This window comes from Amphibalanus amphitrite, unplaced genomic scaffold, assembly GCF_019059575.1.
Source record: "Amphibalanus amphitrite isolate SeventyFive unplaced genomic scaffold, NRLGWU_Aamphi_draft 000660F_arrow, whole genome shotgun sequence".
NCBI classification, from domain to species: Eukaryota; Metazoa; Arthropoda; class Thecostraca; order Balanomorpha; family Balanidae; genus Amphibalanus; species Amphibalanus amphitrite.
Window position 1 is genome coordinate 88,643 of NW_024882154.1, and position 144,179 is coordinate 232,821.

At 49.7% G+C, this 144,179-nt stretch overlaps 2 protein-coding genes and 3 long non-coding RNA genes across 7 annotated transcripts; 2 read left to right on the plus strand and 3 right to left on the minus strand.

Moving 5' to 3' along the window:
• The first annotated feature begins 5,301 nt into the window (after positions 1 to 5,301).
• Positions 5,302 to 103,876, plus strand: LOC122364173 (netrin receptor UNC5C-like). The gene is made up of 16 exons (XM_043334315.1): positions 5,302 to 5,672; positions 42,315 to 42,479; positions 52,450 to 52,806; positions 78,051 to 78,335; positions 91,483 to 91,650; positions 92,738 to 92,902; positions 93,257 to 93,298; positions 95,442 to 95,588; positions 96,908 to 97,051; positions 98,090 to 98,278; positions 98,666 to 98,782; positions 99,177 to 99,317; positions 99,649 to 100,229; positions 100,571 to 100,896; positions 101,192 to 101,293; positions 102,385 to 103,876. Exons 2-16 carry the CDS (start codon positions 42,362 to 42,364, stop codon positions 102,557 to 102,559), a joined length of 3,057 nt encoding a protein of 1,018 aa, XP_043190250.1. The 5' UTR covers positions 5,302 to 5,672; positions 42,315 to 42,361; the 3' UTR covers positions 102,560 to 103,876.
• Positions 103,877 to 110,579: 6,703 nt separating this feature from the next.
• On the minus strand, positions 110,580 to 117,178 carry LOC122364178. The gene is made up of 3 exons (XR_006253501.1): positions 117,158 to 117,178; positions 116,782 to 116,919; positions 110,580 to 113,053 (listed from the first exon to the last, which is right to left on the minus strand). It is a non-coding gene; the product is annotated as an uncharacterized LOC122364178 (long non-coding RNA).
• A 566-nt stretch (positions 117,179 to 117,744) lies between these two features.
• On the plus strand, positions 117,745 to 122,073 carry LOC122364179. Of its 2 annotated transcripts, none has more exons than XR_006253503.1 (3): positions 117,745 to 117,889; positions 118,713 to 118,859; positions 119,550 to 122,073. It is a non-coding gene; the product is annotated as an uncharacterized LOC122364179 (long non-coding RNA). The 2 variants fall into 2 exon arrangements; XR_006253502.1 differs by having other exon boundaries at positions 117,764 to 117,889; positions 118,713 to 118,850; positions 119,550 to 122,067.
• A 726-nt stretch (positions 122,074 to 122,799) lies between these two features.
• Positions 122,800 to 125,347, minus strand: LOC122364180. 2 transcript variants are annotated; one of them, XR_006253505.1, is made up of 4 exons: positions 125,114 to 125,347; positions 124,669 to 124,827; positions 124,117 to 124,261; positions 122,800 to 123,092 (listed from the first exon to the last, which is right to left on the minus strand). It is a non-coding gene; the product is annotated as an uncharacterized LOC122364180 (long non-coding RNA). The 2 variants fall into 2 exon arrangements; XR_006253504.1 differs by lacking the exon at positions 125,114 to 125,347 and having other exon boundaries at positions 124,083 to 124,261; positions 124,669 to 125,075.
• Positions 125,348 to 134,483: 9,136 nt separating this feature from the next.
• LOC122364181 (choline transporter-like 2) lies at positions 134,484 to 143,395 on the minus strand. The gene is made up of 3 exons (XM_043334317.1): positions 142,355 to 143,395; positions 136,551 to 137,218; positions 134,484 to 136,178 (listed from the first exon to the last, which is right to left on the minus strand). Exons 1-3 carry the CDS (start codon positions 143,037 to 143,039, stop codon positions 135,369 to 135,371), a joined length of 2,163 nt encoding a protein of 720 aa, XP_043190252.1. The 5' UTR covers positions 143,040 to 143,395; the 3' UTR covers positions 134,484 to 135,368.
• Positions 143,396 to 144,179: the final 784 nt, after the last annotated feature.

The following is a 144,179-nucleotide window of genomic DNA, read 5'->3' on the forward strand; positions in this document are numbered from 1 at the left end:
GCAGGAAACCTTATGCAATTGCTTTCATCATTATGTAACACATGGACCTGACACGAAAGTAAGTGCTTGTCCTGAAAAAAATATACCAGCCTTTTTTGCTACATTTATGCATTATAAAATAGAAGGTTACTGGTTAGTATTTTTGGACATGCCGCATGCTTCATGACACTCACGGGAAAGTGCCAGCTTCCAAAAAGCAGCAAATATCAAATAATTTCCATACATACAATAATTTCCATGCAATTGTCATCATTTTGCTGTCACAACAGTGCTGAGACTTCGTGCAGCTTCCCCACCCGTGTGAGAGACGATAGATAACTACGGTATGGTCTGAATGATGATATTATCCCTCAAAAACCCACTTTGCATGGAAGCGGCCTTCATGATGCACCGTTCTGTACTCAAGCTACTGTTCCTGGGTGATTACAGGGTTAATGACGGGTAACTACATCACCATGTGCCGCAAGCTATCCCACTCATCTCTTGCTTCATCGGACATTGGACGTCTCCTCTTCGCTTGCCGTACGACTGATAAAAAAGACGCCGCAATGGACTCATCGGCTCTACCTAATCCGTTCCAACTGGTAACCTCCTTACCTAGGAAGGCAGCGCAACTTCAAAATCATCTCACTCCAGCCTCAACTATCAGTTGGAAGCTGAGCCATGCCCTCTGGCTAGTATCGTGTCAGTGGCTCATTGGACGCTCACTAGAGCTTCAAAGCAGGGTGCGAAGACGGTAGCCGTCGCTTTGGGGCGTGCTACCTGCATGGTAGCCTGAGGTCATGGCGGGAAGCGGTCGTCGGTGTGGGCTGAATGACCTCAGCCTCCAAGCATGGAGGATGATGGGTGGGGAGACGGCACGCAACGTGTGCTGAGGATGGACCCGGTTTGAGGTCGGAGAGAGGGAGATGGGGAGGGAGAGAGAAGAGAAGAGAGAGAGATACAGAGAGAGAGGGGGAAAGGGAGAGAGAGAGAGAGAGAGAGAGAGAGAGAGAGAGAGAGAGAGAGAGAGAGAGAGAGAGAGAGCGAGAGAGAGAGAGAGGTGGGGAGATCTTCCATTTCGGAGATTGATAGAAACGTTGACCGTCTTACAGGTCATTGAGGGTCAATTGTACCAGGCGCGGATACAGGGGGGGGGGGCCATGGGGGCCATGGCCCCCCCCCCCTTGGCCGATTTTTTTCAAAAATAAAATAAAAAGTTAAAAAGCTGAAAAGGGGGCCTCCTGAAAATAAAGTGGCTATTCATGTTGAGATGTTGCCTGAACAGCTAGATAAGCTCAATAGACGCAGTTTTTTTTTTGGGGGGGGGCCCAACAAGTGGGAAGATGGGGCCTCCAACAGGTGGGATTATGGGGGCCTCCTGGTTTCTAATGGCCCCTCCCTTGGAGATTTTCTGGATCCGCCCCTGAATTGTACAAGTACATAATCAATGGTGACATGACATGGCCAGTGTTCAATTTGTCGAACAGCATGGGCCTATGGCTTTTTCGTGTATGATCTGCTCATGTCGGGCAAATGTGATGAAGGGGAAGGCGTTGCATGCGAGTAATATGGTATCCTCTTACTTTATTTAAAGGTCGTGCTCTCTTCGAACCGTTCACTCGTTGAATCGCCTGCGCAAAGGATTCGTGCGCGGTTATCAGATACAAATTTCGATAGTTTGCCAATTACTTCGTCAAGCAAAGTAAAAGCTTTAATATTGAATCCAATCCCTCAATGCGCAACTGATTTATGCTTCTCTGTCCCTGCTAAGGATCACGTCACCGTATCACGATACCACCGCCTCTGACCTCTCTGTGACCGTTACATGATTAGGAGCACCGCCTGAGGCCGGTGCCGTGACTGGTTAGGCCTATGATTGCCATTATGTCGCCTTGCAGCAATTATGCAGTCTCGGCCGTAAAATACCTGTTCACTTACGGGCTAATGACGCTGCTGGAAGGGTCAATGTACCGTGGTCCTTGGCTCAAGAACGGGTACACAAACGCCTTGGGTTGGGAGCATGGCGAGACACTGACAAGTTTCCTTTTTAGAAAGGACACGAGCAGAGTTATCGCATAGTTTTCATTATGAAATGCGAACAAAACAGCTTGGTAGACAATAAGCTGGCCTTTAAGACATGCACATTGCACAATGCACATTGCGCATCTACATAAATCCCTCACGGACCATTCAAAATTGCTTTTTAAGTTACGCCTTCCCTAGGTGATAAATTTAAATTCTATGGACTAAATGAAAATTTGTCTTCCTAGCCCAAAAAAACTCCGTGCCTGTTTGTCTGTGTCTGTGTGTCTCTGTGTCTGTCTATTTGTCTGTATTTGGTTCTCCCTCTGCTTCTCCCCCCTCTCTCTCTCTCCCCTCTCTCTCTCTCTCGCACCTATTTCTGTAATAAGTATCCCACCGCGCGAGGACAGATCACAGGACGAAACCAATGTCACACTTCAGTGCCTGCGGTTTCGTGGTCGGAACATACCCTACTGTCTGGCACAATTTTCTTGTCGTTGAGAGCGTGCTCGCACATCAAAGATTTAATAACATGAACTGGGTGACTACTGTAGCACGGATCTTATTACATAAATTCTAGCTTTTTCGCGTGTGTTTTTCAGTGTAGGTACATATAGTCAATACTTAGTCTGCTGTCTGCTGCCTTCTCTGACTGGATCGTGATTCGTGGATGTAAGGCGTTGTGTTGGAGAGACTATGGTGTTATCTTGTCCGTTTAAGGTGGTCTAAGTAATCTATTACCTATGATTCCGCAGCAGAAATATACATATGCCCCTAAAGGCTCTAAATTACTCATCACCAGACAACTAATCAACGGAAAAAAATCCAGCGAAAAATAAGCGTTTACGAGGAAAAATTGAAGAGTGATCAGTCATTACACGGTGCATTTCTCATGCTGACCTGTTTCCGGTGTGATGCTAATTGTTGTCTGCGAGGCGTAGTGCTGAGTTTCGCACGGGGCAGTGTGTTCGGAATTTGATTTATTGGCGTGTGAACTAACCGGTCAAAATTTCGGAACATAGGTGTATGTTGATGGGTGGTATTTTATTTCGATGACAACGCATAAAGCTTGAATATGATGTAGTGGGTCTGTTTAGTATCTTGTGTGGGCGAGCGGCGCTATATTTAGGCGCGGAAAGTGAATATTTGTAGCTATTAAGAAGTCATGAGGCTATGATTGATAAAGAAGAATGGCCAATTCAAAGGATGACACACGTAATGTAAAAAAAAATATTTTCTTGTTTGAAGTTGTTCGGCTGTTCACAGTGCAGTGAAAATAGTGCAGCCTTGTCGGCAACAACATTCTTTGCCATTTCTTTCGAGGCCCGAGGGTACCTATATTGTCACGTCATCGTCAATAAAATAGGTTTCTTAAATCATTTTTCATCTGACAACTTTGCAAAACAACAGGGAAAACACCGGTCTAAGACGAAGTCATTGACGCTTGGCATGAATACTTTAAAAAACATTGAAGTTTGCGTACACAAACACATGTATGCTCTGACTACCCCCACATAAAACTATCCCTAGGTGTCATGGCTAGTCTACAAACACTTTTCATTTTTGCAGAAGCGCTAACGAAATGATACTGATGGTCGGCATAATTCTTTTCCACGAAACACATCTAGAACGCTGGCCTCAAACATCGGTGACAATAAATGGTTTCACATTATCAAATCAGATGTAGGTAAGTCAGGAATCAATTTTAAAGCGTTATAAAACCTGGCATATCATCACTGAAATCGTGCGTCATTATTTACTGTATTCCACAAGCCCAAAAAGAACGAGCGCAAAAGTAACGATGCTTTCTCCCAGCTCTTCAATTAATTTCATAGGGCTCCCGGTGTGACCCAAGGGCTCAGTTTTTAAGCTAGATCCAATTTCTTTGCATGATAGGACTCAGAATAGACTGCGCTATCAAACTGCTATCTCGGATTTTCGACATTTTTAAAAATTCGAAAATTTTATATAATAAAATTCAAAATTTACATTTTTACATTTTTTCAAAGAGTTTTTGACTTTTCGAAAAAAACGGAATATATGTGATAGAACGCGTTAGTATGACTAACTCTAGCAAGTTTTAGCTAAATATCTTCAAAAATGGCCAAGTTATGCGCATTATTGCAAAAAATTCACAATTATAAATTTTTCAAATCAATTTTTCAGCACGTATTTGACATCGTACACCAATATAAATAGCACCATCGTGTTCCTGAGCTCAAACTGCATCCAATAGACACCTTTTCTGTTGAAAAATTATAACTTCAAAATTTGACCTTTTTTGACCTGAAAGTGACCTGACCTAAGCTAAATTCGACTCAAAATGACCTCGAATGACACAGACGACATCAAATTCGAAATATTTGGCCTAAATGGACCATAAAACATGTGTCACGTGACCGACGCATGATATAATATTTTCGTGACCTGTGATGACCTGACCTTGACCTGAAAATCAAAGTACAAGTTTGGTACCCTCAGGGTATCTAGAGAATCTGTTCACGAGTGTGTGAACCAAAAATGAGCCTGATCTGACTTGTAAGACGGCGGCTAGAGCCCAAAACGCGAACAAGCAAAATGCTAATAATTTTTACTTTGACCTGACCTGTGACGTCATCGGTGACCTCAAGGTCAATGAAATTAGGTTTCGCTCGACAGTTTTTCCGGGGCTATCAGACGCCGTTTGAATTTTGACGATCGGCCCAGTAGTTTCGGAGTTAGGAGGGGGGGCTATGAATAGCCCCCCCCCCCAGTAGGGCGTGTTATACGCAGACCCCAGTGGGGCGCGGGTTAAATGTGGTTCAAAACTAACATGTGAATCCTTTCCGACCAATCCCGTTTGACAGTGCCATAAATTATGAATTGTCCAATGTGTGATCCCAAATTATAATCAATAAACGGAACGGAACGGAAATGGGACATGTTGCGATTATTTCTGTGGAATTTTGTAGCGTCTGAGTTTAATCATAATTATCTTCAACAGTGACTACATGACATGTTTTTGTATGTTTGTCGGTGTACCGTTTAGCGTGTTCACCTATCTTGTAAAACGAACGATATATCTTGTAAATGACAAACGACAAATAGGGAATTAGATAGCTGGGTCACAAGACATGTCAAAAGCACAACAATAAACGCATCAGTGACCCCCACACTCACCATTGTATGGTGACCGCCATCGCCCCCCGCCCCCCCCCCCCCCCGCCGTCCCTCTTTTACGGCCCGTCCTCCCCGGTCCAGCATGTCCAGAGTTGGTGAGCGCGCATGCGCAAACAGCCGAGCGGCGGCGTCCGCGACTCCGCGGCCGGCGACGCGGCAGTCGGGTCCCGTTGGCGTGTGAGGGTGGTGTGTGCTTCGGGCTGCTGTGGCGCGTTCAGTGCCAATGGGCTGTTGAACGATTGAACATTGTTCGTGCGACTGTGGGCGTATGCAGACTTCATTGTGAGATAATCGAACACAGTGGTGACTGAGTGACCGGTATCTGGCGTGAAGCAATCGGGTCGGATATCTGCCGTGTCTTCAGTGGGATTGCTGGAGCAAAGCGGTGAGGTCAAACCTCTCACTCTGTGCGGTGTCTCTGACCGAGACATAGCGATACAGAGACTGACAGTTAGGGACACAGTGACGGTTGTGTTTCTGAAGATCTTCTGAGGGAACTTGGTCTATGGGTAAGTGTTGCTCAATGTGATCTTTTTATTGAGTGTGACCTTATCTTTCAGACACGCCGATGCTTTGTCAGCGTTATTGATGATCGTCGTTGGCAGCAATTCCCTTTTGTTTCTCTCCGTAACGAGATATTACTGCATCCCACATTCCTTATCCACAGTCGAGAAACACCAAACCAGTTCGACAAACGAGACTAAAAAGCGTAAAAAGTCCTGCGGTCCAGGGTGGACATCTTTCTCAGCTCAGCAAACATGGGGAGCAGGGGACAGCAAACACGGCCTCACAATCAGCGTCCGAGCAAGCAAACAGTCCGAGCTCCGTCCGACGGCTTCACTCGGCGGCCTCAGGAACAGTGGACCATGTTTGTCCTCTGGTGGGACGGGCCGGGCGGGCGATCCCGACCCGTATGTCAGGTCTGTTGACAGGCCACTCGGAGGGAGCTCGGCGGCGTTTGAACAGACCCCGGGGACACGCGCTGGTGGCTTTAGCACACACGCACACATACACACGCACACATACGCATACATGGGAGAGGGTCAGGAATGTGCAAGGCTTTAGGAGATGAGGTAATTGTGTGATAACGTGTGGTCACGGGACGCTAAACGAAGGCCTTCTATATTGAGGATTTTGTTCGCCGTTCTTTGCATTGGAAGGCTGTCCAAAAGTATGATTCGCCTTTATGATAGGCGCACACCGCGTTGTCTTATTTTGTTCCTCGACTTGAGCAACAGGATAAAGCAAATGCATTACTTTTCTTGTTGCTAGTGAAATAAAAATCGCCGGCCAATCTTGACAAAGAAAGGCTAAAGCTATCGCGTACACGGTTCAACTGCTAATTTACATGCGCTTTGGACATCAGTCGATGCCAAAACTTGTTTTTAAATTATGTTTATCAAAAATGCCGTTTAACGCGGTGCGTGGGTGACGCATCCGGTCATGGTCAAAAGCTATGGACAGAAGTCGTGACCAGAGTTAATCATATTAAAGCCGAGACAACATACCTTTACACGGGTTACATAAACTGTAGACTGGTATTTTTAGGTGTCCCGTAATCAGTAGAGCCTATTTGGACCCAGCTGGGCCTGGGTCTGCCATTCATCGCGGCTGATGAATTGTGGGAAAATATTCTAGTGCCGTGCATTTACCGTATAAAAGTGTTCAGCTTACACGTAAACTGCTGTAAGACCCTAATTCAGTGTTATCGATGGCATCCGATGTTTCCTGATGATGATAACATGTTCAATGCTCATTCATACCAGCTTTGTAATGGACGGTGACATGCGACAAATGTGCTTGCCGAGTTTCCGCACATATTCTTGCAAGTTATACCGTTACTGCTCACGATGATTAACAACTATGCATATATGGATCTTCAAATTGACTAGCACACCTGCACACATTTCATTCAAACTTTACGCTTCAATGCTTCCGAAATACCCGTGCCTACAGCATGTTTCGACTCCTGGTCACGTTTAAACACCTCATAACACCGGTAAGAACCCGTCGCATTTCAGTTCTCACACATTAAAGCGAGCATCGTGCATGCGCTAGGAGTTATCACCGGGTTGCAACATCGTTGACCAAAGCTAACCCGCGGGTGAGAGTTGGACTTTGTGACCTCCGCGTATTGCCCGCGCCTCACCGCTGACCCGACACGGCAACAGGGGCGATCATTCGCTCCGCTTTCTCGACCAGCTCGATCGGCTGTGTCGGTACCTACTTGTTCGTCTCCTTATGCAGGGGTAGGAAGCCATACGCTACCGGAGTGAATCCTTGTTCGAGTGATGACCTCTGAAGGACGCCTTACATCATTATAATAATTGCGGTCGTGAATGAGCGTCTCCAAGAGACGCATCCTGGTGCAAGAAAGGTCCTTTTGAATGGACTCTAAATATTTGACCAGCTTCAGAAGGAATACTTCTCATAGCTTGATACCCTACTCCTAGCAACTGGCTGGGCCACAAGTGACCCGGTTGACGTTGGCGCCTTGTGCAAGAAGTGCACGCATTATAGAGACTAGAGTCCGTCTAAAGACTCCTTGAGAGCGACCCAGTTAAGCACGCCCACTGGTGTCCGACTTCTTCCAGTCGTCCGTGTTCTCTGTGCGTTGAACTGAATCATCCTCCAAAGTCCCTGTCGAGTAGCATATCCGGCACAAAGACCACTTTGTGTTCATCATCTCCTGAAGAGATGTTCTGTCTCCAAGGCCTGTCATAATTGGGATGGACACGCCAAGTGGTGTCTTGGAATCAGTCTGTGCACTGATGTGCACTGGCCTGCACGCTATGCTGCACTGATGTGCACAAAGCGATGCACGTCGCTACGCACGCCATGTTGCGTGTCACAGCGGTACACGCAACGTGGGCGAAGCGTGGGGAGACATCAACGTCTCTTTTTGAGCCGCCGATGCGCCCGTTAGTGGTTAGAAGTCTGGATGACGCTCATCATTCATCGTTTCGAGTGAACTTCGCCGTGTGCTGCTTAAGGCATTCACGGCGAACCATCGCTAGAATTAGCGGTACCCATTCTCGTATTGAATCGTGAGCCTGCTCTTATTGTTCGTATGTGCCATATATAATGAATATATAATAATGAATCACTGCTCAAATGGGTGTCATATACGCACAGAGACAATGGCAGGAATGTGTGCTGATCCCTTTCTTCGTAACAGGATAATGAACTAGTCGATGCAACTCAATGACCTTGATCAAAACTATCAATTGATCGTTTGATACTGACCACCAAGCCATTTCAATCAATCACTGCTAATAAAATCTTCCTGTCCGGCTTGAGCCTCACATTTACACCGGGTGTCTACTGTCTTTTCCATACCATCTTGACCAGTTATCCAGTCGAAATCCAGCTCACAAGCATCACTGGGCCCAACTCTGGCTCGATTGGTATGAACTGGCACTAAGTGGCGTTGCTATCAGATGCTACCGGCGTCCACCAGCTGGGCTCTGCCCTGACATTGACCATGGCCGAGTGGCGATGTCTCCCAGATAGCGCACTGGCCGCACACTAAGTATGTCTAATTGGTGATGGTGGACGGTGAAAAAGCGGCAAATTACACTGGAATTATCGGCCAGCGATCGGACCGACCCGGCCGCCCCTAACGACGCTTGGACACGTGCGTCGGTGGGTTTGTGTGTCTGTGTGTGTGTGTGTTTCGGCTATCTCTGGGACTGGTGGCATCGAGTCATTGGATCCTGGATGACGATACGACCCTTTAGGTAATAGCAAAGGCATTTCATTAGAAAGGTTGTCGCGTTTACCCCTTGTCTCGATTTTGTTAACTTTTTTTTGGCGTATCATCTACCTAGTATTATGCAGTACGCGCATAACATAAAACTACTTGAGTGCCACTATGGGCGATTCTTGGATTACCTGGGGGTTGTTTTGTTGGCAAGTATCCACAAAATTGCGGTGCGATTTATCTTATGAGGCCTGCCTTTATCATACCCATCGGCTGTCGTACGGTTATTCCCTAATGAGGTATGCGCTCTTCATCAGTGTTGGCTGACGTATTTGGCGATTATATCGCCCCATGATTATTGATTCCCTTAATGAAGGGCTTCCTAATGGAATAGTGTCATCATTTTATGTTTGTATTCATAAGGCGTTGGTATTCGTAGGTGAACAGCTTTACGATTGGCCGCGCTAGCACATTAACTATCCAGGCAATCCAAAGTGACAATTATACGGATTTGTATCGTTTGCTCCCTCGCCGCCGCTGAGTGCGTTTGGTGCTCCATTTGCAGCGCTGACATGCGCAGGGCGGTGCCGCGATGAGGTACTACATAGCGTGGTATCGGGAGCCGAACCTCCCCGCTGTTTTACTGCCTCCCTTCCTCGTGTGCTCCCCCGGCCGGCCGGCTTACCTGGCGGTGCCCACAACCCGTAATTCCTGGCACAAAAGAGGAGAGGCAAAAACACACAGGCCGGTTGGCTACCCTGCGCCGCGTGCAGCGGCGGGTCAGAAGAATCGGTGATTATCGGCGGGGGAGGGAGAGGGGAGGGTGGGGAGGCAGTGAGGTAGGATACAGGTGGGGGAGTGGGGTGGACGGGGCCAAATTTCAGCGGGTGGAGCAGCCAGCGCGAGTGGAGCCTGGCCAGTCCACTCCACTATCACTTCATCATCCATCATCACCAGCTGCGGGGCGTCACCAATCACCACATCATTAGTGACCACGTGACCGCTGCACCCCCCTAACCGCCGAACCCTCCCGTGACTGTCAAACCTCCCCCGAACACAACAGGACACTCCATGGGGAGCGGCTCACACAGGGGCGGATCCAAGGGGGGGGGGTCACATGGGTCATGGCCCCCCCTTGAGGCCCGGGGGCCCAAAGACCTGCCAGGGGCACCACCGGCCTATCAGGGGTATCACAGTCCTGACAGGGGCACCACAGGACCGCCAGGGGCACCACAGGCCTAGCAGGGACACCACGGGCCTGGTGCCCCTGGGCCCTGACAGGACTGTAACGCCCCTGACAAGCCTGAAGTGTCCCCGGCAGGCACGTGGTGCCCCTGACAGGCCTGAGGCGCCCCTGCAAGGCCGGTGGTGCCCCTGGTAGGCCTGTGGTGTCCATGGCAGGCCTGTGGTGCCCTTGCTAGGCCTCGGGTGCCCCTGACAGGCTTGTAATTCCCCTGGAAGGACTGTGGTACCCCTGACAGGCTTGCGGTGCCCTTAGAAGGACTGTGGTGTCCCTGGGCCCTGACAAGCCTGAGGTGCCCCTGACAGGCCCGTGGTGCCCTTGTTAGGCCTGTGGTGCCCCTGGCAGGCCTCTGGTGCCCCTGGCAGGTCTGTGGTGCCCCTGGCAGGTCTGTGGCGCCCCTGGCAGACCTGTGTTGACTGGTGCCCCTGCTAGGTCGCTGGTGCCCCTCACAGACCTGTGGTGCCCCTGGGCCTTGACAAGCCTGAGATGCCTGGCTATGACAGGCTCGTGGTGCCCCTGATAGACCAGTGGTGCCCTTGCTAGGCCTGTAGTGCCCCTGGCAGGCCTCTGGTGCCCCTGCTACCCCTGCGCCCGGAGAGGACTATGGTGCCCCTGAAAAGCCTGAAGTGCCTCTCGACAGGCCCGTGGTGCCCCTGACAGGCCCAAGTTACCCCTGCGAGGTCGGTGGTGCTCCTGACAGGCCTCTGGTGCCCCTGGCAGGTCTGTGGTGCCCCTGGCAGGCCTGTGTTGACTGGTGCCCCTGCTAGGCCACTGGTGCCCCTCACAGGCCTGCGGTGCCCCTGGAAGGACTGTGGTGCCCCTGCCTCTAGGGGTGCTCATGGGCCCAACAGGCCCGTTGTGCCCCTGACAGGCCTGTCGTGTATACTTGCTAGACCTGTGGTGCCCCTGCTTCCTGGCAGGCCTGTGGTGCCCCTGCTTCCTGGCGGGCCTGTGGCGCCCCTACAAGGCCGTAGGTGCCCCTGACAGGTTTGTGGTGTCCCTGGAAGGACTTTGGTGCCCCTGACAAGCCTGAAGTGTCAAGGACAGACCCTTTAGACGCCAGGGTCAAGTTCGTCGGACTGACAACGATTCGCTTACCTGATAACGTTCCTGGTAAGTACTCACTACTCAGCGTCCACAACATATATACACATAGCACATTCATATATACTTGCTTACAATTGGTAAATGTGGTTGTGGGTAAGAGTTAAGATACTGACTAAAAATAAAAAATAAAAATAAAAAACTGAAAATGGGGGCACCACCAAAATGAAGTGGACGAAATCCGTTGAGTTTTTAATTTTGGGTATAGGTAGGGGCACCACTTCGATTCATGACCCTATCCTTGGAGTTTTCCTGGATCCGCCCCTGAGCCTGGGCCCCTGTTGAGGGATAATATATTAGAACTGTGAAGTGGGGGCTGGATTGTAGAATAAGACCCACAAAATGTCGGGTGTAGTATTGTATATCGTTTGTTAAATGAGCACAAACTTCTCTTTTACCAAGGCAAGTGGACAACTTGAAACCTTTCAACTTTCCGTGAATTGCTCAACGTCCAATATCTTTCCACCCTTACCGGCGCGGTAGTCGGTCAGCAGGCCGCTGTGCGCCAGTCGCCCTATCCTCTCCCTATCCTCCCGGCAGGCCGTCCCTCGGCCATCCCTCCGCGGTCCCTCCGCCATCCCTCCGCGGTCCCTCCTCCATCCCTCCGCGGTCCCTCCTCCATCCCTCCGCGGTCCCTCCGCCATCCCTCTGCGGTCCCTCCTCCATCCCTCCGCGGTTCCTCCTCCATTCCTCCGCGGTCCCTCCGCCATCCCTCCGCGGTCCCTCCTCCATCCCTCCGCGGTCCCTCCGTCATCCCTCCGCCGTCCCTCCTCTGCACCCAACCGTGCGTGTCCAGAGCCGAGCTCAGACGCCGCCGTAATTGAATCTCTCTGGTCGTGCCTCTTCCCGGACCGTCCCGGCTGTCGACCCGGCGGGGGTCGGACCGTCCACCCATCGAGCACCGCGCCGGGAGACTCGGTCCAGCACCGCTCGGACGGAGGAACCGGGTAGGGTGAAACCCATCCCGGGACCGAGACGTGAGAGCCCGCTCTGCCGCGGCGCTAAAGGTCACTTCACAGCTGGGAGAGACCGATGTGGAGATTATAACGCTGTCGATGGGTGTCCGCATTCCAGGCGGCGGATCGGGTTTCCTATTCCGCTTCCTTGTATTTGTGGCCATACTTATTTCAAAACATTTGTTTTGATTTGTATAATATCTAACCCCATTTTAATCCCCATATAACCCTTTATCTCCTTATGCTGCTACCATACTGTGCTGCGCCGGGCAAGCGTTCTATGACGGTAGTTTGGGACGAATTTCACAGATGATCAGGCTCTATCCCGGAAAAGTTCGTCACCACTTTTGGAGAAGTTTTACGGACTATTATGTTCCTTCGTTTCCCATCTCATCGAGCGCTTTTCAGACAGCTGCTGGGGCCTGGCCTGTTTCGTGGCTGGAGAGCTCTCCTTTATCGCCAGCCGATTGGATTTTGATAACACTCCTGTTCGGGACCTCACTAAATCAGAGAACTCTCGGCGCCGACTTTGTGCCGGCTGGACCAAATCGGCCGCGGTGGCCTCTGAAGAGACGTTTGGCCCGAACGGAGCGGCAATTAAACTGGAGGTCTGAAGCCGTGACCGGGTCATAGGAGACCGGCCGGCGCTGGGGTGAGACTGGACCAAGATGGTGGCCGCTGGCGTGAGACTGTACCAAGATGGTGGCCGCTGGGGTGACCGGAGACGAGGTGAAGGTTATTGTCGGTGAAGGCAGCCGAGAAATGTCCGGAGTGCCTCGGGTCATAACTCTGGGAACTTCGTCGTCCGTTGTCATAGGGTTCTTCGCGACTTTAAAACATTTTTGTGAAATTGGATCTCAGTCTTGCCGCAGTGTGGTCAGTCATAAATTATAATTTCATATCTCTGGTTAATAAGCAGAACATGTAATAAATCAATCCTATAGGGCATGTCTATCAGATGACAGGTAATAAAGTGTGTTTTTATTAAATGTTTTTCAGCATGCTCATTCAGTTGAAATTTCTTTTACTGTATGGTAACTTTATGTTTTGCCGAAGAATATTGTAGATTAGTCATCTTCTCATCCCATTTCTGAGCTTAGAGTACCCAGCTCTTGCTGACAATGACCACAAGTCTATGTACTTCTTGCCTCAGGACATGACCAATGCGTCCAAAGTGACCATCATTAGCGTAATCACAGCCCTGGATCTCGGCACCACATGATGGCTACGTGCTTCCGCGCCGGACACGTCCAAGTCGATCTGGGCGAGGACATGTGGGCGAGTCTCGATCGAAGCGAGGGCGAGGTCTGGAGGAGAGGGCGAGGGCGTGGGCGTGCGCGTGTCAGTCGGGCGAGGGCGGACGCGGAGAGGGCGTGGGCGAGCACGTCACAACGGGCTTCTCTCAGACGTTGGCCGGTTGTCACTGGCACTGCTGCTGCTGCTCTTGCGGCTCCTGCTGGGTGCACTCAGCAGTCAGCATTCAGCAAGCCAGCGGGCGGTAGCAATCAGCAAACGACCACCAGCAGGCGGCTGGCAGAAGCTGGACAGCAGAGAGCCGCGTACACGGTGGTGAAGTGTTTGGATAGAACAAACACGAACCACTTGAGGCTCACAGACCTTATGCCAGGACGCCGGTTACCGTTATTACCAACTGTGGGAGAATTGCTCCTCAACGGTTATGATGAGATCGATTGTAGCAAAGCTGCAGCCATGCAGGCACCCGCAGCTTTCGCTGCTGTGATGTCCTTTGGATTCTGTCATCAGATAGCGAGTAATGTATCGCCTGGCCAATGGCCATGCATTCTGTTACGGTAAACCGATCTGAACCGAACTCAGATTGAGGTGCTGCAGTGCAGCGCTGCTTTACTTTTTGGCTCCTCGGGATATGGTAGCTGACCACAATGGGAATAATAGACGTCAATAAGGTCACGAATGGTAATAAAACACCGGGCCTGACATGTTTTTTGGCCGTTGACATTTTCCGATAGCCAATATTTGTGTTCCTTTAGATCACAAAAAGATTAATCGAAAAATAATTGCATAAAGGTTCTCTAATGCCTGCAACTAACTGATGATGAATCAACTAACTGATGAATGACAGTCACTAGGTGACAGTTGTGGTATTTAGATAGACACCGAATGCTGCCTGACTTTTTTTAACCAATACACTATTCAGTGACCTACGTTGACTGCAACGTTAACTGTCACGATCTTGACATCTGACGTATCATAATCCCACTTCTTTCCCACGGGGGAACCCTCTTCCAACGATACCTCGGTCCGCTGTTTCACAATACCCCCGTCATCCCTTCCCGCAGTCACTGCGTCGCCTCTGTCGCTGCCGCGCCGCCATTGTGACTCTATTGTGGCGCGGCTGCGGCGATAGCGGCGCGGCGGCGCTGAATGTGACGCGTCAGTTATGAGTGACGTGCTACCAGCTGACGGTGCGACCAGGGGAGATGGGGACGCTGGCCTGACGGCTGACTGACGGTGACGGTGCAGGGTTGGTGTTTTCATTTTAAAATTTAATGAAATTTGAAAGCGCATGAAATGGTTTAGAATCAAATAGCAGACTGATTCGCTGTAATATTTTTTACTTTAATATTTTGACAAAACTGTATTTGTCATAGATAATGTGGTAATGAAGTCTCTGCGAACTAGACCCAACTTATTTTTGCTATTTTGATGGAGGAAGACATAATAATCGTGAAGAACCAGCGACTCGCCCAGCGCAGGCTCTGGGGAAGTTACTGTGATGGGAAATCATGAAGACACCGTAGCGCCGTTTGGCTGAAATATCTGCGTCGATTTCACGGTTAGCTGGACGCTTGTCACTTTCCGTTAACCTGTGAAGTCATTCGTGTCACACCGATGGTCAAAGTGTTTCACATTACGCCTACAAGTGGTTCGAACGATACTGGTGTACGATTTTCACTGCGTCATAACACCAATGCTCCCAGACACCGTATAACCTAGTGATATAAACTGCCCAGTGCCCAGCAGTGACTCTGAAACCCTCGGCATGCTGACATTGATTGGCGTTGCTAGATTCTGTGATGACACCGGCAGGGCCAGCTCTGTCACCGGCTACCTTGGTGCAATCGACTGTCCAGTGCCACTGTCAAATCTCTCCAATGACCCTGTCAGACCTCTCCGATGACCTTGACACGTCCGACATCGACTGGCAGGCTTCGATGTGCCGATGTCTGCCGCTGCAACCTCAGGAACGCGCCACACACCTCTCACAGTTTGGCTATCAATCTCCCCGACTGCATCAGATAGGAGCGGTCTGTGACTGAGGCAGTCCCACTCGGCCAACTGGTGGAGCGACTGTTGATAATAAATCAATCAGGCGCCCGCACTGTGGAGCTTTATATGGCGAATGGTGGCCAGTGCCGGTGGTGGCACCGGTTATGACTCATACGGGTCGTTCTGCAATGATGTGGAGGGCACACCTGGATGCTTAAATTGAGAGAGGGACGCTGTTTTGTAGCGAAATTTGATCAGTTGAATATGCTGTGCTTTTGATATTTTAAAAATGTTTGAAGTCTTTTATTTGATTCACTTATAACTTAACTCTAAGACAGTAACTTTGTGATCAATGATAAAATAATTTTGTTACAAAACTTTTTTATTTAGCAGGATGTCCGTTGTAGTTAACGGATGGTGATTTCAATGATTGTTGTTTGTATGAAGACGTGGGTCACATTTTCATTGCGCCGTGCCAGAGCTGGCACCTGGCGCCATCAGCTCCCGAGACGAAGCTGGCGCGCCGGCGGCGCCACACGGCGCGAATCTGGCGCACCGCTGACAGACCTGGCGCGGTTCGGGCGCGCCGATTATCCACAGCGATTACCGCGCGCAAAAAGCGCGCGCCGCCCTGCGTGGACGGACGGAGGGGGGGGGGAGGGGCTCTCAGGGTCAGACGAGCTTATACAGCGGGCTCGCCCGTTTCCCAGGGTGGGCCGTTTTCCTCCCTTGCCTTGTGATGATGAAGGAAGACGGTAGAATTTGTAGCATCACCGGTCCTCAAAAGATGGGTCTCAAGTCTGCGTTTACTTGATTGGAAATCCTCAAGGTTCATTTTGGTCCTTACATATTTTGGTGCAATGCTTGTGAAATTGTTTGGGATTTATTCCCCATTCCCATTCATTACATAATGTCAACGTTGGAACCTGGCTCTCCGTGCAATCGTCTGTGAATTACTCGACAACAGAAACGGCCACGCCTGCCCCGTTTCGCTGCCTGGGACTGCCCCTTCCACCCTCCCGTCCCGGTGCCTGGGACCGCCCCTGCCACCCTAGAGGGTCGAGCGCTCGGCCCCGAAACTGCCGACAGAAAGTATCAGATTTCCTCCCTGTCCCAGCCTGCGCCGGTCCGGCGGCGGCAGGGACAGTTTCCTGTGGCGAAGTGGGCATGAGAAACAGGATGGGCGGGCATCTGACGGTCCAGCTGAGGGGCTGAAGGACCGCCTTTCATCTGGGTCGCTGTTGGGGACCGATAGTTCAGGAAGGGGTGAACAAACTTGGCGTGTCAACTGTCATCCCAGTATTGCATGGCTTTTTAGCTTCATGACTATAATGCATGTTTTCCTAGTGTGATGGGCTGAAGTTTTCTGTAGTTGTCTGTCGTATACAACTACAGTAAGGCATTTGATTCCGTCAGTCACAACATCTTGCTGAGTAAACTTTCCCAATATGGCATTGACCATCCTTGGTTTGAAAGCTACCTGTCAGGTAGATCTCAGTACGTGCGGGGTTGCGACGACGCAATAGGTCATGTATCTACCGGTGTGCCACAGGGAAGTGTTCTGGGTCCAACGCTTTTCAATCTATTCGTGAATGATTTACCTGCAGTTGCTCATGGCTTATGTACAATTATCCAGTATGCAGATGACACCCAAGTGTTGGTCTCTGGTTCGCCTCGTGATATAAGCAATGTCATAACTCGACTTCACGTTGCTCTTCAGAAACTTTCTGAGTGGTTTTCACGAAATCTACTTGCACTTAATGTTCTCAAAACGCAAGTTGTTGTGTTTGGTTCCAAAGTCACCATGAAAAATGTCAATGTTAGTAGTCTAAATATTTTTAACACTGCAGTACCCGTACAGCCATCGTAACGCTGGATAGTTGTCTTACGTGGAGCAGTCACATTGACGGTGTCATTCGAAAGTGTACTGGTATGCTAATTCGATTGGGCCAACTTCGTCGCGTGATGCCCTTAAAAGTAATTGTCCTCCTAGTCAATGCCCTTGTTCTTCCTCATATTCGCTTTTGCATGGCTCTCTGGGGAAATTGTAATGTGACACAAGGGAAGAGAATAGGAAAAATAGTTAAATTTGCACAGCGTATCGCAGGTCGCGAAGCTCACAGACTGGCTTGGCGTGGAGATCTTGCCTTACAGCATAAAATCGCGGTATTAAAAACAGTTCGCCAATGTCTACTTATCCCTGAATGTATGCCGCCACTAATTGTGTCTCTCTTTAAAGAGAGACAGTCAGACCGACAAACAAGGCAATCAGGCAACCTTGACCTAGTTATACCTAGGACTGAAATGAAGAAAGCGTCCTTCTCTTACAGTGGTGCAAAACTATGGAATAGCTTGCCCATTCATGTCCGAAACTATTCGAAAGCTGATTTTGTGAAATATATTTTGGAAAATCACGCGGTAAAATGATGCATATGTATGTGGTGTTGTTCCGGTGATGTCACATTGTTCGTTGTAATAATTGCCGGTTACTCATGAGGCTTCGCTGTCTCATCAAACTTTTTGTTATAGAAAATCGCTTTTGTTCTGGATTTTGATTTCGTTATGCGTGCTTATGAATGACAGGGCACTGCGCTGCCTGTATTGTATGTATATTGTTTATGTGTGTCAATGTGTTTCCCTCTGTAATGCCCACCGAATGGTGGTTAGTGGGAATATGAAATAATAATAATAAATAATACCAAAGTAACCATTTTTATTCACGAAGTTCGCTGCTGCTGGAGTAGGTTACAGCTCGGCCCACGTTACCAGTGGAGTGACGAGCAGGATTTTGCCGCTTTCAGCTGACATGCACGGGCCTTCGTTTCCTGGACGATCCCGCTGCAGAGATGGCTATCTGACAGAAAGTGACATGCCGCCATCTAGTATTCAGTAATGGCTGTCATACTGGCAGTTGATTTATTCAACAGTTCTGAGGATCAGAAGATTTCTGTCGGAGGCCCGACCACCCGCGCGGAATGCCGACTGAATCTCTGACTCTCTAACGCTAAATCGGCGTCTCTCGGTCTTTAGTCAGACCTTTGAACCGCCACAGAAACGACGATTCGTTTCAGCTTCAGAAACATTAACGACAATTGTCGCGGTGGGTTTCCGCGTCTTTTGGTGAAAAACGATGGTGCATCGACAGTTATCTACGAAGCAATCGTGCGCGATGCGCTTGACCAGCTCCGTTGACCATTCTTGTCCGAGGGTGCGGTGGCCATCTGGGCCTATTAAGACGTCCGACGCTTTTTCACCGCAAGGTGTCGGTTGATAAACGACGTGCCTCCGCACGGGCTCCCATGGCGACATGATGAACTTCTCACAGGCAGTCTGCGCCGGAAATACAGCCATATTTCACGGAAAAATCACGGGCCGTTTCGAGCAGGGCTCTCGCACGGTGTGTCGCCCGTCGAAATGAGCTCGTTTATTGGCGTGCTGGCGCAGTTGTCCTTGACATTTCGGGTATTGGATGTGATGGTATTACTGGGTATCGTAGATCAGGGATTGCCAATTATCGAGCTAGATGCTACAGGAGTTGATAATGGTAGGAAGGTCACCAGAAAGACGATATGCCGCATCTCTCCTACGGGTTAGAATTAAGATCTCATGCTGTGATTGTATTATCAAGTTATTTTAGAATTAAATGTTCGTCATTTAATATAAAACTAGCCAGGGGCAGATGCGCCTCATCGCTGCAATATTGCTGGACAGTGGATATCCACTATCCCTCTCTAGCTGGGTTTGCGTCATGCCCTCTCTGATTTATGTGTTGCCATGATTACAATACGTGTCTGGCCATTTTGCGGCGAATGTGTGTCTGCTGTTGACTGGATCTGACACTGAATGTGACCGATGTGCGGTGACGTGGCACGGGACTGGCCGTTTATCCCCGGTATGATTCGGGTGTCGGGATGACTTTGGCTCTCTGTCATATACTGGCGACCCGGAGCGTAGCAAAAGAGTTGAGATGTGGGACCATGTTTTTGGGCAAGCGAATTTGGTGTAAAATTATTTTGAGGATGACAATCTACATAAAAAAGATGAATATTTTTGTATTCATGTATTCAGTGTTAAATATTCAAAATATTTAGAAAAGAGAGCATCTGAAAGCGTCATAAAAAGACACTGAAATACGACTATTGAGAGCAGAAACCAGTCACTTTATTTCCTCTCCATACTTTTGCCCGAATGAATTAGACTCCAGCCGTAGCGCCTGCAGAACACACTCTCGGCTCTGGACGGTAGCAAATTATGGACGTTTCCCCGGCGGGCCGGGCACGTATTCGGGCCAGATTTTACCCCACCATCCGCCGACCGCGGCTCATTGGCCGCAGTCATTCTTTGCAGCCAGTGGCCTGATATTAGCTCTGCAGGCTGCGACGGTGGCGGCGCGGCGGTGGCTGAAGCGGCGCGGCGGCGGCGTGCAATGGCGCGGCGGCGGCGCAAAGCGGCCCGCTCTGACCCCAACACACCGGGCTTTAGTGGGTTAATGGATGCAGAGGGCTAATGCCGTTGCAGAACGGTTACGGGTTTAATGATCACTAATTGGGTGTAGGTAGCGGTTCGGGCATTGAATGGAATTCTTCGGCTGCGGTAGGTGTTGCGGGTTGGTGTTGTCACGCGCCGCACGATTGGATAATCTAGGTGGGTTTGGACATATGTATCTGGCTTAGTCACCACACTGATAACTTACTGCTTCATTTTTAGTGAGGCTGCCAACTAGTTTTCATTCATAGCTTGCTATTAACTGCTTACGGTGTCGCGAAGTTTTCTTTGCTGCTGAAATTAGTCCCGCTCCAGCAGCATTGCGATCTTTTTCAGCTGCAACGTCTCAATGAAAGCTGTATCCACACTACGTTCCCGCCCACTATCACTGCCCGTATTCATCTCATAACGTCATACAAAAACTCTGGCCCTGAATGGTAAGGCATGGAAAACACGCTTGGGACGCGATTAGGCCGGCAATTGGATACGCCGGAAGTCCTAATGGGTATTCAGGGGAGTTTGGTGGATAGAAATAGCCTCAGATGGGTCGAACAGAAATATATTCCCGCTAATGAGTCCCATTATCTAGAGAGATTATCATCGGGGATGGATTATCATCGGGGCGCGAACATTACATAGTGATTTGTTGGTGGTATATTTGCATACACAAATCATGCGGGTTTGTCAGTTGCATTTATTTATTGTTTGTTCTGTTGAACGTCCATCGTTTTAATGAGTGATAAATTAGCTGTGAAAATAATTAACGTCTGTAGTTTGATGGCGTTCCCATGCTCCGGGGCTCCTATTTGTCTAAATTGTTTGCTGATTGACTCTGCCGCAGGTATTCTGGTGGCGTTGTTCTAGTGTTCGATTACCTGAGGCCTCTGGCATTCGTTGGTTCAGGGTATTTAGCCACCCCTACCCACCAATTACAGTGCTAAATGGCTTTCATCTGTCTTCTCCTCACGGCGAGAGCTCTGGTGCAGCTAATCACGCTGGCCAATGGCCATGCAGCTCTTGCTGCAGCTATCCTGTTTACTAGTATTTGGCTGGGACTCATGGCCGAGCTACCTTTGGCTAGCTGCAATTCCTTCTCCAGCTCCTATTGGCTGGCTGTAACCCCTGTTCCAGCTTTTTCTGGCTGCTGGTAGCTGTTGCTCTGGCTAGTTCCAGAGATATTCCAGCATGAAGGGAGAGCGTCAGCTCCTTTTGGCAGACCGGAACCCCCGGCTTCCTTCGGCTCGCAAGCTGTCGCTCTATCTACTTCTAGGCAGCGACCTGCTACAGCTTGATATCTACCCACTTTATTCACCTCCGTACAACCCTCTGCCGTATCAGCGTAGAGACTACTCGCCTACCATTACACCTCATTAGGCTACCACCGGGACGACTCTCGCTCAGTGGCTCCCATCTGGTGATCAGAGCACCCGAGCGACGAGACACCGTCAATGGGTGTAATTTGAGACCAGGGCCTCGTTTCATAAAGCTCTGCCGTAACTTACACCTTTCCGTAATTCACACCCTTTCAAACTACGGAGCGCAAATAAAGCCGTTTCACAAAGCCACAACTGGAATTGTTTACACCTCCGTAACTAAGCACATTTGCGTAGTTGCCGTAATTTATCAAGCGTCCTACAAATTACAATTTCATGTCAACAATTATTTTTTACGAGAAATTATAAAACAATTATGTTGAATTTAAATCTTAAAAATTATTTATGAAAAAAACAAAATTGATATTGATGACCATCCTTTATTAAAACAATATATTAAAAACAGCAAAAAGCCAGCTAAGCAGAAGTGCCTAACTACGAAAGTGGCGCGGCGCGGCGAATAAACAAAATTCCGATAGTGGCCACAAAAAGCGACTGGTACAGAAGATTTGCAGCTTCTTTTCTTCATTTTGACTGTTTTTCTTCCTCACCGGGCTCAACATTATAAAATATATTAAAAATTAGCTTCGAATCTTCACATTAATTCAAAATCACGCAACATTTTTGTGCGTAGTTTACACCACTGATATCAAGAGCTTGATAAAATATTTGGCGTTAATTACGTCGTTTTATGAAACCCAAATGGCATCAATTGGTCCGGAATCGAGCATTTGCCGTAAATGAAGCTCCGTTATTTCGATGGCGTGAATTACTCCGGTCTCCGGCTTTATGAAACCGAATTGGCATCAAATACGCCAAATCTGGCATAATTGACGGAACGCCGTAAGTAATTCCTTTTATGAAACGAGGCCCAGCCAGTGGCATTGAGAGAGCACCGCTGTCTCTCTCAGCCGGACGATTACTACGCCGAAGGAGGAAGTACGGCTCGGTGAAATGACAGGGCCCTGAAGCTCGCCCGGGCTTTGAACCCGCTTATATCTCGTCCAATTCAGTCGGGTTTTGTACCGGGTAGGTGGTTGACGCAGGGGCATGGTTTCGACGTATTTACCAATAACGTTACGCTTGACAACGTTTTATTGGCAATAGAAAAGTGTTAGAGCCGGGTGTTTGAAAACCAAACGACGTTTATTGTTTGTTCTTCGAAGTACTGCTTTATTGGAATGCTAATCTAAATTCCGAAGCCTTATGTTCAATCGGAAAAGTGCGATAGTCGCCACTTTGCGAAAATAATGATTGTAAAAAGTAATGCATCGCCATTCTCCTCTGAATCTTTTACATATTCAGCGTTCTGATTCTTGATGGGTCGGAATGTTTTTAATTTGTCGTTCATGGTTTTCATGACCATTTTGCCCGCAGGCTGAGAAAGGAATGACACTTCTAACCCTCGCACCGGCAATAGTTCGTGGCATCTGACCAAAAGTCACTGACCTTCCACCCTCTGTGCTCTCCCCCTGCAGAGACAGGCGTTGATGAGAACGCTGCGTGCACCCTCCAAGCCCAGAAACGTATCGTGTTCGCGGTTTGTCGCGCAAAAACTCTGACTCGGCGGGGAGTTGAACCCGCAGTCGCAGTGCTGTTTGTTTACAGTTCAAGGGAACCCAACGCCGGCTTTCCGTCCTCGGGGCATGTAATTGTCGTTGCACGTCGAGAAAAACTCCGTGCGGGAGGTTGTGTGATGAGGAAAGGGATGGGGCGAGACGTGAAGATGGTGTTAAATGTCTCCTAAGTGATGTTATCGTCGGTCGTGTCGCGGTGCTACTGACTTTTTAATGAGCTTTTCTCACACGACCATGTGCTCTTTTTTGATAGACCATGCTCGCTAGAAACTCTCACTTTAATGCATCGTACATCGAATGAATCCTCATTGCTTCTATGTCTGTCTCTCAGCCCTTAGTCAAAATCATTCCCTCATATAACATGAGACCAGTTTATTTGTTACCAAAATATGTTGCGTTCAATTTCGGAGCCTCTCGAACAGCCGCCGTTTTGGCGTCATCCGCCAACAAGAGGTCGGGCGCCGGCGCCGCTACTTTTTTACCTCGACCGCGCCGGCCCCGACGGGTCTCTGGCGCGGCGCGACGCGGCGTCGGGCGCCACTTTGTCGGTGTCTGGCCGGCAGAGAGGGGGCCGCGCGAGGGGAGAGAGGGTGCAGCGGGAGGGGGAGAGAGGGAGGGAGCGGATGTGACCGGAAGTAGGCGGTGCTCGTCGACGCAGTCCAGCCACGCCCAGTTTGAGTTACTGACGCGGTGTGGGAGTGGAATTCGTTCTCCGTCTCAACACAGGCTGTAACGCGGGCAGGCGAGAGACAGCCGGATGGCGTTCAGGGTGCTCTAGTTGTATGCGACAATTCGATCAGATATTAACTGGTTGGCGGTTGCTAACTGTTTACAATGGATCCTGACGTTTTTGTGTTTGGCGTGATATGGAATGGTTGGCTGGCTGAACGTTTATATCCTTCTCAAAGAATACAGAAACAGGGAACTACATTTAACTTTATTTTTCTCAAAGCATTGATCCAACCTTATTGAGGAATTTCCTTTTACTGGTCAACACCGGCGACTATATGCTCAATATTTGGGAAACGCTGACCAGTATTTTCCAGCGCAGGCTTTGTGCTTCGGGAGCCCCTAAAGTGGCGTGTATTTTCTCCCAGGAAAGCCAGCTGCTACGCGGTCGACGCCAGCGTAAGTTAGGGTCTGTGATACATAGATTGGGACTGGCCAGAGCTCCAAATTCGGGTCGTAGGCTTGGGGAAAACCGTAGCTGAGCACGGTGATCGCCGGAGTCATTGGGTAAGGCATGCTCCTACCTTCCATGATGGGGCTGGAAGTTTTCAGCGTTAAACGCCTGGTCAGTGTGATTTTTGGTGCCGCTTTTCTGGGATTTGTTATATGACTCGTGCAGGATTGATGGTGATCTGAGCTTTGGCCTGAAGTTGAAGCTGGACACATTTTGCTGTTTTGATGGTTGAATAAGCGCATGGCCTTGCGTGGCTATTCTTGGACCGTCTAAAAATGAAGTAATTCTGTCCGGCGGCGACAATGGTTGCGAGCGTATGCACTTTGAGCGATAATTTTATCTTGCAAAGATCGTCCGCCCCCGTACGGAATTGCGTAATTTTCCGTCTGTTTCGGCCCTATCTTCTTGCTCTACCCATTCCCTTCATCCAATTCGCCGGCATCCATTCTCCGCCGAATCCAAAGCATCTCATTGTTCACGCCTACCCGGCTCCTGACTGATCGTTCAGCCTTCTCGAGCATTTATATAGCTTCGGAGCGGCGCAGCTGTCTCCAGCTGCTGGCACTGTCGGGCTTCCACTCGCTCACAGCGAGCTCCCAGCTCCAATGGCGCTGCCATGTCTGGCTCCCATTGTGTGTGGGGGCTCCCTGTGGATTTAACTCCGCTCCCTGTGGATTTAGCAGAGCTGCCTGTGGATTTAGCAGCGCTGCCTGTGGATTTAACAGTGCTGCCTGTGGATTTAACAGTGCCTCAGCGGCTGGACGCTCTGTCAGGCTACTGGGCTACAAATAACGTGCAGTGATGACCGGTGTCTCGCCAAACTGCCCTCCGTGGGTGAGGTGTTACGGCCACTTTGGAGGGCAAGAGCTGCAGTAAAACGGCACGAAATACGACTGGTTATTGATAGCCATGGCTAGAAGGTGCAGTCCCCTAAAGGGAGAGATGGAGGCTGGAATCAACAGAGAAGGGTACCATCGTGGTCAAAGTGTCTTGGTAGATTGCTTGCTGAATGTAGTGCGACAGAAGCGATGGGTTGGTTTAATGCAATTGACATTTACGGCATCTAATGGTGGGTAATGGTCACGTTTTCGACATTTATTTATCCACCGTTGCCATCACGGTTATTCATAGCTGCATCTACCTTTCGATTGTGCAACAGTTTCCGTCCTCTCACCCCTGCCGCAGATGCCTCGGTGGCTTCACCACGCGTTCAGTAGCTGCCCTGCTGTTCGTAACACAAGGCTCTGTTGGCAGTAATGAGGCGTTTCAGAACGACAGACGTCAGGTGGTAGAGACCCTTCTCTCCCCTCCCTCTCTGCAACAGTGCGGTTGCAGGATTGCAGCATCTGCAGCAGCAGATGGAGCGGCTCTGCAATTTGTCCCCCCGATGGGACTGTGCGGGTTGATGCGGCCTGATGAGGAGGTCCCCCGGCGGCCTGCCTCGAGGTGGGAGGTGTCGGTCTCCTGTCGTGATGTGGGTCACCCGTGGTGAACAGCCCGACTGTTTCATTGAAGAACAGAGAGCTGTCTTTTCTTAGATTAGGTTTAACTTCACCTGCCAAGGAATAAGTAAAATCGTTTGCTTTACATGCTGCCCTTTTTGTATTTTTGTGCCTATATGTGAACCGTACCATCGCTTTTTGGGAGGGGGGGGGGGGCTAGAGTATCGAAGTGGGCATGAAATTTGGCATTTGCCAGCTTAATCACGTGCCAATTGATGTTTGTTGCAAGTTCCTTATAAGTTTAACTGTGGAAATCAGTAAGCTTTGTCCGGGGCTTGACAGTATGCCCAAATGTTATTCCATCCCCATGAAGGTATATTTAGCTATCTCAGTTTCACCCACAAAGCCCGGCCAAGTGTCCTTCTTTATCTGTTTCTGAGCCACTGGCGCGCCCCACAATTCCACCAGTCACGTTACATCACCTACAATGCGTTCCATCTGAAGATCTAAGTCTTCCTGGAAACACCCGTATCTACCCCAACACCGTAAAACTCGCCACTCTGATCCAGCGTGAAGGCGCACCGTAAACCTGCCACTCTAATTTGCCGTGAAGACGTTATCCAGACAAGCGCCGCCCTCAGGGAGGCGGCTCTCCATCGAGAGTTGGACGCACCAAGACAGAAACTGGGAGGAGTGACGGTGGTATGACATACGCCGGGATTTATGTGCGGACCTCGAGCCGACCTCACCAGCCGACGGCGCTTGTGGCGGAGGCGGTGTCGACTGTAGGCTGAGACACTGTGGAGTGTAGACTGTATCACCAGCGCTGGAGACGGCGGTCGTGGTGGAGAGGACCAAAGGGGCGTTCTTCGCCGAGGGACGTTGATGGACGGGGGACGTCGGACCGCCCCCTGTCCCTGGCAGGCGGCGAGCGGCACTGTTAAAACGGTGCTGCCCTTGAGAGGGGAACGTGCCTGAGTGAACGTCCCCTGGGGGAGCGTGCCCAAACGGAGACAGATGAGGCGTCTGTCCACACCTAGGGCGAACTGGAACCATCGGAGGGCTAACGGGACGAAAAAAATCGATTGATGATGCCGTCTGCCGACACCTTTGAACAGACCCTGTCGGACAAGGGCGCACTTGCTGTAACAAGTCAACTTTGTTGCTATTCTCTGCATTTTGCAACGGTCGGTATCAAGACGATTTCATCCGGAGTCTTTTTAAAAGCAATGACTTCTGATGAGAGTTAAAACTATCCATGTATCTCTTTTTGGCAGCGACGCACCAAGCCTCTAAAACGCAGTTCACACATGACCGTCAGTCTGTCGGTGTCGGGCCCGTCACCGTCGACCTGACGGCCTGCAGCCCGTCAAACGAAAGTTGAGATTTGGTAGCTCCCATTGGCTGCCATATGTTGTGACAGAAATGGCGCACCATTTTCGAGATGGGCGCAGATGGGGGAAGGGGATGGGGGAGGGTAGAGGCCGGGAAGTTAAAAATATTCTTTGAATTACAGAAATAAAATACCACGCTTTTACATTTTTATGTCAAATAATGCTGCAATTTTATTTTAATGAAAGACACATCGGTTCGCTGACTTAAATCAGGGATCGAATCTCAAGATATCGTGCCGTAATAAATACTTTCATCTCAACAAATGGATAGAAAATGATATAAATTATCCTAAAAATGCATTTAAGCTTCATGCTGCATGATAACGTTCCTTTTCCTCTTCCTCCAACACGCAGACATTCAAACCGACGGGCCCGTCACCGTCAAAAGTTGAACATTGCTGAACTTTCCAAAACGACGGCCGTCAGGTCCGGCGCCGGCGCAGTCAGCTGTTGCCGGCCGTCAAACGCTGCCGGTTCACACATGCCCGTCGACCTGACGGCCGTCGCTCCGTCGGTTTCGGCCGTTTTGACGGTGTCGGGCCCGTCACCGGCAGACCTTACGGGCAAGTGTGAACTGCGTTTAAGCTCTCTTCCAAACTTCTTTCGCTGCGACCCGAGACAGTCACCTATATGAGCGCGTCAGAGCGGGGATTGCTCAAGTTTTCCTCCTGCCGGGAAAGTTGGCCATCTCTCCGGCCCATTCCTGCTTTGAACCAACGCACGAGTGCTTGGTGCGCGGCATGGTGCAGATTTGGCGTTATCATCCTGGCCCAGACGTGTGTGGATTTATGGCGCGAGGTGATGCATCTCAGACGCACTGCTATTTTTGCCAGCATTGAACTTGCAAATAGCGTGCGGAACGCAATATTGCGCTAGACTCGGTAGCGTTATTACTGGCATAATAGAAATGCACATTTGCCCGGTCATAAAACATGACATAAATGGGATGGGCCAGGGAATTGGGTTGTGGTGTTGTAATACTGTCGCGATATGGTAATGCAAGAATATTTTCCAAAATACGGAAATGTTGCGCTGTGTTTCTTCGACAATGCGCTTTCATTCATTCTAGGCATTTAATTTTCGACTGTGCGTCTATTATTCTAGATATTCAATTTTCAATTGCGCAATACAGCAACTCCCGTTTACCTGACCTCTCCCTCGCTCATTTATATATCTCTCCCACAGCTGCCCCTACCTTTGTCCCCCTCACTCCCTTCCTCTCCTCCCGCGTTTCCCTTCCCTGACCGTCCCCGGCACCCGCACCCCGCCGCTCTCTGCCCCTGTTCCACTCCATCAAGACCGGATAATTAACGTGAAAAACAAAGGTGCGCCCAGCGGGCATCCTTGCGGTACCCCTCCCCCATCGCCAGTCCCTCTCCCGGGATCCGCATAGCCTGCTCAGACCGACCACACAGCTACGATATAGTCGACGACACTGTGATGGCTTTTCTGCGACGTCTGTGGCGCATGGTGACAATTTATGATGCTCAGTGACTTTTGATAGCGATGTTGTGGCTCGGTGGGACTACTGATGTCACAAACGTGGCACATGTTGACTCGGAATGGTCATATTGCGGCGCCTGTTGACGCTCTCTGACACTATGGTGACGTGTGGTGACGATTGATGACGCCTGATGACCTTTAGTGGCGCTCTATGGCGCACTGCGGCGTTTGGTGACGCTCCTTGGCGACTGATGGCGCTTGATGACGTAATTGTGGCTCGTTGTGGCGCTTCAAGACGCTTGATGGCGTTTAATGAACGACACGCCGGACGCGAGACGTGGCGAGTCGCTCCGAATGAAGCGCCTCCCTGGTGACAGCGACAGGGAAGCGCAGCGGGAAAGAAACGGCTGCGGCAGAGCGCGCTGTCACATGACCAGCAGGCGTTACAAAGCGTGTAGGCCACGTGACCGTCACGTGATCCGTCACCATCAGCGTGAGCGGCTGTCGACGAGCCGTGCGCACCGCTCTGGCGAACACGGCTCCGCTTTTCGTCGTGCCCGACGTGAGGCCGGTGTCACGCGACTTGTGTCGAGTCGTGAAGTGGTCGCTGTCAGACTGGCGGCGCTCGTGGAGGCAATGCTTTCTCAGCCGGTGTTTACAAGGGTCAGAGGTGACAGCAGCAACAGCACACTCAATGGGGTACCGCTGGAAACAATAAATATTGTTTTTCCAACGTAAATTTCTCGCGCTGATTTGCAGACAATGCTAGCGTGACAACGTAACCTTCGGTGAAACTTTTGTCAATGAAATATTGAAATATAGCTCGGTCAGCTTTATCGATTTTCAGGAAATTAAATCTGCCATATAGTCCATGTATAATACAAATAGTAAACACCATATGCAATAATTATCTGATATGAGTCGTTTCCGCAGTCACTCTCACAATTCACATCATCAGCATCATAACCCCAGGATCCCATGACCTTCTGAATCCTCCCACCTTCCTGCTGCACGGCTTTATTGATATTTCGTAGGCGCTCCGCAGCCCGTTTTGGTCGCGACGTTCAACCCGGACCCGCCGTCCCAGCTGCCTCGGACGCGAGGTGCTTTACGAGCAGCGATTGAACCTCTCCGAGCGTGTATTGGACAATGTTGACTCAAGCCTTGCGGGTGGTCTCCACTGCCGGCGAGCTAGCCGTTCCTTTGAAGGGCGGCGTGGATGACCTCTCTGATGGTCGTGCGGCTGCCCTTTGGTTTGACCTGGGTGTGACCCAGGTTGTTGCGGAGGATGTGGCGAGCTGGCATGATGAGCGCCTGTTAGAGCTCGGTGACTGCTGGGAGGGACGCTGGGAGAGTAGGGAAGGGTTACAGCTCTGCGACATGGGATGGCTGGGTGTGTCGATGTCAGGCATTTATACGCTGTAATAGCGGCGTCAGCTCGCTGCGGTTGACTGAACGACCTGTGACGGGTCGTTCGTTCGGCGGTGACCTACTTGAGTGACACCGTCTGTGACCCGCGGGTGTCTTGTGACCTTTTACTGACCTCTGTGTGACCTCTGGTTCTGGCTCTAACCGTTTCGTCGGGCCGCCAGCGCTCGTAAGGCCTAGTCGAGACAGACCGGACGCGCTCATAAAGTCGACGTGATGGTTCATTTTCTACGGAGCGCTCGATGTATTAGTTGCGACAGCTGCGCGTAACAATTGTGACACAGCATAAAGTGACGCGCGTGACGCTTTGCTGGGCGTGGATTGCTGGTGCCATGCTCCCCCCCCCGTTTGACGGTGGTTTGGAGTGGAGCTAACAAGCGGGGCGGGCGGAGCTAGCGGAACGAGGCCTGCCCCAGGGCTTTGTCTTTGGCCCCTCGCTGTTGGTGCGTGGCAGCACGGCGTGGCATCAGAGAAAGCCGACTCGTGAGCGCTGTTTTGTATAGGGCTCCATCACTACATGACAGGGCGCCACCTCACCTTGATTTCTAATTCGGATCCGATCAGTGTCATTCAGTGATCGGAACAGTGGTTTGAAATTTCACCCATGATTAAGTGCACCTATGCTGGTGTGACTGATGTGACCGTCAATTTCAACGCATTGAAATTGTAATGAGATTTCCACCGAATCCAGCGCTGCCGTGCGACGTGCGTGTGCCGTTTGGTGTCAAGATATTCAGCTAGATGCAAGTCAGTAAAGCTGTATTCATGCGACTCGAGAGTGGGAAGGCGCCCAACTCAGCTCGGCTCATGCGTAAGAGCGCGTCAGCGAAAACGTCTGTTCAACACTGGTAGATTGTTGATAACGAACGATATAACGCCATATCTTCCAACGCTTCTGCTCTAAACAATGTCCACTCGTTGTCGCATCTGATGTCCAATTCAGCGAGGCTTCTCACTGCTCAAGCTTGGTCACTGCAACCATCACCGCCTCGCCGACATCGACTCCGACTGAGCTACCACTCCAGTCTGTCATTATCCGTCCGCGAGCCGCCACCGCTACCATGCTCTCCATAATGGGCGCCCTCGGGCACCTCACAGGCCTCGGGCCGTCCACGACTCCTGTGATGATGGATGATTACTGGCCAGCCGGGCAAATGGGATCGCCTCTCATCTCCAGGGTAGGACCGGCTGCCCCTCGTGGGCGGGGCGCGGCGGGGCAAAACAGTCCGACGGTCTCTGGGGACGCTGCCTCGAGCGCTGGATAACGAGGATTGTGGGACGGCGGATGGCCGGCAAAAACACTCACTAATCGGAGAGGCTTTACGGGAGGGACTCGACGGGGAATGCAGGGGAGGAGCAGATAGCCTGCGGTGTTTCTTTTGTTTGATTGATACGGGATGTTTACTTTTGGTTGGATGCGCTTGCTTTGTTTCTTCTATACTGGATGAGCATGGAGAAATGTGGCATGCATGGTTAATCGGTGTGTTCTTTAAGGATCTATTTTGTCACTTGAATCTGTGCAGTGGCTCCCCTAATGGGAAACGAGCAATTAATGAGCAATAACACGCTCTTGCATCATCCTAAATAGGCTTAGTTGCTTCCTTGGCCAGCCCTTCATAGGAGCTCTGCGGCATGGTGTATTTTAGGAGTGCCTCCCTTCCGTGGCTATCTCCTAATGAGCTGGTGCGTTTAGGCTCTACTTTGGGCCCATTTTTCGCTCATTACCTCCGTTCCTCGCGGCGTCTAGACCGCGGGAGATGCGAGAAGAGCGTCGGAGGAGGGAGATGGAACGAGACTGCCCGGAGAGAAGGGGGTAAATGACCATGCTGACAGACACAACGGGCAACTGGGGCTGCCTTGAGCCGCTGCTGCGTTCGCTGAGAGCTGCCCTCAACTTGTTTTTAGGTCGCTCGGTAGCACTGTGTCCTATCTCTCCATCAGGTAAACGAGTGAGCGCATCCCTGCGGCGCCAAGATGTTTTCCAGAGTGATTTGTGCTGATGGTATGGATCGTATGCACAGACCGGTACCAGCAGCGATTGAAAGCGCGTGCTGTTTCAACCTACATTACTTCCAGACCGATGAAAAACGGACGTAAACATTGAATATTCAATGGGCATCATTCGGTAGAGACGCTGCTTTTCACCTGCAAATTCATCACAGAGGAGCACGAAGGGGCGGAGATGGTTCCGTTAGGACGTCGAGCTTTGGGTAAGGGTCAGGTCATGACGTGCGCTGTTTGTTCTTCCGTAACAATGAACCCATTGAACGGTCGATAGAGGAGAGCCTGGCTGAGTCTACGTGGGGTTGGATTCACCCATCAGCCTTTGACCTCAGCCCGGCGATCAGACTTATCCGTCAATCACACAGTTGCCCCGCCCATCGTGCCGAGCCCAGCTCACGGCTGATCAGGTCAGGAACTCAATCAGTGTTGGCGCGCCCCAGGCCAGGCTATCAGCCACGTCCTGAATCAATTACACCACACCAGAGACCCCGAGCTGGCTTCCCGAAACCACCGGAGCCCGCGGAGGCCACCAGAGAAACCCCACGAGCGGCACCAGAGAGAACTAACCAAATTCAACAGGATGGTCAGCGCTTTTCAACGTCGGCGGAGTTTGTACGCCGCTGGGAGTAGTGCTATCGATTGGCGACGATAGAGATGTCGACATTTATCTTCGGTTCTCGGATAGCTAAATCTGTGCGGGTGATTTAGTAAGCGACGAGCCGCGGAGATCGGGATGTAATCCCAGTGTGAGCGCTCATCCTATGGCGTGAGACTTAATGAAGCTTGTCTTTATTAGGTCTGCTCGCTTTACTTCATTGTTTTGAATTCGGCATTTTATCTATCAAGCTGGCCATCAGTTGACTCAACCTACCAAGCTTACGTACCTATTCAGTTTTTGCGTGACCAATATCAGGCGAATCAGCGCTGGGCTCCTGCCAACCCGACAATCACAGGTCACTCCCCTGACGCACAACCTCTTCGCTGACATTTTCAACAGCTGAGTCGCTTTTGCGGTGCTGTCGAACGGCCACATGTTCCGAAACTGATGTGATACCTCAGACTCGTGGGCACTCTGTGCTGTGGCTTCGTTTGCAGCTTTCGCGGTGTCGACGTCTAGGCACCTGACACCGTCTGCATGTCAGCAGCGAGGGCCGCTGAGTTGAGCTCTGTTGCTGAGTCGTCTGAACTGAAACCCTGTGACGGCTGCCACAGCAGTTGGCTGACCGAGCTGACCGAGGTCTGCGGGCTGGGCCAAGAGGCTGAACCACACATGTGCGCCTGCGATGTCTGTGATTGGTTCTGGAAATCGCGCCACGGATCAAAGGAGCGACGTTTTCGGACTGGATTCTAATAAAACGCACGCAGGGTTTGATCATTGATCAATGGCAGGGTCTTTTGCATAGATTAGATAAGCGCATAGATGCATAGCTATTAGATAAGCGTCAGCGAAGAGACTTGGTTTGCTCAATGATGTAACATTTAGGCAGCAAGTGGCATAAGTGGCTATAATTGTTTTGCATCAGTTTAAATTAACGTAAAGAAAAGCTGTGAAAAAATGCCTCTTTTTCGAAAGAATATCAGCCATTGGCTCAACTAGACGTTCCCACACTGTTCTCTGCCCAAAGCTGCCTAACGCTCCGTGACGCTGGCCTGTCAGTTTTCGGGGTCGTTAGATGGTCTGCTCGTTAGTTATAAGCTCTTGAGCTCGATCCCGAGTTGAGTTGATTAGGGTCAATCCATGGCTGGTTGGTCCCATTCGTTTCACGAGTGGGACTATTTGGGAGTGATATCGTTTGTCATGAGTCCAGAGTTGGGGGATACAAATTATAGACCGACTTAGTGAGGTCAATAAGAAGTGGATGAATACGGCGCTGATAGGTGGTTTGGGTATCAATAATTCAACCCGTCTGTTTCTGTCACCGGTTGTATCAATCATATTTATGCTGTCATGCTTTATTCGAAAACCTCACTCATGGTTTTAGCATTTACATTAACAAGAAAGAAGTACCTATAGATGAAAATATTGAAGCGGAAATCAGCCGAAGGGTTTGTCAAAAAGAGCCATACCACTAAGATCTATCCAGCCCCGTGACCTCATGGGCCATATTACTGAGACGTACCCTATCCAAACTCATTTCCTCGGCAGTCTTGGTCGATAACCAACATCGACCCCCGTACTGGGGGCGCATCAGCCCGGTGATGGGCGCCATCCCTCATCCGGGGGCACATGCGGGCCCACCGGTCACGTGACCCCGGTGTCCGGTGACGGTGGACCTCCGTGGTGGCGGTGCCCGGCGCCCGCAGCCGCCTCCCCTGGCTCGGGTCTCCCATAATATTTACCGGCGCGGCGACGGGCGGCGGGCGGACCTCGAAGGGGAGGGTGGATGGCGGTAGGGTCACAGGGGGACGCCTCCCCTCCTGCGGAGGGACAGTGGGCGCAGGTCTGGGTCTTGTCACGTGCAGGAAGGGGTGACGTGGGTCGGAGGGAAGCCGCACGTGGCCGCCCAGTGGGAGTGTTGTTCGCCCCCTGCTGAAAGCGGCGACCACCCTCCTCCCGACACGCGAGACAGAACACTCGTGTGGTCACGTGATGACACAGAGTGGCACGTGATGAGATTGCAGGGGGGCGGGGACTTCCGAAGGGGCGTCGGTAACATTTGAAGACCGGGTAGTCTTCCGCTTTGTCTGTTTCTCTGAAAAACTGCACTGGAGGAAACGGCGAATCAAAGCTCAAAGTGCGGTGCTGATAGTGTCGCTTGCATTTCTGAAGTCAAGAAAACTCCGCAGTGTTATAATCTAGAAGCATAATTCTGCTTTGAGCCTTGTAGTCTTAAAGCATATCGTTATTTTCGGACTGGTGATGTGGAGCTCTCCGTCATGAAGTTTAGAAACATATTTATGAGGCTTATCAAGTCAACATGACCTGTTGTCTGCACGTAAAACTAAAATAAATGGCTAACAAATTAATGCAAATAAATTCAAGTAAAACTCTTGCGTCTTGAAGGCTGAAATCAGATCAGTAGCCGCGGGGTGGTGGTTGAACTGTCATGGTGTCAGTTCGGGCTGTCCGACTCCTCCCAGCTGTAGCCGTGGCTCGTGCAGTAACGAGGGCGTGTTCGGACACTCCCGCTCAGTAGAGCAGCTGCTAATGAGCCGCTGAGATGTCCATCTGCCCTCAGGGCACCGGGAGGAGGCCGCTGAAACACCGCACGTGCTGTCTAGTTAGTGAGTTTGTTCTGTTCGTGATGAGTTTGGAGTTGTGCCAGCGAGTGGTGTTTGGGTAATGACGTGACCGTGGTAGTCTATTTTGAATCAAACTCATGGCACCTTTCAACCGGAGGTTTTAGGAAACAAGCTCAATATCCATTATCCACCATCCCATCTTTCCTCGTTGCGATCAGTGTTTACCTTTGACAGACTACCGCGAAAAGGAGACTTGATGGTCCGCGGAAAGTCAAACTTCACGGCTAAACTCAACTTATCCAGCAACTTATCGCCACCCTATCAGCACCGCACAGGAGTTACGGCTTATCTCGTTGTCACTCGGTGCAACAGCCGTCAGCCCCCAGCTCGCCCACGCCCTCCCGATACCCTCGCCCTTGCCCACCTCCCCGGGGGCTGCGGGCTCTCCTGGTTTCCCCAGACCCTGCCCTCGCCCAGACCCCGGAGACTGCAGAGTCTCCGGACTCCCAGACCCTCGCCCAGCTCACCCTGCAGGCTCTCCTAGCTCTCCCAGACCCTAGCCCAGCTCGCCCTGCAGGCTCTCCTGGCTCTCCCAGACGCTCTGTCTCCTTGTATGCTCGCTAGAAGCGTGTGTGACAGCTGGCTGTCAGTTGCTGAGCGTCCTCGATGACTGATGACCGTTCTGAGACCTCGCTGAGCCTCCGTAAACCCCCGGCTGTGTCGAACATATTCCGACAGGCCGGATCTACGACGACACGACGGTCCCCAACGTGATGCATGGTGGGAGACGATGCGGAATTCCTCGGTCCTTGATGGATGCTGAGAGCGAGCTTCAGGATGATGCAGGATATTGATATCGAACTAAGCCACAAGCTGGCGTGTGGCTGCTTTTGAGAATATTGGAAGGTGATTGATTGCTAGCGGTAGAGCTCTTCTGTGGCCTTGTGGGGCCGGGAGGCTCCTTTATAAGTTATTGTGTGTGGCGTAACCAAAAGGAAATTTGTCATATAGTCGGCTGCGGTTTTGATTAGGATAACCAAGGCAATATCTTCCAGCATGAAGGGCCGGGATGACATTTTTACGGAGCGAGCGAAGCGAGCGTAGTCTTTCCTTAGATTAACGGAAATTTCTGAGTATGAGCGGCCGGCCGGCCGGCCGGCCGGCCGTGGTCACGCTTTTGCGAGGCTTATATCTCAGCAACCACTTGACCGATTTACACGCGGTAATTTTTGTAGGGTAGCTTCATTCCTGCTACCAAGTATTGGACTATTCCCGATGCATGTGGGTGACCCCTTATGCACGTGCCACGTGCAAAACGAGGAGGTGTCACTTTTGTAATTGTTGCAATATCTCGGTAACTACTTGGCCGATTGCGCTGAAAGTTGGCATGTAGGTAGGCACCCAGTAGGGACTGCATATCCATGTGCCAGAGTTGGGGTGCTGCTGCACGTGCGCACGTGCAGGGGTCGTTTCCAGATCTCGGGAACGGCTGGACCGATTGCGCTCAAATTTGGTACACGGATAGGGACCGGTTAGTAGGGTGCCGTGCACAAGTCAGTTGGGACCCATTTTGCACGTGCGCACGTGCAGGGTGCCGCTTCCAGATCTCGAGAACGGCTGGGCCGATTGTGCCCAAATTTGGCACATCGCTAGAGACCAGTTAGTAGGGTGCCGTGCACAAGTCAGTTGGAGGTACCCCCCGCAATTTCGCACGTGCAAGGCCCACCCTCTCGCTCGCTCCGTTAGTCGCCCCAAAAGGCGTTATACTGGTTATTGATGGCTATAAACAGGATAGTTTATATTCTGCCTTTGAAATACGGCGATCTAGGGAGAATTCTGAATTGTCCTTTTTGTCAGTCCTTGGGTATAATGGTAAAACGGTTTCATAATCAGATTATTGTCGCATGTTTTCCTGAGAAATGTAAAACAAGAAGCCACGCAGCTTTACTGGTTGTCAGAGTGGCGTTAATCCCATTATCTTACACGAACGTACTTAGCTTGTCACTGGACAAGTAACAACATGGGTACTGGCGGGTGGCGACGGTTTTTCCTGAGTTCCAAGAACTCATGGAGTGCAACAAGTCGCGCGGATTCGAACCAGATAATGATGTCTCCCCGATACCTCGAAGCTTATTCACCATCTGTTCGGTGTGCCCTCTCGACAAAGGCGCCAGGTGGGCGTCGGGCACTCTGGACCCGCCTCTTCAGCCCAGAACCACAAAAAGGCGTCACCAACACAATTACTGCGTGTCAGCTCTTCATTACACACCCTTCTCTGAAGGCGCCGCCGCCGGCTCGGCCTCTGCGTTCGTCTTCCCAGCGTCCCGGCTCTGCGGCGCGACCCTTCGGTCTTCGGACCGTCCCTCACCTTCTTGTCCCGACCCGGGCCGACCTGGCAATCACCGCAAATTACAGGCCCGACGACCGACCGACACATTCGGACCGGCGTGCGGGCCCTTTTTGTTCGGTCATGCCGTGTCTAGGTGAGGGAACCCGCGCGCAAGAAGGGCCGAAGGAGCGAGGGAGATCTCTAATGACGGGTCTGGGTTCGAGAGAGTGGAATCGAAGTGTTCGGTAACCTTGGCGCTTATAGCGAGAGGTTTTAACGGCGTGGTTACTGGTTGCGACTGGAGACACCGCGCCGGAATGGTCGCATTACGTGCTCGTGTTCCTGTCGGTTCGGGCGGCAATCGTCGTAGATATCTCGATGTGAGTGGTTGGTACAGAACGGCGTGCTGATAGCTGGCCTCTGAATATCGCGGAACGTGTAATCCCGAACACTTTTCAGTATGTCTGTCCGGGTCTGTGCTGTTACGATGAAATCTCACCATATGCGATGATATCGTGGGCTCTAAAGATCGGCTCATGTAAGTTCTACCTCTGCTTGCTATTAGCCTGAAGATCGTTCTACTTCGCCAATCCATGTGAACTAGGACGAGCGAGGACAGGCTCGGATCAAAGGCTTCTTCGACTCGAGAGGTCCTTGGCTTTAATTGCCTGCTCGATAACGTCATTGTGGAATTCGTTCACAGGCCATTAGAGCTCGAACAGTGGCATTGTTTGATTCTTGTCATTCAGCGGATTCCTGGATACGTTCCGTGAATAGATCGGGCACACCTTTCCCATTCACTCGCCATTGTTTCAACGAAGAAGTGGGCCTCGTTTTCTCACGAATGGCTATTTCGGTAGCCAAGATGCTTTGAAACATGTCTTCAATGGGCAAATTTGGCTAATGTGAGACCTAAGTGTTAACCCAAGCTAGCTGTGAAGGACGTAATGGTGGGAGCTACCTTTATGTTTAGTTTCCTCAAAATTACCTGAACGGTGGCTTGGCGAGTGGTGGTCTCTCAACTTCTACTTACGGTGCTAACATCGGTGCTACCGCCTCCCTCTTTGCTAAACGATTGGCTAGACGCATGCACTGCATGCCCTAGATGTGCTACATTCTACCATATGCGCTCTCTTTCTCTTCTCACCTTTTGCGCTCGCGCGTGTTCCGCTCCGCCGCGATGTGCACGCGCTCTGCATTGTGTGGGTGGGTTGTGGTGGGGAGGATGTTTCTGCGCTGACCACGAACACGGTTCTTCCATTACAAAGATCGCCTACCTGGTGATCGTGAGACGCATCCGGTGGAGATGGTGCGTGGGCAGCGGCGGATTCAGCGCCGCTAAGAAGGGAGGGGCGAGATGGAGATGATGTGTGGGAGAAATGAACTAACGGAGGAGTGTGTTGTGCTCAGAAGCGCACACGACTATGCGTGAAGATATAAGAAATGTAGATTTTGGTATGTTGTAAGCTGGCATGATTTGGGCGGCAGCGTTTGAAACTAGGCCTTGCGTTGCTCGTTTCAAGACAGGTTGCTTGAAATCGCAGCTTTGCCCGACAGGGATTGTCCAATGTCCAACCCACATTGGATAATGGTCCATAGTTTTCACAGCTACTCTGGCCCAAAGAAGACCACTATGGAAAACCAGCTTCGCTACATCTACTTGCCACTTGCCACTTACCTAAGCTACGACAAGCACGTTTGTCACTGCTGTCACTTTGGTCACATTTAAGATGAGCAACATTATTTTTAATTGCCGCAATGGATCAGAGCCAGCACTTGTGTACAGTTTTCTTGCGGTTGAGTCACATCGCGGGCGCGAACAGCGTAAGCGTCCATTCATATGTGTCACACCGCACTGAAGGGAAGGGTAACACCACGCGCGCACGGGCCGGTCAGCCAGACAACGCCTGTGTACCGTCTCTTCCCGACCACACAGCGAGACTGGTACGTGTCGTCTCTTGTCGCAACTGGGGCCACACACACGCGCCGACAGACAGACAGACAATCGTGCGCGGACACAGCTGGTGTCGGAAGATACGACCATCCATCCAGCGCCAGCTTACGCTCGCTCGGAATGGGCCAGAACACGGGACAATTTATGGTCGGCTGTAAAACCAACAGACGGCGAGCGTCCGACTGACGTACCGTGACGTCACTGGGGTGCTGGTGACGTCATTGGATTGTGGGTGATGTCATTGGATCGTTGGTGATATCGGTTGCCTGAATTGGTGATCTGAGATGCCGTGGAGTGTTTCAGAGGTGGCGAGTGGCGACTGGTCACGTATTCTGCCGTTTTAAGACTGGGTGGCTGGCTGAGGGAAACGTTTGAAGCCTGATTCGTGAATTATTGAGCTGATGTGATTTGAAACGAGACGGTTAAAATGCAGTGTTTGAAGCCTCGAGATGTTGCGAATGTTCTTGACTGCTGTGCTGCCCCCGCATTGATTCAAATTATTTTCCACGAAACGTCTACCTCACTGGAGTGGATACACTATTTCCCTTGTGGTCATTTATCAATGAAGTTGCTTCCACTGACAAATTATCTGGTAGTTATCGGGAACATTGCCTCATATGCGTGGCACATCTTCCTTTAGATATCACCCCCTCCCCAGCTCTTCTCCCTCCGTCCGCCGTGTCCCCTCGAGCCCTCCGCCCCGCCGTGGGTCCGGCGCCACCCCTAATGGAGTGTCCACAGCGGCAACCGCTGGTCAGACAGGCGGTGACTGATCGTGTCTCTAATGTCGACCGATGTCGGACCGTGTTCACCGCCGGCCAACAGCCCGCGGCTAATAGCTAATGCGATTCTGATGAGGCCCCGCGGCGCTTTGCGTCAAAGGCAGATTGAGGAGTGTGATGGGGAGGATATGAGTGGTGTTGCAGTGGTGGCTGGATGTAGTGTTAACGAGGGATGTGGTGTCTCATTGACAGCTCTGGAAGCAGAGAGGAAAGAGGCCTCCGGGCTTCGCGTGTATTCCCGCAACTGCTTGTGATCAAAATGCATTGCGGGCGTTTTACGAGATTCTCTGGGCGTTTCCGTGGACATTCGCGAAATGTACGCCTCATAAACAAATGTAAATTTTGTTAATTGTAGTGCTGAGTGCTCTGCTAGCGTATTTAATCTTGCTTATCTACTGTGGACTAGTCTTACATCAACCGAATGTTGATGATACTTATTTCCATAATTTACGTTTATCTTTTCTCATCTCGTATCCTGGGTATCTCAGCGGCCCTGCCATGAGTTTTCCAGAGTTGTAGTTTGGCAGAGGCGCCGTGGCCAGATACGGCGATTATCCCGGCCTGGCACCATCAATTTCGCCACAAGTGCCTCTGTCGTCGCCAGGCAGCTGTGAAAAACCGCCAGCAACGGCCGGCGTGCTGCCAGGTCTTCTGCAGGGGTGCTGTCTGTCGCCGGTACTTTTTGCGCCCCGCTCGTGCGGCGCGAAAAGACGGCAGGACGTGGTCTGCAAAACGTCCCACGTAGAGTCAACACTAGAGAAGGGGACGACTAAGTGCGTGGCACAACTCCTTCTCGGGAAGTTTTAAAAGCAGTGCCGCTGCCGGATGGGGCGTGTAAAAGTTTGAAAGGCTCTTGTCACAAGTCGATGGAGTTGAAGCGTGTTGGAGACAGTTTGGTTCCGTTCAGTTTTTATGTGAAGTTTTGTTGCGATTTATTCAATGGATAAACATTGTGATCTTGTGTCAAATCAGAGCTAGCATAAGCCGAGTACTGTAGCAAACAAAACTTTAATTTGATCGTTTTTAGTAACACATAATAAAGTGGATACCACAAAATGTTTGCTCCCCTCTGGTATCCTTACGTATACGCAGCTGTTCAACCGGAATTATTTCAACCACTCTCTTTTTACTTGTTACATTTTTATGATTCACGATAGTTGGCCGTGCTGTTTCCGCTGTAATGCCACTTTTCTTTTTCTGCTCCTCCAGGATACGATAATCCGTCTCAAAATTGTAAACCCAAACAGTTGTGGAAAAACAAAATGACATCGCTCTCGTGCCTCCAAAGGCTGCAGATGCGGGGCAATATCTCTCAATCCATCCTCTTTTTCATGCTGCCGGGTGTCTGGTAGCCGAATCGGTTATCTCCTCTCGCTGGCGCTGGCCCAATTTTCGGGACAGAAACGACCCGCTTCTTCCGAATTGCTGCTTCGGTCCCGGTTATTCCCACAAAGGCTGTTGTGTGTTTCCAGTGTTGCGTAGATTGCGCTTTTTGTGATAGAGCATTCCGGTGTCTCTTCAAATGAATGAATCTGCGAATACTTTTGGTTTGCTGTATTCTTGCTGCTCGCGCAAACGATTGGGTACTTTGCACGTTATCTTTATAAAGTTTCCAACCAAATTGTATTATCTAGCTCTCTATTTCTTTCTCGCTCAACCATCAACATGATTTTCGAATGATCAAAAGAATCAGCATCACAGCTTACCTGACCGGACTCGCACGAAGCTCACACCCATTCCACGCTATCGTTCCCCGCCCCCACCTCTCCTTCCCACCCTTTTATCTCGGCCGGGCTACGCTCGATGCTAAGCTGATAATGGCCAATCTCCTCCCTGGTCACTGATAATGAACCGATCACCCCCCAGAGATAAAGCTCGGTACGATGGCTTCCCGGTGCTTTGAGTATTGTAGTGCGTTAGCAATGGCTGTTACATACGAGGACTGTTTCAAGACTAGCTCTAAGATCAGAAACGCCTGAAAGTGTCTCATTGATTAGGTACTTTGATGTCAAATGTATCTTGTCGAAAGCGTTGTAGATTGTAGCTAGAGCATTAGGTCAATATTCGTTGCTCGAGGAATCGTGAAGGTAACCTGATCCTGTATAAGTCGTACTTCAATATATCCCCTGTCGCTAATGATTCTAGTCGCTCCTTTGCCTTTTCTTATCGCAGTCACTTATTTATTCGCTCGTTATAAGTGATTTGCGTCCTGAAATCGACCACATTTTCTGTCCATGCTAAATATCTAACCTAGACTTTTCTCGTGTGCGGTGTAGGTATACTGTAATTGACACTGACGTTTGTTTTCGTTTGTTGCAGGTGTCCCACGGAGCCAGTAGTCATCTGCCACTGCTGTCGCTGTCGCCATGGCCGCCGGCCGCCTACTGGCCGCCATCTCCGTGATGACCTTGACCTGGGGTCACGTGACCGCGGCGTCGGGTCAGGCGGCGCCCCGAGCTCAACGGTCCGTCGACTCAGATGATGGTGAGTGATACAGGGCTGAGTTTCGTCGGATGGGATGATTGTCTTTTTTGTTGAACCACTTTTTTAAACACCTTACAATAGTCCAGCTTTGACTGCAGTGCATCGGTAACATATTATTCATTTATTTGGGATGTTCCGGAGTGGAGTTTGTTGGTAAAGGACCTTCAAGCAGAAGCAACGTCCTTTCTGGTTGTTGATCTTGCTGTACTAAATGTGCCGCATTGGCCATTGAAATAATTTCGGTGTATCTCTTATTATATTTGTGCGTAGCTGTGAAAGAATATTTCCCCAAAAAGACACATCGATCTTTTCTTTTACCGAAGCCCCAAAAGCGGTCCGGGCGAGGTGTCCCGTTTCCCCACCGCCCGGCGGCCCATTTGCCATGAGCGGCACGTCTTGGGTCCCCTGGGGCGGTGTAGATCTGTCCAGATGTTCCCCTATCGGTACGTCATCGATAGACACCTGTGAAAGCCACCTGAGGTCCGCCTCCGACCAGTATCTCTGTATGGTGTCCACGTGCCGCGCTGTGGCGGCCTCCTCTGGTGTGGGGAGAGGCGGACAGTGTCCGGGACAGGCTGCTGTGACATGACGTGCCGTGCCTGCCACAACGCCGCCCCTAGGACGCCTATCGGTGACTTGGATCGCGGTGGCGTAGTGATTGCCGGCCACAAGTCATGGGATACGAGGAGGAGGGGAAGATCATCTTGACGTATCTGTGGGATAATTGTATTTGCTTCATTTTCATTGCTTAGAAGTTAGCTGGAGACTTAATACTTGGTGATTATTCGGCCCTCACCAAACTTTATCATCCAAAACATTCCACCGCCCTTCAATCATGGTGCCATGTGTCCTTTTATGAGCTGGATTCGTGACATGTCTCGCTGTCTCAGTCTTAGTATGCTCCGTTTATACATTCGTTCTTTATCAGCTGGCATCTGTTTGATGTCACCGCTTATGGTGTAAGTGTATATTCATATTTAGACAGGCATTGTCTCGCATGTCCTTCGCTGAGATCTCGTTTCTCCCGTTCTGTCGTAACACAGGCCTGCCGGCGTAACACTAACAGAGATATGATGGTGGTTCGTCGGACTGGTTCCAATTCCTACTCTCCAGTTTCTACTTTTCTGAACATTTATGTTCTTGTTATTGTTTTTTGTCTTCATTCCATATGCTCGTCCAGTTTCAGTTTTCCCTCTACATAGACTGTGTTTGTTTGCTTAGTATATACATTTGGTTCGTCTTGCCGTGATGCTCTTTGTCTGTTGTTTTGCAAATCTCTCTCATCTCCGTCTATCTCTGTCGTGCTGTCTTTCTCTTTCGCTTTTCCCATCCTATATCTCTCTCCCTCCCTCCCTCCCTCCCTCCCCCCTCTCTCTCTCTCTCTCTCTCTCCCTCCCTCCCTCCCTCCCTCCCTCCCTCCCTCCCTCCCTCCCTCTCTCTCTCCCTCTCCCTCTCCCTCTCCCCTGTCTCTCTCTCTCCTCTCTCTCTCTCTCTCTCTCTCTCTCTCTCTCTCTCTCTCTCTCTCTCTCTCTCTCTCTCTCTCTCTCTCTCTCTCTCTCTCTCTCTCTCTCTCTCTCTCTCTCTCTCTCTCTCTCTCTCTCTCTCTCTCTCTCTCTCTCTCTCTCACCGGATGTAATCATCTTCCTAAACATGACCGGGTGTCAGCTCCGATGCCTCTGACGCCGGCTAACTCTGTCGCTTTTTATCGGCTTTCTTTCCATCTAGACGTGTTATTTTCTCATCTAGCTGCTTACCGCCCTCATAACAAGCAGCTAACGAGGCATGGCAGACCCGTCTCGCTGTGCTGAGTGGAGTGGTGCGTTTGTGGGGGTGTCGGAACGGCTCTTTCATAGGTTCGAGAGAGGAAGTTGTTACCATGAATTTGCTGCTAGAGCAGTGTGGATAGAAAGTATTTTAATTATAAGGCAAATACCGCGCATTGTACACCGGTGCCAGGCAGGCAGCGATGCCTGACAAAGAATGGCTGCAAGAAAATGTGAAAAATGACGTCAATTAATGAAGTCATCATGCTTGAAGTTCCTCCATGATTGATTGGTTCGTTATGAGGCAATGAACATTGAAGAGACGTAGTACAATTTCAATGGAAGTGATTATCAAGCAATTTTCAACCGCTACGATCTAGCGCAGTCTTTTTTAAGACCCGTGACCTGAAAGAACAGCCTCGTCAGCCGGCGTTCGGTCAGGTTTCCGGCATGCACAGCGATCAGCACTGACTCGTGGCCTGTTCACGCCACCGCTGTCAGCGCCTGCAGTTGGCCGGAGCGTGTTAACGCTAGCGCTGTCAGCACGTGTCGATCACGTGGAGATGGCCGGCCGTGTTTCCTCATCCTGCCGACACGGAGTGGCGAGGCCGACGATGCGGAAATAACCCCTGCGCTCCGGCCGACCGGTCAGTCGCGTCAGCCGTGCTGGCTAGCTGAGTTACTCAGACGAGACGGTCAGAGGGGGGATGCAGAAAGGAGGGATTAACAGGTGTACGGTGAGTTAAATTCAAGCTGCTTGTTTCTCAAGAAAGGGCAGCAATTATTTCAGTTTTACATAATCTTACATCATCAACATCTTATCCGTGGCCTAAATCGGCTAGTTGCTGGCGAAAAACTGACATTGTAAATAAGTAAGCAATCGGATAGCTGATATCAGCAAATGACGGTAGAAGATAGCTCATTTCCAGAAGTCTCGACTCTGATGGACGAAGAGTTTTTCAGTGCATTTCCACCCTTAGCTCAACGCGAGTCCCTCGGCGTCACGTTGCGATCCAACCTGCCACAAATCTGTCGCATTCCATTCCGACGCGTGTCTCTCTGCTGGCAGTGTGTGCCACCACCACTGCACGCATCTGTCCATCACTCCTCCTTCCTCTTCCGCTTCAGCTCACCTCAAGAGCGACATCAGTCGCATCTACCAGCAGGCGACCTGTCTCCTTCCTTCACATCACCTGCGTTCGTCTCGCTTCAGCGGAGCGCTGCCTATCCGAAAACCACCTCCGCGCCCGGGCCGTCGCACACAGAGTCACCCATTGTTGCAACACGTGCCGCGGGTGGACGAAAAACGTCCAGGCACCCGCTGGCTGTCGAGCGGGGTGGGTTTTTGTTAGAGTCGGGCCGCGGCGAACCAGAGGGAAGGCTGACGGGCGATGGAGCGGTGAGTGACGCGACAGGGGGTCGATCAGAGTGGGTGGGTGTTTGTGGGGGATTTGGGGGGTGTATGTGGAGGATTTCGTTGGTGTTTGTGTGTGGGATTGGTGGTTGGGTGTGTGTGTAGGATTGGTGGGCGTTGGTGCTGGATTGGTGGGTGTATGTGGAGGATTGAGTTGGTGTTTGTGTGTGGTGTTGGTGAATGTTTGTGTGGCTATGTGATGTTGAATGGTAAAAACTGCAGGAGAAACTGGAATCTGGAACTGGAAACAAGACCACCGGTTTGCTTATTTCTGACTTGCACTGATTGACATGTGCAAGACTGATCGATAGCTGCTCAGATGCGTTTTGATGCTTCCATAATATAAAAACAGCGCTAACTCCAGAAAGGCTCATCGGCACGATTTTCCAAATACTAATTTACTGCTTCAAAAGGTTTCAAACCACCTGAAATGAGTTTTCTATAGTTTGTGGAAAAATAACCAGCTGGATACCTTGATAAACCTCAACGTAGTTAGTAAGACATCAACAGCATTAGGTTAAAACCCCCGGCTCGAAAGTGGGATGTGAAGAAACATTTTCCTCCCAACCCGACAAGCGTCGGACGGTCACAGAAGCTTTGTCCCGGCGCGGTGCTCGTTTCCGAAGGTGCATCACGGGTCATAGTGGTCATTTGGCCACGGACCTCCCTCTGCGGTGGTGCCCACAATTGGACCTCGCCCGGTCATTTGGGGTCATCTAGCCCGATTGCCTCAGGGCTTTGTGAAATAGACTCGGGGGTCGGCCGAGGATGCTGTATGGAATTGCAGATGATAGCGACTGTGCTTGGAATGATAACAGCGCCGCTGCAATACAGAGAAGTTGGTGGTATGGAGCTCGACTGAAGTTTGGGCAAAGTTGGCGCAGAACTCACGTCGATTAAATCCTAGTCTGGGCCTGTGAGCATGTGTTTTGGTGGAAGGCAATGCTTGAATGCTGGCCGGTCACCCTCAAGTGAAGCAACTTATTCAATGGTGCGTGTTGCTGTATTGCTAAAACACTAGCAACTAAGTTCCAGTGTGCTACTTTTAGATGCAAAGGACTAAAGAGTCATGCTTACAAATATCGGCGCAGATTCATCACACTTTTTGGCGTGGCTGCTGCTGTAAACGATGATTCGTTCTTCAAGGACAGGCATCTGGTACCAAGTACAAACCATCTGCAAAGGAAACATCCATTTATTCAGACTCGAGCACATTGATAGCTTGCAGCTGTCGCCTTCGTATCATGCTTATTTGTGTTTATTGGATTCAAAGATGAATCGGGCCTCATGGTCGCTTTGCGGCCAGACTTCTCTAGAAGTGTCTGGTACTGAACACCGTGTACATAAACTATGCAACGGTAAAATGAGGAATCTCTGACGAAGCAAAACTGTTTTTACATTTCACCAACCGTACCTACTAAAACGGTATGTTTGCACCATCAAATCGTGTTGTTTATATGCCCAGGGCATGTAACATATTCCCTTGATTGCCGGAACATTTTTGTGACCGACTCGGCTGATGTGTGAACTCCTTACCGCCCTCCACTCAGCTTGTCTTTTAGCACGCCGCCTGAGGACGGACATCATCAGACCCCCGGAGGAGCTGTTGGATCGCGCAGCTCTGGCTCGTGTCACGTCGGTCTCCCGTCAAACTGCCGAACACCGCCACTGATTAGTACTTGCTCCGAAAATAAACAGCTGCCCCATCGACGGACTTCTTCTCCAGTCTGCAACGTGGCCTCGTGACCCGTCTCGATCAGCCTCTGCTGGAGGGGTTACAGCGGTGGGGGGAGAGGAAGCAGACCTCCTCGCGGAACGAAGGAGGGTGTGACGGCGCTTCTGTTGGAGACTGGCACGCGGGAGTCGAGACAAATGGACAGAAAAACGCCCCCGGATGGTAAACATTTGCGTGTCTGGCCCGCTCCCCTCGCTGTACAGAGTCGCTAATGGAACGCGGGCCTGGCAGGCGCGATCAGGGGGCAAGTGCTACATGTGAAGACGCCAGGCGCCGCCGGCGGCGGGGGAGCGGCGCGCTCCAGGAGAAATAGCGGTGTTTGTGAAGTTGGCTGTTTGTGAAACGGTTGAACGGGCAGGTATTTACTACGAGTTTGTTTGAGAAACTCAGCTCGTGGGACGGGAACGCAATGTTTGTGGAAGCGGGCTGGGTGCAGCCCAGAACGGTATGACACGGCTGTTGACTTTTACCAGATAAAAATCTGGTGGTTTGCACCAAACCGTGTCAAAACGATGCGATTCTACATGATGAGACCGTTGCATAGCAGTTTTCTCCCATGGGTCTTAAAAAAGCTGACACCGTTTTCGGCCGTATGTGCCTAAATAACTTGCCTTCTTTACAGGCGCCAAGGTCCCAGTCCCCTGATTTGTTCTCTTCCCAGTGTGATAGCTAACAAGTAACAACGCCGTTCGTTTTATTTTTAATGCATTGGCGCTTGCATCGGCATTTGCGTTAAGTTGCATTGATGTGTTTTTGGTTTCCTTTGAACTTTGTCATGTTTGGTTTGTTTATGCCTGCCTTTTCTGTGATATTTCCTTCGTACCGTAATGTGTTACGCTGTAAACATATCTCCAAATCCCAGTCAGTCGCTGTACGTTTGTATGTGTATATGACCTCGCCTTCTACCCTTGTGTCCGCGCATACCACTGCTTTACGCCCGCCACCATATCCGTAGCTCGGTTCCGTTTGATGCACCGGTGTCCTCCTGTGATCCGTCTGCGTATTTTTGCTGTTTGGTGCGGTGTGTCAGCTGCTCGAGACCCGTGGACGCGGTCAGCGTTTTTCTGTGTTCGGCTGACAGACATCCGCGATGGGCTGTAAATCTCCAGGATTGACAGTCATTGCGGTCACTCGCATGCCGCACAATACAATTCAAATTGACGTGGCTGGTTTTGAGAGTCTTTGCGCAAGTGGATAAGACGATTGCGCGCGGTTTTGGCATCCCTTTGTTTTCAGAATGTGAAGGCGTATGTCAAAGTGCTTTTCAGAAGCGCTGTCGTATTGCTATTTGAATGCCGTCTGCGTTTTTATGCCGAGTTGGGCGCAGCTAATTATTCAGGTGCTCGTAACTAGAGAAACCGGGCGTATCAGGCGCGCACACAGGATTTTTGAATGGGGGGGGGGGGCACGACCTTCGAACTGGGCCCCCATGCCGAAGGGCCCCCCCCCCAAAAAAAAAAATACGGCCCACAGGGCTATATTTCGGTTGGTTTGAAGCTTGAGCAATTGGTTTGTCAATGCATGGTAGGTAAAACAATTATTTCGGTACCAGCTTAATTTTCAAAACATATATATTTTTACGCTAGCATGTTTTTTAGCATTTTTTTTTCGCGGACCCCGGGCCCGCGAGTCACCCGGGGGCCCGGGGTCAGCTCAGGCAAGGATGTATCCAGGACCTTTCGATGGGAGGAGGAAGACACGGTGGGTCCAGTCTCACTGGCAGACGGGTCTCTTTAAAACGGTCTTTGCATGAGAAAATGTGGAAAAACGGCAAGCAAAAGTATCATTTATGCCCGAGGAGTGTGCCTAATGTACACTAATGCCTAATTTACATGGTATTTTATGAGCGAGCGAAGCGAGCGAGCTCCTCAGAGTCACCGGTGTGTGGCGCGCTCAGAGGTGCCAGTGAAAGGCCGTCAGATGCGCTGGTGTTGGGTCCTCACAGGCGCCGTTGCGGGGTCTTAGGGCTTAGAGACACTGGTGGGGCCATCATTGGCATGTGTGTGGCCCTGCAAAATGGCCTGCAAGTGGAAAGTGGCCCGTCATAGGCTGGCAAGGACACTCGGAGGCTGGTAAGAGGCCCTCAGAGTCACTGGTACGTGGTCCTCAGAGGCGTCGGTGTGGGGACTCTCAGAGCCGCCGATGTAGGCCCTTAAGATGCGCTGGTGGGGGTCCCTTGGAGGTGGGGCGAGGGGCCTCGCAGTTGCCGTTGTGGGTGCCTTTAGAAACACTGGTGTGGACCGTGTGTCTATCACAGATAGTGGAGCCACAGCAGCCAATTCCTCGTTGGCCGTTACTAGGGCCCTGAGCGGCCGGCGAGGTCTCTCAGAAACCGGCATTGGGCCTTTATGAAGATAATTGTGGCTACATAGGAGCCAATAACGTGCCCCCACAATCCCTGTGGTGTCCTTCCGAGTTGAAGTGCGGCCAGCGCGAACCCTCTGCTACCAACTGGCGCCGCAGGGCCCCTCGGTTTCGAAGGAACCCTAAACCCGAGAACGGGCACGTACCCCCTCGCTCCCTTGCTATGTCACTGAATCCAAGTGATTAGGGGCCCTTTAGGTAATCAGGGGCGTTTCAGATGACCAGGGGTTTCAATTGATCAGGGGGCCCACCAGGTAACCATGGGCCCCTCTGGTAACCAGGCGCCCCTTAAGTAACGAGGAACCCCATCAATAACCAGGGCCCCTCAGTAAACGGGGGCCACTCAGGTAAGTGTAGGAGTCCCGCAGAAGGGCCGGCAAGGTTTCTCAGGTCCGTTTTTTGACAAGGCTCTTATTGACTCAGGTGCGAGCCCTTTGCCATCAGCAGGGGGCCCTTTCAAGCCTTTTGAGGGCCGTTTAACGTCTCTTGAGTTCCCATTGAGGCCTTCTAAGGGCCCTTTGAGCAGTCGAGGGACCTTTGAGGCCTTTTGAGGGCCTCTTGACGTCAGCTGAGGACCGTTGGACGCCAGCTGAGGATCGTGTTTTTGGGCCTTCTGATGGCCATTAGACGCCAATGGATGACCCTCTGACACCAACTGGGGCCCTCTGACACCAGCTAAGGGCATTTTAAGTTTGACGCTAGCTCAGGGCCCTCTGACATTAGCTGGGGGGCCCTCTGACGCTAGCTCAAGGCCCTTTGACGCTCTTTAACCCGCGAGTTGCTGGGGGGGGGGGCGTTAAACGCCCCCACTTTTTTCGCCGGGCCATAGCATAAAAACGGCGCGCCGTAGGCGCGCCAAATTTTGGGTACCTGTAGGGAATTGATTGAAGTTTATTGTGACAAAGTTTCAAAAAAATCGGTCGGAAAATTTTTGAGATATCGAGGTTTTAGTGACGTCATGATTTCTGAGTTTTCGACCAAAAACGGCATATGTTCAAAAAATCATATAAAATCACAGAATAGACATACAGACATGCCGTAAACGCCATTAGACTGCCAATACCATGATCAATCAAATGGCTATCTTCGATTATTGATTATCTTTCCGCATTTTCCATAATCTTGAACTGAGCCTTGGCAATTTTTCGTGACTACTTCGCGACCATGATACATGAATTTCTTAAATTGAACTTTTTGAGCCAAACACGTACACATATGATAAAATGAATGTCACCATCGTGTTCTACGCCCCAAATTACCTATAAAACATGTGTCACAGGCTGCGAATATCAGTTTTGATTTTCGGGGATATGTGCCTACCCGGTTGCCCTGACCTTGACCCTGACCTATGCTTGACTGACCCCTACATGGAGCTGACACTCTTGTAGGCCTTATAAGATGGATTGTGCACCGTTTTCACAGAGTTTATGGCGAGAGGCGCCCATTGCGAAGTCCTGAAGTCCATGCTACTGAAAGCCCGATTTCAGGTGTTTGACCTGACCTTGACCCGACCTGTGACCTCAAAATTCAACTTTAAAGTACTCATCTGAAGCGTCTCGTCGCGCTCTTTCGTTTGCCGCCTCGTGCGTTTCGCTGCGCCCATTGGTTCTCGAGTTATCGGCTGGGGGCGTTTAACGCCTCCCCCCCCCCCCCCAGCAAACGGTGGGTGGCGAAATACCCCAGCAACTGCCGGGTTAAGGCCTTCTGAGGGCCCTTGAGGTCTTCTAAGGGCCCCTTAAGGCTTTTTGAGGGTCGCTTGACGCCAGCTGAGGACCGTTTGAGACCTTCTGATGGCCATTTGGCGCCAGCTGGGGGCCATCTGGCACCAGCTGGGGGCCCTCTGTCACCAGCAAAGGACTCTTAAGAGCCCTCGGAGAGCCGTTTGACGCAAAGGCATGACCTTCTGACGCCAGCTCAGGGACCTTTGACACCCTTTAAGGCCTTCTGACGTCCGTTTGACGTTAGCTGAGGGCCCTTTGAGGCTATCTGAGGGCCCTTTAAGGCCATCTGAGAGTCCTTTGAGGTCATCTGAGGGCCCTTTGACATCATCTAAGGGCCCTTTGACACCAGATGAGGGCCCTATGACGCTAACTGAGGGCCCTTCGAGGCCATCTGAGGGCCTTTTGAGACCATCTGAGGGCCCTTTAAGGCCATTTGAGGGCCCTTTGTACACGGTCTTCGGTGGTCTAAGGATTAGTTAGAGGCCCATTTGAGGCGGCCTTCGGCCGCCTCAAATGGGCCCCTTCCTTCGAGTTGGGCCCCCCAACTCGAATGGGGGGGGGCACGGGCCCGTGTGCCCCCCCCCCCTTGTGTGCGCCCTTGGGGCGTATGAATGACAAGATGAAGATTTATTGAAAACTGGGCTGGCTTCCACCTTTCTTTTGCGCGCTAATGGTCATATATCACTTTTATGCAATCTGGGAGTGACATGCTCGTTAAAGGAGCCATCAGTTACTTTAAACAAATTGACGCTGAAAGCTACTCCCCCAGCTGCTTCTTTGCTAAACTCATTTCAGTTTCTTTTCTGTGTTGCTCACTTTTTGCGTAAGGTTTTATGACAACGCCAAGGCCGTATGCACGTGCAATTGAGGAGTCGAATATTGTTTAGTCTCATCACAGAGACGAACCGTCGCCATATTTATTTCACGAATTTCATACTAGCCTCGTCTAACTCCACGTGTTTTTCTATTCCAGAGCACCTTCTTCTACCGGACGTCCTTCCCACCGGACCAAGCCTGGATCAGTCGGCTCCGGTATTTCTCGAGGTGCCAGTTCCGACCTACGTGCTCCGCAACAAGCCAGCCACACTGACCTGTCGGGCGGCGCACGCTTTGCATCTCTATTTCCGCTGCAACGACCAGCTGATGGCCGGCAGGGAGCACTCTCAGGCTAGCTATGTGGACCCTCAGACCGCCATTAGACAGCTGGAGGTCAAGCTGGACGTGGACAAACGTACTGTTGAGGAGTACTTTGGTGACTATCAGTGCGAGTGTGTGGCCTGGAGCAGCCGAGGGGAGAAGGTCAGCGACAGCGTCACCATCACCGCCGCATGTGAGTACCCGGGAATGGAGGAAACGGGTTCAAACCCCGGTCCGGTCATGCACTTTCTATTCACTGAAGCATGAAGTCATTGTCTTTTGTCATTGTCCTTTGTGTTCTCCTTCGTAATTGCTAAGTGGCCCAGCTTACTTTACTTAAGGTGCTTCCTCACTGTGTTTATCCAGCCACGCTATTTTGATAAACTGTCTCCTATTCCCTCTCCTGCCTCTCTCCCTCCCCACGAGTCGTGCTGTCTGGCCCGTCCCGTTCATCTGCGCTCTAAAATCCCACACCGCCTTCCATTGTTCCGGAGAGCCATTCCACCCATCCGCCGCTCCGGGACGATAACATCGGCACTCTGATCAGACCAGCCGTACCGCCCCTCCAATGTTTCCAGCCCTCGTCAGTCACATAGGCTGCTCCTCCCTGGACCCTAACGCCCCCTGCCGGGTCTGTTTACCCGCCACGGAAGCGACACACACACGAGCGCTGTTAGTGTTGCCGGTTGCAGAAATGTTTTTCCGTAGCTCTGGACGCCAGTCGGCACACAGACACACACACACACACGCGCGCCTCCTGTGGTGCCTTCCGTGGCGGTGGAGACTATTTTGGCCCTGCAGGAGGGCCGACAGAGTTGTATTTTTAGTGTTTGTTTTCGTCACTAAGCGGCACAGCTCGGGAATGGTATTCCGTGCGCGCGTAAATGTGGCGTTGATTGGTGGAGGGTGGGATGGATGAGTGAAGAGCGAGATGGGAAGATACCAGGGCGTCCCTAACTCATTATACCCATTACACGGTTAGATATGATGCACTGAAGATAACCTTGCATGCTTGGGCGGTTACCCCATGGCTCCGTCTGGTAGGTATTTCTCGCGTCCCGCATTTAGTCTCTCATATCGCCCTCACGACGCTTGGCAAGAAGACACCACCAAACGCCGCGCCGCTTTCCCAGAGTTCGCCCGACGCTAACCTCGCGTTTCTATGCCTCGCTCTTTGTGCTGTCCTGTTTTTCGTTGCACCTTGGAGGCTGTGAGCGGCCGCTGGCTGCCCGCTGTGAGGTGTGGGCTCTGTCCGGGTGCGCTGCGCTGACTGAGGGCTGAATTAATGAGCAGAGCGGCTGTCTGTGAGTTGACAGACATCGTCTCGCAGCCTGGGAGACAGCCGCGTACCTCCAGGGTCGGCTGCTCGGGCACAGCTGGAGCTGAGCGCGCACGCACGGCGGCGCGACGGTGACGGCTTCTTTAAAAAGCAGGACCCGAGTGAATGAGCTCGAGCCACGAATGCTCAATATGTGATAGTCCTGTGCTATCGTGAAAGTGCTGTGGAAGTTTTGTTTCAATATGGGTAGCCATATGTTTCGTTAGAATCTTCAAATGACTCGCATATTAAGGGTCTGCTGGGTCTCTTTTTATTGTCCTCATCTGTTTCGCCGCATAATTTATTCAAGCTACCTCAATGCGAACATATAGACTAATGTGTCGTATTTGTTTTCATCCCCACAATCCATGTGCTACACATCTCACGTTGGAGATCTCCATGGTTTACGCTCCACCGTTTAGAAACAACTCCCCACTTTCCTTGCCCACTCATGTTGAGAGCACCAACACATCCGCAACAATGAGCTCCGCAGTCACGGCGCCGGCAGTGCTGCCCGCCTCTGACGTTCCACTGTAACCGATTGCCTTCCTCTGGTGCCGTTTCGGTAGCCGATCGGTCTCCTGCCGTTCCACCGAACGGTTCTGTGTCTTGTGGCCGGCGGGCCGACGCGAGCGATGGAGTGTCCTCTTACCCATCAGGCATTTCGAGGGTGGAGGGTCTGTTCGACGGGCCTAAACGTTTTCATGGGTTGTATTGGCGAGTTGATATTCTTCTGGGTTATGTTTATGTGAGTTGCAGGAGGCTGTTTAGGGATGTTGAAAGGTGCAATGAAATTCCTTGCGAATATCTCCAGGTTTGGATTGCTCAAGGACGCACCATCGCTCCCCTGTCATTTGTGGCACGCGCGCTCATGGTGTTTGATCAAATCGGACAGGATTTGCATGCCTGCTTATGAATAGCAATGCTGCATTCCATCGGGCGGTTTTTCCAACTCACCTAATACCTCGGTTCTGCGCATTGACTTACTCGTACCACTTGGCAATACCAACCAAAGTATACAGAACAGCCAATCAGGCACACTCGTGCATCTATTCAGTCCTCTCAAAGCCGTCAGCGGATCTCATCTCGAGTGTCATCCAGCCCAAGTCCTTGCTGTAATCTGAATAGCGGCTACCCCTCTGAGGGGCTCTGTCTTGTGCGGCCCCTGTATTGATCAGATCCGCCCTGTGTCGATCCATTCGTGTCTGCTCCGACCCTCTGGTTAATCTCCGATCTTGGCAATGTCACAGCAGGCCTGCCGAACCTCCCCTCGGAAGACGACTGGTCTGGAGACGGGCCAGATCGTCTGGAGGGGGGGGGGGTGATCGGAGGGGGCGAGGTCTGCCGGGGCAGCGCCTGCGAGTGATGGGATGGCAGAGGCAGGCCATCGATAGAGATGGAGTGCCTTCTGAGGGGCGGTCACATCTGGTGTTGGGTGTTTCGTGCGTTGCTGTGTTGATTGATCTCTTCGCAAATGATCCCGTAATCGATGGGCTCTGAAACTTTGGATCTCTGTTACCGATATCATAGCGTCATGTTTTGCATATGGTATCCTTGAAGGTTGTATTTATTCATGTTGATGACCATCACCACCAAAACATTCGCCGCTATGGCCACTCAATCTGGGCTTGTAACAGGCGACAAATTACGCTTGCCTCCCGTCTCCCCTACGCAGGAGGTCCCGATCAATTAATCCGACACATCGCGTCCGACACACGCTCGGATCAACCTATTCTATCCACCCTATCGATCTACTCTGCCTCCTGATTCACGTACTTCTCTTCTCTGAATAGTCGCTCTTATCTAAACACTGACTTCTGGTGCATCCCTCCGCAGTGATTTTCGTTCCAGTCTGCCCCTTTCCATTTGATATTTATCAGCTTCCTAATCGTCGGATGCTGTTATGTTCTGTGTACTACATGCTTTCTCCCCTCCCGTTCTCCCTCCAGCACCCCTCCCCTCCCTTCTCCCCTTGGTACCGCCACGTGACCATCACTTGGTCCTCGGCGATCGCCCCAGGGCACGCCCGATCTGGTCCTTAGTCACAGTCCCGTTGTAGGCATTTGCGAGCGTGTATGAAGCTTGTGTGCGACATAAAGGAGAGAATATCCAGTCTATGGGGTCACCTATGAGAGAACTTTCCGTTAGACATTATTGCCTCTCTTATAGATGCACATACAATGTTCCCTACTGTGATGCACAGCAGCATTATAACGATTTTTGCGGTGAATCAACGTGCGCATTATAGTGCACCTCGATTTGGTTTTGTTGATGGGCTTTACATGTGAAGTTCTGGTAATGCTTTCCTAAGCGGGCGTGAGAAGAAAATCGTTCGATATCTCTTTATGGCACCAAGCTCGGAACAAGGAAATGTTCTCCAAAAGTGAAACTTGTTGGTTGTCTTTGTTGGCTTGCACTGCCAGCCAACTACGCCGTTCAGCCGCAAGTGGGGCGACTTGAATGCATCACTACCGGCAGCTTTCACGCCATTACATTAATCCTATCCGATCCGTGTGGCTGAAAGTGGAGAAACCATTAAAACAACACCGCTTATAGTTAATACGGTAATGGCGTTCTTCTGGTGATTTGTGGTGGTGATAGGCCAGTGTTGTGTCAAAGGGTAATGGAATCACGAAATAATTGAACCGGCGCCCGGTGGAAATGAATGAAGATGGATGACCGCCGGTTACAATTTACCGTAACCTAGATTGTTGAGAGCAAAACGCAATCTGGTAAATGATGACGGACGAGCCTGGTGGATAATTCGTTCTGTAATTACGTCAGATAGCAGTCGTGTTGCGCTCTTAGGACGTTGGTTTCTTGTCCCAACCGCTTCAATTAATGGCCCAGTGCAACTGTTGCACGGGTGGAGAAAAGGCGTATACTAGATCATTTACGGTGCAAATAAAGCATTACCAAATTGGCCACCTCTTCAGGTTTGAGATAGGGATAACTACCTGAAATAGCAGTGACCTTGAATGTTATTTCTTTCCGATCATGAGCTGATCTTTTACTCTTTCACACATGAAGATGCTTCTGCCAATGCTGCATTTTTAATAAACATGTTATTTATTTGCTAACAAACCGGGTGCGAACTTTGCCACTTCACACACTGACACACGGTTCACAGCCATTTTAAGCGTTTCCGTTTTTCTAACTCTACCAACAGGTGGCGGTGTCGTTTTTTACCGACGTCAATCTTGGACAATGACCCGTTGTGGTGACGCCGCGCCGTAAAAGCGTGCAGTGCGCCAATCTCGCCGACACAACCGCGCCATTATCGGCTCTGCTGTGGTGTGTTTTTCTTCTTCGGCAGTGGCGCCCCGCGTAATGCTTCTACTCGGCTATCCTTCAATGTTGCCCCGGATAATATGGTACTTATGCAGTGCCGTACTGGTTAGGGTAATGCATTATGGCAGCAATGACGCGTTATGTTGGCCCTAGCTCCACCCGTCTATGGTAATGTATAATTCCTCGATACAGGTAGTGGACTACTTCCTGTCACTTCCGGCAACTTCCGGTCACTTTTGGGTTACTTCCGGCTCATATTCGGCCAAAACGTGCTCGGAATAGGTGATCATTGGGAAAAGCAGCCGACTGCCTGAACAAGTGAACAGCCTGCATGGCTGCCTTGTATGCTACTTGTTTGTGATATGTCCCTGGGCTTAAAGGGACACTCCCACCTTAACATTAGTTTTGAGTTGAGATAGCCAAATTGGTGGCCATGGCCTGCAAATACCGGTTTGGGCACTCACAACACCGACAAATGCTTTAATTCGGAGATATGGAATTTCAAACTTGCAGTTTTCGGATTCTAAGGGGCTAGTGCATTGGTATGCCCCCTTAGAATTTGTGACATCAGCGGAGATCTAACGATTTTTAAATCTTTTACTAAAACGTTTGGTAGCACGCGGTGGTATATGCTGCTTTGCGCGCAACAAATGCCGCACTTTCAAATAAAGTCGCTAGGAACAGCGGAGATCCCAAAAAGTAAACAAAAGTAAAAGTCTAATATCTTGAAAACCGGTGAATATTTTTCGATGAAATTTGGTAGATATTCGTTTTCGCTCTTTCTGAACCGAGCGACATCACTTTCGTGCCAATTCATTAACTTTTTTGAAGGTGGGAGGGTCCCTTTAAAAGCGGTGACCGGTTTTATAGCATTCGATTGGGAATGCTGATAGTGCTGTCTCAAACGTGGCCACTGTTATAACTGGTTGTAATTGTCAGTAGCTCAGCTTTGATTGCGGTTAATACAAGAAGCTGAGAATGCTTCCCGCATCATGCAAGCTCCTCGTTTTTACAGCGCTGTCGTTTCTTAAAACGTTTTTGTGGCACAATGAGCGGAAATGTCGCGTTAGTGATGTCCACTTTTACGTAGCTACATGCAACACCCTGAGAAGCATAGTGAATGAGACCGCGATACGTTGATTCGAAGAAATGCTGATGCACCGTTGTAGATGTGACAGTGGAATTTTTGGAACATGTTTAGATGACGTGATTCTTGGAAATAAGTGCATTTCTTGATTTTCATCCACTGAGTAAATGAGTTTAGCTTTGTTTCCTTCTCATGAAAAAGCATTTAAAGCTAAAAGAGGAGAATGCTGTTGAAAATAAAGACAATGTTTTCGTCATGCTCATACCTTTCAGATCACTGTTCGCCATTCTTCTTTCCTTCCTGCACTCGATAACACCCTTTGGCTTTGCCTATGCGCGTGTGTAAGCCGGAATTAGGCAGGCACGCACAGCCCTACCGCATTCTTCCTACCGGCCTGTCGAAGCCCGCATCTTCGTCGTCTCATGTCTCTCTCAGCAGCATGTCTCGTGCTACGCTCAGGAATCAATCAAAACAAGGCAAAAAGCGACGAGCCGCCTCCCGGTACCATCCATCTTGTGCGCCATTTGCCGTTAGGCGTGCAGTGGCGCGTTTTTGCCCTTTGCGGCGCGGCGCGGCCAACATGGCCCCAGGCGTGGCCGGACGACAGGCGATAGACGAGAAGAGATGGTCGATAGACGATTGATGACGATTCGCTGGATGGTTGTAGGTGATGGCTCAACTTGACTGGGAACGAAACGGAACAAGGTTCTTTGGCTCAGCGCATCATGCCCAGCATGTCCATATAACTCTTTGTCTTTTTATCGTCGGCGTTTTAGGACGGGCCCGAAAACAATGTCCCCTACTTGTTTGATCGCTTAGTTTATGCGTCTCTGTTGAGCTCACGAGCACTAAATCAGCGTTTAAGCGTTTCATCTCCTCCCATTCGTTACGAACTCTCGACTACAAAGAGTTACCGCTGCCTTTGTCCAGTGATGAGAGTGCTGTTAAATAGTGGCCAGTTTGCATAATGCGGGCCATCCAGGCTGCTGACCGTCCTATAGGTCGGCCTGGCTGCTCTGGGACTGACGCTCGAATTCGTTAGGAGTGGTTGAAGCTTGCAGGCTAGTGTAATGACGATATGATAGACAGGGGCACGAGTGAAGGATGATTACACGTTTCAACCGTTATTGGGAGGTAGAGGATATTTGGAGCATTTGAATATTTAGACGATGCAAATCTTATAATTCCTAAAATGTGTTTTTTATAATATGGTGCTAAGAGATAGAGGCGGCAGTCATCTGTTCACTGTTGCATGCTATGATGTTGCGTCGTTATTTCATAGTGAAATGCCGGCTATTAGAACAAATGGTTAAGGCTGCGACTGACAGGTAATGCCGTACATGTTAGTTGAATGCACACCACCGTTGTTTTTTATTCTTCAATTGCAATATTTTACTTGAATGTTGCAAGTTATCCGTCTTAGATTATCTTCCGGTGATACTCATGACATGTCCTATTCTGCAGAGGATGTTTCACCTTCTGCTCTTCAGCGAATGATCGCAGCTCCTTCACTACGGACCCGCGTCGCTCTGAGCAGGCGTGTCCTCTTTCGGCGCGTTCTCTGTGAAGGTGTTTGTCCGAATTGCACGCCGTTCCTCTAATCTCTGTCAATCTGCCCTGTTGTGTTGCTGGTCTCTAAAGCGGCAGAGACAATAGGGAGGCAATAACAGCGCAGGCAGCCGCGCCGCGGCGATTTCAGAATGAACGATTCCTGAAAACAGATTCCGAATGGAGATGGCATGCAAACTGCGATCGCGGAGAGCTAGAGAAACCAGAATCCAATAAAAGTGCGAACGTTCGGCTCAAGGATTTGCGCCGTGATGCGCGTTGGTTCGGTTTTCAGTTTGCGTTCGATGCTTCGTTGAGTCGGGAGGTTTAATTCATTAGCAGGATTGACGCGAGTGGTGGTGCGAAGCGTTCGGTGTGACTTCAAATAAAGGTGGAATGGCTTCGAGCGCATTTCGCGGAGTGGACTTCACTTCTGCGCGATTGAGCACGGTGCTTTATATCCCATGATCAAATTGTCATGCCGTCTCTAGACAGGTCACGATTTGCGAGATAGATTTGTAAGGCCTTCTGCAGAATTTCCGAGTTTCAACGGATTTCACTTTGGACGTCACGGCCATTGCTGATCTATTCACGATGTGCATTTATCCCAGAAAGGGTGGATCCGGATCCATATATTCGTTTATGAGATCAGCGACACTTTGGACGTTTATTTATTTCAGTCCCACGCACAAGGGGGAAAAGCTCAAATTATTGAGCGCTCAAAAAATTGAGCGGGCCCCATTATGAAGGAATAGGCGAAACGATGGTATTTTACAATGCCTCTAGCGTCACACTACGGCAAATATCGTATCCAAATAAGGTATCAATGGCAAGAGAGAGCAACAAGGTTTCTTCTCGAACACTCGCCGTGATAATTTATATCGGTGTTTTTGGAAAGAAAATGCACTAAAGACGCTCAACTTTTTGAGCGCCACTTGTCGTTCGGGACCGCGATACTCAATAAATTGAGCGCCACGACAGACGACAGTCAGCTGGCGCTCAAAAAATTGAGTGCCGGCCAGCATCTACACTCAATTTTTTTAGCGTTCTCCGTGACAGGTGAAGCCGGTACTGGCTGCCATTTTTGATGTTATGTTCGTTGAAATACGTTAAACTGAGTTGAAACAGAAATGCAGGAAGTTGAATGCTACGTGGTACCTAAACTTTTCACAAACCCATGGCATCATGTCACATTTTCCGCTAGTAGTTTTATCGGTCGCCTTTCGGGTTCGGCACACCTCAAATAATTATACAGGGCTTGAATAATCCGTATGAATACTCTATTGATATTTTCTGACTGTACTGGGAGAAGGGAATACGTGATTACAGAAAGATATCCACCCACGCTTGAATATTGGAGAATAATACAGGAAAAATTGTATTGCCACGGTTACAGCTTACAAGGCCATCGGCCGCAAACAAACAAAAATACTATACAATGTGGGTTAGATTCACAAACATCATCAAGTGTGGAACACAGAGACGAGCAAAACAACATCACATTATCGCATGCCAGCCCGACCACATTGGAACCGGGTGACCTGCGACCGGAACCTGCGTCTTGCCAGCATACATCACAAAAGCAGGAGGCAGTGTCGTACTGCTTTGATCCAAAATATGCCATATAACAAATGATATAAACGACCTAAGCTCGGACTAAGCTTATCATTATCAAATCCTTAACATGTAAAAGACGAATGGAAACATCGAGTCTCAGACCAGCAGTAGCAACCATCACAGTAGCAACATGACAAAGAACACGCGGCATTATCAGACAGCCGTTTTGTTATCGGGCTACAGGCGGCGACGGCGTGGTTGCAGACCAGCTGCGAGGTAGCGGCGTGCGGGCAAAAGGCGCGGGCACACCTCCATGTGGCCGTGCGGACAGTGCGCGGTCGGCGTCGCATAGTGGGCGGCATCGGGCTGTCCCGGGGCCGTCGAAGCCGCACAGGTTGTCGGCGCATGTGGGCGCGCGCGGTCACCACGGCCAGCTGCTCACCACCAGCACAGACTGCGCAGCGTCGCCGCTCCGCCGGCCAGAACACGCAGACAACCCTTCTTGCAGTTGCACAACACGTCGCCAAACTCATTCACCTGCTCCACCATGTTGTTGATGTCACCGAGTCGTTCAAGTTGTGGCTCGTGCCGTCGAGCATGACCTGCCCGATCGGACACGGGTCAGCGGCTTCTGCTCCAGCGAAGTCTTCATCTTGGTGACGTCTTGCTGATCTCCACAAAGGCTGAGCAGATGACCTTACCCACAGGGACGGCCGACGTCCTCGCCAGCGAGAGCGACCGCTTGGTTGTGCAGACCTGCCAGAAAAAGAAAAGTTGTTTGGTGATCTCAAACGATTTTTTTTCTTTATGCAGTGGAACAAAATGGAAAATATGTCATACAACAGGAACTAAAAAAAGATGCAGCCTAGGTCGTCTAAGAAATGGGTGCAACATTGATAAAATTCTTCCTTGAATGAATTCTACAAATGCTTTTGATAAAATGTGTGGTGATTATAAGGAGACCAATTTACTATAAAATTGCTCAGGATTCCCTATCTGGACCTGTCAAAAAATCCTGACTGCACACCAACAATGAGCATTAAATCCGAAACCTCTACCAGGTACCTAGGGATAATTAAATTCTGATTCAGGAAAATATTTCACATCATACAAATAAAAACCTTTACTATATTGAAACTGAAAATGTGATGCCGATCCAGTGACCTAAGGGTCTCAAAATATAATAATGAATTAATCTATTATAAATTTGGTGGTGACTGCCAACTGGCGTCTGGCAGCCTAGACCTTTAGGCTTGAAAGTGGCCTTCCTTTTCCGTTGACTCCGATCCTCCAGATGGAAATGATATAAGGGATCATTTTTATCTTATTTCAAATGAGCCAGTCAGCAAAGTGGCTATCCTGTTTCAGCATTCACACACACAATAGTTGACTGTCAGTCTGTCATGCTGTCAGTGTTGTGAAGTAACGAAGGAGTTGAGTTTTGTTGATTATAAATTGTGATGTTATGTAAAGGACTGGAAAATGGATGTGAAAACTATGGAAACATATTGGCAGAGTATTGTCACTTACTATCAGGACATGATATGGATAGAGAATACATTCAAATTAATAAGAAATGCCAAATATCAAGGTACTCAATCACTGATAGCAGTGGACTATCATATGTTTTAATGTCAATTATATGAAAGTTAAGACTGAAACTACCTTTTACTTCATCATACCTAATGAAAAATTGTGTGAAGAAAACATTCACAGCCTCTTTGAAGCACTTAGACCACTAAAAAACAAAAATTTTCACGTAAATATGTTGTGTCTCTTTCCCTCAAAACATCATATCGGATGGCGCCACTTTCGTCGACAGTTACTTATCTGCACGCAAATCGAGGAAAACGTGAATTGATTGACGTTTACGTGTTTCCAACTTTAAAATCACAGCATATTCAAACTTTTCAGTGTACCTTTTAACATCTAAATATAACTAAAACGATAAAAACTTACCTTCAACACAAGGACGACGACAACCACGCGACCGGAGACGTCGCGACGAAATAAACAAACGGCGCCGCCAAATGAAAAATATTCTCCGTTATGGGTGATGTGAAATTGAGTCGCAATCATTTTGGGTAGTATGAAAAATGCTCTTTCCAACAGAACCCTAGTAAAAAACGTGAATGGATAAAAAATAACTTTTATTTCGACATAAATATTGGCCTGTTTTTAAGGCATCCTGGTATGCCGTAAGATTTCGACCTAGAAATTGGTGTTCCCCCAATCATTGAAGCTTGAGCAGTGAAAAATATGAAAGCCTAATCTGTTTTGCATCATTAGTGATTCTCCTAGGGTGTTGCCATTTCTCCCTAGGTGTTGCGAGTTGCTTTTACAAAACGTGTTCCTGAAACGGCTCAATTTTTTGAGCCCTCAGCATTACGCCTATGGGAGCCTCTGACGTCACACGCTCAATATTTTGAGCGCTCAATAATTTGAGCTTTTCCCCCTTGTGCGTGGGACTGATTTGCCAGTTTAGCTGAAATCTGAATGTGCTAAGCAGCTTGCATCATTTTCAATCGCGGAACGACGCGCCATTAGTCTAGCAGAAACTTTGTGAGAGGGAATCCATAATCCAAATACGGATCAGAACTTCCAAGCATCCAGGACACATTTCAAATAAATATGCCATTTCTAGAGACCAAAGTGTATAGCATTTTGAGCAACAAGTGAGAAAGACAACATGAAAGGAAAACACGCATTTCCAAGTTGCCAGACAAGTTATTTTGAAGGCCAAGGAGTCTGGTTGTGGAACTGCTGTGGCCCTTGCAGGCTGAAAATGGCTGGTAAACTGGAAATTTAAAATTCACAGTTTTTCTTTTCCAGCCATTTTAGTTAAATGGCTGGCGCAGTTTTTGGAAAACGGTTTTGCAATCATTATGTTGCTGGGCTCCTACAAAACATTATCACAGCCCTTTTCAACTGATCAGAAGCATACTGATATGGTTCTCATTGTCTCCTGGTCCCCCACAAAACCAGGCCTTCGGGTCTTATCTCCCTATGTTATGATACAGTAGCGGCAGCTTATTCAGTGATCCATCCTCCCCTGTCTGAACCTGGCAGCTATCACGAGCTGACTGTTTACAATGGTCTTTCCGTATATGAATTACATGAGGCCATCCGTCAAAACGAAAGACAGCTAAAAAATGATGCACGTGTCACTTACCAGAGGTTATCTGGGGAAATTTACACACGCTCGTGAACCTTCAGCGGTGGATTTTGGTGGAGATGTTTTGGGTCATTGGATGACATGAAATGACGGGAAATTGTTTGATGTGTGGGTGCCGCTTCAAGAGAATGTGCCGCGTCAGAGCGCACGCGAATTCTCCCTCGGGGAAGAAAACGCTCACTTCGTCATAACAGTGTTCAGATGTCAGTCGAGAGAGCTGAAAAGCTCGCAACAGCTGACCACCTACCGTGTCAAGTCAAAAGAATTTGAGCCAGCGCCACTGTGGGACCTAATGACCCGTGAAAACGATTGTTCTCTAGTCGATGACGTCATGCCATCTGCCGCGCGGGACCTGTTGGACAAGTCCTGCTATGGTGCGGTTTCCATCGGGAGGGAGCGGCAACGAGCTTCCTTTGCCAATGACGTCATTTTGACGTTGTCCCCATAACGGGGCTCAGGGAGCTTGTTGTTGTCAGATGGATCCGCACCTTGCTATTGTCCCAACACGAACTGTGAGAGAGTATCCGAGGTGTGGCTGCCTTCAGAGGGAACGAAAAGTGCGTCCACCTACTTGGTATGCTGAGAAGATCGAATGCCTCTAAGGCTCTAAGCCTGTCGTCTCTGACATTTGTTGCGCGTCCTACCATGGGCTTCTTTGGGCAGGTGTTTCAGGCTTGGTCGTCAATATGGGGATGCCACCATGTCAGTTGAAACCGTAGCTTTGGTTTGTTCTTATGGTGCGACTTTCGTCTATTCATGGAACACACTTGCGGTCACCGGTAGGCGTTGGGTCCGGCCGTCCCCCGTTGAACTGTGCCGATCCCTGTGAGCCGATCCGTCAGACTGTTTTGCTCTGGCAGACGGGCGCACCCTGTGTATACGGGCCGTATCTGTCACGCCAGACGGCTTAACGGCTTAACGAGCTCGTTAACCGTTAATTGCCGCAGGTTTACGCGACTGGTGCTGTGCAGCCCCGCCCGGAGGATGCTGGCATTGGCACGGCACGAGATTTAGCGCTGTTTTACTGCTTTTCTTTCCGCTTGGAGACAGAACACTGTGACACTTGAAGCCTTGAAGCGGTGGCAGCAGAGATCTCTGACTCTTTGTGTGGAGTTGTTGAATGCTCCGGAATACATCTCGCATCGAAACAATACAACAGCGGCTTACACTTGCAGCTTTGGCTCTGGCACTAGCTGTGCTGCTTTCTATGCAGCGCAGACCACCGAGTCGGACATTGCAAGAGTATGAAACGGCCGCCGAGTAAGGAACCCAGCTCAGGCAGTCGTAATTCTGACCAGAACGCCGCGTTGGCGGCAGAAACGACGCACTCCTGTGATCCAATCTCACCAGCTGCGAACAATGTGCGTCAATATTGGACTCGTGCGTGTAATGACTCCGCGCCGGCGCTCGATCGCCGTGTGATTTTCAGTTATTGATGTCAGAGGGTTGTATGAGGTCTGAGAAGGCGGGTGCGTGTTACTGACTGGCTGGCTCATGTCCGGACTGTGATGGCTCATGTCCTCACTGTGACAGGGTGACTCTTATCGTGTAGCGGCGTCCCGCCTCGTGTCTGGATGGGCGCGACACAGGACGTGGTGTGACGGTGTGAGTTATGGTGTTTGTGCGGTCCATCAGAGCTCGAGAACCTCAGAGGAGTGGTGTCCTGATGCTGCGGTTCCTTCTCTGGTAGGTCGCTCCTCGCTCTTCTCAGCAAAGGTGCTGAGCAGTAACTTTGTTGGTGATATGCACACTTGGATGGATGTTGCACGATTGATAATCGGTTAATAACAGTTTCGTGGGAACAATTTGACATACCGATACCTATTTGTGGCAAAATTAAGATTCCCAGATGCATAAATGCTTTAGTCAGTCATGTTCGGCTCTAGCCAAGTGTGCAATGCGCACTTTTTATCTAATCTCATCCAATCAATGAAAACAAATATGTCTTCGCGACGCCCATCTCGGTCTTCATCAATCAATCCATTCACAGCATTCGAACTAAATAACAAACCTTATCTACACGAAGCTGCATTCCTTCTTTATCCTTTGCGTTTCGCATGCGCATCACCGACACGTTGTGTCCGCCGCCCAGAATGAATGTTACCGCACCACGCCTGTTTGTACTGCGTTCGTCTGAGAAGGCCCTTGTGTTGGAAGGGTGGAGAACACTCGGGTACGAGACGCAGTAGGCAACGCCAAGGTGAACCCGGGGAAATAGCTGAACTACTAACTAGTGACGAAAGGCGCCTGCTGTATCATTGCTAGGCCTCGAGATGTGTTTGTTGTGATAGTTTTTGGGCTTTGAGGTGAGGTGTCTAACGGTGACGATGATAAGTGGTCTAACTGATCAGGAGATGACGGAATGTCTCCTTAACCTGTAAATTGATATTGCCATTGTCTACCTTCGGAAGTAAGTCATCGTTATCGTTAGTCTGGGCGCTATGCACGATGAGATGCTGATGTGAGTAATGATGCATTGTCAGTTTCAAGTTAAGAAGAATTTTAGTGTATCAAAACAAAGTGAGTCCAAAGGATAAATTGGATGCGTAAATTACAAGAGACCTTCCGCAAAATTCGAGCACTTGGTCACTCGAAGCTTCTGATGCGTAGGCTCGAAAGTGGCCCGCCGGGCGCAGTTTTATAGGCTCGCCTGTGGCACTAGTACAGGGCATCCTCATCTGGCTGAACGCAGCTCAATCCAATCGGCGACTGTGGAGATGTCGAAGCCCTCATAGCTGCGGGCTGCGGCGAGCTCCCAATGTCCTGAGGGAGCGGGGAAGTTGGTCCCCAGGGAATCGACAGACGTCTTCTCATCAGCGTAAAACGGCCTTCAGTCTCGGTCACGGCTGCTTGAGACGAATTTTCCCGCACGGATCTGCGGATCTTCTCCAATCGAATGTATTGGATTGGAGGACCTGTTTGGTGTATCGATTTAGGCTACGAAAAAATCTAGTTTTATCGATTCAGTGTTCCCGTAAGGAGCTATGCTAACAGCTGATGCTAATTAGCCTTAGCTGGTGGCTCAATGAAGCCAACGTTTGATCTTGAAGGCTCATGAGTTCAGTGTTTATGTTAGTCATGTGGATTCTGTGTCAAGGTCTTTTCGTGATGTGTTCTTACGGTGCTCTGTACTTTTAGTGTTTGAAATGCGTGCAGGAGGATTAACGTCTGTTTCTGTTTCTTTTTTTGGGTCATTCAGCTGTCGTTCAAAGCATGTCAACATTTATTGCTAGTTCAGTTTCCAGATAGGTATCCAATAAAGGTAGTGTACATCAGTTGTTTGGTCTTAATCCTTTACGGATGCTGTCAGTGTTGTAATGCCCTACATGGCGCACCATCTGTGCAAAGCTCTCGTGAGAGCGTAATCCGTCACTTAGGGTGTTTTCGTGCCGGATGATATGGTAATCTGGGCTTTATGGCACGTCCGTGTGTCTTCAGATTAGCGAGTTACACTGGCTGAAAAGCACGAGATGAGTGTTTGGTGAAGGCGGTTTTCCTCGCGGCGCCGCGGCTGATTGGCCGCCTTTGTTGTTGAACTGGCTCACCCGCTCGCTGGCTTTATCGGGTGATCATCTCAGTTTGATGGTGTGATGGCGTCTTAATCTCCCCTCCCGGGCCGCCTCTCGGGCTGCTGGGTCATTCCCTCTTCCCTTCCCTCCCTTCCCGACCCCGTCAAATACCACTCAGCACTCTTTTGTCGGTCATCGCCAGCCGTTTGTTTACCATTTTCTTCTTTCTTCTGGCGGGCCCCGGCTGCCGGCTGGCTCCATTCAATGGTCTCATAATGAGCCCCCGTGAGTGGGCTGTTTTGCCGCGGCGTGCCCGGTGAAGCGGCAAGCGTCCGGTGCTGTTCTGGAGTGTGTGTACAGTGCTATTGTGAGCACGACAGCCGGCGACAGCGGGCGGGCATTGGTCTGAAAGGGGCGCACAAAGACCACCCCTGAACACGAGAGGACGGAGCTCGGGTTTGAGAGAGCCACTCTGTCAGAAGACGTTGGTCTCTAGATGTTTGCCACGCCACTAGATGTTTGCCACTGGTTGACAGGGAGACTTCCTGAGTGGCAAATGGACAATTTAGGGTGAGGAATGCCAAATACGGGACGCACGGGGTGGAATCCTAATGGGTTGGTGCCTGCGCATCGTTTAACGGCCATTGAACATGTTGTCCAGCGGCCAGTCCTAGATTTTGTCACTAGTACCTATCTTGCCAACAATACCTGTTGGTAGACTTAAGAATACTTCAATACAATGGTAATAGATAGAACATCCAAAGACGGAAGCTTGTCTTTAAAACAGTTGAATATTTCATGGAAGATGAACCATCATTGCAATAACAAACAGTGCTATCGCTCATCATTGCAGCAGCGGTGGTTCTGCACTCATCCGTCATTGTCTGTGTATGCTAATGCTGCGTGTCTCAGGCAATTAGCATAGCATTAGCATGGCTCGGGACCGAAGACCACCCGTCGAGCTTCGGATGACGTCACTCATTAACGTGGTCGCGGATAGATGTAGCACCGACTAACGAGAGAGGTAATGTATGGGGTGAGATATAGCTGAACGGTGCGGCGGTCTTTAAGTGGTGGTGGTGGGACAGGTCTGTCTACATGAAGACGTGCTTGTTAGGACACGTGCGCGTGCGACCTGACACGGCCTGACACGACACCTGACACTGGCGGGACAGCTGACACAGAACCTGTTTGCACTGGACAATAAGCCACATAATTGTGGCTTGAATGATGTGATGCATAAAATAGGTGCGTTAATGATGAAGTTTTTCTTGTTTCTCATGTGGATGTATTATGTATTATTTAAGTTGTTAGCTGTTTGAATAAGAATACCTTTTCAACCACCTGTAACCATTAAAATGAAATACGAGATGCAATGATCATTGATGGCACGATAATTTTTCAAGATGTGTGCCAAAATGGCGGTACCTTTGAACAAACGGCATGTGGTAAATTTTACTTCAAAACTGACTTACTTTCCGGGGTTTCAAGTGCGCCGAAATAAGTCAATTAACACCCCAGTTAGCAGATAAACATTTTGATATAATATTTACTTTTATGGCCATTTTTGATCGTTGACCTTTATGTCCGTTGTGCCCTTATCCCACCAGTTTTCATCTCATGTTTGTGAAGGTAGCGTGATATTTTTCGCCATTAGTATATGATGATATGCTTATCTCATACAAAATAGCGTCATGGAAACAAGTTATATGTGCCTAATTCTTGCATGCTTTGTCGCAGTTGAATCAGCTTCTGATTTTCATCTCCTCATCTTACATCAAGGCGATATTCACTCTCGATACCAGCCCGTCGATAGTCTGGGCATTACCTGTGCCAACGAAGACTTCCAAAGAGGCGCTACATGCCACGGTGGTTTTGATCGAGCCGTTGATTATGTAAAGCGTGTCAAGATGGACCCCTATACTAAAAATGTTCTGGTCGTCAACACTGGAGGGTTTTTCTACGGTGAAATGCTGCATACCATCTTTAAATGGAAGATATCCGCAGATCTTGCAAGTATGATGCCATACGACGCTCTAGCTTTGGGCGACAAGGAGTTTCACGGTGGTCTATGTAGAGCAGTTAATGGGTTTCATTAGGTCGTTTCCTCCAAATCTGTTTGTGTGCACCAATCTGAACTTTGATAAATTTAATGCCTCTATGCGTGAGGAGTTGGCCAAGTCGTGTCCGCCACACCGGATCCTGACGATCGGCGACAAGAGGATTGGCATCATCAGCTACCTGACGCCAGACGTCATGGAGCCCTTGAAGGTGCCAGAGGTCCACATCGAGGACGAAATCAAGGCACTGACCCGCGAGGTGGCTGTGCTAAGAGAGAAGGGCATCAAGCTGTTTGTGGCTCTTGGTCACTCAGGCTACGAACGTGACCAAGAGATCGCCCACCGCGTGCCCAGTCTGGATGTGATCGTTGGGGGTCACTCGCACACTCTGCTCTGGCCTGACCCCATCAGTCACCAGGCGGCCGGGGTGCCGTCCGACCCAGAAGACGCTGGGAGGGTGCGAGGTCCTTACCCCACTGTGGTGGTACAGCCCAGCGGGCGACGTGTTCTCCTTCTGCATGCCTACTTCGCCGGCAAGTACGTGGGTAACATCAATATCACCTTCAACGCTGATGACGAAGTCAAGGACTGGTGGCCGCAACCGCAGTTGCTCTACGAGAGCATGCCGCAGGATCCGGAAACCAAGGCGGTGCTGGATGACCTGGTGGAGCAGATGACGAACAAGTCACATGAAGTCATCGGTCACTCTCTTGTGCAGCTCGTCGGCAGGGCTGAGATGTGCTACCAGGAGGAGTGCAACTTGGGCAACCTGATGGCGGACGCCATGCTGTGGGCGCTGCGGATGTACGCGCCGGACGTTCCGATTCAGCTACCTGTGGTGGCCATCGTCGATGCTGCCATCGTCCGCAACAACATCCAGCTGGGGGCCGTCACGCGCCGCATGCTCACCGAAGCGCTATCCTTCCGTAACCTGATTGAGGTGATCGTTGTGAATGGGAGCACGCTTCTGGCTGCTCTGGAACACGGTGCTTCGGACATCGAACACAGCAGAGGCAGGCTACTCCAGGTGTCGGGAATCACGTACAAGGTGGACATGTCGCATCCGCCCTACCATCGAGTTAGTGAGGTCAGCATTCTCGGTGCCGAGGGCATGGTGCTGATCTGGCGGCCCATCAACGCGTCAAGACACTACCATGTAGCGGTCAACGACTACGTCGCAAACGGCGGACATAACTTCCACATGCTGACACAGCCGATTGATAGGCAGAGCTTCGGCATACTCGACATCAACTTGTTGGAGAACTTTTTGAAGAAGACGTCGCCGGTCTATACGCACGTGGGCGATCGGCTCAGGGTGTTTCGACCCGAGATCAAAATAGATCTGGGGGAGGTCTACGATCACGATCACGATCATCATCACTCTGGGGCTAGCCAAGCGTTGGGTGATCCGTACAGCCTGCTACTTTGCGTGTTTGTCCTGGTTGCCTGGTGTAGAGACTAGAGACTATTCTCATGGTATATGTATTGAATGATCGCCAACAAATTTAGATTCTTTGAACGGGCCTCATCTCATTACGGTGCATGTCGATAACCATGTTTGATCATCACATCATCTTACCTCACAAATATACTTACCCGTGCCGAACGGGAAAGATATTCCTCGTTCCTTTTCTTGAATATAGTCTTTGGTCATTAACTGGTGGCGTTAATTCAGCTTGTTAACTAACACAGACCAGGGCTTAACCCGCGCCCTGATGGGGGGGGGCCATTTTGCCCCCCCCCCCCTGTGGTTTTTCTTAAATAGCGAGAAAACGGCGGCGCGCGCCGCCAAATTTTGGGTACCTTACCGGGCATCAATTTGACACCTTCACACAAAATTTCAAGTCACAGGTCACCTCAGGTCAGGAGTTATTGAGGTCAAACTGAGGTCATGTTCGAGTAAAAATGAGCAAAAAACATGACATCTTGAAACGCTCACCAATTCTACAGTTAACAAGCAATTTTAAAGTTCTTTATGTGGTTGTGTAGACAAAAGACGGCGCTACAAAACTGCTATCTCGGATTTTCGAAATTGTGGGATTTTGACCCCAAAAAATCAAAAAAATGATTTTTTTTAGAAAAACTCAAAAATTTTCCAAAAATTTTTCGAATTTCGAAAAAACCGGAATATATGTGATAGTCCCTGCGCTCTTCGATATACATACCAAATTTTAGCTCGATACCTCTTTTTTTGGCCAAGTTATAGCGAAAAAAACTTAAAAATTGATGACGTCAAATTTTTGAACTCAATTTTTAGCAATTCTAGACAGGGTTGTGCTTGACTCATGAGTCGAGTCAAAAATTTGACTCAACTCTGACTCAAATGAGTCAGATTTGAGTCGAATCGGATAAATTTTTGAGCTGTTGAGTTGAGTCAGAGTTGAGTCGGACAAAAATATTAAGGCGTTGAGTTGAGTCAGAGTTGAGTCAGTAAAATAACTTTTGACATTGAGTTGAGTCAAACATTTAGGAACATGAGTCAGCTGACTCAACTTTCCAGAAACAAGCTTTTCATTCCCCACCCCCGCTTCCCTGACCCTGTTGCCGGACTTTTTCACCCCCCTCCCCCCGCTCAAGACCTTTTTTATCAGAGTCAATTTTGAGTCAACTCACTTGACTCAACAAAAAATTTGAGTCAAGTTTGAGTCGACTCATATTTTCATTGAGCCGCTTGAGTCATGAGTCGAGTCAAGGGAAAAAATCAGCTCCTTGTTTGAGTCAGAGTTGAGTCAGGGCTTTCTGAGGTTGAATGATGAGTCGAGTCGGTAATTTTTTTTGAGTCGAGCACAACCCTGATTCTAGACCTCGTAGCGCAAAACGGAGACCACCCTTGAACTCCCCGTGACGAGCTGCATCGAATCGATACCCATTTTATGCAAAAATATCAACTTTGAAATTTGACCTAATTTGACCTGACCTTGACCTGACCTTGACCTGACCTTGACCAAAACGTGACCTAAGCTGGCCCTAAAGTCTGTCTGACCCACATAATCGCATTGGCATTTGTCATGTAAAATGGACCATAAAACATGTATCACATGACACTTTCATATTGTGACCCCCCAGTGACCTGACCTCTGTGACCTGACCTGGTATCAGTGACCTCAAATAGCAAAATATGTGTTTGAAGAACATTTCCCCATCGATGATTTTCAATGAAATGCATTTTACACGATTTTACAACGCATTTCTTGAAATGCCTGTAAACGGTGAAAATTCGACCTTTGACCTGACCTGTGACGTCATCGGTTTGACCGAGGTCAATGAAATTGGGTCACAAGGTAGTTCCCCGTTGGGGCTATCCAACACCGTTTACCGCTTGTCGCTATGTTGCGTGGTTCTCGAGATCTGAGGGGGGGGCAAAATGCCCCCCCCCCCCCCATCAGACCGCGTTGCTCGGCAGACCCCATCTGGGCGCGGGTTAATAGGATACTTGTGTTCTTGTGTAGTACGACACGACACGACACTTGACACGGCATTTGACACTGCCAGGTCAGCTAACACAGGACCTATTTGTCCAGTGCCATGAATGACAAATTGCATTATGGCGCTCCTGTATCTTGTCTTTCGTCGTACATATGAGTTGATGAATGTTAGTATACATAATTAGGGACGGCATGTCATTTCTGCTTGTATATTGAGGTAGTTAGGTGCGCTCTCTCTCTCTCTCTCTCCCTCTCCCTCTCTCCCTCTCCCTCTCCCTCTCCCTCTCCCTCTCCCTCTCCCTCTCCCTCTCCCTCTCCCTCTCCCTCTTCCTCTCCCTCTTCCTCTTCCTCTTCCTCTTCCTCTTCCTCTTCCTCTTCCTCTTCCTCTCCCTCTCCCTCTCCCTCTCCCTCTCCCTCTCCCTCTCTCTCTCTCTCTCTCTCTCTCTCTCTCTCTCTCTCTCTCTCTCTCTCTCTCTCTCTCTCTCTCTCTCTCTCTCTCGCTCCACACACTACCATCATCTACCACCCGTCGAATCACAACGGGCCCCCTATTGGTGATATCATTGTCTATGCTGATCTAAGACAGCCATCCATATACCGTACATCATCGGTAGGTCGTTCATTTGTAATGAACTTGGGCTGCAGGTCACTGTGGCAAAATAAACCAACTGGTCTGGTCGTCAATGCTCGACTACCACACGCAGACTGTCGCGTAAGCGATCGGAATGAATGGCTGAAGCACGGTTTGCGTTTGTGATGACGTTGATGCCGGTAGTTTTGTTTTTCAGTTGATTAGTTTTCCACTTTCTAGCTTGGTGATATTTATATACGCTGGAGACACGTTTTGGAATATATTTTGCCCCGGTTCTTCCCGCAATGCAAAGTTTACACATGCACATCATGGTGATTGGCATTTCATCGTCACATTTTCCATTCAATTCAAAATCCAAAGCTTCGCATTTCGCAATCCCATGCCATCTTCCATTAAATATTCATGACTGGCGTTTTACAGTCTGCGTTCTGGCTCTGCAGAGCCGGTGGCCGTATGATACTGTGTATGGGCCCGGCCGGAGAGCCATAGCTTAGCCGTTCTGTATACAGCTGTCAGCGCTGAGCTAACAGAACAGCTGAGCAGCCTGTGAGCTACCCAGCTGCCGCTGCTCGTTGGGCTCGACGAGATGTGCGGAGGCCTGGGTTTGTTGGGCTGAGTAGGACGGTGTTCTGTGCTTTCATACGCGGGACTCCGTTTTGTTGAGTTTTTTTTTTGTGTTGTGTTGGATCGGTGCGCTTAACTTGGATGTGGAGATTGCAACGAGCTTTTTTTGCATTGTTGTAGTTTCGCCTGTTGAAGAGGGAAACGCCTTTTCAGCTCGACTGGGCCTGGCTGTGGCAGACTGGCTCTGAGAGATGTAAAATATGGTGGTGATCCTCGTGTGCCACCCACTGATGTGGTTTGCCTCAATAACTTCAGCTCTGACCACTGGCTATAATTTTTGACGTTACATTTATCAGATATGCCGGCGACATCCACTCTGCGTTACGCACGCTAGGTGTGTACTCTGGATGGGGCCATGATGGGGCATCCAGAGTTGGTCGGCCTTTTTTTTCGAACACTCGACTAGCTGACTGGTGGATTTGTTGATATTTGTATTCTCGGCACGCTGGTTTAATGTCTCCCCTACCTCGGGCGATAGCGGCTCGCCACTCGCGTCCCGCCTTTATGGTGCATTGTGTGCCATCGAAGCGAGGCGGAAGGAACACAACGCGGGATAGCGCCAAAGTTGGGCGCCAAAATCCGACGCGATGGTTTTTGTTCTGCCGGATTCCCATTTTCTTGAGAGGCGAGGCTTTGCTTGCTCAGACACGTGTGAAGTTTTACAGCTGGGGAGGCAGTGGCTAAAGGAAACGATCTGCGGAAGTTGGGCATCAGATATCAACCCCTGCGGATGAGAGGCGTAACGGAAATGATGAAGACTGGCACCTTTGATTCGGCATGATTATTTTCATTTTTCAGATTCCTTCGTAAATCAAAATGGCATACATATTACGCATTGAGATTTGCATGCTATTTTGTTGCAGCATATGACATGTATGGCCGTTTTTACAAAGTGTTTGACTTCGATAAAGGCAGCTTTGTTGACAAGTAGCCTTCGCCGCACCCGTACTTAGCCCTAACGACTTGGACGCGGCAAAAAGTCTAGTCCCAACAGGATTTGATCCCTCCTCTTCCGCCCCGCACAGTCAGCGGTCTGTAGCTGGCAATCAGCTGACTGCGGGGGCCGTGATACGGCAGTTCTCAAACTCAGTGGACAGTCATTGACTCGAGCCCCGCTGTGCGTTGCATGCCACTGTCTGGCATTTATTACCATCGTATACCATACAGTAATGACCGTATAAACTAGTTTCATGTTTTACTGACTGGCGCCATGCGGCGAGCAGCTTCCAGCCTTGTTGCTTGGCTCGTACTTTGGTGTTAGGCTGTACTCGAAGAACAAAGCATGACGAAGAGATTGCTGTACCGCCTGTAGACGTCGGCGATTTTACAACGGTTCCATTGAGAACGTTTCTTTGCTAGACTTACCGCTTGTTGTGTCGTGAGGCATTATGTCCGTTCGATTTACTGTCATGTCCGTTAAGCCAGAGGATTGTAGCCACTATCCAGGCGCTTAAGACCATGTGACAGATATGGGGCTCATGATTTGCCGAACTGAATTAATCACAACTCATAGGAAGGAACGATTGGGTGTTCATGAAAATAGACGTCATTTTTTATCAGCCTCGGCATTTGTTGACAATGAGCAGTAGGCCGAACGGTGTATAACCACCTGGAAACCTGTCATTCCCATGCGTTTATACAGCCGTCTATATCACATTTACTGTCATTCGTTTTCAGCTGATGACTGCAGCACGGCATATTTATCGTCATTTTACAACAAACACAAACGGGGCACGGTGTGCATACGTTTGAATGCGGATAATTACGAGTGCCTGAATACTTATTCAGAGCGTAGGATGCATAGACCTTTAACACTCTTCGTAGGTTTTCATATTCGAATTTCGTGCCGTCCTCTTACTTAGTTCAATTATCTCTATTGCATTATGTGTGCAGCGGCCAGCGACCTTTGCGCATAAGATCTTCGCGTCCGTCCCATACGCCCTAACATGAAACATTTATTCCCCAATTGGTCGAGATTGCTAGTAAGGTTAGCGATCAGGTGGCCTGAGCCGGCCTCTGGCGTTTTATGGCTACGTAAGTCTATCGTGTGCTGACGTTTAGGGTTGGTACATACCCGTCACCACCTGCTCTATAGGTACCGCTGCATTTATGGAGTTAGTGGGTATACTGCGGTCCGTGTCTTTATGGAGCTGTGGACTCTGAGGGAGTTACTTTGAATGGGGTTAGGCGATGGTCATATTCTCTTCCTCATCTCAACCAGTTAGAGGTTTTGCATCGTGTTTCTTTCCATGTGAGCTCCCTGTAACCCATTGCTCATAGCAGACCATATCTATTATCTACCTCTACAAAGCTTTGACGCGATACACCAGACACAACATCTTCCAACGATCAACCACACCATATCACGTCTCCCCTTTACCCAGTAGCAGTACTCTATCACATCTCCCTCCACACTTGCAGCGCACAGTGACCGTTGTCCTGCCTCCTCCGACCCATTTATCACATGTAAACCAACGCCTCAGTCCAGCCGCTGCGGGGCACCCTACACCCACCAAGGACCCTGGAGCGCTCCGCTGACACTGCAAGAGCGTCGCACCGTGCCGGACGGCAGACCCCCGCCGTCAGCTGGTTAGGCGCCGCGGCGAGCAGCGACGCGCACCGGAGCCTAATGTGGCGCAGTAATGTAGCTAATGTGGCGCACCGCCGAGACGGAATGCGCCGCTTCATTGCGGAGGAATACGTGAGGAGATGGTGGACTGGGTTGGTGGTTGTTGGTTATGTTATCGATGGGTATGCTGTATTTGATTTATGAAGCTCCATTTGATTCGATGATGCTCGATTTCTAATCTGTTGGATTGAATGTTTATTTCAGAAGCTATGTCCTGATTATTCCCGTAAAATAAACGAAGTAGGTCGTGCCTTCGGGCTCCACAGCATGGTGCTCTTTGCTCGTTTGATTGATGGTTGCATAGAGCTCTGTAATCTGTACACCGAAGTATACAGAGGTCTATGATTATTGATATTGTATGACGATCCAACGAATAACATGATCCGACACCAGACCCAAACTGTCTTGCTTCTACTCCTAATGCGACTTGTGGCTTACCCTCACCTTTATCTGCATTTACTATGATCAAAAACTATTAACAGGTGTCTTTGCTAACCTCTTCTCTCCGCCTTCCACAGACCTCTCCGCCTTCCACAGACCTGAAGGTTTCAATCTCCTACGGGTTTAAAGTTGACTCTTGGCTCATGACGCTTGGCTAACCCCTTCTCTCCGCCTTCCACAGACCTGAAGAAGTCGTTCCACACGCCACCGTTCTCGGACCGCGTGGAGGTGGACCAGACTGTGGAACTCCGCTGTGTTCCACCGGATGGCAACCCTGTGGCAGAGCTCAGCTGGACCAAGAACGGCGTCACCATCGACGCCAAGCAGGACCCTAACTACATCATCTCCAACGAGGGCAACCTGCTCATCGCCGCGGCGAAACTCTCCGACATGGCCAACTACAGCTGTGTGGCAGAGAACGTGGCCAACCGACGCGTCAGTCCACCAGCACGGCTCACCGTCTATGGTAAGTGCTCGGGGTTGTTCGGGCTACTGGCTGGTCATTCATGGATCCCAGGAGGTGGTCGAACGAACAGGTAGGTCTGTTTCTAACTGGGATACCCTGACTTGCAGAATGCAGCATGCTAAGCGCTTGTGTTGGACATTTAGTGATGTTCACTGTGTGGGGCTAGTGTATCCAGTAATGCTATGCAGGAATCCTACTGGTTGTCTCTGGTGTAACACCTAATAACATCTTGGCGTCGCGGGGTAGGCCATTCGCCATGCCAACTCAGGCATGCCCAATGGACAGTGCCAAGCGCAGCATGGCAGGTGTCTAGATTCGAATCGGCCTGTCGGACAGGGTCTTTAGCATTCATCGGAGTGGTAATGCGTCCATCTGCAGTCGACTAAAGAGACGTTGCATCTAATGTGATCTCTTGGGCTTGACTCTAGTTAGCACGTCAGAGGTATCAGGTTCGTCACACGGGCAGTTAGTTCTCTTCCCGACCTGACTTTCTGCCCGGTCGAAATAATTTCAAAACATGTGGCACTTTCAGTTCTCTGTTGTCTGGCGATGACGTGAAGTTTGTCAAAATCTCTCTGTTGGCTTATAATTCTTGAAAGCAAGAACATGCTGTCGTCCTTGACCGGTTGTTGCATAGTCTGACACATGCTGGTCTTGCAACATGTGCTACCAACCGTGAAAGGGACGCTCACTGTTTTCACCAGGATTCAGAACTTCTCGTTGCGAGGACGTTGATGTCGTTTCTCTTCAGCCAGCATTCTGACACTCATGAATGGCATGTCACTTTTGGACAACGCGGAACTCAGCTTTTTCAGAATTCCGGCATCATAAGACTTTTAGTCTTTCCAGTCTGACGTCCTTGAATTGCCGTGTTTTCAAGCCTAGTGTCCATCTTCTTTCAAACCTGACCTCTGAGTCTAACTTTTTACTGCTCGGCGTATTTGAAGCCCAGCGTCTTTCAAGCGTGGGGTCTTAAGCGTTCAACGTCTTTCTAGGCTTGCTCTTTCGCGATCAACGTCTTTCACGGTCCTTGGATTTGCCGTCTGTCCACTGCCACGTCAGTTGAGAGGTCACATATCTGTCATCAGCCCCGCCTCTCTGCGTTACCTTTCAGTGAATTTTATCACTAGCGATCGTCCTAGTAGTGCCTCCAGGGCGCTCGTGCCACGAACTGGCCGGCGCGGCGGAGGACAGGTCAGTGTTGGCCGACATCGTCCCGCCCCGTAGGAGCTGTCAACACAGAGGCACGAGACAGTCGGCCGAGGGTTGGGGACCCTGCGCGGCCCCTCTGATATGCAGATAGACGGCGGGATGTCAGAGCAAGGCCATATACAACGCATAGCGATACCCAGACAGGAAGCCGTTGTGCATTTCTGCTTCGGAATATCCAGGCAGCTGCAAGGTAGATGATTGCCTGCATGCTTGTTTTCATGCGAAATGCTTATGAATAGTAATGGCGGTAGGTAAGTATCTAAAATTCAATTAGCTCTGGCCATTTGTCATGCCACAAGCTGATAATTCTCGGACGATTGATTGCCTACAGGTACGTTTATTTGTAGGCATCATTTTTGTGGCCACCGATCAGATGTGTGAAGGAGATTTATTCACATTAGTGAGTATTTTTAGTATGCCCATACTTTCACAGGCAACCCGACTTCGAAAGGTGATTGTGTCTTAGCCGCTTAGGTACTCTATAAGCAGATCACAGATGTATACTTCCTTTCGTTTACTTAGTCATCCGGCTACTTGATAACGGAAGACACTCATCAGCAACTAAAATGGGTAAGCTGTACCTGTTTAGACACCGATGAAGCTATTTTTCGTGATTCAGAACAACCACTAGGTCCCTAAAACCTGGATGATTCACGGTACACAGCTTATACCTTATCGGCCTTCAACATGGCGAAACTTTCCCACACGGCATAAAGCTCCGGCGACACATGACTGACCCAAATTAGTCGGCTGCTGTTTTAAACATTTTATGCGATCAACATTAGCGATAGGTCTGGAATGCGCCACCGCACACCCCTTCCGTAGGTGTCAGATTGAATCACTTCCCGGGACGTCAAATATGGCCGGCCGTTGCATGTCCTGTCCGTATCGTTTGGATTGATTGGTTTAACGTTACCGGTTGTGACGGTCTGACAAGTTGTCGGATGACGACTGACTTTGACGGCTATCATTGGTCGCTAACGGTAGGCTGTGTCGGTCATGCAACGAGCCACTGTTGATGGGCAAAAGAACACGCTATGTAATGTTGTGGGGAGGAGTTTTGCCACTTGGTTTGTGTGGTGCGATAGGAATTAGGTGTGATTAGTCAGTGTTCTGCATACTGGGGGAATGTGTCGGCTTGTGAGGAGGAAGTCTTACACCGGGCGAAAGGGATAATCCACGAAAGGCCAACCGAAAGCAAACACGGAAGCCATTACTTTTTGAATATCCACGCAACGTGTCATGGCCCAAAGAGCCAAAAGTATGCGAGCGGCAGGCATTCGTGTGGTCTGAATTCCACTCTCACAAGCTCTATAAACTGTAAGCATCAAGTGTATTGTGTTGTATGATGTATCAATTCATTTGTATGGGTAGGGTTCGGTGATTGAGAAATGCGTTGTACGGACCAGGGTCACGCTGTCACCAGATGTTGTCATCTGTTCTTTTCTCTGCCACACCCAGGTATATGTCGGCAAGATGTGTACTTCTGCAATGTTCACTGTGTTTTATTTGGTCATAGCCCCGACTTACTGCAGGTATAGATATCGTGGTAATCTATATATCGTATTGGCCGTTCGTGTCCAGTGGTCTGATGTCATTGTCGTTTCGACCCGTAATGTAAGGTTGTTATCTGTGGCGGAAACACTTTTCAGCTACGATTTAATGCTATCGGTGAAAGTGACATGATGATGGAATTGGCAAAGACGTATATAGGCGCTTACAATAAAACAAAGCTAGTCGGAGGCTTTAGATCAAGGACTGACAGAGGATGTTGTAGGTACTTACAATAAAACAGCCCTTGCGATGGTTTTAGATCAAGGACGGCCATAACGTTTTTTTATGTCATTCGATGGGCAATATTTTGACTGTACAACCTCGTTGTCACGCCGTATAAAACGCTAAGCGGAAGTGCCTGTTCTAGAAACTTGGTGTTGTGGTACACTACGGTTTATAGCGATGTAAGATACCGATAGATATGCATTATGCAAACACATGAGTGACTCCTCCCTTTACATGTTATCTGTTTTCCTTTCTAACACTCGCTTACACACGATATCTATCATGCTACTGGTTGAGGTTACATGTGTTATGCACGCTGGTCGTTCAACAGCATGTAAAATCAGGGACAAGTGAATAGCGATTATTTTAGAAGCAAAAAGAATACGCCTTTTCGGTGTTGAGTAGTGGTTTGGATGTCACACATCTTACAACTACCGAACTCGTCGGCTTGTGCTCGTGAAAACCCATGTTTTATGGATTCGTCATGAACTGAAGGGTGTCTTTATTCTGTCACTCCAGTTCAGGGACGGCGCCACAGGGGGGGGGGGGCAGAGGGGGCAGCCGCCCCCCCCCCCCCCAACTCTGAACACTGGGGCCCTCTTTCAGCCAGCAGGTCAGGTATGGGCGGAATACTCTCTGACTGTGCAGAAAGAAGACTTCTGGGCAGAGCTGTAGAAATGACTTCAGGAGTGGGGAATTAAGCCAAAAGGGGCCTTCTCAAGGTGCCGCCGCCAAGATAAAACTTACGGGCTTTGGCCCATGTTTTTGGAAAAGGGCCCAATTAAGCACAAAAAAAGTGAACAAAATCATTTATTTTGTATCTTGGGTGATTGTGGCCCTGTCCTATCTTCCCAGGCTGTAGAAAGGGCCCGGGCCAAAGAGGGCCCATGCCACGTCTGAGAGGGCCCATTCAATATTGAAAGGGCCCAGGCAAGGTCTGGGAGGTAAGTACCATATTATGTCTGAGAAGGGGAGGGCCCATACCAGTCATGACAGGGCCCGCAGCGGTGCTCAGATGGCCCTTGGAAGGAGTGCGAGAGCCTGTAAAATGCCTGAGAGGGCCCATACCAGCCGTGACAGGGCCCATATCAGTACTGAGAGGGCCCATAACAGTGCTGAGAGGGCCATCGCAAGTAATGTGAGGGCCCGTACCTTGACATATTACTGAGGGTTATGTCAGTCAATGACAATCATGGAAGGGCCCCCAGCAGTACTGAGAGGACTGTTGCAATGACATGGGAGGGCCCGCACCATACCTGAGAGGGCCCATACCACTCATGCGAGGGCCTGCAGAGTGCAGCAGTACTGAGAGGGCCATTAAAAGGTCTGGTAAGGTCCTTAGAATGTCTGAGAGGGTACATAGCAGGCCTCAGGAGCCCCCTAGTAGTATAAAAAGACCCATATCAAGCCTCTGAGGGTCCCTACCAGTCAAAAAAGGGCCTTTACCGGGCTCCAATGGCCATGCCAAACTGAGGATCTACCGAACTTCAGAAGGCCCATACCAGACCTCAGGGGCCCCAACTAGGCTTCAGAAGGACCATATCAGGTCTCAAGGGGCCAAGCCAGGTCTCTGAGGCCTCCACTAGGCCTTAGAAGGTTCATAATAGACTTAATGGGGACCAGGCCACAAAGTGCCTATACCAGGCTTCAGAATGTCCATACTAGGCCTAATGGGGCGTAACAGGTCTCTGAATGCCCATTCAAGACCTCAGAGGGCCCATATCCAGTCTCGGGGGAACATAGAAACTAGGCCTCATAGGGTCCCTATGATATCGAAATCGCCCGCGAGTACGCCGCACTAAACCCTGGCCGCCGGTCAACCTTCGGGGTCAACCGTACCATACTTGAGAGGGCCCATACCACTCATGCGAGGGCCGTAAGGTCAACCTAATCGCATTACCCCAGGCGCCGCTCCTGTGTCATGTGTGTAACGGTGTTTTTGGGCCGGCCCTGTCGAGCCGAGCTCCTGTTTGAGCCACTCTGTCCGTCCGAGTCACTTTCCAGCCGGGAGGCGGGGCATGATAAACTCGAGTATTGAAAACACGCTTTTGTTCAGAATTTTGGCTGCTCAGGCTGATTCAGGTTGTTTACGTGGAATTCGTTGGTCAGGATAGTAAACAGCTTCCAACAAAAAAGGTTACCTACAAGGCCCTAAATACAGTTACCTATTCATGTTACCACACGAACAATGTCTTGCCTGATGTCGAACGGACCCCCCCGGTTTTTCGCGAATAACTCGCGTAAAGAGCGTCTGATCGAGACGGAACTTTCAATACCTTCGCGTTGATCAATTTTACACCTATCCTAAAGATTTAATGACCCTGACCCTAATGAACTTTGACCTGTGACCTACTTTTTTAGACCATGTTTGGCCGGAATCGCGATTCAGCGTATGTCGGCTCGCATGAGCCGCGCGTTTGCAGTCTTTTCGTGGTTTCAAGCGTTCAAACATGGGATATGATGCTGCTTCCATGAATTAGGGTGGGTGACAAGGTCACCGGAAGGTCAGGTCAGCTCATTGACCTTTGATGACCTCGGTTCACTTTGTTCGAGTTTTACATGTTTATAGGCTAGTTTTTGGAGCTGAATTCAAATTTAGCAGCCATTTGAACATTTACGAAGTAATTTTGGTGCTTTCGTAACATGTTACGAAGCTGTCAGAGGCGGTTGCCACCTACTACGAATACGCGGCAAACCCCTTACTGGTTGACCTGACTTGACCTGACCCGACCTGGCCTAAATGCATGAAGATATCGTCTAGGTTCATCACTTACATGATATTCGTGATCATCACCTCGAAAAAACCATAGCAGCCATCCTTTACGACGTTCTAACATGTCCCGATTTTCCCGACTTTTGGGTCATTGGCCTGACCTGGAAGGTTACCCGATGACCAAGGACCTTAAAATTGGGTATCATCGGCTTCCTTTCGTCACGGGCAGCACGCTCGTTTTTTTTCTGCGAAGGTCTAGCTTGATCAGGGGCGAAACGGCAAGGGGGGCAACGGACTCCCGCCCATACGTTCGTGGCTAGAAAAACACCAATACGGGCGAGGGTTAACCCGCGCACCGACGGGGGGGGGCGGATATCCGCCCCCCCCTGAGGTTTTTCGCGAATAGCGGGAAAACCGCGGCGCGTAGCGCCGCGAAATTTGGTATGACTATTCCCTTATCAATTTTACACATGGTGTGCAAGTTTGAACCTCCTACCTTTCAAGGTCAGGTCACCAGGTCACTTTGAATGACCCAACCTCAAGTCACTTTTTTGCAACTTTGTCACCGTGCCAGAGCCACAGTAGATGTCGGAGGCCTTTGAAAGTCGCAGGATGTTATTAGGTCATTAGTAGCTACAATTTGTATATCTCGGAATTTTGATATCGGTGACCTAAGGTCAGGTCAATTTCGCGACCTCCCCATTATAAGTCAATGGGGGAAAAATCAACTCCCTGTTATTACCACTAAAACGGGTCGAAATGGCCCCATATACCATACATGACTTCATATACGATCAACCTTCACTACCTTGAGGTCTGTTTTGCTGTTGGGCAGCTGTGAGGTCATGTGACGTCATCAAAGGTCACCAAAGGTTTTTGGCCAATAACTCCGTACAGGAACAAGATACAGACGCGTGGATGGTCTCATTGTGTTCAGCTTGTCAAGACGCATCGAATGATATACATGATGACCTCGAGGTCACGTGACCTGAGGTCAACCTTTGACCTTGACCTTTCGAGGTCAACATATATATCATTCGATGCGGATTGACGAGAGGATCACGATGATGCCCTTAGTTTGTTCCTATCTTGACTAATTCGAAAGTTATTCGAGAAAAACTCCCTCCATATTTAGCGCCGCCATTTTGACTTTTTCGACCCCTGTGACGTCATCTTTGACCTGACCTGAAAATGACCTTAGTAAAAATTGTAGATCTTGACCGTGCGTATCCGATGCCGTTTACCGCTTGTCGCTATCTTGCTTCGTTCTCGAGATCTCAGGGGGGGGCGGTCATCCGCCCCCCCCCCCGTCGGTACTAAGTTGGCGCAGACCCCCGTCGGTGCGCGGGTTAAGAGTGTGTCTTTTAACACAAAAGTTATTTTGTAGAAGGCAACGGTGGTGGGAATGGTAGGTCAAGGTACAAATAAGGGCTTGCATAGTATTGACGGTATTGACGATATTTCGGAAAGTTTGGGCCCCCATCTTGTTTGGGCCCTTTTTCTGAAAACCTGCCCCGCAAGGCAAAATCCGTGGCGCCGTCCCTGCTCCAGTTACGTATTTCGAAAGGAAATGTTCTACACTGCCAAGTGCAGTGTTCAGGTGGTATCCTCAAACGGACATTGGCTACTCGTGTTCTATTGTAATGTGAACAGGGTGCGTGAATTCTCTTCTGTGCTCGGTGACTGTCAATGCCATAAAGGATTCTCAGTAGCTTGATAGCTGATAGCATGGTTTTATTACTTTTCCGTTTGACGGTTGACTTCTTACTGCATTGCTTGAGAATGATCCTCTATAACGATAAACCTTCGATCAAAATCTATATTACTATTTAAACAGGATCCATCTGTCTGTTTGTTTGTTTGTTTGTCCGCCACGACGTGTAGTGGGTTCAATTTAGCCGGCCTACAGGGCAGACGGTATATCGTAGGGGGTTGAAATTTGCACACCTTATAGGTGACAGAGCGGGTCAGCGCCTTTTCTAGGTTTCCACTCGCTGGGGTGCACGGTTCGCGCGTGGCGGGCGCCGGAAGAACGCCAATGAAATTTTGATCGGTTCTTATATCTTCACTGAGAGCCGGGGTCGACAAACTTACTGAGCTAAATGCATGCCGATCGGCGGCGAGTGCCTCGCATTGGCGGATCGGCAAGTTTTTTAATTTGAATAAAAAGTGGCGAAAAAATGTGTAGATTTCCGTTCGATGGGAACCGTTTGTGATACGAGTATACAAATGCACCGGGTTTGCCGCAATGCGTCACATTGGTAACAACGCGCCATTTTTGCCGCAAATCGCACAGTTTTGTCAAATATAGTCCGATATGGGTGCAATTTGGTGCCAGGATGTATGCTCATCCGACAGGTACAGATGCGCCGCATTTGCCGCAATGCGCCACATTTGCCACAAAGCGCCATTTCCGACAAAATCGAGTAAGGGTAATAGAATGGCACGAATAGGGGCAGGGCTGGGAACACTAAGTCTGATATTTTAGTACTGATTGGATCCAATTATTCTGTGACCTGACATGACCCAGCGGTGTTGGTAGGGGTAGTGGTAGGGGTAGTGGTAGGGGTAGGGAAGTGGTAGGGGTAGTAGTAGGGGTAGGGGTAGTGGTAGGGGTAGTAGTAGTGGTAGTAGTAGGGGTAGTGGTAGGGGTAGGAGTATGGGTAGTAGTAGTGGTAGGGGTAGGGGTAGGGGTAGGGGTAGGGGTAGGGGTAGTGGTAGGGATAGTGGTAGGGGTAGTGGTAGGGGTAGGAGTAGTGGTAGGGGTAGTGGTAGGGTAGGGGTAGTGGTAGGGGTAGCGGTAGGGGTAGGGGTAGTGGTGGAGGCAAAAGCAGAACAGTGGCCCGGGCTGATCCCAGCGGACGAGAGGTGACCTATGTGACCTGACCTGACCCAAAGTGACCGGGGCTGACCCCTTTGACCCGTCTTGACCCCTTATCACCCAAATTTCATCCAACAACGCCCTCAGAACAGTTCTTTTTTAAATTCTCTTCACATTTCCGTCCATATCTATGCTTCTAGACGACACATCGACATGAATCAAACACCATTCGAAAGCAAATTGGCTGGTGCCGCAATTTTTTCTACCACGCAGCAAAGCAAGTGGCGCAGCCGCTTGTCTATATTACCATGGATAACTATATATGGATTGGAAACTCCCCGCGTGCGCCATTACCAGCCGCGACATTGGTGCGCGCCTGCCATCTAGCGGCGAGAATATCGACATACAGGAATGTGCTCGGCCGGCGGCTGGCTCGCCCGCAGGAATACGCTGATCGGCGGTGACCCGGTAACTATTTCGATGGAAATATGTAACATATACTCACCGCACGTCCAATACCACTTACCAACCGGGCTTTAGTAGCTTGTCTCCCCGCGGTGACAGTGCACCGGGGTTGGGCAGGCGTCCCCAGGCGCCGCTTTTCACACACTCGGACGGTCACTAGTAGGCCGTCGCAGCTCGCCGTCACAAGTTGTGACGGCGAGCTGTTGTGACTCACAACCCGTGAGTCCCATAGTTCACAATCCCATAGTTCTGCTCCCATAGTTCTGTTAGTTCAAACATCGTTCCACTCATTGCATGTCATTCTGTATTTACGTGTAATCCACAAACACATGTGACGCATGGCATCATGATATTCATTTCGAAATCACAGGTGATTCAAAACACTCAAATAGACATCGATTGTGATCGCGTGGACACGGTATAGTAATCCAATCCTCACTCATCTGAATTCCAAACACTCGTGTCGACATCGATTGGCCGGATCGCGCGCATGCCGCCTAATCTAAGACAAGAAGAACATTAGGTTAGGCAGATCAACGATAAAGAACGCCAATTTCTCATCTATCTGATACTCACTCCTCAAAGAGCCCAGTTGGCCGATGTTGACATGAAGATAGTCTGTTGAGTTCTTCATGATATCTTCTCTTCTCATGTTTACCACCCATTGCCTTGGCGGGGAGGGGGGGGGGGGTGCAGCATCAATATGGTAGAAGCCTTAAAGGGACCCTCCCACCTTCAAAAAAGTTAATGAATTGGCATGAAAGTGATGTCGCTCGGTTCAGAAAGAGCAAAAACGCATATCTACCAAATTTCATCGAAAAATATTCACCGGTTTTCAAGATATTAGACTTATACTTTTGTTTACTTTTTGGGATCTCCGCTGTTCCTAGCGACTTTATTTGAAAGTGCGGCATTTGTTGCGCGCAAAGCAGCATATACCACCGCGTGCTACAAAACGTTTTAGTCAAACATTTAACGGACGTTCGAAAGCCTGATGACGTCATCAGATTCCCGTAATGGTTAAGAGATAGGGACCACGCTGGTCCCACCCTGCAAGTAAAGGGAAGAAATTTCTTGAACACCATAAAGCTGCGGGGGTTGCGACCAGGATAAATGGTGGTTTCTGAGCCTGGCCGCAAACTTGGCTATCTCAACTCAAAACTAATGTTAAGGTGGGAGGGTCCCTTTAATGACACATTTTAACTATTTCCCAGTGACCTAGTTCCACCTTGACCTCCATGCATGGAATGATCCTAACGCATTGTTGAAGACCAATGAGATGGTGCCTGTGCACATGTTAAAACAACAAACAAGTCTGTCGTGCAAAGCAAAAAAAAAAAACTTAAGCGCAATCTGCTGGGCACAGAAAAAAATGAACCGAAACAAAATGTGAATGCATGCACTTGCATCCCCTTTCCTGTGTGTGGAAGCCCGCACTTATGCTCTTTTCCCTTTGCACGGCAGAAGTAGGGAAGCAGTCATTCAATGACTGTAGTCCCATTAAAACAAGGTTAATCAGCAGTCAGGGTGGCAATATGACCTTAGCAAGGAAAAACTAATGGATGGGGGATGCATTGATTGACCTCCTCCAGGGCGGGTCAGCTGAGCTGGCCTGGGGTTGTCATTGACAAAAATGCTGGCAGACAAGTGTCCAAGGTCCTGCCATATTGGCTAAGCATAATAGCTAATGATTGACAAATAATAAACCTCTTGAAGTGGTCCACTGGAAAAAAAGGCTTATATCTCCTGACTATAGATATGTACTGGCCCAAACCTCCAACGACGCCAGTGATGCATAGGCTTTTTACTCATATGCTAGATCGAACTTCCATTAAAAAACACTTCCTATAAGTACAGTAACCTTTCAGGATGACTAGGGATTCGGTGAAAAGACAGATCAGGGTTTTTCTTCTTCGAGTTTTTGCAATTAATCGCGCCGCACCAAGAACTGCCGTCCGCCGCCATTGTGGCACTGGCGAGATTCCTGTACGTCGATCTGCGCATGCGCAGTACCCGATGTCGCGAAAATCGGCGGAGTTTCCAATCCATATAAGTAATCCATGATATTACTATTTGAGGAGGGTGCGTCTGTCCGTTACCGAGGTCCCGACTTGGTGCTGCTTTGCGTGGACTACAGGCCAGACCGTTGCACCTAGCCCGGTGAAATTTGCACAACTTATAGATCAAGGATGCGCGACGTGCCTTTGAGGGGTCTCAGCTCGATCGGATTGATAGGGAGCGCGTGGCGCGTGCTCAAAAAGTGCAAATTCGCGTCGTAGACTTTACATGTATAAATCGGCGTGCGAAATCGGGCGAAAACGGCTAATTTTGGCCGACACGGGTCCAGTTCCCGTGCAATATCTTGGTGACCAGGGGTCCGACCGGCACGGGGAAAACAGCATCGTGTACAGAATTGAACGGGCTATTGAATGGTGTGCAATGCAGAGGATAGCACGCGCCACGTGCACCGGAGAGGGCACTTTTATTTGAAAAATTGCGGTTTTGGGGGGATTTTGGAATTGATTTTATTTTTAGGTGACCGTTAAACAGAGCGAGTTGAAACAACGCCTGTTGGCAAGAGACATGTACCGCCTCTCATGGGAAAATTGTGAAAAGCTGATTGATCCAAATCAATGTGGTATAAATCGCTGGAGAAAATGGTTTTTGTCGATGATGTGCCGCTTTCTTAATTACACGGGTTTTGCTGCATAACCTGATATGTTTCGCAATTGAAACTGGTACCGTTTGAAAGAGCATTCAATTTTGTCCAAGATGCACCCAACATTTTTGCATGACAAGCAACAATATTCTAAAAAAAATGCAAATGTTTCAAACCACTACATAATCATTTTTACCGAAATTCATCGATGGTCCTCAAAAGACTTCACGCCAGTTTCCGAATCATTCTTAAGTAGAACGCATGATAATACTATCACGGGCACCTCGATGCGATGTATCTTTTTTGTTTTATTACAAAATGCTTGGCCGTCAAAAAGCAATCGAACGAAATGGATGCCAACCAAATCGACACAGACCAACCCAATGTCCACGGGTCAAAAACAACCCTTCTTCGCGTTGCGGAGCACGCGGGTAACCCTAGTGGTAACCATTTGATCGGGCGTCGGCAACTGCAGATGATAGTTCTGTTTTGTCCTTCGCGACAACCATCGCCTACTGATGTGCGTGACACCCATGAGCCTGCAAGCACTCGCTCATTAATTCGAACATTTTAACCCACTTAATACCAATCCACCTAGTTACCAATCTACAGAACATGACACCACATCGGTTTTCCTCTCATCAGTAGGTATCTTGGAGTTTCTACCATTAGCCATTGACCATCTCCATAACAGCCACACAGTCTAATTGATCGAGAGAGATAAACCTGGCAGCCCTTTCGGAGGTCGCTTGGGCACATCCCTCTGAGACCCGGGCGGTCGATTTATCATCGCTTCCTTCCTGAGGTAGACAAATGATCTGTTTGGCCTGCGTAGGACCTCCTTCAAAACAGTTCACGGTTGAATTACCTGGTGTGAGTGCCAGTGATATATGCTGTCTGAATTGGTTGGTAAAGTGAAAATAGAGTGATGAAAATGGACTATTTGTGCTGGGGAGTTTGTTGTGAAGTACGTTTCTATCGATACGACCCAGTAGGAAAGCTGGAGCTGCTCTGTCTGAGACATTACTGCTATGTTCGTATAGTGTCTCTCATCCTAACTAATTGCTGCTATCTTTGTTGCTGACCAACTTGAGTGTTGTCCGACTAAGCCCCATGGAAAAACACCCCCTCCCACTCTATCAGTTTAGTCCAGGTTTCGGTCCAGTGCGACATCTCCTTCTCTTCGCATTTCAGTGGGAGGTAGCAGCCACGGTGAAACCCCCTTTCCATCTTCATTCCAAGGGACGGCGGCTATAGTCCAGTATGATATATCCCCGGCTTCTCTCTGTGTTTTTTAGTGGACGGTGGCTGGTTCAGTATAACATCTCCCCCTTCCCTGTATCTTCCAATGGACGGCGGCTGGTCTAATATAACACCCCTTTCTATCTTTATTTCCAGTGGACGGCAGCTGGTCTAATATAACACCCCTTTCTATCTTTATTTCCAGTGGACGGCGGCTGGTCTAATATGACAACCCTTTCCCTCTCTTTATTTCCAGTGGATGGCGGCTGGTCCAGCTGGGGTGTCTGGTCCGACTGTGAGCCGGCCTGCGGGCCCGGCGTGATGGTCCGTCGCCGCTCCTGTGACAGCCCCCCGCCGATGAACGGAGGCAGGGAGTGTGTCGGACCGTCACAACAGGCGGCCGACTGTAACTCACTCTGTCCGCGTGAGTAGGGGGAACTGCAAGACATGCAGTAGGCACGGGTGTGTGGGAAAATGCACTAAGGCCAAAGGGCGTGTGGTAAAATGTTTTGCGGGCGACGGGCGTGCTAGAAATGGATTACGCATAAGTTGGAATCTACTACGAATATGCAAAAAAAAAAATTATTATGAACATACAGAATGCCCAACAGGTTTATGGAGGATGGAAAGAATACGCTTTATTTTATCTTTCTTTTTTGTCCCCCATCTCTCTCTCTCTCTCTCTCTCTCTCTCTCTCTCTCTCTCTCTCTCTCTCTCTCTCTCTCTCTCTCTCTCTCTCTCTCTCTCTCTCTCTCTCTCTCTCTCTCTCTCTCTCTCTCTCTCTCTCTCTCCCCCTCTCTCTCTCTCCCTCTCCCTCTCTCTCTCTCTCCCTCTCCCTCTCCCTCTCCCTCTCCCTCTCCCTCCCTCCCTCCCTCCCTCCCTCCCCGCTTCCCGTCCTCGGACAGTGACTCTGCCACGAATAAATACCCCGTGTCTTGTAATAGACCGAAACGGCTAACTGGACCGATTCGCCACATAAATCTGTAAACGGAAACCGGATCTCCGTAAATGGTCGGTGAAGGCAGTCGGAGATGGTGGTTGGACGCTGAGTTTTCGGAAAAACGGACGTTGGGTTTATAGGCTGGAACGGCGTCTCGGGAATGATGGGGTTTTTGGGTGGTCGGTGGACATTGGTTGATGGGTGCTCGGGGGGGGGGGGGGGGGAGGGGTGATGGTAGGGGATGGGTCGGTTGGGAGGCTGTGGATTGACTCTTCATTGACTCATGGGCTAGTCAAGATGGAGTCAGTTCTTTTGTCCCTTTGTGAGCTGTGTTTACCTACTCACAGGTTACGGCAAGGGGTGCTAGATACAGCGCTTAGTCCATTTGCGGCTTTATTGACTCTGTGAGCTGCGGCTTATAACGGGTGGTGTCAGTGCAGTCTATCTCCGGTTTGTGACCATATTGACTCTGTATGACTCTCCTTTTTAGCTGTGGCCGGCGGTTGCGGTCAACACGGCCTGTGGTCCATATATGACTGTATTGACTAACTCTATGACTCTCCATTTCAGCGGTGGCCGGCGGCTGGAGCTCCTACGGGCCGTGGTCCTCGTGTGATTCGTCCTGCCGCCAGTACCGTCACCGCACCTGCTCCGACCCGGCCCCGCAGCACGGAGGGACGCCCTGTGAGGGACCCGATAGGATCTCACGAAACTGCTCACGGGATATGTGCTCAGGTGAGAGAGTGGGTGAGAAGGTGTGCTCACTGCAGCTCAGGGGAGTTAGCGAGCGAGAATATGTGAGATGTGTGAGAAGAGGTGGGAGATGCGGGATGTGACAATGAAGAATTTCGTGTCGTGTTTCATGAGTGCAGCTGGAAAATTGTTTGCTCTGACTGGTTAATGATTTGTAAAAAAAAATTCATTTGATACCACAAGGGCATACTGGCATAGGTGCCACACTTTATGGATTGGATGTTTAAAAATGCAGAGCGTTGAAGATCCACAAGGTGTGCGCTTTTTATGCTTGTTTGGAATCCCTTGTATTTCGGAGCTGAAATGTTCCTATCCAACAACTTTTTTCTTTTTCAGGCGGCGTAGTAAGCGGCCTCGAGACAACCCGAACCAATCAAGGTAAGGCTTAGGCTTCACTCACCAAGTCATCAAGTCATCACTCATTTTGTATTTATTTACGAATTATTACCTAGTTATTGACAAACATTGTGCGAGCTTGCGTTGTCTTGCGCTCCAAGTATCGCGTCATCTATCGTCCATGACAGAGTCTTCTTTTCGGAACCGTATGAACTTCTGAACCTGGCTTCCTTTTCTTCGCTCCCTGGGGAGTAAGCCCATGTTCTCCCCTTCCCGTCGTGAAACTGGAGCCTCCTAATGACTCGCTGGGCGACAGTTAATGACTCAGCTGGCGTGGTTAATGGTTAATGACTCCCTCCGCCGTGTCTCTGTTTATCGGCACCAGTGTGAACAGGCCTCTAGTAAACATACAGAAGCCGTGTATGGAGCGTAAGGGTAAACGGGTAAACATGGAGTGATTAAATGCCGCTCCGGTGGGTGGGGAAGATGGTGGGGGGGGGGGGGGGGCTACGGCAAAGGGTGTCTCATGGTTCTGCGTATGGGTATGCTAGGAAGAAAGCCATCGGGACAATCACACGTGTGTTTAAACATGACATTGACGACTATTTTGTTGCTAATTTATGAATTCATTTTACCACGTTGCAAGTTGCAACATAGGACAAACTTTTTTCGACTGATTAATAAATAATCATAGCTAAGGACGTAAATAATTGAATGAAAAATGAATTTTAGAAGTTCCGTACGGAATCTGCTTGCATGTGTCACCAACAAATAAAAGACTACATATTAATCAGACACTAATAACCGACAGCAGCAGAAAGCACAGTCACGCGTCCATTTCCCGTTGGCACAGAGAAATGGCCCTATGATTCACCCCTGCAGAAACGACCATTTCTTCTGGCATCAGCGGGCGCTCCGGCCCCATTGTGCGTGTACTGCGCGTCTCCTTTACGATGTCTCCCCTCTCCGGCGATGGAGACACATCTCCGTAGTCCGGAAGGAGACACGGTTCAGTGAGTAACTACTACCACGCCTCCCCCGCCGCGGTCGCCGCCGCCGTCGTCTTCGGGCCACAAGGGGAGAGTCGGCTCCGTCTGTAGATTTTTGGGACCCGGCCCGGGCCCGGCTGGCGGGGTGCGGGCGGGGACGCGACGAGGCAGAGAGGGGAGAGAGGGAGGGAGGCGGTGACTAATCCAGGGTACGTCGTGCTGACGTGGTCTCTGGTCTCACAATGAAGATGGCAGCGCCCAACGCTGAGTTGGGATGCATTGGAAAGATAATGGAGAAGACGCTTTGTTCTAATCCGCGTAAGAGGTGCGCTTAGACGAGAATTATTTTTGTCTTGATGGCGGATGTAGGACAATCTGAAGAACATTTAAATAGATTAGCTCAATTTGATTATGCAGTGGCGGCCCTCATTTAGCTAGTTGATTGTGGAATAGGTAGGTACTATTCTTAGGACCGAGCACTAACCGAAAGTTCACACTGTTCTTAGCGACAAGTTCCCGTGCTTTGTCTGGGAATCGAGCACGGATGGCTGTTAGAGGGCGAAAGAACTAACCCCTGAGCCAGACAACTTCACAACGGGTTATTCGATATCTCCATCCCAGCTCAGTATCGTTCCGGCGATCAGTAAACGTCCGAACAGCTCCCGGCCTGCAGCGTTTTCAGGCGGCGCCGTTCAGAAATCGGAGCTGTCTCCCCACAATGAGATACGATCGCTGGTCGGACCGAGCGAGACGCGTCTGTTTGTTTTTCCCTCACTGTCGGTGACAGTAGCGCCGCGCCGCGCTGGAATGGCGCAAACGCGGCGCGGCGCGCAGAAATGGGACAAACGCGACGCGTTACAATGCTATCTGCGCTGAGATCGGGCGTGTGTGAGGCGGTGTCCTGAACTGTCCTGATTCCTCTGTTCTGTGTTGGCTCGGATTTCGTGTTTTTCCGCCCCTCCCTAGCCCTTATATCGGTTTATCTGCTTTGAGCCTGCGTTTATGCGGTGTTTTACTGAAATTTGAAGCCTTCCATCAACCCGAAAGAGGTGTGTCAATGGTTATTTAGTTGTGCTACACAAGCGTTGATGTGTTGCGTAGAGTTACATCATGTTATGTTATAATTTATGACGTGTTTTGTGGTGCTGCGTCATGTTTTGTTGTTCCATTTTGACGTGTTATTGTTGTTGTTTCAGGAGCGCGCGCGGTGCCTGAGACCGACGTAGCGCTGTACGTGGGCCTGGCCGTGGCTCTGGTGGTCTTCCCACTGATAGCTCTGCTCGCTCTGAAGCTGTACAGAAGGAAGGGAAGGGGACAGAGCATGTACGGTCTTACTGAGCGAGGTAGGTGCCTTTTATTCCGTACTTCGTAATAGTAAACGTAAGTTAGAGCTACAGTGTTCGATTTTGTTTTTCTTGGTCGATTGGCTTTGTGATTACTCATTAACACAGATTAAAGGCTATTTAAATGACTTTTAAGCACTCGTTTATAAATGAACTCGTTTCACTCGCTCATTTATAAACTCGTGCTTGAAGGTAGTGTGCCAGCTTTCCTGGACCATATGGAGTTAATGACCCGGATAAGGAGAACCGGATTTTTAGAACTTATCCATACCTTCAAAACTTATGGAAACGTCTTAAATTCTTCAAATTTTGAGTACCCCAGTGCGAAATTCGCCCCGACGGGTTGTCGGTCGTACCCCAACCACATTTCACACCACTATGAACAATAAATGCACACACTGAAATCGCTATTACCGATATGCTCATCCAATCAAGTTTCGATAAACCCGTTCATCATCAGCTCCTGCGGTTTCGAACACGCCTGTTAGTTGGCTTCTGATGCTCGTCGAGGTCGGAATTTCCAAATACGCGTGGTGCGTCGGGCCGCGCGCTCTGAATTCGGCCAAGAAAAATGCGTCAGCTGATCATTGTCATTTCTGCCACTTGCGTGTGGTGAAATGGGGTCATAACTTATAAGACGGCTTTTTCATATCAATTATTTTACATAAAATCATATTTCAAACCATAAATAATGTTCGACAGCCAAATAAAAGAAACAATACCAATACGGGCTTACAGTTTAAGGCTCGACATTGTGTTGTCTACGATTAGACAGCTGATAACTCATTCCCGTACGTCGTATGGTCGTAACACTATAATGACCTTTGCTTATTGTCACAAGTGCGCCGCATTCGCGATTGTTGCCCGACGCCTGTTTGCAGGTGAGCCCACTACAGTTGTTATACATATCTAAAAACCGATAAACTTTTAGGCGAAAAAGGCACTATTCCAGGCCCATTTTTGATTTTTTTTTTTTTTGCGATATTAGGTAAAAACAGAAGCTTCTTATCCTAGGAAAAATAAAACGGGAAATCTTTCAAAGGTGGCACACTACCTTTAAACAAGTCGAGCGAGACATAAAATACATTTAAACGAGGTGAAGGTCGCATAAAGTACTATTTGTGACAAATTTGACAAAGACTTAGTCCTCCAATCGGATTTTAAACTTTCATCCTTCAAATTCCGAAGAACCATGGTTCAACTGATCAAAATACAAATCGCTTTGTTCATGTGATAACGCAGACTTTCGTCGATAACGTCGATACATGCTAACCAGCGTTGAGTATAACCTGACCATACCCTTGCTGTTCTGTTTTCAGATTATGAAGCACGCTACTACGACAACTCGAAGAAGCAGCTGGGTTACGCGCCCGACCTGACCTCTAGCGTCGCCATCATGAACCCGACCCCACCGAGTCTGAACAGCGACTACTCCTACGGAGACCCAAACAGCAACAAAACGGGTGTGTACACGGAATTTGGGAAACAGTATACTCGACCTATCCGTGCTTCTATCCTCAGGATACTGAAATCCTTCTCCTCCAAGCCGCAACCCCCCCTCCGGGCTGGACAGGCAACTTTATCTCATGCGGGCTGCTCCCTTGGAGCGGCACCGCTGCTCCTGAGGGAGCGCACCCCGTAGCCGGGTGCAGTGAGTGCCTTGGGGCTGGGTGGCCTGTCCTCTGGACGGGCTCAGCCCCGGCGACTCACTAGGGTGCCTGCCCAGACCAATGTCTCCCCCTAATTCCTATCGTCCTTCCGGCTCTGCAATGGTCTTGTCGACCGAAAGGGCCTAACCCAACAAAACAAACAAACAAACAAACAGTATACGGTATAAGCGTCATGGATCTGTTGAAATGATTGTAAGGTTAAATCCGTCAGTCCGGCACTTGAGGAATTTGAGTCGCATGCAATACTGCTATCATGGCATACCAGACAAGATTTGGATTGCGGCGATATATTTTTCTGCATTATCTAAAGCTTTCAGTACAATCGTGTAACATGAAAAAATGAGATTGCTGGGACTAAACAAAAATAGCGACTTGAAATGATCTAAATCTTTGACGTTGTGTTTAACGTAAAAGCATGTGACGTTACGAGAAATGTGTAATATGGTTGAATCGCGTGCACTGATCAACTGGCATTAGTCACACCGTGCTGTCCTGAAACGTCTTACATAATTTGAAGAAGAATGTACATCCGTAACGTTTCACGTCATGGTACGTATTAGAATCTTGCATCTGTAACATTTTACCGTGCCCGAAACGCAGTGAGTTGTGTTACCTCTCATTTTCACACCTTCCCTTATCTTTTTAATCTACTCTCCAAATGCCTCCTAAGCTCTCATGTGGTTCTGATTTCTGACCCTATCTCCTCCTATAGCAACCCTAGCGACTCCTCCACAACCACGCATCAGCCATGTCTGACTCTCGCTAACTTTGCCCAGTATCTCTTCAGTCACCACTCTTTCCAGCAATATCTGACTCCCCCTCTCCCCACAGCACTGCTCAGCTCGCCATCCGAGCACCATTACGACGAACCTCACGCTATGTTCCTGCCGAAACGACTCGACTCTGCTCACAACTCTGGAGCGGATAGTGAGACTAGTACGGCTGCCTCGCCCGTGTCCCGGGCTCACCAGGCCGGAGATAGCGGCACGGCTCACTCGCACTCGTCGTACTGCAGCTCGCGTGAGTAGCCGAGGGGGAGGGGGGGGGGGTATGAGGGGAAGAGGGGTACGTTATTATTTGGTGTGTGGGAATTGATTAGGACGTGTTGCAGTCATGTGGTGCAATGTGGGATGTGAGCGCTAGCAGGTGCTGTTTCATAAATTATATAAAAGAGAAATTCTTTATCGGAGAGAAGCAGGATGGCCGATGGGCTAGTTCATGGAAATGGGAAATAATCAAATGCTGCTACCAATGTGTCCGTGGCAATATTTATTTCCTGTTAATTGAAGATATAAATGTCTATGTTGCCTTACTGGAAGTAAATGTAGCTCAGCGTGCGTGTTTATCAGTTGAACGATCATGCGATCATGCAGGATCACCTACTGAACGTTTATGCTCATTTTTCAGCCACATCTCCCCACGGCAAGTCCCTGTACGGCTCTGAGCCGGCCTCCTGTCGTCAGTCGCTGCTGTCTGTGACACTGCCATCTGACGTCAATCCTGACAACCTCGAGTTGGCCACAGGTGAGGGCGCTGCCCTGCCGTAGACTGGAACGAACCGGTATCTGCGGCTGAATACAATTTTTAAAACCAACTTACTGGGGAACGCCGCAATGCTCAAGGAATACTGTATCAACATATTGTACATTATATGGGAGTATGAGAAAGATTGAAATCAAGTGGCTGAGCCTGCCACTAAATGATCTGTTACTGAAATAGCTTTAGCGGCAGTACATCGTGTTTTCAATCAGTAATATCACACTATGCATTTTATGTATGCATTTTCTCAGAGTATCGCCGGCCGGTGCATTCCATTCTTTTCAGTGAGGCCGGTCTGTGTATTCCCCACGCTCCACTGACGTCATCCTGTGTTATCTCTGCTCCACTGACGTCATCTAATGCATTCCCTCCATTCCAGTGACGTCAGCCGGCGCTGTGCTCTCGCTGGCCGAGGCCGGCGTCAGTCTGACTATCCCAGAGGGTGCCCTGGCCGACGGACAACAGGAGGAAATCTATCTGGTGGTGCTCAACGACTCCAAGGGCCGTCCCCAGCTAGGAGGTAACGATCGGCGGTGGCTGGGGACGAACAGATGGGTGGGGCAGTAAAGTAACTATCTTAGGGCTCTTGGTCTTGAAGTAGTTTTAAACCATCGTATGCTGTTAAGGATGGCGTTATGTGGTTATCGCTGTCTATCATGGTCAAGTTTTTTTTTTTTTAAATACCGTAGATAACATGAATATGATGGGAGACTAATGGGACTGATACGATAAGCGCAGCTCAAGGGGTTAGACGTGTTTCGGGCGCTGGGTGAAATATGTGTGTATTGTATCGGCGTGTAGGCATACTATTACATCAAAAACTCTCTCACATACGACACCCTGTGTTCCAGAGCACGAGACCCTGCTGTCTCCGGTGGTTCTGGCCGGGCCGGGCTCCGTCCAGCTCCTCCGACCGGCCATCGTCAGTTTCCAGCACTGCGCCAGCCTCAAAACCAACTGGTCTATCTCAGTGTTTGGCGGCAACAAGCAGTGGCCGGCGCCGGGCGGGTGGCATCACCTGGCTCTTCTTGGAGAGGAGAATCTGAACACCGGTGTGTACACCCACCTAGACCAGCAGCGGGTTCATGTGCTCGTGGACACCCTTCAGCCGCTGGCGCTGGTTGGAGAGCCGGGCAATGACTCGGATGGGGTTGGTGGAGCGGCCGGTGGCCCGGCTGTGAAGCTACTCCGCCTGGCTGCGTTCGGCCCCCGCCTGGTAGCAGGGTGTGCCTCAGAGTACTGTATCCGGTGCTATGTGGTGGAGGACACTCGCGCGGCGTTTGAAGCGGTGCTTCAGCTGGAAAGAAGGCTGGCCGGCAGGCTGCTGGATAAGCCGAAGACGATGGCGTTCGAGAGCGGGGGAGGAGGGCTGAGCCTGTCGCTGGAGGATCTGAGCATCGGATGGAGGTGCAAACCGCAGGGCGACTATCAGGTGAGATAGAGTTGCAAATTGTAACTGATATCAAATTCAGTTATTTTGGTAGCATGTCATGGTTTATCCAAGTTTTGAATGGATGGATTAATGTGCTGAATGGATGTAAAATTTCGATTGATGCGTTGCGAATGTTGATCGTCAACGTTTTCATTATAACGTTTTCATTATTACGTTTTCATTATTACGTCACCGAATAGTAGTATTCAATGATCGTGGCCACACCACTTCGCACAAGGCTCCCATCTATTCATAACCCTTCCTCACCCAATGCCCATTACCCGCCATACCTCTGGTCATACCACGCGTGTCTAACTCACCCCATGACCCGTACTTCACAGGAGATCCCGTTCTGGCACGTCTGGGGCAGCGCGTGCCCTCTCCTGCACTGCTCCTTCAGCCTGGAGCACGTAGGACGTGGAGGATCAGGAGCATCCCGCGGAGACGGCCTCTCCTTCTCCGCTCGCGTTCTCGTCTCGCAGAAGGGCGGCACTCAAACTCGACGCCAGATGTTGCGGGTTTCGTCTGCGGAGAGCGGGCCCTTGCCGAGTCCGCTGCCCGGCAGGCCTACGGCTACCGTGACGTCGAGTGTGTCGACGAATACGAGTGGATCCTCGGGAGCGTCTTCGACGGTCACTGTGACCACGCTGGATACAGGAGGATACAGGTGAGCTGGAAAGGGGGACTTTGGGGGATACAGCTTATAGGGGGACGCGGATACCGAAATTTGATGTAGGTAAATGGAAATACGCGACTCAGAAACACGTGTAATTTTGATTTTGGACACTGGGAAAGTAAGGTCTGAGCGCTCCCTTTTCTTTATAACGTGTGTTTCACCTTCTGGCACTTTAGTCTCACGAGTCACGATTACTCTAACACAACCGTTTATGCATGCCTTTCATAGACATGTATTGTGTGTAATATCTACACGACTAACCTCTCCCCGCCGTGTGCGTTCCCAGGCTGTCGGCCGAGACCCGCCAGAAGTTGTGTCAGCTCCTCAACCAGCCCAGCTCCCGGCTCAATGATTGGAGGATGCTGGCGCAGAGGATGCAGGTCAACAGGTCAGTGCCATAGTCGCCCCGGCGGTAGAGGCAGACATGACGTATAGGCTAAATGACAAGGTGTTGGGTGTTAATTTGATGACTCGTGGTTTTCTTTGTCTTAACACGCGCAGTGGAAGGGAGGCGGATTTCGCCCAACCCTCCTGTTTTTCGCCAATAACTCACGCCGCAAACATAATATCAATGTGAAATTCTGGCTACCTGTCCAGAATTGAACTGCGGATCTTCTCGTGCAAGAAATAAGAAAATCGGTTCACAACTTTTCTAGTAATAGCGGTGTAAAGTCAAACATCCTGCCGCCGCGGCGGCGCGGCGGCCGGCGCCAGCCGTTACGCGCCGCCTGAATTGTAGACTGTGCCGGGGCGGGACGGTTCCGTCTTTACATCGCGCGATTATATTCGATTCGCGTCAATTTCTGTGAGAAGACTGAGAAATGTACAGGCAATCTTATGGTCAAAGAATTTTGAAAATCGGCCGGTAGCAACTTGAGTTATGAGTGTGTAAACACAAAATTGTGATTGCCGCGTTTCCCGCGGCGGCCGATCCCGCTTCAGCCGGCGACATCTTACGCTTAGCAGGCTTCTAACTGCCATATTTATTGTTGGATTAACTAGAAATTCACCATACATATTCACAAATGTCTGTTCTTTCATAAAGTGAAAGAAAAAAGAAAATCGGCCGGTAACTTTTTGAGTTATCGGCGTGTAAACGCAAAAAAAGTCGCTCATATGGCAGATTTGACCACATTTGACCTCATTTGACCTTGAAGATATTGACCTAGGGTCATGAAATTCACACACAACAGAGTCCCCAGGCCCTCCACCTACCCTCCAAATTTCGTCTTTCTAGCTCCAGTGGGAGCTGAGATCTTAGGGGGGGCGCCATCCACCCCCCCCCCCCCCTTCCACTGGGCGTAGTACTCGCAACCCTTGCACTGCGCGTGTTAACTTGGTCAAATTTTGCTGTTTTGGCACGGATTTATCTAGTTTTCTAGTCTCTTTGAAACTATTTGAAAATTGTCAGGAACTGAGCATCTCCTTCACTTCCTTCATGGTGAATGCACTTCTCACACATCTGCTCCTATCTTACAGGTTCATCAACTATTTCGCCGCCAAGAAGTCTCCGACTGAATGCCTGCTGGACCTCTGGTGGGCGAGGCACGCGGACCCCTCAGCGGCCGCCACTGAGCTCCTCAACATCCTCCGAATCATGGGACGCGACGACGCAGCGCACGTGCTAGAGGCCCAGCTGGGGCCCCGGGTCTAGCCGGGCCCAGGAGGGGTCTGATGGGCCCAGTGGTGGACGGTGGTGCTTGGAGTCTCAGTTGGGAGTGAGGGCCTAGTGAGGGCCCAAGGGGTCTATTGAGGACTCTCGGGACCCAATGAGGACCATCTGGGCAAAGTGAGGATCTCGAGGCAAAATGAGGGCCTTCGTGTGTCCCAGGAACCCTCAGTGAGGAATCTCAGAGACCTTTCATCTGACGAAGAGCCCCGATGAGACCCTTTTTGCCGTGAAGAGACGTCATACATCTGATATTGGCCCGTTCTGGCCTCCGATTGGTGCACACCTGGTGACACGTGACCCGTGACGACGCCTGATTGGTCAACTCTCTCTCGTACAGCCAATCACACGCCGTGAAATCAAAACCCGTCACGAGAGGACACCCATTCGCCGGGCGCAGAGCTCATGTGATATTTTTATATTTGTACATTTGTATTGTGGTGTAGCTTGAACGGCGATTGTTAACAGGATAGCTTCTGCTGGTAGCTGCCGCCGCCACCCGACTGTTGCTTATTTATAGCTTGTTAAGCGTGTGAATAGTACGATACTTCGTGCAGTGCGACTTTTGGGCTTGTATGTGAGATGTATTGCGGGGAAAGAGGATGGGATAGATAGCTCTCGCTGAGGACTCGAATGTCCTCTCTCCCGCTGCTCGCGTTTTGCCACGTCCGCTGTCTTCCAGACCAGTGGCCAAATGTGTGACGTCATGTGTTGGACAGTTTGCTGATGATGTCATTGTGTGATGTCATAAGTATGTGACGTCCTGCTAGAGGTATGGGACGGAATTTGAGCATTGAGCTGCTTGTGTGACTCGTTTTGGTGAGTTAGGGTAAAATGCCGTCCTTTGGACACACGATAGAGAGGAAAGGTGGAATGCGTGGGAGGAAACAAAATAAAATTAATGGTAACCGATAAGATGACAAAGCTAAAACAGCGGCAAATGCGGCTGTTTAAAAGAAATACCAGTTTTGTTTATAGGAAAAGTCTGGTTGGATGACTTGAGCTCGGTTTTACATAGAATGCGCTGACATGCATTGCATACTAGGTGTGTGTTCTCAGCTTTGTGATATGAACTCTGAACGTCGTTGAAAATTGCTTGAGTATGTTTGCGCCGTATGTATGTAATTGTATGTCTCCTAACCAGCCTCTGGGCAGAGGCCAGGAGAAGAGAGAGGGGGAGCGATGCTGAGCCGAGCTCTCAGTTCTGTAGTGCCTATGCAACCATGTGTCAACTAGTCAGTGAGTAAACTGTGGGAAGAATGTAGATTGTTTGATAGAGCGCCAAATATATTTTAAACGCTGTTCGGTGTTTGCTTCAGGCATCGCACATCCTTGGCGTCGCAGCCAGCTTGTTTTGTTTATTTGTTTTATTGGGTTAGGTCCTTTCGGTCTGACAAGACGATTTCAGAGCGGGAAGGATGATAGGAATAAGGGGCAGACATTGGTCTGGGCAGGCACCCTGGTGAGTCCCAAGGGCTGATTTTGTTTGTTTGTTTGTTTTGTTGGGTTAGGCCCTTTCGGTCTGACGAGACCATTTCAGAGCCGGGAGGATGATAGGATATAGGGGGAGACATTGGCCTGGGCAGGCACCCTAGTAAGTCACTGGGGCTGAGCCCGTCCAGAGGACAGGCCGACCAGCCCCCCCCCCCCCCCCCAAGCACTCACCGCACCCGGCTACGGGCGTGCTCGGCTTACGGGCTATATTCCGCTTGGAAGGAAGTTCCCCGTCCAGACCGGAACAGGGAGTTGAGGCGTTAAGAAGATCTGTTTGTTTTTGTTTTGTTGGGTTAGGCCCTTTCGAGCGCCGGGAGGATGATAGGATATAGGGGGAGACATTGGTCTGGGCACAGTGTATATAAATAGGTCTGGGCAGGCACCCTAGTGAGTCGCCGGGGCTGAGCCCGTCCAGAGGACAGGCCACCCAGCCCCAAGGCACTCACTGCACCCGCTACGGGGTGCGCTCCCTCGGGAGCAGCGGTGCCGCTCCAAGGGAGCAGCCCGCATGAGATAAAGTTGCCTGTCCAGCCCGGAGGGGGGTTGCGGCGTGGAGGAGAAGGATTTCAGTATCCTGGGGATAGAAGCATGGAACGGTCGAGAAGATCTGACTATCCTGAGGATGGAGATGACGGAACGGTGACTTAGCCAGCGGCTTCACCCTGCGCAAGCTTACAGTGCCACCTAGCGGCGACGTATTTAACCTTTAGTTGCCGCAAGTGCTGCCACCTACGGCCCGAACTACCGAGCCCCGAATCCACTAGCTGCACATAACACAGGCACCAAGCCATAGGGACAGAGGCCGCCGCTAGATGTCACTAATGGTATACCGCGCAGGCCGTGGATGTGTTATGTGCAGCTAGTGGAAAACGGGTTCGGTTGTTCGGGGTATAGGTGGCGCTGTTTACGTAAACTTGAGGTTCTGAATACCGCTAATAGGCGTCTCTACCTATCTAATCAGCCGATTGTCACCGGGTTATTCGGGACACGCCTAAGAGCTGGACTTTTTGATGACGTCTTCGGGTGACGTCATGTCGTGTGTGACGTTTCGTGAGCAGGTAAGGAAAAGTCACCACCGCTGGCGAACATTGGTGCGGTAAATGGCAAACACAAATACTGCGCAGAAAAGACGAATGTGTAACTTCAGGCAACGTCCGAGGAGAATCATAATTTATACTGTGTTTTCTCTGTATTATTAACATATTCATCATATATACAATATAAGGGCCACATGTTTTTTACAGGGAGACATGTCAGACAGCCCAGTAGGATGAGGCTTCGTCAAGCGTCATTTTTAGCAAAGCTTTTCTTGCTTAAAAGTTAAAATGACAACACTCACTGGGAAAATGGTGATATGATATTATTTTAATGGCCATTGAAAATTCTGTATGTCAGATTTGATATTCCGAACAGCTGTTTGGCAAGATATTTTCAGTACCTAAGTAATCCACTTTGCTAGAGTACTTTTGTGCGCTTTTACGTGAATGCATCCATTTCCCCGTGAAATAAACTTTTATAGTGATATCAAGCACCTTTTTTCATTGTGTTCAAACTTTGAATTTCAGTGCCAAATGCTGGCTCTGTTCAACCTTGGACCCCCATTTACAACAGCCAGAATCAGGATTCTTTGTCTTCTTTTAAGAACTGCCGGAATAACTTTCCTATCTTACTTCCCGTAACCTGAAATTTGTGTTTTCTCCACCAGGGTGCAAAATTGGTATAATGGTGGTCAAATTTGATTACCATGACATCATCACCGTAGTCATACTTAGCAAAGCTGTAGTCAAAAATAGTATTGCTAAAAATGACCACTCTTGACCAACCAAACCTCACCCCACTGAGTTGTTGGACGCAAGAGCCAAGCTGCTACGCGCCCTAACCCAGAACAACAACAACCCACTGAGTTCAAACACCATTGTCAAAAGTCCTTACACTTGACTCCCAGCTGTTGTGTCTTTGCTATGCGATGTTAAACATATAAAACATCTTACTATTCATGTATGCGCCATGACTCATGTAATCTTTTCACAGCCAAGACGCTCCTAAGGTGCTGGGAATGTGGGGAGTGCAGCAGCATCAGTGCAGCACCGATGGTCGGATGCGACGGCTGCGATAAATGGTACCACTTCCGTTGTGCGGGACTGACTAAGGAGCCAGGTAAGCGCAAATGTTTTCTGTCTCAGTATTTTTGTTGCAGCTATGGTGATCAATGAAATATTTTCCGCACTGTTCAGCCAAACATGTATTTCAAACAATCAGAATCTGCTTCCCAACCAAGGGCGTCACCACAGGGGGGGGGGGACGGAGGGGATTTCGTCCCCTTCACTTTTTAAAATTTTAATATTACGCCTTTGGCGTTGCATGGAAAGAATCGACTTGAAATGGTCCTCGTCCCCTCCAAAATGGTCAATGTCCCCTCCAGTCGTCGCACCGTGGCGTCGCCCCTGTTCCCAACTACACAAATTTAGTCAAACAATGTGCCAATATGGAATTTTCAGCTTCAGTTGAATGAAATAGGAACAATGATAATTGTAGATTACGTATACCTGCAAGAGAGGAAAACAGAATACATTGTATTGCTTTTCCTTCACCGATACTGTTATTTTTCCATTTCTAGAAACACCGACATGGCGATGCAGGTGGCGCTGCCTGGTGAGGCCGCGGTCTCCGGAATCGCATGCAGACGAAGTCACCTGGCGTCCATCTGCACATCACTTGCAGCAGTGAGGCCTGCTGACAGCGTCTGGCAGTGTCGGCAACGTGCCAGACAGCTATCTGGAGTCCTGCTCACCGCAGGTCGCCGACAGGAGGGACGACGCATCGTCTCCGAGGTCGCCTCAGCAGCAGTGAGACCCCACTGGCCGTCTTCTTAGGCTTCAACTAGATTGCGAACAACCTATGCTGAGACAACGCCCATGACGTGTGATCCGGTACCGCTACCGCACTGCGTGCCTGTGCCCGCCGTGAGCCGCTAGTGCATGGGTTCGACCATGAGAATATGTGTTTATGTTGCTTTTACTATTGTTTATACGTTGAAGTGACGAATTGTTTATTTTTCGCAAGCCTCCGCTGTCCGGTTGCCTGCAGCTCCATGCAACGCCAGCTGTACTGTTGTTTTAATGTTGTCTCTCCGCTCAGCTGTGCTGTTGCCTCTCCGCTCATAACAACCTATGCTGAGACAACGCCCATGACGTGTGATCCGGTACCGCTACCGCACTGCGCGCCTGTGCCCGCCGTGAGCCGCTAGTGCATGGGTTCGACCATGAGAATATGTGTTTATGTTGCTTTTACTATTGTTTATACGTTGAAGTGACGAATTGTTTATTTTTCGCAAGCTTCCGCTGTCCGGTTGCCTGCAGCTCCATGCAACGCCAGTTGTACTGTTGTTTTAATGTTGTCTCTCCGCTCAGCTGTACTGTTGCCTCTCCGCTCATATATGACACCCTCTATATGAATGGCACCACTGATTGTCACACCCACTGTCCGTATTGTCCGTAGTGGTGTCTGAGCAGTAATCGCCACGCACTTTCAGAATGTGGATCGCTCATGATTGTTCAATACAATACAATACAATACAATACAATACGCCCATGTTCATACAGCGTGCAGAATCCAGATTCTATTGAGGAGAGTTGAGCCAAGTCACCATAGGCTCGGGAAGAGAGCAACGTGGAGGCCCACTGCCCCTTCCCCGGCCCCCACTGGGGGCGCCAGCCACTAACTTTTGACTGGATGTCAAGAGCGTCGCCACGAGGGGAACGAGTCGCCGGCCAGCCAAGGTAGCCAACGGCGTGTGAAGGTTGCCTGACCTCGAGGAAACTGAGATGGCACCAACGGAGGTTTTGTTAAGTAGGCGAACAAAATTCGAGCGGCAGCAGCCTGGGCACCTTCACAGATAGCAGTGCCGCGTATCAGGGCGCCTTCGACGTTGAGCTGGGCGCCGATCATCAGGACGCCGGGGGAATATGACCCAATATCCCTCGTAAATATGTGCCTCGGAAGGGAGACCCAACCATAAAACTGAAAGCTCGCCGTATTTTATCCACTATTTTTCGAGCAGGTCCATAGATTTCCGTCCTCAAAAGTGCGGGGATATTCCCCAGTGTTTGAGTTGGATGGGACTATAGTAGCGTTTACACCGACAGGAGATTCCCATTGCCGGCTGTGGGAAACTACTGTCGGTGTAAACGCCATTCATATTTCCTGCGTCACCCCTGTGGGGACGCCCTTACTCCATGGTGCCGAGCTTATCAATTTGGATATCAATGGAATCAAAATCTCATATCGATCGATGAAGAGCTAAATTACCCCGACCCGGAGAGCGTCTTTGGAATCAAAGCAGTAGCACATGACGCAAGACTTCAGGCAAATAAATCCTTCTTGTCTGAAATAAAACATTTGTGTATTGATAAGCACGTTTTATAAGCAATGGTAGCAAGATTCTCCATGTATTTAGTTAAAGTGATAATTTAGTAGCAGATACTTACCGTCGCATTTCGTTTTTTTTAAATAATTTATATTGTCAGAACTAGCAACATGTCTCTTCACTCAACAATAATTACAAAAGTGAAAAGGAAATGATAAATTGCTTATATTTTGGTGAAACTAAAAATTAATTCAGCACACATTTTTTTTACAGCGTTGAAGTCCAGCTCCAAAGGACAGCTGACGATCGTAGCCGAGCAGGCTGTTTGGTACTTCTTCACTATTTCTTAGAAGTACCCGTTAGTACCGATCATGTCTCACATAATAAGCTATTGGAACAAAAATATGCATGTTCTTCTAATTATTCTCCTTCCACACTTTAAATAAATACTTTTAAAATGCATTTACTAATTAATTTCACAAAAACACCTTGAAATTTTACAACGTCAAAATACTTATTCCAATTTCCATCATAAAACCACCACTATATTACTTGCTTACAGAGCCGTGCGCACAGTGCGCGCAGTTTTATCGTGACGTCAGAGGGTGCTTCCTCAGTGGCGCCCCCTGACGGGGAACGCGTGCAAAAAGTCCAGCTCTTAGGCATGTCCGTTATTCGTAGACAATTCATCTTCCCAAGGCGCATTGTAAGATAAATAAGCCTAAGGACGTAAAGTTGATATTTTTGTGACTGTAAGAGCGGCAGTGACAGTGACAGTGACAGTGATGATTGCAATTGTCGGCATCTGGTCGCGTTGCGAAGTGCGAACAGTGTGTACTTCCGTGTTTCCATGCTGTTTGTTGCGATATTCATTCACAAAATGTGCAGCCTGTCATGTGATGTCGTCTATCCGCCTGTTTGGGAATTGGGAGCTTTCCCAGCGTCAGGCACGCTCCGTCTCCTGTATAGCATCACAGCCCCTCTCCCAGCCCCTCTGCTGTTGTTAATCCGTCAGTCCGTGGCACCCACCCTCCCTCCCTCTCTTGCCCTCCCCCTCCCCTCATTAAACTGCAAACCCACCCCTTACCTATCTCCACTCGCTTCCAGACGGCCCAGATCGGCGGATGTCACCGCTCGCGGCTATCAGAGGTCATCGCCGGGGTCAATCTGCTCGGCGGGCCGGTCTAGCTGCCAGGGGCCGACTGCCGCCGGCGCCGCCCCGTCCGCCACCCGGCGAGGCAGCACTCATCAATCGAATCCGGCGCGAGGCACCCCCCCCCCTTCCCGAGCTACGTGGCTACTGGCTGGTCGACTTTCATCTGAATGCCCCCTCACTTACGAAAAACACTTTGGTGCTTATGGTGTGTTTTTATCTGTGAATATCTCAATAAAATACCAAGTACGGCTCCGATTATGTGTCTTTAAGTCGAAGTGTCCTGGATGTCGCGTGGGAAATCTTTTTGGCGGTGGTCAGACGGTTCGGTTCGGGGGACCACACCACGGGACCCGCGTACAGAGCCAAACAGTCGACGGCAGCAGTGGACATGACGTCACACGGGCTGGGCTGACGACAGAGAATAGTGGGCGGGGCCTAAACTGCCCTAATCAGAGATCGGTATAAGGCACTTCCAGGCGCCCCAACGGGTTTACCCCGGTGGCCGAGTGGATAGCGTGACGTCAGCATGCATTTTAGACTTTTGAAGGTTTCGGGTTCGAGGCCCGTTTAGGACGGAAAAATTTCCCGTAATCTTGGGCGATTTCGGGTCTCGAACCCAAAACCTTCGAAAGTCTAAAATGCACGCTGACGTCACGCTATCCACTCGGCTACCAGGGTAAACCCGTTGGGGCACCTCAAAGTGCCTTATACCGATCTCAGTTTTAGGGTCATTTAGGCTCCGCCCACTTTCTTTCGTGGCGAATGCCTTACCAACCGACCAACCGGCCTCGATTCCAAGAACGGATACCTACTCCAGCCGTCGGGAATGAAGGATTTAGTGATTTTTTTTTTTCAGCCTCATTTTCACAGTATTGTGGGTCTGGACGCTAGTATACCAGCCACGCGAGATCTCTTCTTACGTCGCCATTGGGCGTTACACGACTTTCTCGTCTCCGCGTTGTGTTTCGACCATATCAGACCACACAAACCATGCTTTTCCGCCCTTTATTTGCCATAGCGCTCAATCTACGCACCAGCTGCTAGCCCACGCCTCGCGGGTCCATGGAACGGCTTAGGTACCAACATCAAGTTATTTACGAAGATAAAGGCGACTTATCTTTCGACATTCAGTCTTACTATCAGTTTTTCAGCGCTTCACATAGATCACTGTCATACACACACGGAAAACACCAAGCACGCCCTTGAGTGATACAGAACCACACTTTTACATTGACTATCAGAGATCGAATACGGAATGACGAACAACGAAGCGTTTCATATACCAATATGAAGCGAATGTGTCAACGTTCCATCAAACAACGACACGGCGATGACAATAAGAAGACGACAGAGCTGCAGTGTCCACACATGGCAGCGATAACTGACGGTACAAACACCTTCCTTGAGGTCGGCTTCAGGGCGACTTCAGTTACCCCTATCACCAGCAGTTAACGAGAGACATTTACAGCATAAACAGTCGACGAGGTGCAAAAGTGCAACGAAATAATCCGACCAAGCAGACCAGGTGTGAGCGGTACAGAAAACACGTCCACAGCTCGAGAGGAGGCGCGCCACGATAAAAGTAATGCTAGTTAAGGGTTCCTGAAGACATCTTACCGACAAATATGTGACGGCAAGTCCTAGTAACATCGCATCATGAGATTCAACACCACCAAAGCGACACCTCACAGACGCTGACCATCCCATAGAACATAACGACACTGATCTGGATCAGAGATATGAGACAGAGGTCCGTTGGTTCAAATACGCGCACGGACGGACAGTCGAGCCATGCAAGCGACAGTGCTGCCATCTGTGCCAGCGGTGAGCTCCACCCAGGGCGGCGCCAGGTGCTGGAGGTCGCTGTTGTTGTTGTTGTTGTTGTTGTTGTGGTTATTGTTGTCCCTCTACCGGGCGAAGTCCAGGTCGCCCGTCAGCCAGCGACTCTAGATGGCGCCTGAAGTGGCGGGCTAAGCCTGCGACGACGTCGCCGTCGCGCAGCTGCACAGGCTCTACGTGGATCTTGCCGAGCATCCGCATAAGGAGATCGGCGAGACTTGGACACCGGAACAGAACGTGCTCCGGGGTGTCCGCCTCTTCTTTGCATACGATGCAGCGTGCCGCTGGGCAGTCCTTCTCAGGGCACCCGGCGTACGAGTTCGTCGGGAGGCGGCCGATGCGGTGGAGGCACTGGCGGGCCATTCTCTAGTGATCGACCCGCAACTGCTGAGCATCCACCGCCTCGCTCCTGCTCACGTCGGAGACCGGATGCGGTCTCCCCAGATTCACCGGAAGAAAGAGTCCGGCCATGACTTGCGCCATGCCCCTGCAGCCGTCCTGGCCACGGCGCCTGTGATGGTGCGGACATCCGCTGGCGCCCCTTGCTGGAGGCCGGGTGCTTCCCTTGCCAGCTCATCCGCCTTCTCGTTTCCGGGGAGACCGCAGTGCGCTGGTAGGCATCCAAAGCAGCATCACCTCTTGGTCACTGGCTGAGATGCTGAGCAGCAGGGCCCAGGTCGCCGCACCTATCGGAGTGGTTTGCGATCCCGCACCTCCGGCTAGCTGGGACAGCGCCGCCTGGGAATCAGTGCACAGAACCACGGGTCCTTCTGTGTAGGCACCTGACAGGCTGCTGATCTCTAGCGCCGCTTTGATGGCGCATACATAGTTCGGCGCGGGTGCTGGAGCACAAGCGTCCTGCGGCGACCTTGATCTCCCTGGTCTCCGCGTTCCTGAGTAGTAGGAGGGCGCCGCCGCCACCGTTCGTCGTGCCGCTCTCCGCTGGGCCATCGCTCTAAATCCAGGTAGCGTCTGCAGGGAAGGCGCGGGGTGGTTCTCGGCGGTCCGGCGGCGGATCGTGGCGGGGGCGTCCCGGGTAGCCGCCCCGCTCATAGTCGGGGATAACGTGGTTGCTCCCGGGCCAGACCACGGGGTATCACCTGCAGGCGCTCCTCCACCGGCACGTCCTCCAGGGAGCAGGCTCGCAGGGCCTCAGCTCTCCCCAGGCGTCTCCATCCCGTGGTCGACTTCAGTCGGCGAGGGGGATCCTGGTCGGCGATCACTCGCAGTGGGTCGTCTTCGGGTAGCGATCTCGCCAGTCAGAGCATCCTGGTAGCCAGAGTACCTCGCCTGACCTGGGCGACTGGTAGTCCGGCCTCTGCCATGAGCGGCGCTTCCGGAGTTGATCGTGTGCAGCCTGTCACCACGAGAGCCACCGATCTAGCTCACAGTCCAGCTGTTAGACGTGTCCGGAGCTGTCGTTCCCGCAGTCCCCACGGCCGGCTCGTCATGGAGTGCAGGTGGGCGACCCGGGCCTGGTTTTCCTCCTCACGCTGGCGCAGTGTGAGGTCGCTCGCTGGAGGTCGCTGCCAGCCCCGGTGGCGCCATCTGCAGCGACGACCGCTCCGCCTCGTTCTCTAGGTCGATCCGCATGAGGTGGCGCCAGAAGGCGCACCACCTCCGCCTGCGGGCAAACAGAGGGAGCGGGGGTCGTCAGATAAGTCTTACGGACGGCACGCAGTGAATTGACGGGGGATGAGGGGGGAGTTGGACTGAACTGCGCGAAATAGGGACATGAAAATGTTCAATATGTGCGGTTCAGCGATCAGTATGTCCTGTTCCAATTGCTAATCGTCTCAAAGAATTTACACAGGAGGTTTCACTCCGTGCTAGCGTGCACAACGTCTTTGGCTGATCAGTATTATTTTTCAGCATACCTTTAGTGATCAACGACAAACGTGATAAAAACGCCAACGGACCTGTACGGCGAAGGACGGGAAATTAGAGAAAATTGATGCGTCACACTCGTGCCAATCAGTCTTGAGAAGATAGACTCGCCGGATTACGTCGGATAAGCTGATTGGTTAAAGCTGAGCTGAATGGAGCTGATTGGTTAAAAATCAAAGCCTCCCCGCGGGTGGCCGTATTACAGGATAAGGATCCATTCCAGGGGCAAGGCGCATTCCTCTTTTTAAAATTCCCGATATCTACGAATGGAGGCTGAAATCGGCCTTAAGGAGAATAACTGGAGGGTCTTCGGACACGAGCTACAAGATGGCTATCTCATTTTCAATCCCCATGTTAAATGTGGCCCTTTTCCTTTAAGTTATTTGGAGCACAAATGATTATGCGTGCCACGTGGCTATCCGATGGTCACCATTTACCGGCAGTGGTATACGGGCATCTAACACAATACACGACGGTATTTTTTTCTAGAAGTACAGTAGGCTGTCATTAGGGAGGGTTTAGCCTGCACCTCCTCGTTAGAGTCCACAAGACATAGGAGGGGAGGGGGAGGGAAAGAGGGGAGGGAAAGAGAGAGAATTACCGGTCCAAAAGCTCCTATTTTGTACATTGAGATTAGCCGCGGAATGGTTGAACATAAATAGACGGTTACTCGTACCTAACCCACGGCAACCAAACATTCGCATATTTTATCAGGGGAAATTAACGGTCACACAACACCTCAAATAGCTGGTCATATATAGTACGACAAATGTACGGTCACATATACCACGTCAAAAAGACGGTCACATACACCTTGTCCGATAAACAGTCCTACATAATCTCAGGCAGCTTTTGCAAAATTGTCGGGGAATTAATTAAGCTTTGGAAAAACACAATCCTACGAAGAGTGTTGAAAGCAAACTTCGGTTACCACGACAAATAAATGGTCACATACGTCACGATAAATATTACGTCAAACGTCGTCAATATGATGCAAGGATAACTTTTTTACATTTTGGAGTTTCAGCACCAAAATGGAGCCAACAATCAATGAACATTTATAATTTAATTGCGAAGGGCAACAGTTAGGAACGATTGAACTAAACAGGATGTCCACCTTCTAACAATGGAAGCCCAGAGAGAATGATTTGTTGTTACCGAAATAGGAACGATCCAATTTCACGCGCTTACGATTTCGAACAAGGAAAATTTGATCGAGAATAATTGTTTTGGTCATTTTTTCCTTCCAATCCAATTGAATAAGTATGATAATCAGAAACGCTTGATATTGTAAACGAACAATGTCAGAAGTGTTGCCTGCTGCTCACGAAAATTTCAAGTATCTACATCATAACTAATGCCGTCAATGAAGCTTCAAATTTCGGAACGTTTTTACTGGTCACCTGGTACCTATACCACATCAAATAGACGGTTACACACATAACGTCAAATAGACGGTCATATATACCACGACAAATAGACGGTCACATACATACACCACATAAAATATAAGAGTGGACGGTCACATACGTACACCACATCAAATAGACGGTCACATATTCCACGTCAAATAGAAACATATAAATGAACAGACGGTCACAATTGGAACGTTAACTGTTCACTTAACCGTTACAAGCACCAAAACACCTACTATGCATTTCAGACCATGCATTTTTACTAGTCATATAAGGAGCCTGCTGCCTGCATGGCTGACTCGCCGAAAAGTCAAGCGAATGGATTATGCTGATGCTGTGAACGAATCAATACCAGTGGGATAGACCGTTGTGCAGAGACGCACATGGCAGCTGTGTGTGTCCAGAGTCATTGATAGTGAATAACTGATACAATACCACCCTCTCCATCTGGCACGCACAGTACACAGGCCGCAAAACAGGTCGGGCAGTCCAAGGCGCGCGCTCAGAGGCGGCGGACAGTGCGGAAGGGTGGAAACGAAGCGACAGGCTGTGGAAAACGATTGCCTTTTTGGCTCTTTCTCGTTATATATACGCTTGATTTCAGCCAAACTTTGACACAATGAGTTTCAAGGGCCTACCTAATTTTTACTAATATGGTCTCCGACTCTTTTAACAAATTGTCAAAATGAAAGGCACTTGTCATTGACTTGTAATGGTAAAAATTGATCGGAAAACTCTGCGCCGTGGTAGAGGCTAGCATGGCGTAGCAGCGTCAGCTGTTGCGCCGCAGCTAAGCTCCGCCCACTGCGCCGCGACACCGACACCGGTCATTCGCCGCTCGGGGTCAGGGCGGTGCGGAGCTCTGACGGACTGGAACAAGACGCACGCTAACGCAGGTGTCCTTGCGTGAATATGTGTCGTATCTCGCGCGGAGAGAATGAGGATGAAGAATGCAATGCAGATCGGTGTATGTATAAAGCGATGAGCACTCCTTCCAACTACAGAGTAAGCTCCAGAATGTTATTCCCTACAAAATTAAAAGAATCTTACTTTCAATCATTTATAGCGAGCTTCTCCGCTGCCCTGTTTTCCTACAGGCTATGGTGCATTTAAGGAGTAACGAAACAGAATCTACTGGATTGTCTTTAGATACGTATGTGCTATCGTATGTGACATTCGACGGCCTTATTTAATTGAGGATATCCACATATGTACTTGCAGTTTTTTTTAGAATAAAATTGTGGTATTTTTGGTGTAAAAATATTCGATCATTCCATAATAGTTCCGCAATGCTTTGAGGATATTGTTGATAGATCTTAGGGCCGAAAAACATTAAAACAGAGAAAGATAGGATGACTCAGTCTGAGAATGTAGATGTTCAATATTGAGATTTGATGATCTCCCATCTTTCACTCCCCCTTGTCAGTCTCTCGTATATAATATTTATCTCCGTCACTTGTCTCTGGTCTACCATCTTTGTCTCTGTCTTTCGTCTACCGTCTTTGTCTCGGGTCTCCTGTCTTTGCTCTAGCTTTTACGCATATTGTTTGCTGCCCACTAGCCACCGTCTGCCGTTAGTCTCATTGTCATTTTGTCTCCTTTTCCTTTTTCTTTCTTCCTCCGTCCTTATTTGTCGTAGAACACCTTATTAAAAGTTAATGACGTGCAAACAAGTGCTCCACTCCGCTGCGCTGCGCGCGCTGCCCGCACGCCGGCCGGCCAGACTGCGACTGCCGCCGACATGACCCGAGGCTGGACCGCAAGTGGGCGGAGCCAAGCCGCAGTGTGCTAGTACGTCACGACTAATCAAAGGGGAGGCAGCGTCCAGCCTGTGCCAGCCTCTAAGCAGGGCTCTGACGACCTTAACATTATCAGTCAATGACAAGTGCCTTTATTTTTCAATTTTTGTTAATAGACCATATTGATAACAATTAGGTAGGGCTCTCAAACTACCAAGGCCAAAATTTGGTAAAGATCAAACGCATATACAACGAGAAATAGCCGAAAAGGACTGTTCCACAGGGTCTGAAATGCATAATACCTCTCTCACCGTTCCGTTGCGAAGTGGCCGGTCGGTGTCGTTCTGTTGTGTCGGCCCGCCGCTGCTGTTTTGTTAGTCAGCAAGGCTCTGACGACGCCGTCCCCCGTCCAACACCGATAGCTGGCGAAGAACGTCATGCTGCACAACCTGAAGAGAGAAGGGAACGTCATTAGTAGCTGGGCAATGGACATGGCAAACAGGGAACGGAGCCTGTGCGGTGATTTTGTACTAGCTGCTATGTAGTTATGGGGGGGGGGATGGAGTAAGAGAAAAATACAATTGTTCTACCGTTTAAAACAGCTGCTTGATTCAACTCAACTGCTCAACTGTAACTCAACTGCTCCAGCCACCCACAGCCACCCACCGCCCAGCCCGGCCTCCAGACACTCGCCCCCCTCGCCTCTCCAGCGACCACTGCCGGCCGGCCGACCCAGCACAGCCTCAGGGCACGGCTCGGAGCGCAGCAGGGGCGGCGCCAGGTCAAAGAGGACGGGGGAGGGGCAGGGGCGGCGTCAGGCCAAATGTGACGGCGGAGAAGGGGCGATATAAGAAACGCGTGGGGGAGGGGTACAGGTGGGCAAATGCCCACCCACTTTTTGAGGTGGGGGAACCATACGTTTGGCCCTTCCCCCACACTTCTTACCCAAGGCTCTTCTCTTTACATAAGGCTTTTTGGTACGGAGTTCACTGTGCCCGCTGCTGTGCTCCATTGAATCTTGTGTACCCTAAATTTTGTTTCCGCTCTATGCTGTCTTCACAAAGTAATTCATATTTTTGATGTTTTCTTCAGGCCAAAAACATTGTATTTTCAATGGCTCCTTGGCCACGCGTTTCTTATGTCGCCCCTCCTCCGCCGTCACATTTGGCCTGACGCCGCCCCTGCCCCTCCCCCGTTCTCTTTGACCTGGCGCCGCCCCTGGTGCGCTCCGAGTCATGCCCTGAGGCTGTGTCGGGTCGGACCGGCCGGCAGTGGCCGCTGGAGAGGCGAGGGGAGCGGGTGTCTGGTGGCCGGGCCGGGCGGTGGGTGGCTGGGACGGTGGAGTCTGAGCGTGTGCTGGTCGGTGACGCTGGTGGATAACGGGAGACGGTGAGGGACGCTGGTGGATAACGGGAGACGGTGAGGAACGCTGGTGGATAACGGGTGACGGTGAGGGACGCTGGTGGATAACGGGAGACGGTGAGGGACGCTGGTGGATAACGGGAGACGGTGAGGGACGCTGGTGGATAACGGGAGACGGTGAGGGACGCTGGTGGATAACGGGAGACGGTGAGGAACGCTGGTGGATAACGGGTGACGGTGAGGGACGCTGGTGGATAACGGGAGACGGTGAGGAACGCTGGTGGATAGCGGGTGACGGTGAGGGACGCTGGTGGATAACGGGAGACGGTGAGGGACGCTGGTGGATGACGGGAGACGGTGAGGGACGCTGGTGGATAACGGGAGACGGTGAGGGACGCTGGTGGATAACGGGAGACGGTGCGGGACGCTGGTGGATAACGGGAGACATTGAGGGACGCTGATAACGGAAGACGGTGAGGGACGCTGGTGGATAACGGGAGACGGTGAGGGACGCTGGTGGATAACGTATACGTCGTATAGTATTTACAGGTGCTGCCGATCTTCTCTGTTTACAATTGATAACCCACGATCCTTCAATCGACCGCCCAGTAATGCCGGTCACCTAATGAGTCATACTTCATCATTACCGTTCCAAAACAGCGCACACTGCACACTGCACGTCGCTCTTGGCCAAGGAGCTGTTTTTAAACTAAAGGACAATGGTATTTTCTCTTACTCCACCCCACTTGGCGCTTACTCTTACTCCACTCTCCACCCCCTAACCACATAATAGCTGGATACAAAATCACCGCACAGGCTCCGGTCCCGGTTTGCCATGTCCATTGTCCAGCTACTGATGACGTTACCTTTCCCTCTTCAGGATGTGCAGCATGACGTTCTTCGACAGCCATCGGTGTCGGACGGGGAACGGCGTCGTCAGAGCCTTGCTGACTAACAAAACAGCAGCGGCGGGCCGACACAGCAAAACGGCACCGACCGGCCACTTTGCAACGGAACGGTGAGAGAGGTAGGTAATAGGTATGTGCTTTGGTGCTTGCAACGGTAAAGTAAGCAGTTAACTTTCCATATGTGACCGTCTGTTTATTTTTATGGTATAACTCTCTATTTGTCTTGGAATATATGACCGTCTACATATTTGACGTGACATATGTGACCGTCTATTTGTCGTGGTATATATGACCGTCTCAGTCTATTTAACGAAATGTGTGTAACCATCTGTTTACCTCAAGGCTATGTCACCTTCACTTGTCGTGGTATATGTGACCATTTATTGGACATGGTATGTGCGACCGTCTACCTGTCGTGGTATATGTGACCGTTTATCGGACATGGTATGTGTGACCGTCTACCTGTCATGGTATACCAGGTGGCCCATTAAAAACGTTCCGAACTTTGAACCTTCAATGACAGAGTTATTTATGCTGTAGATGCATGAAATTTTCGTGAGCAACAGGCAACATTGCTGTCATTGTTCGTTCGTACAAAATGCCAAACATTTGTTATAATTCTTTCTTCGTTGATTGCATTTGAAGTAGAAAGTGTCCAAACCATTTTTCCTCAATCAATTTTTCCTTAACCGCGCCCTGGTGGGGGGGGGGGTATTTTTTGCCTCCACACCCCCCACACCCCAGTCGATTCACTGTGTGCCGTCCGTAAGACTTATCTGACGACCGCCGCTCCCTCTGTTTGCCCGCAGGCGGAGGTGGGGCGCCTTCTGGCGCCACCTCATGCGGATCGACATACAAAACGAGGCGGAGCGGTCGTCGCTGCAGATGGCGCCACCGGGGCTGGCGAGCGACCTCCAGCGAGCGACCTCACACTGCGCCAGCGTGAGGAGAAAAACCAGGCCCCGGATTACCCACCTGCACTCCATGACGAGCCGGTCGTGGGGACTGCAGGAACAACAGCTCCGGATATGTCTAACAGCTGGACCGTGAGCTAGATCGATGGCTCGCGTGGTGACCGGCTGCACACGACCAAGCCCGGCAGCGCCGCTCATGGCGGAAGCCGGACTACCAGTCGCCCAGATCAGGCGAGGTACTCTGGTCACCAAGATGACCGGCTGATGGCCTGGCGAGATCGCTACCCGAAGACGACCCACTGCGAGTGATCGCCGACCAAGATCCCCCTCGCCGACTGAAGTCGACCACCGGGTGGAGACGCCTGGGGAGAGAGGCCCTCCGAGCCTGCTCCCTGGAGGACGTGCTTGTGGAGGAGCGCGTGCAGGTGATGCTCCCCCGTGGTACGGCCCGGGAGCGACGAAGTTATCTCAGAGTATGAGCAAGGCGGCTAGCCGGGACGCCCCCGCCACGATCCGCCGCCGGACCGCTGAGAACCACCTCGCCACCCTTCAGCAGACGCTCGCTGGATTTAGAGCGATGGCTCAGCGGAGAGCGGCACGACGCACGGCGGCGGCGGTGCCCTCCTACTGCTTAGGAGCGGGGAGACCCGGGCGATCAGGGTCGCCGCAAGGCGCCTGTGCTCCAGTACCCGCGCTGAACTATGCGCCATCAAAGCGGCGCTGGAGGTCGGCAGCCTGTCAGGTGCCCAGACAGAAGGACCCGTGGTTCCGTGCACCAACTCCCAGGCGGCGCTGTCCCAGCTGGCCGGAGGTGCGGGATCGCAAACCACTCCGATAGGTGCGGCGACCTGGGCCCTGCTGCTCAGCATCTCCCCCAGAGACCAAGAGGTGATGCTACAGTGGGTACCAGCGCACTGCGGTCTACCCAGAAACGAGAAGGCGGTGAGCTGGCAAGGGAAGCAGCCGGACTCCAGCAGGAGGCGCCAGCGAATGTCCGCACCATCACAGGCGCCGTGGCCAGGACGGCTGCAGGGGCATGGCGCAAGTCATGGCCGGACTCTTTCTTCCGGTGAATCTGGGGAGACCGCATCCGGTCTCCGGCGTGAGCAGGAGCAAGGCGGTGGATGCTCACCAGTTGCGGGCCGGTCAAAAGGGAATGGCCCGTCAGTACCTTCACCGCATCGGCCGCCTCCCGACGAACTTGTGCCCCGGGTGGCCTGAGGACAGCCCAGCGGCATGCTGCATCGTATGCAAAGAAGAGGCGGACACCCCGGAGCACGTGCTGCTCCGGTGTCCGAGTCTCGCCGATCTCCGTCTTCGGATGTTCGGCAACATCCACGTGGAGCCTGCGCAGCTGTGCGACGGCAACGTTGTCGCACAGCTGTCTGCGGGCTGGGCCCGCAGCTTCAGGCGCCATCTGGAGCCGCTGGCTGACGGGCGACCTGGACGTCGCCCGGGAAGAGCAACAACAACAACAGCAGCAGCAACAACAACAACAACAACAACAACAACAACAACAACAACAACAACAACAACAACAACAACAACAACAACAACAACAACAACAACAACAACAACAACAACAACAACAGCGACATTCGGCAGCTGGCGCCGCGCTCGGTGGAGCTCACCGCTGGCACAGATGGCAGCACCGTCGCTCATAAGGCTTCGGCTGCCCGTCCGTGCGCGTATTTCGAACCGACGGACCTCTGTTTCACATCTCCTGCTGGGATTGAATCTGATGATGCAATGTTACTAGGACTTGCCGTCACAGCTTCGTCGGTAACAGGTTCTCAGGAACCCTAAATTAGCAGTGCCTTTAAATAGGCGCGCCTATTCTCAAGCCGTGGACGTGTTTTCTGTACAGCTCACACCTCAGATCCGTTCGTTGCACGTTTGCCGCGTAGCTGCACCTCGTCGACTGTTTGTGCTGTAAATGTCTCTCGTTGATTGCTGGTGGTAGGGATGACTTAAGTAGCCCGGAAGCTGACCTCAAGGAAGATGTTTGTACCGTCAATTGTCCCTGCCATGTGTGTACACTGCATCTGTCGTCTTCTTACTGTCATCGCCGTGTCGTTGTCCGAGCGAACGTTGAGACAATCGCTTCATATCGATATGGAACGCTTCGTTGTCCGTCATTTCGCATTCGATCACTGTTAACGTCATAATGTAAAAGTGTGGTTCTTCTCGATCATTCAAGAGTGTGCTGCTGGTGTTTTCCGTGTGTGCAAACCACCGATCTGTCAAGCGCAAAAAAGACTGATAGTAAGACGGAATGTCGAAAGATAAGTCGCCTTTATCTTCATAAATAACGTGATGTTGGCACCTCAGCGGTTCCTTTGGACCCGCGAGGCGTGGGCGAGCGGTTAGTGCGTAGATTGTTTAGTGTTGTGGCTGGCGAATAAAGGTCGAAAAACAATGGGATGTTTGGTGCGATGCGGTTGGAACACAACACGGAGGCGAAAAGTCGTGTAACGGCCAATGGCGACGTAAAAAGAGATCTCGCGTGGCTCGTATTAGAGTGCCTAGACCCGCAAAGCGGAGAAAATTAGGTTAAAAAATCCACTTAATTTGCCCTTTCCTGCGGCTGGAGTAAGTTCCCGTTCTTGAGCTCAGGCCCGGTCAGTCGGTCGGTAAGGCATTCGCCACGAACGAAAGTGGGCGGAGCCTAAAAGGCCCTAAAACTGAGATCGGCATAAGGCACTTTCAGGTGCCCCAACGGGTTTGCCCTGGTAGCCGAGTGGATAGCGTGACGTCAGCATGCATTTTAGACTTTCGAAGGTTTTGGGTTCGAGTCCCGGAAACAGCCATGATTACGATAAAATTTTATGTCCTAAACGGGCCTCGAACCCAAAACCCTCGAATGTGTAAAATGCACGCTGACGTCACGCTATCCACTCGGCCACCAGGGTAAACCCATTGGGGCACCTGGAAGTGCTTTATGCCGATCTCAGTTTGGGGCCATTTAGGCTCCGCCCACTTCTCTCTGTCGTTAGCCCAGCCTGTGTGACGTCACATCCACTGCTGCCGTCGACTGTTTGGCTCTGTACGCGGGTCTCGCAGTCTCCCGAACCGTCTGACCATCGCCAAAACGAGCTCCCACGTGACTTCCAGTACACTACCATTTAAAGACACGTCATAAGAGCCGTACTTGGTATTTTATTGAGATATTCACAGATAAAAAAAAAACATAAGCACCAAAGTGTTTTTCGTAAGAGTGAGGGGGCATTCAGATGAAAGTCGACCAGCCACGTGGCTGGGGAAGGGGGGAGGGGGGCTCGGGCCGGATTTGATTGATGAGTGCTGCCTCGCCGGGTGGCGGACGGGGCGGCGCCGGCGGCAGTCGGCCCCTGGCAGCTAGACCGGCCCGCCGAGCCGATTGACCCCGGCGATGACCTCTGATGGCCGCGGGCGGTGACATCCGCCGATCTGGGTCGTCTGGAAGCGAGTGGAGATCGGTAAGAGGTGGGTTTGCTGAGGGGAGGGGGAGGGACAAGAGAGGGAGGGAGGGTGCCACGGACTGACGGATTAACAACAGCAGAGGGGCCGGGGGAGGGCCTGTGATGCTGTACAGAGGATGGAGCGTGCCTGGCGCTAAGGGGCTCCGAAACAGAGGGATAGGCGAAATCACTTGGCAGTTTAGTCACATTTCAAAAATAAATATCGCAGCGACCAGAACGAAAACACGTACACACTGTTCGCAGCGCGCCAGATGCCGACAAAAGCGAGATATAGGTGACAGACACCTATCGAATCTCTCTCTCTCTCTCTCTCTCTCTCTCTCTCTCTCTCTCTCTCTCTCTCTCTCTCTCTCTCTCTCTCTCTCTCTCTCTCTCTCTCTCTCTCTCTCTCTCTCTTTCTCATTCTATGTCTTCATGACACTCAAAACGCACAATGGAACGTCAGTCACGGCACTGATGCAGCCTTCCCTTTTCAAAAGATAGCTTACAAATCACAGCTCTGAGCTCACAGCTCGCCCATTATTGCTCTTAACTCACTGCACAGACATTGCACATTGCACACGTCTCATACATCCATTTTCAAACATCAATGATTAGCCACTATATAGTGGCTCTACCGAGGCTTACCACATCAATTTTCCATACAATTACAATAATCACTGTCGCTGTCACTGTCACCGTCATTGCTGCTCTCACAGTCACAAAAATATCAACTTGATATCCTTATTTATCCTGCAAAGCGCCTTCGAAAATTAATTGCGAAGAACCCGGTGACAACCGACTGATTAGATATAGAGACACCTATCGGCGGTGTTCGGAATCACCGCCGATATTCACCGTAGCATGGGAGGGTGATCACGCAGGGCATGAATAGGTAATATGTAAGCCGTAAGGTGTACACTTTTGTTGGTGAATCTGGCTTAAAATTCAGGAAACGTCATCAGACGATTTGAGCATTTTCAGTTACTTTGGCGCCGGCAATAAGTTGACGGTGCTGCCACCTGTGCCAGCGGTGAGCTCCACGGAGGGCGGCTGGAGGTCGCTCGCCAGCCCCGGTGGCGCCATCTGCAGCGACGAGCGCTCCGCCTCGTTCTGTAGGTTGATCAGCGCCTGGACTGTACGTACCAGAAGGAGCGCCACCTCCGCCTGCGGACAAACAAAGGGAGCGGGGGTCGTCAGACAATGGGCATTTGTTTATTCGTTACAAACATTTATAAGATCGACTCATTAACTGTTACAGCGAGACCTATGCACTGAGCGGCATGGAGAAGCGCGAGCTGATTTTTACAATTAATTTTCCGGAGATATGCAAAGAAGAAAGATGTGTTATGAGCAATGTTGATTAGCAATCAGAACCTGATCACTGATCAGTCCAGTAAAAACTGTAACGCTTTACCGTTTTTTTCCACATGACCTGTTATTTAACGTTAAATCATTAACACATACATATCACATAGTGTAGCTACTACCAAACCTATGTTAGTATAGGTGCACAAACATCTATTCTGTGAAATGAAAATAAAATCGTCTCCCAGCTTCCACGACCTACGTACAGAACCAGGAGAGGCGCAATCGCGGGACTCCGCTCTCAGGAGCAGCTCTCTCGCAGACACAGCAGCTCTCAGGAGCAGCTCTCTGGCGGACGCAGCAGCTCTCAGGAGCAGCTCTCTGGCGGACACTGCAGCCAGTGACGACGATCGGGTGGTTTCCTTCTGGTAAGGCGGCTCGTCAGCTAACAGTCTGAGTCATTTGAACCTTACAAATCACACAGACGGGGGAAATGCTACAGCGGGCAAACATGACGGTTCAACTCCAATGGGGTCGACAGTCCGCGCTGGATTCCCCAAATCTACGTTGCAGCGGTACTGAGGTCGGGGAAACGATTCAATGAACCTGTAACTCTACAGCTGTGAGGTAACAATTGACACTGAATTTATTTAACCATGAAAACCGATAGACCAGAAGACTCTTCCCAAATGTACCGAAAAAAGAACTCACCTAATTGTCACTCCTGCGGTTCTTTGAGTGCTCCATTGAACACACTACCGCCGTACCGCGTCTTGAATGGAGACTAGAGACTCATTCGGTCAATGTTCCTTTAGGAAATGATTTAGCATCGTATAACACAGAACACATGAGCATTGACAGACATCCTACCACATCAACCGTCTATCGGTCTTATCCTCCAAAGCACGACCAAAAGGCTTCATGAAATACCGTTCCCTCACTGCCTCAACAGGCAGTACGTTCTTCAGCCTTGGCAAGTGCAGTTCATGGTATGCTGCACACAAATGACCCATCCCCCCCGCCCGCCATCAATTCTGTCACCTTTTGACCCCAGCATGACGCTATTTCCCGCCAAGTCACGCGTGAGGCATTACCAAACGTACAGTCATCGGCAGGACAGGAAGAGGGGCGTGGGGGGGGGGGTCGCTTGGAGCCGATGGATAGGTGTGTGGGGGAGGTGGTACTTGGTAGAGGAGAGAAGTTCATGGTTAGAGTCCTGAAAGAGCGAGCAAAAGGAGGGCCGCCAAGAGACCCCCCACCCAAAAAAAAAATAAATAAATAAAAACGTGTCTAAACAAGCGTATCGTCAATCTTCATTGAGGTACAATAAACCACATCTCCCTTTTCCCACCTATACGTTACGTAGTTGTAAATAAACAATAAACTGCGTCAAACTTGCCGCTTACCCCCTGTCTCCTTCTCCTTCCACTCTCTCTAAGCCACCCCGAAAGTCCAATAAACCAGCTGAGGCGTTGTTTCCTCTCTCTCTCTCTCTCTCTCTCTCTCAGACGGACCACCAGCGGAGTCTAACGCTGACGAACGGGGAAGTGATGCGTCCTGGATGTCCCAGAACTGTTCACGGTGACGTCATTAGAACTGGAACAGCGCCGTGGTGATGCCAGAGGATCTCAACGTCGGCAGCGGCATGGCCAACGAACATTTTCAACGTGCATGAAGTTAGATAAATTGACAACCTTTCCGGTGTCCATCTAAGATTGTCACTTTACATGGTATTGATACCATGCTCGGTACATACCCTCCCACTGATATCTATTTGCTTGAAGCCAGCTTGTCTACTCGAGGATCGAAATTCTCAGACACATATCAGTAATATACAACATAGTTATATACCTAGGCATCAGTTATGACTTCAAAATCGACCAACCAGAAGAGCCGCTGCGAAGAGCCGTACCGGAAGACGCTGCATTCCACCTGTCCATTATAAGCATTAGGCAAACAGTGTTGAGGGGTATGCAAGTCTGCCAAATAGTGTGCTCACTGTTTATCCTTGTATCTATAAGAACTTAATTCATTTGAACTACATCAAGTATACATCACTTCAGAATATGCAGCACGTAATTATGTACACACCCAAATGAATATCGTTGAACAAATGTAGAAAAGATTAGCAAAAAAAAAAGTATCCCGTAATATCCCGAGGCACCAGGAAACACTTGCCCCGCACCCTTCCTGTGTTGCATGAACACGGGGCACAGTGTTGATCATATACAAAGTACAAAGCTCGTCACGAGACCGGCATGCACACCTATTGCACGATGAACATTGCACATGGTCGGCCCTGTATACACGATCGATAAGTTATTAACGGAACCCAGCACAACCCCTGGCAACTCGGTTCATGCAGTACCGCACGGTCGCCGCAGACTGCGTTCTTTGTCCTACTGGCTGTTTTTATACCGGTAAAAACGGGCAGATTAGAGCAAAAGGTCAGCGGCTCGAGCCAGCAAATGATGCCAGGACTGAGGACCTAGCAAGAAGTGACTCACAAAAACGTCACTTTTTGCGTCACGGGACGGTGCGTACTGAAAATGTAATGGAGGTCGGGATTGTCAGAAAGTCAGGCTTCCTCTGTTATTTGCCAGCGCCCAGCAATGTGGCCTAAACCCGCTAATAGGATATCACGGCATATACATGTAACTATACATTTCAAACGTTCATACGGTACCATTCGAAGAATACGATAGGTATGTTATGCAGCTTCAAAGCAGGATCTATGAACTAATGGTGCAGTAATGTAACACTAAACCACCCTCCCTGACCCCGATTCTGGGCTCACATTGCCAATTCCGCCTCCCGTTACAATTCAGCACGTGACAAGGCATGCATTGGAGGTCAGTAGGTAACAATACCCAGGTCTATGCGCCGCGCCATATACCTGCATCTGATCAGGATACAGAGGTCTACGCAGCCCACGCTTGCGCACTGCTCCGCACTACTGACTTTTTTGTAACAGCTGCTGTCGTTTCAACAAAGACCTATACACAGCCAATAGTCTACAGAGTAAACAGCCTTCAAAGCATTCGTTTGAGTTCATTATTTTCCCAATCAACAACAAACGCTTCCAGCTAGGTCAATATAGATACACAATACCTACACAGGGCGGCGTCCTTCCGCTGAATTGAGATCAATGGGACAAAGTAGATATGCAAGTAGACCTTCAACCGAGGGCCGAAACATGCACAATTAAACATGCATTATGCACTACAACATGCACAAGCATTATAATATATACGAATAAGGTCCGGCAGTACGTGGAACGTGATGGCGTAACCTGGACAAACATGGTTATCAGCTCCCACGTGGCAAACTAACCACGTGGCAAAGAGTCCTCGGTTATAGGACCTGCGACGCTTGGAGGGCTATACCGCATGTGATACCCTGTGACGTTGTGAGAGACTCTCTGGACTCTGACTCTTCTGGATAACCAAGCTCCATAAGATCACAGCAAGTTGGACATTGGGCACCTGGGACAAGGCATCTGCCTGCACCTGCCAAGCCAAATGTGAGGTACCGTAAGGTGGGGCTATTTGAGACAGTGGGGCTATTTGAGACAGTATTTAAAATTGCTATAAAATAAAAATCACTTAAAATTCATGCTTAATTTTTTGCTCAGGCGATTTACTGCTCGATTCCACACCTCCCTGAGCAAAAATATCACACAAAAATCAAACGATCTTCATTTTATAGCGATTTTAAATACTGTCTCAAATAGCCCCACTGTCTCAAATAGACCCACTTTACGGTACCGATATTACGCGATTAGGCGTGGAAACCGTTTTCACATATATCCCTATTGACACGTGAGAAATCAGGTAAGGAAGACACTATATAGATAGGATGAACAATTAGCCGGGAATATATGAAAGACAAAGCATAACTTCAGGACTGTGACCGGAAGGATGCGATCACGCACACTGACACTGATACTGAAAATGGATCTAACTACGCAGTATTCGCCCTAAATGCACTGAGACTCATAGGAGCACTAAGCACTTATAGCCACGCAATATCGCACCCGCGTCCGACAATACAGCTCTGTACAGGGAACAGTGCACTCTGTTTTGTAACGGGAAACACACGTGACACAAACTAGTTTCTGCACGCGAGTTCCTTGTTGCTCGATTACAACGGCCTCCTGTGATTCAAAGCCAGGCGTTGATGAGTCACAAAGGCACTGGGTAGAGTCATCGGACGTGAAAGAAGGTTACTACATCAAGACCGCAAGACAAAACACTCAAAATCTTGGTAGCATGGAATCATGTTTCTTATTTCTATCATCTGTCACTCTACACTTTTCCTGGTCGATGACCGATATTACTAGATGATAATTATCATCTCGGTCGCTAATAACCTCTGTAATTGATGCACCTTGAACTTAAAATCGTGCTCATCATTGTGAATAACGAATACGATCGTTTAATGAAGTGAAATCCCTGAGCAAATGATATGTAGCTAAGTAAGCGTAACTGTCAGTAAATATAAATGGTTATCACTTACGACCAGGGATGCGGAGCCGTGGAAATTTCAGACGGCTCCGACTCCGGCTCCGGCTCCGGAGAAAAAAATCGGCTCCGGCTCCGGCTCCGGCTCCGGGTGAAATGTCATGGCGGCTCCGGCTCCGGCTCCGGCTCCGAGTAAAATGATCCGGCTCCGGCGGCTCCGGCTCCGGCTTCTACTAAGTACATCCCCTATGCGATCAATCAAATACGGATGGAAGAAAAAAGGCGATGGGATTGGTGCACGTTGCTACTGTATTTGTATAACAAGGCTATTTTGAATACCACATTGTTTTACGCCTTGAAGGTGGTGGCAGCATTGCTTTGAATGCGAGGCGAGGTGTAACCGTGTATGCGAACACTGAAGGTAGAGAACACTGACCAGGACCTCGACGGTCGCTACTGTCAAACCGAACTAGGTAAATAATTGTTTCCTCTAAAGAAAAGGAGCCGGAGTCGCCCCCTTTTTTGACGGCTCCGGCTCCGGCTCCGGCTCCGGGCTACATTGTTTCACGGCTCCGGCTCCGGCTCCGGCTCCGGGCAAAATATGCCGGCTCCGGCGGCTCCGGCTCCGGCTCCGGCTCCGGCTCCGCATCCCTGCTTACGACATCCCGCATACGTGAAGTAGAATAATCATATACACACAGGGTCGAGGATTTGACCCACCATCCAGGGGCACGATAATCCACTTTGCCGACTATGGTCGCAGGAACGCCGCCCCCTGCAAGAAACCATGCAAAACTGTCAGTAAAAGCAGGCAAGCGTTGAATGGGATTCACCAGAGTAGGCTGCACCAATAGCCACCAACATGCACTGCAGTCCCCCACCCTCCCCCGCCCCCAGCCTCCACCACAGCACAGCATGCACTGTCCAAGGTTAAGGTCATTCTCATCATCACTCAGGCACGGCCGGGGGAAGGGGTGGCCGGGGGCGGAATCATGCACATTGCACAGGCTTCCCATCCGCCGGAGCCTGAAGGTCGCGGTTTGAGGCGGTGCCAGGAACCAGGGCTGAGACGCCGCCATGCCAGACGCCAGACCGTCTCAATGAAAGTGAACACATGCTTGGGCTTTGAGGATATGAATGTTTTAAAGTTTTTGGAAGCTTATAAGTAGATCAGTATCATAAAATATCAGATGTTATGTGGCACAATCAAGCAGTTTAGAGAAAGAAAAAACACACAAGCTACTTGGGGATAAAAAGCATGGTGTCAAGGCCACATAGAGAAATATTGAGCGAGATGCCCGTTAAAAGATATTCGGCATGCCGTATGCACTATTCAGTGTACCCACACTGTGTGTTGTGATGCTGAGCCCTTTGATCGTCCTTCAAAACACATGTGGAAACAAACCCCGCTGCGCTGGACTAGACTAAGGACAGCCGTGCGTGACCTTCGTCCATCTAATGTGCAGCAGTAAACGCCTAAAAATCTCACACGTCAACGCTATCGTACACCTTCCTTAAAGGGACCCTCCCACCTTCAAAAAAGTTAATGAATTGGCACGAAAGTGATGTCGCTCGGTTCAGAAAGAGCGAAAACGAATATCTACCAAATTTCATCGAAAAATATTCACCGGTTTTCAAGATATTAGACTTTTACTTTTGTTTACTTTTTGGGATCTCCGCTGTTCCTAGCGACTTTATTTGAAAGTGCGGCATTTGTTGCGCGCAAAGCAGCATATACCACCGCGTGCTACCAAACGTTTTAGTAAAAGATTTAAAAATCGTTAGATCTCCGCTGACGTCACAAATTCTAAGGGGGCATACCAATGCACTAGCCCCTTAGAATCCGAAAACTGTAAGTTTGAAATTCCATATCAGTCCCACGCACAAGGGGGAAAAGCTCAAAAAATTGAGCGCTCAAAAAATTGAGCGGGCCCCATTATGAAGGAATAGGCGAAACGATGGTATTTTACAATGCCTTTAGCGTCACACTACGGCAAATATCGTATCCAAATAAGGTATCAATGGCAAGAGAGAGCAACAAGGTTTCTTCTCGAACACTCGCCGTGATAATTTATATCGGTGTTTTTTGGAAAGAAAATGCTCTAAAGACGCTCAACTTTTTGAGCGCCACTTGTCGTTCGGGACCGCGATACTCAATAAATTGAGCGCCACGACAGACGACAGTCAGCTGGCGCTCAAAAAATTGAGTGCCGGCCAGCATCTACACTCAATTTTTTGAGCGTTCTCCGTGACAGGTGAAGCCGGTACTGGCTGCCATTTTTGATGTTATGTTCGTTGAAATACGTTAAACTGAGTTGAAACAGAAATGCAGGAAGTTGAATGCTACGTGGTACCTAAACTTTTCACAAACCCATGGCATCATGTCACATTTTCCGCTAGTAGTTTTATCGGTCTTTCGGATTCGGCACACCTCAAATAATTATACAAGGCTTGAATAATCCGTATGAATACTGTAATTGATATTCTCTGACTGTACTGGGAGAAGGGAATACGTGAATACAGAGGTATCCACCCACCCTTGAATATTGGAGAATTATAGCAGGAAAAACTGTATTGCCACGGTTACAACTTACAAGGCCATCGGCCGCAAACAAACAAAAATACTATACAATGTGGGTTAGATTCACAAACATCAAATGTGGAACACAGAGACGAACAAAACAACATCACATTATCGCATGCCAGCCCGACCACATTGGAACCGGGTCCGGGTGACCTGCGACCGGAACCTGCGTCTTGCCAGCATACATCACAAAAGCAGGAGGCAGTGTGGTACTGCTTTGATCCAAAATATGCCATATAACAAATGATATAAACGACCTAAGCTCGGACTAAGCTTATCATTATCAAATCCTTAACATGTAAAAGACGAATGGAAACATCGAGTCTCAGACCAGCAGTAGCAACGACCACAGTAGCAACATCACAAAGAACACGCGGCATTATCAGACAGCCGTTTTGTTATCGGGCTACAGGCGGCGACGGCGTGGTTGCAGACCAGCTGCGAGGTAGCAGCGTGCGGGCAAAAGGCGCGGGCACACCTCCATGTGGCCGTGCGGACAGTGCGCGGTCGGCGTCGCATAGTGGGCGGCATCGGGCTGTCCCGGGCCGTCGAAGCCGCACAGGTTGTCGGCGCATGTGGGCGCGCGCGGTCACCACGGCCAGCTGCTCACCGCCAGCACAGACTGCGCAGCGTCGCCGCTCCGCCGGCCAGAACACGCAGACAACCCTTCTTGCAGTCGCACAACACGTCGCCAAACTCATTCACCTGCTCCACCATGTTGTTGATGTCACCGAGTCGTTCGAGTTGTGGCTCGTGCCGTCGAGCATGACCTGCCCGATCGGACACGGGTCAGCGGCTTCTGCTCCAGCGAAGTCTTCATCTTAGTGACGTCTTGCTGATCTCCACAAAGGCTGAGCAGATGACCTTACCCACAGAGACGGCCGACGTCCTCGCCAGCGACCGCTTGGTTGTGCAGACCTGCCAGAAAAAGAAAAGCTGTTTGGTGATCTCAAACGATTTTTTTCTTTATGCAGTGGAACAAAACGGAAAATATGTCATAGGACAACAGGAACTAAAAAAAAGATGCAGCCTAGGTCGTCTAAGAAATGGGTGCAACATTGATAAAATTCTTCATTGAATGAATTCTGCAAATGCTTTTGATAAAATGTGTGGTGATTATAAGGAGACCACTTTACTATAAAATTGCTCAGGATTCCCTATCTGGACCTGTCAAAAAATCCTGACTGCACACCAACAATGAGCATTAAATCCAAAACCTCTACCAGGTACCTAGGGATAATTAAATTCTGATTCAGGAAAATATTTCACATCATACAAATAAAAACCTTTACTATATTGAAACTGAAAATGTGATGCTGATCCAGTGACCTAAGGGTCTCAAAGTATAATAATGAATTAATCGATTATAAATTTGGTGGTGACTGCCGACTGGCGTCTGGCGCCCTAGACCTTGAGGCTTGAAAGTGGCCTTCCTTTTCCGTTGACTCCGATCCTCCAGATGGAAATGATATAAAGGATCATTTTTATCTTATTTCATATGAGCGAGCCAGTCAGCAAAGTGGCTATCCTGTTTCAGCATAAGCATTCACCCACACAATAGTTGACTGTCAGTCTGTCATGCTGTCAGTGTTGTGAAGTAATGAAGGAGTTGAGATTTGTTAATTATAAATTGCGATGTTATGTAAAGGACTGGAAAATGAATGTGAAAACTATGGAAACATATTGGCAGAGTATTGTCACTTACTATCAGGACATATGGATAGAGAATACATTCAAATTAATAAGAAATGCCAAATATCAAGGTACTCAATCACTGATAGCAGTGGACTATCATATGTTTTAATGTCAATTATATGAAAGTTAAGACTGAAACTACCTTTTACCTCATCATAGCTAATGAAAAATTGTGTGAAGAAAACATTCACAGCCTCTTTGAAGCACTTATACCACTAAAAAACAAAAAAATTCACGTAAATATGTTGTGTCTCCTTCCTTCAAAACATCATATCGGATGGCGCCACTTTCGTCGACAGTTACTTATCTGCACGCAAATCGAGGAAAACGTGAATTGATTGACGTTTACGTGTTTCCAAATTTAAAATCACAGCATATTCAAACTTTTCAGTGTACCTTTTAACATCTAAGTACAACTAAAACGATAAAAACTTACCCTCAACACAAGGACGACGACAACCACGCGACCGGAGACGTCGCGACGAAATAAACAAACGGCGCCGCCAAATGAAAAATATTCTCCGATATGGGTAATGTGAAATTGAATCGCAATCATTTTGGGTAGTATGAAAAATGCTCTTTCCAACAGAACCCTAGTAAAAAACGTGAATGGACAAAAAATAACTTTTATTTCGACATAAATATTGGCCTGTTTTTAAGTCATCCTGGTATGCCGTAAGATTTCGACCTAGAAATTGGTGTTCCCCCAATCATTGAAGCTTGAGCAGTGAAAAATATGAAAGCCTAATCTGTTTTGCATCATTAGTGATTCTCCTAGGGTGTTGCCATTTCTCCCTAGGTGTTGCGAGTTGCTTTTGCAAAACGTGTTCCTGAAATGGCTCAATTTTTTGAGCCCTCAGCATTACGCCTATGGGAGCCTCTGACGTCACACGCTCAATATTTTGAGCGCTCAATAATTTGAGCTTTTCCCCCTTGTGCGTGGGACTGATATCTCCGAATTAAAGCATTTGTCGATGTTGTGAGTGCCCAAACCGGTATTTGCAGGCCATGGCCACCAATTTGGCTATCTCAACTCAAAACTAATGTTAAGGTGGGAGTGTCCCTTTAACTCGACATTTTATAATTTATACAAACCGTGAAGTTCGTTACGAAACTTCTGGCCCACTTTAGGTACCTACAATGTAGCTGTAGGTAACGATCAGTAACCACTGGCCCGTTTAGGAAGCGGACAGCAGCAGGGGTTGTGAACAATACCAATGAAAAGCTTTGCTTACAGCCGGCTCTCAGTAGCAGTGAGGCTAAACCGCTCCAAACTATCACATAAGTTTCAGCCTTTCCCCCCAAGAGCATCATCCACTGCCAATTGCTATAACCCGTCTAGAAAACGAATTTGCTGTATTATTCACTCCAGATCACCATAACCGTTTTGCACACGCTCTTGGCACGATTTATTAGAAGACAGGATTGAAAACGGAGCTGAAATATGAAGCACTTGTACAAAACATTGAAAATTTTCATCATTTTGTACGGCGCATTCGCCTTGGATGAAAGATATGCTAGAAATGAAAGCCACGAAAGTTGTGAGTTCGTAGCAAATGATCTTCAGCGCACATACTCGGATCTTATATAAAAAAACGAAGCAATCAGGCTCAGCTCACAATCTGGTAATCATCTATCAAGGCTATAAGCAAATAGCATCACAAACATGGTGATTACTGATTTTTGGGGACTGACAACAGCATAAAAGACCTCGAAAAAGCCAAAGGGACATTTCAAAATGGGTACCTTACAATGTGCATGATCACTGGGTTAACCTGTGTTCGTGTTGTACTTCTACACCACAAGTGACATTACAACTTGAATACTGGACAGTGGTGCGCACTTGCAGACAACAGCCGCTCAACATCGGACGCTATCACGCAATTCCCAGGGGGTTCACAGTTCATACACCAACCATTCAAGTGGAGTAACTAGTTTAGACACTTGAATCATGTTGTAACACATTGGATGAAATGTAACAACATCGAACATTTTTAAAGCAGCCAACATCAGAACGTTTTTTTTTTTCTTCAAAAAGTATTGTCAGAAGTTATTGTCGGCTTCATTTGAACCTAATTGTATTGTGAACACTGTTGTGTTTATCATGTCATTTTATGACGACAGCCTTCACTTTGATTTTTGCGCTTCTCACCATGTTTGTGAATGTGATGTTAGTGGCCGTTCACGAGCTTACCGTTTCAAATCTGCCACAGCTCCCCCGCCTTCAGTCCGCTTTCACTCGCCTATTTTTCTTTCCCAAGACCTTCATCATATCCTTCGACATGTAGTAGGGCCTCTCCTCGGACCCATCATTCCTTTCCAGGTCCTCCAGGAAGCAGAGGAACAGCGTGTCCACTGCCATGTTGTAAACGCTGAAGAACAGACTGCTGATGAAGAAACAGCCGACGGCGATCGTGACCACGGGCAACCAGCTGTAGTGCGTCTCCGGAACAAACTTATCCAGTCCTTCGATCGGTATTCGGTGATCTAAGAAGTAGAATGAAGCCACCGTGATTCCAATCGTGATCAGCGCTTTGCCGAGGAACAGCAAAAAGTCGCAGACGGCGTCAACGGCAATCACTCGCAAGACGTTACGCATGATGAGCATGAAGGCGTCTCTTGCGGACTTGCAGAAGTTGGTGCCGTACGTGGCCGTCATGATGTACGCGTTACGGTTGATGAAGCGCATGAATTTCTCCAGGCACCACATGCAGCAACGGCAGCAGCAGAGAATCGCCCTCGCCACTTGACTGCCCGGCTTGCTCTTGCACTTCTTGTAGATATACTCGAGTGTCACCCTGATGACACGTATGATGGCGATGATGAGCGACCCGAACGCCAGCGTGCCCAAGTGGTAGCGGAAGGTGCGGCCCATGCTGGAGGAGAGTGGCGCCGGCGGCAGGTTCTTGGACTTGTCGAACGTCCAGTACCAGGAGGAGAAGGCGCCGGCCAGAACCATCTCGCCCATCGCAGACAGGAAGAACAGCGACCAGAACATGGCGAAGATGTTGTAGGCGTGTAAGTAAGGTACGATCTGCCGGAAACACATACGCAGGGATTAGTATCGGGCTGTGAAGAAAAAAAAAACGATTCAATCTGTGGGTAATGGCTAATGAGTGTCTGTCTATCAACATGCTTTACCAGTATATTGGATAACCTGCTACATTCACAAAATGATATATTACTTCACGGCTTTTTACATAATTAATAGGGTAAAATCCATTGGCCGTTACAATAGTACAGAGACATAAGTTAGATTAGTTCTGAACGTTTTCAGTCATTTTTATCCGCAAAAAGGTAAGAACACTACATACACACAATATTGTGGTGGAGTAGCAATATCAAATACTACGAAGTAAGTAACGGCACCCTATCGCATATCTCAAAACGACAAACTGGCACGTACCTCGAACTTCTCGTACTGGACGAAGCGGCACTCGGCCTCAGGGCAGTCAGTCCTGCAGCTCTTCTCGAATGCGTCCGGGTCACAGGTGCCATTGAAGACGTACCCTCCGCATACATTCCTGCAGGACTGCGGCAGAGACGAGACCAGGTACTTGGCTCTTCCCATGGAGGCAATGTACAGAGCCAGTGTTGTAAAAAGCACTACAGTTCCCAGCTGAAGAAGCCACGGGAGTAGCGGAAACGCCAACGTCGATAACGTCGAGGTCACCGCTCGACTTGCATGATCGATCACCTCTATTGCCACGCGAAGTCTCTTGCAGAGGATCAGCACCACCAGCAGCAGGATCGTCGCCAGCACGCAGAGGATGATGAAGAAGATCAACCACGTCTGCTGCAGCTCCAGGAACGAATCAAACCCCTTCGTGAACGCATCCAGCGGGTTAATCTTCTTATCAGCCCCAGGCACATCAGCCAGCTGTCTCCACCGGATGAACGTGTAGACACAGCCACCGATGAGGCCGGCGAGGGAGCCCAGGAGGGCGAGCCACACCATCAGACCGGCGACGAAGCGCATCAGCAGGATCCAGAGCAGTGAGACGACCATGCAGGCTACCAGGGCCAGCACGATCACCCACCAGGACTCGCGGTAGTCGCTGACCGCCTCCACACCTGGAACGGAAGGAAGTCGAAGTTAGATAAAAGGTGCGAGGCGTTACTTGTGTAAAAACATGGTTAGCTAGATGCTCAAATAACAGCACTCGCGCTGGTGACTGATGGCCTTTACGCCTAGAACGGGATAAAATTCGAGCTGAGTTGCGGAGAGGCATAAGTTAGCTATCGTCACGACGGATATCACAGGGGTATATGACGACATCCAGACGTGGAGAGGAAAAATTCGAGGCTAGCTAAATGGAAGATATACGGCAAGTTATTTTGCTAACTATATAATATCAATGACAGTGGTACTAATGGTCTCAAAATAAGGCTTCCACGGACCAGATTCCAGATGCAATGAATGCTCCGATTCGATGGTTACTACAACTTGAATGCTCCGAAGGGGCTACAACTTGTTTCGAGGAGGGAATTAGGGACATGTTTCGTGCCCCCTGTAGTGTCTAAATTGATGAAAAATATTCTTTTTCCTCGCAAAAAGGAAACTTTATAATCATTTTTCAATTGCACGGCAATTAATAGCTAAGGAAACGATGTAGGTAACCACAGGCCAAGAGTTCCTTTGGATAACTTTTTGGGGAGTAGATTGTAGATACCTAAGCTCTTCCCCGCGGCCCGCAGAGTTAAAACTTGAATGCCATTGCCACCTTCCTGTATTCGTCAATGGAACAATGTTCGTTAAACACTGTTACACTGTTACAAACAGTGTTTAAAATACTGTTACACTACCGCAAACAAACCATATAATATCAGCAGTCAACGCCTTTGATAGTCTATTGGACTGTGTGCGAGTAGCGTCCAGTTGGGACGACCGAGCAGAATTACACAATGATGTATTATATCGACATCGCCTACCAACTATGTAGGTTCAGATCCTCTGGCATAATTGCATGGAGTGTTAGTAGGTATACACATAGCAACAAGCAAATGATCAGCGCTACTGTACCATCCTTTCTCCAATTTTCGCTGATCACATCACGCCACCTCACAAGAGGATAGACACAAGCTCAAGGTGAAAGCAATCGCCTTCGTTTAGGACAGCGCCGTCAACTGTCTGCTGCCGAGTTTAGCAGCCCCTGCAGCCCAGGGATCCGAGAGTCTCGCTTACATCAGGTCTGAATTAGACGGCCCCTTCCCGCTTAAAAATGAGCTGCGAGTTTAACTGCAAGAAATACCTTGCCTTTGTGACGGACTAGACCGATAAAATGAGAGATTAGATCGGGCGGCGTGTGAAAATTTCGTGTAAGCTGCTATATTTTTTTCGGAGGAGATAAAAGCTGGAGCAGGAATCGTTTGATTTTTTTACAGTTCAATCCTGCTTGCGTAATTACCTGCGTGTTATGTAATATGTAAGCACTGAAGAACTAGCAATTTACCAAGCGCAAGAGCATAAAAAAGACATTGAGCTCGAGTGAATTGGTACGGGTGCCGTTCGCTTACAGGCTGTTTTCCGCTATCTAAGCGTGTTGTTATCAGTTGGCATCTGTATGTTTTCCACGCATGTGAGCACGTTTGTCATAAAGCGTGCTCGTTCATATGACGCATCATTGTCCTTGCCAAACACTTTAACGAGAAAAGCATTGCGATTTAGATACGTAACTAAGTCATAAAAATATAACATTCTGAATTACCTATAGGGGAAGGTGGGGTAAGACGGCCCAGCGGGGCAAGACGGACCACCAGCCCTCCCGGCTGAACCGCTGCTGGTATCTACTGCTTTATGCACTCACTATGTTTGTTTTCCTTCGGAACAATGGCCACCTTGAGCTCATGCTGCTAGGATGCATAGCTTTTGAGTTATTGAGAAAAATGTTGTTTTTCGTCAAACCGATCTAATATAAGAGGTCTACGGGTGATTCAATTACGGCGCCTTTCTTGCATGATTAGTTTCTATTTTGCACTTAACTGTGAAGAACAAAGTTATAAACTTAGTTATAGTCATACTTTAGGAAAGGCAAGGTTTTGCAATGTTGGGCTATTTGACATATACGTCATGATAATGACATAATTTAGATTTGGGGCAAGACGGACCACTGTGGTCCATCTTACCCTGTGGTGGTAGGGGAGAGAGGTCATATTGCGCCATGTTCTTAAATGCGCCACACCTTCCTCCTGTCCAAAATTCGATTCGAATGAATGCTCGAATGTGTGCATTTACTGCACCACCAATAACTCGTTCTTATTCCGGTCCACGGGGGCAGGTGAGGTGTCTCAGCTTTCTCGCAGACCATTTTTTGTGATTTCCTCTATTTTCTTACGCGAAACAGTCTATTTCGACCTTTGCTAGTGTCATGGTTTATCTTAGAGATAGTGATTCAACTAATAATCATTGTTAATTGCTCGTTTAATGGTAGTTTTGAAAGTTTATCACCACCGTGGCTTCGCTGTCCTCGCCATATTTGAAGCTCATGAAAAATGTGTTCCATTCGTAATTGCGCCCACCCTATTTGCGGCCTATTCTTCAACCCAGAGAAACAGCATCTGGTGGTTGGGACAGTGGGACACATTTCATTGAACACTTTGATTATTAGAGCGCTCACCTTACCATTACCTTAGCCTTCACAGCATAAATGGTTAATGGGCTGACACGTTCAAATAGGCTACTTAGTTAGGTGGCAAACCGTTGTTTTTAATAGGGCGCTTTTACATGAGAGGCATGGGCGCTTTTTGATGGGGTAGTCCGCAAATGCGCCCTTTGCAGGTGTGTCGAAAAAACTTTTCTCTTGTTAATTTTTATGGGTGTGATATAAATTAGGAGTTGTAATTTGATGCCAAAATAACTGAGGTACAATTTGAGATATCATCAAGCATGACAGCTGGTCAACTTTAGCCGTAATAGGCCGATATCCTTAAGGTGGCGCAATATGACCTCTCTCCCCTACATTGTACCCTGTATATGGAAAGTTCTTTTCCAAAACATTGACACAAGTTTAAGTAAGCTATTTTTTTCAGGAAGAAGTCTTTGTTGCATGTGAGCCATGCATGCAAGTGCTCAGTTAGCATGCATTCATGCCAAACGACAATCAACACATATGTTCCTAGCTTTTAGCTGCACTTCCATCACACATGAGTAAAGAATAATGGCTCATTTTGTTATTCTACCATTCTGGTCACTTTTTCTTACAAGAATACAGAGCAGAAGTGTAACACACATGAACGGATAGCAGGCACTGCTGGGTGGTCCGTCTTACCCCACGTTTTTTCTTGTCTGAGTTTTTGACATGTCCCTCTTTAACAGCATCCACCACCTAGATGTCTTTAATTTGAAATTTAGTCTTTACACATATCAACAGAGGAAGGATTGAGCATTCCGAAGACTATAAATAATATGAATTACGAGAGCAGTGTAGCAAGATATGCGGCCTCAAACCTTAGCTGGTCCGTCTTACCCCACCTTCCCCTATACAAAAACGAGCCTACTCAACTAACAGTGCTTACATTTTACCTACAACTTAGGTACCTAAAGCAGCTTACAGCTTACTAAAACATACCTACAGAGCGAACAATTTCTAGACAAAAGCGATCCACGGCCCACCCTTGACCGGAACTCGAAAATACCCCTTAAACTGTTATCCCCTGATCAGTGAGTCAACATATGTACAGCCTGTTGCATCGGTGCCCGGTTCCACTCAATTTTGCATGTTCAATCACGCTTTGCATGGCTAGCAACCCCTTGTTGCATCACGGTCCCCGTGCTATAGGTTCCCTTCTCGGAACTCAGACCGAGCATGCAGTGACACCCAGCCCGAGGTATATCCACTATCCAGTGGCACGAGCATGTGACTTCAATGGCGCCACCGGACCCTACATCCTGGAAACTGAAACCAGCCCAATCGAATGACGTTCAAAGAAAACCTAGCCAAAGAGCAATTATGTAAGTGAGTGCAAGATTACTAGTGAGTGCTAGGGAAAATAACAGCATGTGCCCGAAATATCGCCAGACATTCTTGCAGAAGCTAGACTCGTGTTGATCCGTAGGCACGTAAAAGAAAACGTCTTAGTGAAAGTTCAGCCTCAAGTCCAGTGCACTTATAATTTAGTGGAATGTGGACTGCTCCACTGCCGGCCCGCGTCGGATCACCAGCCACGCCATATCCACCAGACATTCTCTGTATTTGATCCGGACGTCCAAACCACAGTCCCCCGGAAGGAACCTTGAGTCACTCCCTGTACGCAAACGTACCCGACATAGTTTGGCAATGGTAGATATTTTCCCTGTGCAGTGGGAAGGGGGAGGGGGAGGTGCGGAAGGGGTGGGTGTGACAGCTAAACCATGGGGAGGGGGAGGGGAGGTTGTGTGGCAGACCACGCAATCGGTACCTACTGAAATGGTTGGGTGTGACCCTATTCCCATTCCAACCAATTGGGGTATAAGCAGTCGCGTTCGATACAGGGCCAACAAAGCAACAAGGTCGCCACCCGGGCCGGGGAGGGGGCGGGGCGGGGAGAGGACAAGCCAACAAAGACTGCTGGAGGGGGATGGGGAGGGTGGCACTGAGGAGCAGCAAGAGGAACATTAGGTACGTAAAAGATAAGGCACAAATAACATGAACCATCTACGTTCCATGATTCATACTACCTATGGATAAGGCTATGAATAGACCACAACAAAGATGGCCTTGAAGACGAATGACGAATGATCTAGCCAGTTAAAGCCAATGTTTAGCGGATGAAAAAAAGAGAGTAGAAGTATGCGACGCATCGTCATAAGATACTGATGCTACCTTTGTCATGATGGTTCCATTTACGCATTTAAGTTACTTAAGGTGACCTGAGTCATACTCAGACTTGTCAGTCAAGTTCCCCATGTTACGTTTGCATGACGTCATATGCTAGGAATCCAGATCCTGGACAGCCCGAGTCAAGTGAAAGCAGCAGTCAGCATGTGCGCGGATATCGAACGTTTTCCACCAGGGAATGCATATTGCATATACCGTATATCTCATCCGGTGGTGTCATGTGAACATATCACAGCGATCAACAAATGGGAGGAGCAGTCCAACAATTGCGAGGATTAACTAACAGCTTTTACGGTTAATTAAAAAAGGAAACACACACATATGGCTGAAGTCATGTGAACCACCCGGAATGTCAACATGTGAGTAGGGGAGGAGAGGTGGATCTTATACGTACCGAAGTCCTTGAGGCTGACGAAGACACCCAGCTTCTCAGCTCCCTTGTAGAGCGCGTCCATGGTGACATTCATCTCCTTGCCATCTGCATCTTTGACCTTGTCATTATCCTCATCAAAATCGCCGATGCCGAGGTTAGGGACACAGCGTCCCAGCACCGCAGCGCTGCGGAAGGTATACGGCGCGCAGTCATCGGTGTCTCGAAGAAGACTTCTGCAGGAGCGACTGCGGTCCATCGGGTTCACCCCCGGCCGGCAGGTCAGGCTTCTGCGGGCAGCATCTGTGCAGAGACGCTCGTCCAGGCCGTAGGGGACGGCGAAGCGGTTCTCTTGAGGACATTGACTGACGCAGACCTGCGGAGTCGGACAGCCGGCGATGAGGACAATCGGCGAAGAACATTGTGTGAGGTCGAAGTACAGGAGAAATTTCTTATCAGCAACCTCTGGATCGCGGCCGCATTTGCGTCCATCTGAATCAGTCGGAAAGGCGAGAATCTCCGGATCGCCGTAGTAGATGGCATACGCCCCCACCCCAGCCCAGCCGATCATAAACACGAAGAACAGCAGCGCGCACAGAATGTCCGTGCACGAGCGCTTATGAACAGGCCCGTGGAAGTCGGGATCATAGCTCCGCGGCCGTCCGTATGGTCCCTTCTGGCCTGGCGACGCACTTTCTATTCCCGTCATGGCTGAGCCGGAGCACTAAATCACTATCAAACACATGCTGAGTGGAGTTCTTCGTGGCTGCTATGATCGCAGCCACTTCACTGCACTGTTACCACAAAGCGCTAACAGGTCCTGACGCGCCAGCGTCCACTGGTAAACGGAGCGGGCGGAGGCGGAACGCCACGGCGGCGACGGCGTCCCAGCGCCGACTGAGTCCGCCCGGACGCTCATTGGCTGACTTTCAAGGTCACACGCCTCCCCGCCTCCCAGCTCACAGTTGACAGCGAGTGGTGCGGAGTCGCGGCTCACAATGATGAATGAGCAAAGCACTGAGTTCGGGCTTCGGCGCCACTCCAAGGCCCTACCGCCACTCGTGGCTCGTGGGATCGGGCTGCGATAGGAGAGAGCGGTCAGCGGGCGAAGAAAAGATGCTAAATCAGAGGCAAATCGATACGAGGGATGAAAGCGTAACGGCAGAAATGTCTTAGCAGTGTTTTTATATACTTTGGTATTAGCTATAGCTTACTGTCATAGGCGGGTTCAGGTACGCTGTCTCGGACGCTGCGGAGGGGAGGGGGGGGGGTCACATTCCCGTAGTTTCCCAAATTCCGAGAGCTCCTCGAATTTCGATTCCTTCCGTTTGCAACTGCTGAAAGTTTGCTTGAAGCTGCTATGCAGTTTCAAGCAAACCTTGTCTAATAATAGTTCATTTCTCTTTTTTATAAAACGACAAATTTTCGGGCGCTACTAGGGGGCATTCGCCTCAAATGCCGGTCTAGATATAGGGCCTTACAAATGCCCCTGCATTCGCCAGTGCGTTAGGTACATTCAGAGGCGGATCCAGCTCAGAGGTTTGGGGGGGGGGGCGGCCATAAAATTTATCGATTCTTTCCATGCATCGTCCATAGGCGTAATGTTAAAATTATGCCGTTTGGGGGGGGGGGGCAAATGCCCATTTTGCCCCCCCCCCTGGATCCGCCACTGGGTACCTTCAGTTATAATTATTGTTTTCATATTAGGCACACAGAACGATGCATATTGCATAATTAAGAATACTAACTCCATGCCTATCCAGCGGCCCCCATAAAAAAAAATATTTTGGTTTTTCCAGATGACCGAAGACTTATTATTTTATATTACGCACCATTCTTGGTAGGTACT

Coding starts and splice junctions, on each gene's coding strand:
- LOC122364173 (XM_043334315.1), top strand. CDS start 42,362: ATGGCCGCCGGCCGCCTACTGGCCGCCATCTCCGTGATGACCTTGACC. Junction 52,807..78,050: donor CGTCACCATCACCGCCGCAT/GTGAGTACCCGG, acceptor CGCCTTCCACAG/ACCTGAAGAAGTCGTTCCAC. Junction 97,052..98,089: donor CCCAAACAGCAACAAAACGG/GTGTGTACACGG, acceptor CTCTCCCCACAG/CACTGCTCAGCTCGCCATCC.
- LOC122364181 (XM_043334317.1), bottom strand. CDS start 143,039: ATGACGGGAATAGAAAGTGCGTCGCCAGGCCAGAAGGGACCATACGGA. Junction 137,219..142,354: donor CGTCAGCCTCAAGGACTTCG/GTACGTATAAGA, acceptor CTTCCGTTCCAG/GTGTGGAGGCGGTCAGCGAC. Junction 136,179..136,550: donor TCCAGTACGAGAAGTTCGAG/GTACGTGCCAGT, acceptor TGTTTCCGGCAG/ATCGTACCTTACTTACACGC.